This window comes from Perna viridis, chromosome 9 (assembly GCF_037379345.1).
Source record: "Perna viridis isolate PV_CMFRI_1.1 ecotype Kerala chromosome 9, ASM3737934v1, whole genome shotgun sequence".
Classification (NCBI taxonomy): domain Eukaryota; kingdom Metazoa; phylum Mollusca; class Bivalvia; order Mytilida; family Mytilidae; genus Perna; species Perna viridis.
The window spans coordinates 37,684,976-37,799,297 of NC_142453.1; the positions used below are offsets into that span (position 1 = coordinate 37,684,976).

The following is a 114,322-nucleotide window of genomic DNA, read 5'->3' on the forward strand; positions in this document are numbered from 1 at the left end:
CGAAAAAATCATTTGCTAAGTTCTTTCAATGTGTGTTTATTCAGGAAATACGGTTTTGATGTTTAGTTTATCAGGAGTAAAGTGTTCCTCAAAATGATTTATTCGGATGTCAACTTATTTTAAGAAAGAATTTAATGCTTTCTTGTCTACTTTCTCACGTCTTATCCGTTCTGTACAATACGAATGGAGTTAAGACATTTATTCCAATTGATAGTGGTTGGAGGACGATATGTAAGATCTTTTTGTAGAAATGTTCTTAAACAATGCTCAGATTACCTGTAATAACATGAGAAATTGGACCATTTAATATAATTTGAGTAACTTCAATTTCAAGATATTGAAATATTTTCCTTAATGTTCACATCTTTGCATAATTTACTGTCATAAAAGACATATTAACAGGTCAGCTTTTTGTTAATATAGCAAATAGAAAAGGGTTCAGTATTATCAAAATAGGCAGGGACAGTTTCCTTAACTGTATGATCATGTAATATACCAGCAGCAATATTGGTTACATCAAAGCCTTTAATAATCTATTCAAATTTTAGGAAATACTTTTTGTGATTTTTTGGACGGTCAATTTTGGGAAATGTTTGAAGTAACTGTAGGAAATTATTATTTTAAATGTTTTGACGTACAACTGCTCAGGAATACGCAATACCAGACTGATACCAACTCACCACCACTATTCACTGATTATCATGTCAATAGTAACAAAATCAATTACCCTAAACGCTGGACAGTTAGAATCTCTGCAGGTGTCAACAGTTAACAAATTAAACTTGAATCTACAGAATTAACAAATTAAAGATGAGCTATAATCAAAAGTTTTAAAGAAACCAAATGCTATTTGACAAATTGGAAATATTTCAAAGTATTTTTCTCTTATATCAGAATTATGCGATCATTAAAATGTGGAACTTTTTTGTCGTTATCATTTTTAACATCATCGTATATTTAATGAGCGCGGCAATGATCATTCAAAATAAGATACGGCTTATCTTATTGCATAGAGTCAGAGTAACTAATCTATTTGTTGTAAAAATAATGTCCTAATGTCCATTATGGTATAAACAAATCAAGAGGTACATGTAAGTTTCAATAAAGGAAGATTTTTTTTTATTCAATTAAAAGAACAGAGCGTAACTTTCTTTTTTTTCTACAAATCAGATATAAGAATATATTTAAGTTACTTATCCTGCAAAATAAGTATTATTCGGTGTCACAGTTTAGTTAAACGTTTAGGGAATGTGAAAATAAGAAACACGGATCGTATGGACATAATATAGGAGATGTATCAATGTAAAACAATTGACACAGAAGGGATCGTCATTCTCATGCACTTGAAAGATCAGAAGGATTTGTATGGGAATGATAAGTACCTGACCACTAGTGACACTTGTATGAGAAATTCTTATTAGTTGCTAGGTACAACCATTTCTAATAAACAGGTGGGTCAAATGATAATAATGACTATATCTCAGATTTTGTGCGCTCCTGAATTGATAACTTTATAGTTCTATTTGAATTTGAATGAAGTGAAATGAGTAATTTCAGTTGGAAATTTATTAATTTTCAATGAATGCAATTTTTATAGTTATTTTTCCATTAAGGTCATTTTATATAATCTTTATCTCCTATGTCCAAAACAATATCAAACATTCAACAAGATGGTTATTCATTTCGTACTTACCTTAAAACTGAAGTAAAATTTCTTTTTTTTTTTTCTCCCGAGAATCACACACTGCCTAGTTAATATAAATACCTACACTTATTCTTTATAATGCACGAGTTTTTGAAATTAATTAAACTTTTTATTGCAATTAATTAATTCAGCATTTTTTTCACAATAATTATTGATATTATACGAATGTGGAAGAATAGTCATACCATCTTGCAATGATACATAATATGTCTGGTCAAGGTTTCCAAACAACAGTTTGGGACACACAAATTGGCAAGATTCTATAGAAGATTTAAACATTTTTAAATTTCTTCAGCTACTAATGGATTTAAGGACGTTTTGAAAAAAAAACATGGTTTTTAATGGTTGCAAATTATATACAAGCGAGGCCTCAGCTCAGCGAGTAAAATCCTATTTGCGGCTTTCAAACCAAAATTGATGACTACATATCTTCAAAACTGATATTTCCATTTTAATGCAATGTTCTAGATGCTTATGTCTTAAACAATTGGATCTTTCGGATCTGTTCAAAGTTTTGGTTTTTCAACTTCATACACTACACTTCCACATAATCTCATAAAACAAAATCTCACATATCATATCAAATGGTCATTCAATAAATTGGGATGTGAATATATATGTTTGAATTCTCCTAGACCATTTTAGTAATAAACAAACATAAAACAACTACGTGAATTGAACTTCTTTTGATATGCTTAAAGCACCCGAATTCCTGTTAGACAACAGTTTCGTACGCTTCAGCCAAACCGTTTATCGTCAAGTTATTGGAATTTCCATGGGGACTGTTACGAATCACAATTTATGACTAGAATAGATGAAGACCCTTCCAAACAATTATGGTAGAAAAATATAATAACGCCTCAAGATATTTGGGCGATATTTGGCTCGTTTCCGATATCACAAGTCCGTAAAAAATTACATTTTTTTTCAACCGATACAAGGAACTCATTCTCAAATACAGATGTACAAAAGATTAATATGTGCGGGTATCTCATAGCTCAAGGCACCTAAATTGAGGAAAGAGTGGTTGTTCTTATGCTTCCTAGTCACATCGCATTTAAGAAACAATGACAGAAATATGTGTATAACATAAGATAAGATCAGATAAGATAACTCATCCAATACCTTGACTAAACCATTAAATAGGCTAATTCGTATGGGATATAATTTTGCTTTTGTTTTCAAATCGTTAAAGCTAGCATTTTTTTGCATTAACATTGATTTGCTCATAGGGTCTTTGCATAGAAACTAACTCACTATATTTAAAAGCATATACGTTATATGCGAGGAGAACAATTAGTCTCCATTGGAAAACCAACAACCTATCTGTGTAGCGTATGACCAAAAGGATAATCACGGACAAAAGCATTACAGTCATTACATTAGCTGGTCTAAATTCATCCGGGTTATGAAGCTGGAAAATGTTGAAAGCGAATCGATAAATACCCATCAAGTGAAGAGAATTGATCATTATCTGTGTATTATCTTTTTTTCTACAATGATGACAACTACACACGACGTCAACAAATATATTGATATTAAGATTTACTTTTACTTAAGTTTTTCTATAAAGTTATGGGTCATTGGTAATTCCTTTTGTGAAATTAATATTGTCCTAGTTACCAATGTCATTGCTGATAGTGTAAAAATGCAGAAACTAATGTCGGGTAAAGAAATTATCAAGAAAAACACTTTATTAAATAAATTTTTATGAAATATACTGCAATAACTTCATTTTTTTTCATTTATCGATTTACAGAAAACGTTCTTACAGCTCCCTGGCATCCATGCTCAAAGTGCTTTACATCGCGGCACACCTCCTCTGCTGGGAAATTGAATTCATTGGTTTCACGGAAACGAACGTATTCGTCAATTGATACCTTCATTTTAACGGCAGCAACCAATTGGTACTCATTGCCATCTCCTAACCAGATATCTGTTGTCTTTTGTCTACAACCATATATTTAGTATATACAGTTTATTGCTGTGAAAATTATTAGTTTATGGTACTTTCTTCTTTTCAAGTATGAAGTTTTAAAAGAATCTTTATTTATCAGTTAATTAGTAAAGTAATCTAAATACCATTATCGTCTTTCATAATGAATTTCTAACTGCAACAAAAAATAGTTAATTGCATTTATGTATTCGAAACTATGCAGAAATTTATTTGATTGATGGTTTCCACGGAAACAGTTTTGCTCAACTGACCTCAAGATTTCTTTAGAGAAAATGTCTAATGGTTTTGCGTGTTCAAACAACAGGAAGTGATAGGTGTCGCTTGTCTCAATCGATGGTTTTGGTGCACTGAATTCTTTAATTGTAACACCAGTAGCTACGTCAGCACCAACAATATTGATTACCACCCAATGAAACGCTAGCTTAATCTCAGAAATCGTTTCCATGTAATGATTGACCATCACCAATGTCAGGTATTTTGCTGTAAAAAAAAACAGTTTTATTTAGTAACAACATAGAAGTTTTTATGTGTTATGCGTACTAATAGGAGAGTTCGCCAATCAAATTTGTGATGTCATATTCACAAATTTGCATATCATTAAGTGTCAAATTGATTGGCAAATAAACAACTAAATAAACAATTAACAATTTGATGATTAGAATACCAATTTTCCAAACTTTCTAGCTATGTTATTTTACATCCAATTTTGTTTCTGTAAGATGTTTCATTTACATAAAAGAATTAATATTTTAAATGTGAATTTATAACTGCTTTACTTGAAGAAAAAATTCGAAACGATATTTATATGTAAACCTCTATTTTCATATAAAATTATAATTAAAATTTTATGCTCATATAGTCTAATTACTGAATATTGATTTAAAAATTCCATGTATAAAACGAATTTTATTGACAGTTTAGGGAACCAAAAGAATTTTTCAATTATCTTAAAAAACAGAAGTTATGATGATTTAAAGTTGATACCCTATGCCACTCAAAGGATTTTTTTGCCAACCAAAACCAAATCACAGGTAAGTGATGACATCACAAAGAACTCTCCTATGAGCAAAAGCAAATAGGGAAAATATAATTTTTAAAGGCTTCCTACCTTTACTTAATACGGTATGTAGTAAGTGATTTGTTCTACAATATTTGTTACTTTGAGTTAATGGGGAAGAAGTCTTATGTTTAACCATGATTATGCTAAAATATTCATTAGCAAAACAAAAAACAAAAAAAAAACCCGTAGGTGGGAATAACTTAAAGACAAATAATTTTTTTGGCACAAGTGCACTAAATGAATGTAGAAGTCATGCTGTTAAGTTTTCTTTTTGTCTATAAACGAAGGTACAAAATGTATGTAATTTTTAGTTGTTTCCGGTCAATTCGCCTATCGTTGTTGTGCCGATGCATTTTAATTGTCATTGAAAATAACTCCAAGCCAATTAAAAGTTCTTATTGAAAGGGATTAACTCAGTGATACTATTATTACCCTTTAAATTGTTGATGACATTAGTTCTGCGTTCAAAGTTTACCGTTGGTTTCTTTCTAACATCGGCAGTCCTTACAAATAGATCATTCCCTTGTGTTATATGTATTTCTTTTCCACTGAAAAAAAAATAAAACCGTCGTTATAGCATAAATAGTACCTTTCAATTTAACAATAAACAAACGATGAAAAAAAAAATTAAAATGTGCAGAATGCTAATAACGGTTACGAAAACAAAAAAAGGAACAACTCTTGAATTTAAAACGCATCACCGAGCCTCAATAAACAATTTAAACTGCGTAGGATCATATATGAAACAAAACTTTTTGTACGAAAAAATATATTTCGTTTGCGATTATGGCATTTCCTTTCCAAGATATTTCGAAGATTGTATTATTACAAATTACAAAGACGTCATTAAACTTGTGGTTGACTTTTGTCTTATTCCCCAAAAATGATGATTGAATATACGTACGTATAATGGTAGATTCTGCAACAGGATGGGAATGTAATACTGTCTGGATAAAATCTAACTTGGAGGTTGAAGGTTGGATTACGGACATGGAAGGACTGATGAATCTTAAGTGGTTGTCGTATTGAAGACCCAATTCCAAGTGTGTTATTATATCCTTTGAAAACATTATGATATTTACCAATCAATTACATGTACTATATGTAGCGGGAACATGGTAATGTTTTCATGTTGTATTCAGTCATATAGTTTGTAAAATTTAGGAAAAGAACATCATAAAAGAAAATGGATTATGCAGAAGGCCTTTTGCATAAAGTATTAATAGGTTATATATGTGAGCCTCTATAAAATAATATTCAAATTTAAAAAGTTCAGGGTTTAAACCAAAAACAGAAAACTAAAATAGAAACAATACATACCATATAGAAATGACAATAAACTTCATAGAGAAATGACATAGTGGGCTACCCCAGAAACGTAGTGTTAGGAACAGATAAAATAAACATTTATTACTTCCATATTGTTGAATACAGATAACTATCCAAAGTGAAATATTCTTAAATTTGTACTGAATGATTTTGTCACATTATTGAAGCCGGAAGGGCTTATGTTGTATAAGGTTCATAGGACGTATGCCTGCTCCTAAGTAGCAAAACATTTTTTTCATGCCTTTTGTGCAAGTATTTTTTCCAGTGTAATACAAGAAGAAAATCAAGTCTTACCCGGAAACTTTAGGCAGTTTAGACTACTAGGCCATTCATATCCGAACCTTCTTAGCAATGGACCACACCTCTGGTACGATTCGACACAAAGTTTTCTTGATGGTAGCACGAGCGGTCCTTTTCCTCCGCCCTGGCATTCTGGGAAATATACCGTACATAAAAACTCCTTTAGGGTGCCACTACAGCTTGTATTAAGAATATGATTGAAGCGGTGAAACTCAGCACGGGCACGATCGACACTAACATGACCGAGGCCATTCGGGAATCGAGCCTCAGTGTAACCAAGATCTGTACATACTGTTTGAGATATGTCTCTACATCGGTTTATTGGAACTTGGAAACTGAATATCCTTCCGAGAGAAAGGACAAGAAGAAAGATTGAAGATACCATTTGATAAATATAACCCAATGTTCAAATAATAGGTAATATCGTTCAACAATACATATATAGCGTAATTAACACGATGTTTTATTGATAGAATAAATGGAAAAATAATGTTTAACACTTAATTTGTCATTCCTTTCATTAAAGAGTGACTGACACTTTTATATTATGTATTTTGTACCTTTGTGATGATATAACAATTGTAATATTTTAATGAACACAGAAGTGTCTATTAGTAGTACGGTAGTAACTTTTTTTCGTTATATTTCCTCAAGCACTATTTAATCTATATTTATCTAGATTTACTTGTTGATTTTACTATGATGAACATTAATTGGACTATTTACTTTAAAACCGGATGTAAATGTCAAATTCAAGTTTACCTAGTCGTGTTTGTACTATAATAATTATTCTAAAATTAGAATATACAAATAATTCTTTGATTGTGTTGCTACCAGGTTGTTTTCCTTGCCAAAGCGATATGTATATTTTATATAGAAAACTATTATTGTTTTGTTTTTTTTTGTTTGTGTGTGTTTGTTTGTTAATTTGTTTTGGTTTTGGTTTGTTTTTTGTTGCTTTTTGTTGCTTCCATTTGTATTTTTTTCTGTTTAATTTTGTATTTTTTGTTTTTTGTTTTTTTTTGTTTTAATTTTCTTCATTTGTGTCATTTATATATTTGTTTGATAGGTTTCCTATTGTTTATTTACGATTTTAAAATTTCGTTCTCGGTTAACAGAATTGATAAACCAAAAAAAAATAATGTGAGTGTGCTTAATGTATCGAGATTATTACTTTCTTGTCTTCTTTGTTATCAACGATCTAGATCTGATCAGTGATATTAAAAGGATTGGATCAATGTTTCAACATTTGTCATATGCATTATTCATACCCCAAAGTATACGTATTTATAATAACAACACCTTCCATCGTCCTTTTAGTATTGCATGTGTTGTTTTTATAAATAAAGGACGGTTTGTATTATTACTTTTCCCATCATTTGTTTTTCCTATTTGTGATTTTAGATGTAATGTCAATGTTCATTGTTAATGTTTACTTTATATCTGATATGACATAAGTTTTGATCCTTACTGTTGTGAAAACCTATTTCTACGTTAAATTAAACTCAATACAATTTTTTAAAGAAGAAAACTCAAAAACATGACGATACAGCAAGATTTGGTCGTCAAAGACAATGATCTCTTTAATAAGTTGATAAACTCGTCTACTTATTTATTTTGATGGATATCTTAAACTCACTGAGTGCAAGTTTATGAGGGAAAAAGGGTAGTACCAACGATTAAAAGTCGCAAATGATAAAGTCTGCTGACACAGATATTGAGACCAAACGAAATGAAAGAAATGTTGTACAATGTTTATAGCCACAAAACACAATTTAAATACATTTTTTATATAAAATATATGTTCTATTACTGTCAATTATCTTCCTACTGTTATTTCTGCACCACTATTTGTTGAGCATGAGCTTGGATATCCTGCTTGATGAGCACACACACTGGCTCTGTCTTTGTTGTTCTCGTCGACATGTAGATGACGGACATACTCATCGTGAGCAGCCCGCATCCATGTTGCTCCAACTAACTCCATATGATTGTCCATAACAAAATTGTTAATTTTAAAATTGCACCTGAAAAAACAAATCAGTTCGATTTGTTAGCTGTCATCGATATAATTGTACCCGTTTGATCTAACTTTTTTTTACACGTCATTGTATCGCTTGGTCACTAGTATATGCTTGTTTTATTTCTGTGTTTGTGTTCAAATAACAGAATTATTCTTGTGTAATTAACAACTTGATACTCAAGTGGCAATTTCGTCCACGATATTTACTTAGTAGTTCAAACAATAAAACGATCCATAATAGTTTTTTTAATATCTTATATATGAAGCACTTAATTATCAATAATCGTCAGCTGGCAAAAATTAAATTTCACAGAGTAAGTCATGCACCTTGTATAATTCTAATCGTAACAATTATATTTCCATTATCTGCTAATGCAATAGGAAAAACAATGATTAAAAAACACAAGTAAGCATCTTTAGTGAGGCATGGGGGTGTTTGGTTTCGTTATTAGAGGATCTCTGACGCATTGTTTTAACCAATCTCTGCCAAAGGGGATAAATGTGGCCAACTATTGTTTGCCGAAGGGACAAAAACTTGGTCAATTACTTGCAGGAAATGCGCTTATGTGATTATGTAACTACAAATTATTAATTACAATTGAGGCATTGATTAAATTTTCGATAATTTGCTTTGATAATTTCATTTACAAATAAATCTTAAAGTATAGGACATCATAGTAAAATTCAAGGCACAAAATGATTCTTTACTCTCGGACATTTTTCTATAAAATTCTATTGAAATCATGATAAATCCTTCTTTTTCTCGTACCAATACTTGCAGCAATTGCATTTCACCGAATTTATATTAGGCGATTGAGTGACTAACCAATTTTCCGGATTAAATGAGACACGGTTGGTGTATATAACTAGCAAAGACAAGCGGGCACTGATTACATACTACGACTTCGATGACGTATTGTGACGTTATTTTTTTTTTTTGAACGTCATACAATATCCCACTGAAAACTTCTTCAAAACAACTCGGCTTGGCAATGAAAGGTAGTGTATACGAAAAATGCCTTGGCAATAATAGTTTAAGACTATTTACCCCTAGCTATGGTTAATCGCGGGGAGCTCAATTTAAGGCTTCCTAGAAACTAACACACAATTACAGTGTTATAAAATGTAACTCTGTATTCAGTAGTGGAACAACTCCATATACATGAAGTATACGTACCGTGAACATGACGAAGTATAATTGGTTACCATGGCAGCGTTAAGAGCGGCGGTTTGTTTATATAACAGAAAGAAATATATGTGGACACCATTGGGTGGTTGTGGTCCCTTGTATTCCCTAACTGTGACACCTTCGTTGACGTCACCCCTTCTAATATTCAATACCATCCAGTGGATGTATGGGGAGGAGCTTGCATCCGGGTCAACCATTACTAGAGCATATCGTTCACTATCTGTGAAACGGAATTATAAACCAAACATTCATGACTAAAATATGCATACCAATCTAGCAAAAATCACAAAAAGACATATTTTGTCACAATACATTCTCGGTATATTTTACTGATTTGCTCCATAAAACAAAACTTTTTGAAATACTACATTAAACCATTGGCTGTGGGAAAAGGTATTATCAATTGTACACGTATTTGCAAATGAAATACTTTTGCGTTGAATGTTTCGTACAAATTGTTTTCAAATTTCAAATATAACAAAACCTTGGTAACTTAGGGTTGTAATTCAAAACTCATATGATATAGTTAGAATCATTTTTTTTTCATTAGAATGTCCTTTTTGGTACTGACAACTGACAATTTCCTTTTCCATCCATAATTTTAGATCCTTCCCATTTTTTAATTTAAAAAAGACATACAACTGGTGGCTGGCGCAGCAAACTTTTCTTATATCAATAGGCTTAACATATAAACATACAAAATCTAAAGGCATGAAAACAATAAGAGTTTTTTTTTATCAAAATAGGAATGTTAACATAATTCAAAACTTCTTTGTCGATGTTGACGAGACAGCATGTTTTGCAATTTCAAAAATTTTAACAAGGACAGTTTTTTTAGACTACTAGATATGCATAAACAGTCTTATGAAATATACACAGCAAATATTTTACTGTCAAAGTTTGTAGCGTTGGGGTACCAGTCTCGTTTCTTCAGGTTAACAGTAGGAATAGCAGACGACCTCACGTGTGCTGTCTTAACTTCCATATTTCCTATTGGGTTTAGTTCGATGGAAGATTCTCTGAAAATGTAAATAAGACATTTCTGTCTAAGGATTAATATTAAATTCATTTTTGAAAACAATAAAAACAAATAATAATGTAAATATGTAAACCTAAATATATATGGTTGAATACTTTGTTCTTTAGAAGTACTTACGTAAGATATAAAGTAGTATTGAGACAGAATAATGTTCAAGACATTACATAACAGTTTTTGCAGTGTCACTTACACAATGCAAACATTAGAAAATGTTTAAATGTAACATATGACTTGATAAGCATACCGGAGACTGAAGTTTGAACTTAAAACGCTAACGCATACCGTGTGATTTAGAAAGTCTAGCATATTCCCGTTAGTCGAGACGTCAGTGATATAACAACATACCAACCAATAAAAGGAACTCAGTTGTTATTTGAATAATAATATAATAGCATTATCCTTACTGATAAACATATGTCTCGCAGCAAGATCTGAAGTGTATTCCTGATGGACTATATCGTACATCTAATGACATATCCAGTATGAGGTTGTTCGGAATGAATGATTCCTGATGTTTATGTAGAGCTGTTTTGGCAAAAAGAGTTCAAGAATTAATTTTAATAAAGTTTTATTTCAAGTTAAACGAAAAAGAAGAGTTATGTCCCTTACCCTAGTTCTACTTCCCTAAAAGAAAGTCAGTACGTTGTTACATTTGATTAGACAGTATGCAGTTATAAATCGAGATGTAGTTTGTTCGTATTTCATAGACAAAGATAAAATGTAAAAACTAACTAATTTACATTCAAACATAATGCACCGGTGGTTTAAATGATGAAATAATTGCGATAGAGACACAAACTAACAAAAGCATTGCATTTTTTTCTCTAAGATGGCATTATACATTATAAAAGAGAATTATAGTTTCTAGGCATAATCTAGGAACGTAGCCTATAACCAGTTGTAATAAAAGAGAGACAATCAGGTGTATTTCATTTAAAAACATTATGTATATGTTAAAAGCGATAAACACAATTGTTAAGCGAACAAATCACGGGAAATATCGGGTTAATCCTGTACATATTTACCATGTACTATGTCAAAGAAACGAAGCGACATGTTCCTCATTTAACCATTAAATACATTGCATGAGGTAGATTTTGTGCTTCACGACATCGGTTCTAAGCAGACATCCCTTGTAAATATACCAAATTGTAAGGTTTTTCTTTACCTTCTTTCGGTTTGTAATCGGTGCTGCATATCGCATGATGTGTCGGTGTCGTGTTATAATGTCTCGCATGTTCATTATATGCAATATTGATTAAAGTTAGAATTTAGTTACTTAGAAATGTATGTCTTCTTCAAAGTTTTTCTTCTAAATGGTTCAAAGCATTTAAGTAAATTCTTCAGAATGACAAAGTATACTGGCGATTGATATGGAAATAATGTGCTTTATAGTTACTTATGTGTTGCTGATGAGTTTAATTTTAGAACCTAACATACCTGTTGACACCAATAATGGACAATTGTTTACAATGCCGAGCTTGTCCAGGGTTTTTATCGAGTAAGGATCCTGCTGAATTCTCACCCACGATATTGCTTTAGGTCCTAAAAACATGTAAATATAAATGCGTGTGAACATGTTCCTGCACATTAAATTTAAACCCCATCACCTGAATATTCAATTCGTGATTTCTGATAACTTCATACACAGTAAAACATTGATCACGCGAAGTTCATGTGGAACGGTTTTCTCGTGAATTACACATGAGCTAAATTGTGAAATTTATGTGAGTTGTTTGAGTAGGGTAGGTAAAGATTTATAATATCTCCTGTGGTCGCCGTAAAAAAAAATATGAAACCCCATTTGAAATCATTATATTTAATTGTGTGTAGTTTTGAAATAAAAATATAGTTCAAATCATTTACCTAGGAACCGTCTGTCGGAATGTAGAGTTTCTACAGGTTTATTCTTTAGATTGGTTGCCATCATCTGTGATGGAGTTATCCGTGCTGTTTGTTCATAGAGCAGAAATACATAAGGAGAATCTACTTCTGTTGGGTTCATTGGGGACTCATAGGCGACTATTGACTGCAAAGTTAGAGGTACTTTTCTTTTCAGTAATTTTCATGGTATTTTACTAAACACCTATAGACGTTTTACTTTAAGGAGGTAAGGGTAAGGGACACAACTCTTACAAACCAAGGGTACGTTTGTATTCAGCCTTTTGATACGCTTTGGTGAAATTGAATATGGTACAAACATATCACTGATTTCAAGAGTTATGTCCCCTACCCTAGATCTACTTCCTTAAATCAAAAATATGCAGATATCCTGTCTAAATCGATCATTGAATAATCATAACCTTCCTCATATAGCCCCGTGCAGGTCCGGATGTCAAAAAAATAGGCCTGCAGCAGCGCTAAGCTTTTCGAAAAGGCGAATAAATAGTGCTCAAAAACCTAGTCAGGGGCTAGGCGCTCAGAGCACCTGGGATGTGTGCCCAGGTGGTGGAATGGGGTACCCATGGCGTGTTACATGCTGGGGTTGTCAGGCTATCATACGGAAAACCTGACCGCAAACCATAGTGGTGCACCGTGTTGGGAAAGTTGCCACGTTTCTCGCACGTTAAAGAATCCTGCTGTGGTATTCGATAGAAGTAGGAACCTTTGCGCTCCACCACAGGAGGCTAAATTTGCGGATCCCTACCCGTCCCCCGTTTTTTTCTAGTGGAAATCAAAATTTGTCGACCCTGTTGTCCTTGTATCCCATCCCATTTCATCATCATCATCATCATCATCATTTCATATTCATTTTATCATCCATTTCATGTTCATCGCCTGAATATAGCTGAAATATTACTGCTCGGGCGGTAGCCAACAATCAATCAACCAATCCTCATATCAATTTAAATGTATTTTAACCAAGATAAATCGAACCCTTGTTTAAACCGAACCAATTTTAAAATTCAATGTTGTTCGGTTTAGGCTGAGTTCAGTGTATTCGAATTCTAAAACCAAAAATAAAGTTATGTTATTCACGACTTATAACGGAAGCTGAATACATGTAAAAGCAAAGTACTATCATAATTGAGTAAAATAAACAATGAAGTAAAAACTATGTAGTTGTAGGCCTCAGCAAATACATACTGTAGCACGAGATAAATCATGACCAGGAATATTCATATAAACGGCTAATGTTTCGTCCATGATACCGATGTCATATAATACCAGAGTGTAGTATTTAGACGAATCAGAAGACCACGTGACAGTAGGCATAGAACGGACTTGGAATGGATGGTGAGATGCTGGTGATAGTGGATCTACTTGGAAACTTCCACCCGTCATAGAGTACGTGTTATGGCATGATTTAAAGGTTTCTACAAAATATGTGTAAATTACAATGAATATTCTTGTAAGTATACGAGTATACGATGACTTAATCTTAGGTATGGTGCTGCCTAAAAACCACGAAATGGGCAATTCATCACATCCCAAGATACATGTAATCAGTGACACTGTTTAAATACATTTGTTAGGTCTTAAAAAAAACTGATTCATGCCCTTTGATCTGCTATATATCATTGATATGATTTGAATGTTTATAATGTCAAAATTATGGTGGGAAATTTTCTCGTACTTTTTCTGTAGCGGGCAACTTTTCATTTGAACTTTTGAATCAGTTTCTATGAGGCCTACAAAGGGATTTCTAATAAAAATATTTGTGATTAAGAAATGCATGAATCATTTATCATAAGTTTCTGTCTGTTTTTAAGACAGAGCTGCACTTAAAAATAAAAACATCTATATTAGATTGTTCCTTGACAACTTGGTAGCTGATTTTCTTGGGTTATACTTAATCGGGAAAATCACGATCCGATTGATGATCAATGTTCAAATGTTGAAGGTTTCAAAAATACAAAATGAGTTTTAAAATATTTTTTAACAATTAGCATTACAAAGCTTATATGTAAACCTAAGTTTTGGTTGTTACTAATTATTTTAAAGTCCTGAAAACAAACAGCAGCACATTATAAAAGCAACATCTAACATTGAATGAATAAAAATAATAATTAAATTATCTTTAATTAGAAGTTGTTTCCCTATCCCGCTGCTATCTTCATACAAACGTAAAAAAATAGGAAATCTTCATCATCGACACTGCGAATCATACCTGGAGTATATGTATAGTTTATCTGTAGCAGTCTATCTACTTGTGATACATCTAGATTTCCATTAAATCTGGACACAATACTGTCAGCACGGCCTGGGTGTATGTTGTTTTTACATGCCACGGTTGCATGGGGAGAGTTACATATTGTATTTACTTTGGTGCCAAACCAGAACTCGTTCTTGTCCTGTGCTTTCTTTTTTATTGAGTCAATTGTACTTTCTACAAAAAGGACATTTTTCCTGTTGTTAGAATTATATATTAATGTATAGGCAGATGAAATAAAGGCGTCGACATGGACAAAATAGTTTTTTTTTCTGGATTATTGTCATAAGTGAAATTTACGAGTAAGTAGACTATTATAAAAACACATACTGTAAACACACTATTTTTATGATAAATTATTACGCTTATGTTTACAGCACTAGTACTGAGTTTTAAGTTTAGATTTTAACACATTCTTTGATCGACTTAAGATATACTGAAAAATCTTAACAAAAAATTGTCAAGACCAAGTATGCTAATAAAACACCAATTCTGAGACATATATATTATTCAAAATATTTTAAGCATTTCCAAAGCATTCAGGTGCCAGTTATCTAAAAATCCGCTGTATGATTTAACTAAACGAACCTTAAATATATATCACTGCTGGCTGAAATAACGACTGTAGTGACCATGCACAGTCAAAATATAACCGAGGAAATCAAATAATGTCTACTTCAACGCTCATTTTGTTTCACTTAGTCATATTTTGACCACATCAACACTTAAAATATTTATTAAAACTCATTTTGTTTAACTCAACAGAAAAATACGTTGACTTAAAACATCAAAGCAAATTTAGTGTTGAATAGGACACAAACTATCTTACACAACGTTTTTGTACATTGAGGTGGACACATTTGGTCTACAACAACGCATAAAGGTTGATTTAGACATTTTTGTCAAACGCAACCCAAAAAGCGTTGACATCGACATGTTTTGACTAACTCAACCTAAAAGGTGTTGACACAGCCAAATTATGTCTACATAAACATTTTATTCTGTTTAGATTGATGAAAAAATGACTGCTGCAATATTTTTACCGTTGTGGTAGAAAAAATTTATTTCTAATAGACAGATAATGCGTTGATTGAAATATTTCGAGTCTGTATCATTCAAAAAACGACTGTGGATGGTCATGTCAGTCATTATTTTGTCTAATAGTTCTTAAGTTCAATGTTGTTCTTCAAGGAGCTGGTGTAAAACAAACCTAAAGCTCAATGTTGTCCTACAAGGAGCTTTTGTAAAACAATGTCAATGTCGTCCTTCAAAGGGCTCGTGTAGAACAGACCTTAAGCTCAATTTTATCCTTCAAGGAGCTGGTGTAATACAAACCTAAAGCTCAAAGTCGTCCTGAAAGGAGCTCGTGTGAAACAAACCTAAAGCTCAATGCAATGTTGTCTGTCAAGGAGCTCATGTAAATCAAACCTAAAGCTCAATGTTTTCTGTCAAGGAGCTCGTGTAAATCAAACCTAAAGCTCAGTGTTGTCCTTCAAGGAGCTCGTGTAAACAATTTCAATGTCGTCCTTCAAGGAGCGCGTGTAAAACAAACCTAAAGCTCAATGTTGTCTGTCAAGGAGCTCATGTAAATCATACCTAAATCTCAATGTTGTCCTTCAAGGAGCTCGTGTAAACATTTTCAATGTCGTCCTTTAAGGAGCTCGTGTGAAACAAACCTCAAGCTCAATGTTGTCTGTCAAGGAGCTCATGTAAATCAAACCTAAAGCTCAATGTTGTCCTTCAAGGAGCTCGTGTACACATTTTCAATGTCGTCTTTAAGGAGCTCGTGTGAAATAAACCTAAAGCTCAATGTTGTCCTTCAAGGAGCTTGTGTAAAACAGACCTTACACTCAATGTTGTACTACAAGGGGCTCTTGTAAAACAAACCGAAAGCTCAGTATCATCCTTCAGAGAGCTCGTTTAAAACAAATTATATGCTCAATGTTGTCCTTCAAGGTACTCGTGTAAAAGAACCTTAAGCTCAATGTTGTCCTACAAAGAGCTCTTGTAAAACATTATACAGTGCAATTGGTGTGAACAAACCTTTTCGGACAAATGTCTAAACCATCCAATATAAACCAAGCCTTACTCGGATAAATGTCTAAAGGAGGTTCAGTGTAGACAGTTTTGTTTCTATATTTTGTTTAATCAGACAGATAAGACGAGGTGTACGCTCGGCCTACAATTATTTTCTTTATAATCGTGCGTTAGGATGCAATATGATTTGGTTGTTATCTTATTTATGTAAAGTAAATAAAAAGCAAAATTTCAACTATGAAGTGCTGTTTTTGGTAGATATCTGGTGATAAATCGATATTTGGTTTTTACTGTGTTTTAGTCTCAAATTTAGAAACGCAAAATAATAGTTTTTCAAAAAATGGAACAGAAAAAGGTCTTACAAACATAGAGAAACTTTTTTAAAGAGGTATAAAATTATAATAATTTATAAAGCGACATTGCTCGGTCTTTAAACAATATTAATCATGTTTTCATTTTATATGATATAAAATTCACCAGATAATCATTTTGTTTAGGCCGCGGAAGCCTCATTTGATTTCATTTTTATCGTAACTATCATAACTATTGATTATATGAAATTACGCGAAAACCCGTTGACCCGGAAATGATCCTATCATTTGACATACATGTGTACATACATGTGTACATACATGTGTACATACAAGTACTGTAATGTTCGATAAGCTTACCTATGTTCCTACTGATCATGTACTTACTCACAAATTTGGCACAGTTTAACGAAAACGACCAAGAATATCCAATATTAGATAAGAGGGTGTTACATCCTTCATATGCTTCTTGACACATCTCCCAGCTAGGTAAAACAGGTGCATTCTGGTAACACTCAGGCATATAAACCCTACACAAAAATTCACGAATATTTGGACTACATTTTCGATCTATTAAAGCTCTAATGTTTTGTAAACCGACTGATGCTCCACCCTGGAATAAATGTCCAGCTAAATTAGGAAAAATTGTTAAATTGTACGTAATACCCGTCTGGCACAGAGGCTCACGAATTGGTTCACAAGATTCTACGACACTAATTAAGGACAAGAATAGAAGAAAACGTTCCATGGTATCTCCTATACTCCTATACAATTGTTTAATGCTTTATCTTTGGTAAAACCGTAAATGTTCTTGAATTCTTATCATACAGATTGTTCACGTCAGTGTTAGGTCATAGAATGCGATGCATTACTTGTACATGTATTTTGTGAGTTTTGTTATAATCTCCTTATACAGCTTTTGATATGAAAATTATTCCACTACATACAGGATGCTTCCTACTTTTTTTTTGTATTTTAGCCCTTATAACGGTTCATAGTATGTATTTTTCTCCAAAACAGAGTTATTACATTTAACAATATACACTTTTCCATTTACCATTAAGTCCATTCCACTTTTACAAGATATTAAAAACAAGTACTATCGTTAAAAAAAGATAGGCGACGCAGTAAAATTTGTTATTTTTACTTATAATTTCTACATTTCATTCAGGAAACAGCACTTGACAAGCAGTTTCTATTTTCGATATTATTTGTTCTAACGCCACTAAGTTATCAGTATGTGTCCAATCAGGAAACAGAATTGCGATCAGGTGACTTGCGTTTCCTTGGAAATGCGTCTTTAAAGTCAAAGGGTAAAAAGCGAAACTGTAACGACTGCGTCGGAAAAAATTATTTTATGAAAATCAAAAATTTGTGGTGCGCGTTTGTTTTTTGGTTTACAACATGCTTGTGATTGAATATGTCGATAATTCCAAGAAAACTCTCTCTTGTCTGTATCATTTGTCGTATTATCACGAAACCTTTGAATGAGGTCATATTGGGATGATTCTTATTTTAAAAATATTTAAACCCATTTTTGTTAAAAATCACATGAAATCCGGATTACGTGGCAAAAAATCTACACTTTATACCTGATTGTAAGTAAATGTATCAATAGGACGTTTAGCCAAGAAAGATAAACAATCAAAGCACCGAAAGGTGCTGAAACTCGGAAGTCGCTTGGCGTACAACCTGCAAGATATTCCCGATGATTATTTTTTAAACAGAGTGCGGGTCATGACATGGGCTAAGGTTTGATATTGTTTTGGTGTTGAACCCATACTATCCTTGCAACCTGCAGCAAAACAAAACAAAGATGTACACAAATATCGTGAAAATGGTTATTGCATTTGTTTACGTTTTTGAGACCTTAAACTTGAAAAAAGGCAGCTGATGATATTGATTGTGACGCTTCTTGATAAAATGATTTTCGTTATAATACCATTCACGGGGCATAGTTAAAATTCAACACCACCCAAAGAGAGATAACTCCAATTAAATTGTATTGGCTATTATTATCTTCTTTGAAATTACTACGCGGCCAAGCGCAAAAAATTGCTTGGTGTCTCGATTTACCAGTTCGACAATATCTAGCTGAAAATTAACACTTAAAATGTTTGAAATATCATTCATTTGGAAAATCGGTGAAATATTAAAAGTTTAAAAGAGAATCGCGCATTAATTTGAAGAAAGCATTTCCGTCCATGACGTTATCTGCCGGAAGCCCTTTTGTCATTCTTATTCTTACAATACTCGAAGCCATTGACGTGACTACCGAGTAAAAATGGAATAAAGAATGTAGCCAAAGTCCAAAAAATAATAAAATGAACTAAACTTGAGCATCATATAATTTCAATGCTTTCATGTGAATTCTCTGGGTTCCTGATAAAATATGATATGCGATCAAAATTGATACGCCATTGATAAATTCAATGTATCTATTTTGCATACAGGGCGTAGATATGCAACCGATCCAAAAAGTTTCATATGATATAACCCTTCACGCTAAAACTTCACACGCGATTTCAAATTATTCTCATAAATGGTTACTGCGTGTCTTTCCGGAAAAAAACAAACATTAACAAGCAAGAAATTTGAAAGTTTATACATTACAACCCATCGGAATGAAGCTGCAAATTACTGTATATTGCTCAATAATTGCCATGAATGACTACTGAATTATTTGCGATTAAATTTTTAGATTGTTCCCATAAACAATGAAAGAAAAAACAGGATTGTGATGCCCAATTTAGTGAGATAATTTTGACGAAACTTATTTTGCGATATACACATGAGTAAACCAGCAAATATACCACAATATTTCCAATATGGGTTGTTGAGATTTATGCAATGTTGATTTATTTCAAATCTAAAAATACATAAGAAAAGGAAGTTTAGTTCTGTGACAGATTTCAATTAAAAACTAATTAAGATGAATCAAACTCAAAAAGATCATGCAATTAACAACCCATCAAGATAAATGAAGGTTTCGAATTGTTAAACATTCCAATAAAGTGTTGGTGAATTTTTTTAGGAAGTTGATTAGCGATAGAGCCACAACTGAAAGAATATGGAATAAATCTTTCATGCAGAGAAAACAAAACATACGAAAGAGATTAAAAACCTACACACGTTTCTTCAAATTAGTTACGAAACTAAATGCAAAAAAAATAATACCAATAACTTGCAAATTCACAAATGCTGTGCACGTATTTGAGTAGTAACCTCTCACAAGGAGTAACTGAAGAGTTTCAAAAATTTCCGTGAATGGTTACTGAGTTGTTTTGTTTTGTTTGTTTGTTTTGTTTTTGTTAGTTTGGTTGTTGGTTTTACGAAAATAATTTTAGATCCTTTACATGTAGATTAATTTAGAAAATAGGAATGCAATGTTTGACCTTGATGACCGCGAGGGATAAATGCGACGATATTAACGACACCATCACCAGCAACTAATATACAAAATTTTAAATTATCAATAAAGTTTTGACAAGATTTTACGAAACATTAAATAAAAAACCGTTTAGTGAAAAACATTCGAAATATGCTTATTTTAGGGTAACAAAAGACAAGTAGGTGATTCATTAAACAAACAATATATGTTGATTTTCTATAGGTGTTAGAAACGTGCGTCACCTCATTTAACGATCATCTACTTTTTGGGGGAAGAAATGAATGAATTATGATCATACAAGTGAAAGACAATATTGGTCAAATAAGATGCAGATTTGATGCTCATATGAAAACATATTAGCCGTTGGAACACGAGTTCATGACCGACCGTACATCGTCATTTTTAAATTGACGAGTGCCGCTGGCGAAGCAGGACATGCTTACTTTTCAGAGCAGCCAATGTCACTCCCGTTTTGTTTGTTGAAGTTGAAATTTGTAGAGTTTTTGTTTTGTTTCGTCTTTTTATCTTCAGTTTAATTCATTTTGTTCTACAATGTGTATGTAGATCGTGTTTGAATTCATTTTTTTATATATATTCAGGCCATGAACTAGGATTTTGATATATTTGTATTGTCTCATTATTGACGCTTTGGTATTTTTTCTTACATTTTGTATATTAGCTACTGGATCGGAAAGTTGCTTAGAGGGACCGCGGTTGATCGAATGGCGCAGTTTTCCCCACACGAGATAATCGTAGTATTATCCTCTTGACGAAACATAGGGACTCTTTCGTTTTAGGGGGGGTCTATCCAGAATTTAAATTGTTTTTCTTTCGATTTTCTTGTATTAAATGAGTTGTTTGTCATTACTGTCAACGTTGTCTTTACTACTATAACATTATTTAATTATAAAACAAAACGTGACAAAGCGACTTTTTAAAGACTTATCTGTTTATCATGCTTATTCTGTATGTTTTGATATCGATATATGCATTAGTAATATTGTTTACTTTTTTATCCATTTGCCTGCCTGGAAATATTTACGCATTTTTTGTTTAAAACAAGCATATATATTCGCGATACAAAGTTAAAAGTATACATGTACATTTTGTTTTAAATGTCAATAGAAAAAGTCCGACACAGCACATCTGATGTAAACATTAACGATGACCCCTTAAAGATAGATAGAGGATTTTACTTAGCCCGGTGATTAAAGTGTGCATTGCAAATAATTATGCTAATTTTACTTAACGACACAATATTTAAATCAGACTTCACTTTGCTACTGCAACCGCTATTTCAATTTATCGAAAAAATAAACAAGGTTAAGAAAAAATATTTGTATACGACTTTCGGATCACCAAGCTTAAATTAAAGAATGGTCATTTGTCAACTAGATTACCGGACTAATTCATAGTGTCTTAACCCTAGTGCAGGTTCTACTGTTTCAGCGTCGGATTCGTGGTTATGCTAATGTCAATGTTAGTTCATTTACGGTAATTTTCTAAGAAAAAAGTGGGTAGCGTAAGTGAATAACTCTGTTATAAATGACCGTTCAATTAATTTATATAGTAATATGAGCATTCGATGCTAACATGATCAACATTTAAGCGGTATCTACAGAGGTAAACAATTTCTCAATCAAAGAAATATACAACGATTTTTGTCTCATTTCTTTATTTTTCACCTGAAAACAGTCTGTCAAGAGCCTGAAATGCATATCAGACACTCCTTTTGCCATCATTTACTCTCAAGAGGTCTCAAAATTTTTCATCCATGTTATCAAATTTGCGAAATGATGGAATTTGAAACCGTAAAACCTGCTTCATGGATTACATACGGAGTAATAAATATTTTTGTGTAAGAAATATCATTGGTTGAAAAAAAAAACATTAAAACTGTGTTACAAATAGTTACGATAGGTTTATTCAACACTTACGCTTTTCATGCTTTATATCGCGAACTTACACATTTCAAAACAAGCATTATAATACATGCTATTTTAAAATTGCAAGTGGATTGTTTCGAACCATTAAAACGCCTTTTCATGATTTTTCATTTCAATTGTTATTTTATGTCACATATCTGTGTACTAGTTACACTGTTACAGAAAGGACACTATTAAAAGCAACCAATTTCACAGTGTAAACCTGTTCATTGATATTTATAATTATGTAAGAACGAACTGTTTTTAATCAAGTAATAGTTTCAGAGAATTTTTTTCTCAAGAAATAGCAGTGATATATTGTTTATCCGATAATTTCTTCTGGATAATCAGAACAATGTTCAGCATAGCCTGGCTGTCCACTGCACTCTGTAGCTTCATCCAAGTCATTGTCATCTATATTAATGTGACGAATGTAATCGTCTTTACCCGCAACAAACCAACTGGCTCCAACCAATGTTATATTTTTGTCAGATACAAATCTCTTGATGTCAAAAAAGTACCTACAACCAAACCTGAATTTGAAGTTCTAGTTAAACGTAGACCAAAATGCCATATTGTGACTTATTCCTAATATTTTCAAATCTTCACATTTACTGCTAATTTATACTTAAAACGCATCTTAATCCTTAATGACTGACACTGTAAATAAACATAGCTCATATCTATTAACGATAGCAATAACATAACAATCTACTCAACTATAATACTGTAAAAAAAATCTAATTTATTGAGAGTAATCAAGGGAACCAAGATTCTAGCGGAAATCAAAAGAATGTAATCCAGATACAAAGACCAAACATGAAAAACAGAGATACGCAGCAAAGAACATAAAATAAAAAAAAGTAATAATACAAAGAAACAAAAGCAAATGACCAACACGGACTCCACTAATAACTGGGACCATGGACCAAGTGCACCGGTAGGGTAAGCGTCCTCTCCTTTTCTGGAAACACCTGCTGAATTGCTCATAAAATCAAGTCAAGGTAGACGGAAGAGGAAAGGAAAACTATGACAAATTGGACAAATCAGTTTTAAAAGAACTTATTAAGTAAAATAACTTATCATATCTTGTTAAACATGAATGTTTTATCCGTAGCCATAACTTTATGGTGTTGTTATAATAGAAAAGGGGAAAAATCCCACCTTAAGCCTATATTTTGTAATCAGATATTTTCGAACACTGTCGCACTAAATAAATACCCTTAATTTTGTCTCCGTCCATGAGTAGGAAAGATTAACTTTTACCTCGAATGACTTTTCGTATATTCCTTGACAGATTTCACTTCTAATTTCGACTCCTGTGAATAAAGCAGGAAGTAGTATGTGTGTGTTCTTTTCGGTGGATTTGAATCCGGCCCTTTGTAGCCATCTTCAGTTATCCCTTCTAAAACGCTACCATTGGCTATGTTTTGAACCATCCAGTGAATATACGGGTGAGTAGTATTTCCGTTGGTCTCTGCGTCGGCGTCAACCATGAAGAGAGTGTAAAGCTCGCTTTCTAAATGTTAACAAGTTCATGAATTATTTAGTTTGGTAATATAATATGGTGCTATAGAATGATTCAATGGATTTATAACATTCATTAGGAAAATTATTTAACTAAATGTTGATTCATGAAACGCGCTAATCATGGATAAATAATTACAAATAAAATTGCTTAAATTTTGAAGCTTTTGCAGTTCTAGTAAGTCTTACAAAGAGCATATGTAAATATGAATGTGTGCATTTACCGGAGAATTTGTTGACATCTGGGTAAACAGCCTGTTTTGAAAATGTAACTGTTGGAGTCGAAATAACATGGGCCGTTTTCATGGTCATGTTACCTATTGGGTTCACATTTAAAGACGTTTCTCTAAAATAAAAGAAGTATCATATAACAATTTAAAAAAAAAAAACACTAGAACATGTGTCATTAGAAGCCAGTCGCATGTTTTCAAATATTATATATTTCTTTGGTCGTCAAATTTTATTATAAATACATTCAAATTGACATAGAAGTCGCCAAAAATGCACAATAATCACATTCAGACAGAAAACGTTTCTTAATGATTACATTTCGCTTTACTTAATACTACTGAAGTGTAAGCTTCTTATCTTGATAAATTACTCTACTGAAACTATACTTTTTTTATCAACTTGGTACGGGAATCATTTTTACTCTATTGACTTGATTTCTTTCCTTTTTGAATAGTTGAATAAATTTAACTTCGTGAACTTTCGGATGATATGTATTTTTTTTTTAAATACCGGTTTTGCGTTTGTAATCGCATACATTCTGTAATAGAGATTAGAGTGATACAAAATCTAAAACATCCCATATTTTTGTCTTTTTTGGGGGGGATCGTTTCTTCTTTTAAACTAATTCATGAAATACTATAGCTTCACATTAATCGCTACAAATAAAAGTTATATGCTATAATTACTTGTAGTTAAATGTTTTACAACATGATGTAAACTTCTGTGCACCGGAAGTGTACGTAATATTCAACGACATAGTGAGATTTAGGTCATGTGGTAAAAATGGACGAATTTGATGTTGCATTGCTGAAAAAAACGAACAAAGTTTTGAGTGTTTATTCGATTTATAAGAAGATAATGTAGAATTGGTAACATAAGGTAACACTGTACTTAATTATTGCCACTTTACACGACATACAGACTAATTATAAAATAATGAACCCTTAGAAAGTGTAATCAAGGGACAAAGATTCTAACGAACACCAAAGACCAGACATAGAAAAGAGAGACACACAATAAAGTATATGAAATTACCAAAATAATACGTAAAAAGTGACAAAAGTAAATGAGCAACTCAGACTCCACAAGAAACTGGTTGCACCAGTAGGGTAAGCGTCCTCTGCTTTTCTAGAAACACCCGTGCTCAAAAAAGGTCAAGTCTGGGGTAGAAGAAAGAGGAATGAAAAACTATGACACACTGGACAAATCTGTTGGATACACTGTATCGATTCATGATGACGACCATAAAACTTCTGTAGTGATGACTTCAATCTTGTAGCAACATAACCCTCTTTCAGAAGCCTAATTGTAAAAAGTCTAGCGCAGTATAAAAAATGTGCGTAGTTTCGGCAAGCTCTGGCATAACGTATGAATTGTGATATGAAAACTCCAAACGCAAGTGCTGACATACTTTGAAAGCTTAAAACCAGCTGACATGATAAAAATTGTTTTTGTTCTAAATTTCGACAATAACGTGTTAACATTGTCATTGAAGGTTCCATAATTCCATTTACCGCGGGATTTATATCGAATTCTTGCGCGTTTTGTTTTACTATGATATGTAGTAAAAGTTTGCATTTGCCTCATTAATTATACAGTAGTACTTGCTTTAGAAGTCGGTATGTTACAGATTTGTCACTACCTTGTAAAGTATTACAGGGTTGTACTATATGGTCTCTATAGTGTACCTACCTTGTGATACTAGAATTGGACAGTTGTTTGCTTTCAACTTTTCTTTAACTTTTTGGACTGAGAAGGGATCCTCCTGTATTCTAACCCATGAAATAGACTTAAGTTCTGTAAAAGTAGAAAAATCTTAAAACAGGTATTTTTACGTAAAGGAAAACTAATCGTATAACAACAATTCGAGCATTCATTTCGTTTTTTTTTTCTGCTTAGACAGACCTTTCATTACTAATGAAAATGCATGTTATTTTCCATTAAATATCAGATAGGAGGTAATCCATGGATGACAAATTTCCACCTAATTCATATCTATTTCTTATTCTGAGTCGGTTATTTTTTATAATATAGCATTTATATCACATTTATTTTTTTTTCTTAAATTTGACAAATAACATTTGGATTCAAAGTTTATCCTGATACTTCATGTTAATGTCCACAATCTGTAAAATACATAAAACAAGAAACAAAATGAAGTTTATTCATTTGGTATAATTCTACAATACACTTAAAATACTTTTTATAATGTTTTTTTCAAATTTAAAAAATTACAGATATATTGAATTTGATCAAATAAATTAGCGATTATTTTCCCTTTTTGTATCCTGCTCGAGACCTTTGTTTTTATAGTTCTCTTAATTCAAAAAGATGTAAGGTACGTAGAATATATGAATGGGCATGTATTTCCCACTGAAATATATATTTATAATGGGACTGATTTTCTTGCAGACATATATATGAATAGGGTGTTTTTTACCAGCTCCACCCCATATCAAATTTTAACAAAAGTGATCCATGTGCATTTTTATTTTGTTATTTTTGTTTGAACTCCCCTAACTGTAGCATCAATATATCAACCTGGTAACCTAGAATCAGGCAGTTTGTGAACCATGGAATGAAAAAAACAACCATTTTGATGCTGTAATTTGACTGCACCACTCTGTCAAAAACCTTATTTTTCTTACATTCTATTGAACAATTTCTGAGGAAATCCAGTGATGCAAAGATCAAATAATATAGTATTTTCAAAGACTCATTTTTTTAGTGAAGTTGTACTGTTAGATTGGTGGGTTTTAGACGTGCGTTGTTCTGATTTGTTTCCCAATTTGCCTGATTCCTATAAAAATATACAGTTAATATTATTAATATTAATCATGCAAAATGAGATATAAACAGAAACTTTTATTTAAGTAGATGGTTTGTGCATATCATAATGCCACGAAAGTTTCCGATTGTTTATCGTTATCAGCGGCCGGACTTGTTTACCATAACAAATTCCAAAATCGAAATGTCACCATACCAGTGCTTGATAATGAAAACGAATATACCAGACTGTAATTTTGGACTTTTTACGCAATATTATGCTGATAGTTAAGAACGTATTTCAGAAAAAAAAAGATAATTCATTCATATTAGGATATAAAAATATCATTTTAATTATCAAAAGTACAGTCTGCTAAGGGACCCTCTTAATTATTTTCGCATTAGAATGGCACAGAGAGTAAAATAAAATACATTTAAGGAATATTTATGAACAAAATGAAAGTATTTATTATCGTACATTGATCGTCGTATATCATATATTTAGATTAAAATATAACTTTATTGTATATGTATTGGGTGTATTTGTTTAAACCCTATATTGTCTACCCTATATTGCATACCTTATATCACACCCCTAGACCTATATCGCGTACCTTTTATCACACCCCTTCATACTTCAAACTTGAAATGTGGTTAAACTATATTACATAATGAACATGACGTGTTAAAATCTGTATCACATGCCGTATCAACCGGGTCTTGGCCTGTATCACCCCGCGGGCCGGTGGCCCTTTGAATAATATAGGAGTCTCCGGTTGATACAGCATGTGATACAGATTTTGACATGTAATATCCAGTATATATCGAACACTCAGGAGAGTCTATGTAAACTTAGTCGCGCTATATTTGTAATGCGTGCATAAATAAAGCATACCACCATATCTTCCTAGAGTCTGAAATGTGTTGTTCACCAAGTCATCTTTGGTGTTATTGGTTGTTGGTATACTTCCATTTTGTTTGTAGAGAAGAAATACGTAGGGATTAACGAGCCCGGTAGGATTCAAGGGTCCATCGTATTCTTTCATAGTCTTTTCATCAAATGAAAAAAAAATAAATATATAATGTTTAATTCAATCTTTATAGACCTATACGGATAAGACGAAATTGTAAATAATTGAGTTTTCTGGTGGTTCGCACGTTGATTTGGTCTTTAAAGTTTTATAAGGGTTTAGAAATTGATAAAAGAATCAATGAAGCTAGTATAATTCGTTTATTTTACAGAGTATGATTGTAAAAGATGCAATACATAACAAATATTTGTATTCAATCGATTTTAGGAACTAATTAGGAATATAACAATCAAAAGTTGTTTCATCGGAACATTTCATGCTCTTCGGAACATTTAGTTAGACAAAGGGAACCAAGGTTATAGCGGTAATCAAAAGAATGTAATCCAGGGACAAAGACTAGACATTAGTGAAACAATGTGAAAATGGGTCATACTATTTAAGCATTAAATAAGATGGTTATTTGAATCAAGCTGTTGACACTTCATACTAAGGGTTTTTAGGGGGTGATGCAAGCTGTTAGAAAGCATTGGAAGTGACTTATTAAAGTGTAAATTGAACAAGTTTAACTGCAAAAATTTTTGGACATTCGGTAATAATAAAATTATAATATATAATTATATTAGTCCCTTTATAAAATTCTGGCACACATCTAATATTATTAGTCTTCCGATACGATCGACACTACGATGTGCCATCCGTACAACGTTTTGATGACTTTTACTGTTAAATTTTGTGTTTTGTTTTGTTTTTTTTTATGTTTTATGCTTGTTTTCATGATTCTGCAAACCTGCTAACTTCAAAATGATATACGAGAGATTGCAATTGGCGCAAACGGAACTGAACTTTCAACTGATAAGTGAAATTGATAAAGTGTATGAGATATCTTTCCTGATCGAAGACAAAACTTCCAACCTATTTTAACTGATCTTGTACTGGTATTCACGAATTGGAATAATACTTCATTCGTCTAGTATAGGACCATTTACCATTTTCCTGTTGATTGTAATTGCGCAACTTGCATATACTTATCATCACACTGAACACTGAATATCACCATGATTTGTCTGATTACTGCATTCTAAGGTAACTTACATCTGAGGTGCTGATATTGTTTCCTTTAATATTGACGTATAAGGCGTTCAGTTGTTGGAATCCGGCGTCATATAAAACAAGCGTGAAGAGGTCAGACGGCTCAGACATCCATTTTATCGTCGGCTTGTCTCGGACTTCCCATGGACGGTGCACATCGGTCGACATAGGATCGACATCAAAGCTTCCACCAGGCATTGAATAATTATTGTTGCACGAAAAGAAGTGCCCTAAAACATGAACAAATATTTTGTTTTACTCGCTCTATCATCTTTGGACAAGAAAGTTTTACTGAGTTGAATTAATTAACATACTTCTTCTATTCTTAAGCTGCAGTTTGGGTAAGACCTATAAAACGTCACATTTACAGACGGTTGGATCAGGCAAGTTTAAATTTATCTTAAAAGATGTTTGGTTAGACAATATTACATTTACAGACGGTTGGATCAGGCAAGTTTAAATTTATCTTAAAAGATGTTTGGTTAGACAATATTACATTTACAGACGGTTGGGCAAGGTAAGTTTGAGTTCACCGTAATACTTATAAACGATCTTATTCACAGTTGATTTGGGTAGATCAATAGAACACATCCGTCATTTTGGAGTTTAGGTTGGATCTGTAGAATTTTGCTCGAAAATATAGATTTGCAGGAATAAATATATTTTATCGGTGTTGTCAATGTCAGGAAACCATACAGGGTCGAATATATTTGTGATATGAGGTATAAATGTAGTGTTTTGTACTCCTAACTTTGTCTTTGAAACAATCTTTTTTCTACAGAAAATGCGAATTATTCATAAAATACTCCAATTCGGAGACCGTCGTTGGTCCGTGGGTTATACAATGAAATGTGCTTTCACGCATGCTCAATCGACGTACTGTCCGGATCATGTGTTACACCAGTATTGTACTTTCATTATATACAAAATATTGAATTATTTAAAATTAAGAATTTATTATGCACCTTTTAACTGGGTGGAGCAGAACTTTCAGAAAATTAAAGGGTTTTCACCCCTTAAAAAAACATCACAAACAACAGGAAATGACATTTTTTAACATTTAGAATCAATTAAAAATATAGTACCAAGTCTGAAACGCTTAAAGTATATATTTAATTGTCTTTCTTTTATTACATTTTTTCTATTCAATAAACAAAACTTTGTACAGTTGTTAAGCACAAAAATACATGCAAGTTCGATTTTGAGCTAGATAGAAAATAGTTCGAGTTACATTGTAGCAAGAGACCGCTTTGATAACCTAACTGAAAACATTATTGGGCGTAAGTCTTTGACAACTAACAATAAATTTCACAGAATAATAGGAAAAATGCCAGAAAGTCTCGCCAATTCAACCATTCAAAATTACGAGCGAACGAGTCCCATTTTGGGGGTTGATCACATATTTGTATATACATATAAAAGGGTGGTTACGAAGTGAACGTGCGTCTGAAAAAACAATACTCGCATGATACACTGAAAATAAACGATATCAAGGAACATGACTTCAATGCCTCTTCTGCGTCTTGATGTTGTATCAGGGTATTCAACAATGAAAAAACGTAACCACCCTCCAACCACACCAAGAAGGCCCCCTATAACGTGCACATAAGCAGAAGTTTTGAAAAAAAAACAAAGGTTACCCTTTTGTGGCCCGCTGGCTACAGAGTGAAAACTTGGGTGACGCCTCAGGATAACCAGCTTAAAGCACCAGGTATACAAGTAGAGACTGATTATCTTGAAGTAATCGATCGCAGCAAAAATACGTCATTGACACAACGCATGTCTGGAACAGCCAGATTGTTTATTGCAAGTGTATTTTAATGGAGTTCGTTTTTTCCTCAACGGGCCATATCAACTTTTAATGTTTTCTCTTTGCGCTTGTCGGTGTTGTCATCGTCGTAAGACAACAATTCCCCCATAACCCTGGGTCAAACTAAACCTGGGGTCAGTAAAACAGCTTCTTAGTCCCAGATTAAACCAATTTTTCCAAGTTAGTGCATTGGCATGAGGATATAAAACTTTGCTTAGGGCAGCACCATTTAAGTACCATTCTGTGTAAGAATCAGGCAATGAGTGGCACATTACTTTTCTCAATTTGGTCTTTTTTTGCCTTAAATATATTTTGAATACATCTAGAAAACAACGGAAAAGCTATTTAAATTTACCCTGAAGCACTGGTTACATAGATATGTTTTGACTGCTTATAGAAGGAAAACCTTCGGGAAATTATTCCCGCCATTTTTTCCATGATGCATTTCAACTAAATTTGAACTATCAATATCATAAAAAGGCAAACTGTACATACACTTTGACAGTAATTTCGTGAGGTTATAAGGTATAAATACTTGGGAAATGCATTAAAATATCTGTATATGTTTACTTCACATGCCAAACTTTATACACATTTTGCTTGATTATTGGACGGAGAAGTACACAACTTCCCTGGGGGGTCCGTTTTTTTCGTTTTTTTTTCTTCGGTTGTTAGAAATACACGACCTAGGATAAATGTACCTGCATTGTATTTGTAGCGTATCTCCATCAACCTGTCTACTGTAGAAACATCCATTTTGCCATCCAATCTGGAGACGATACTGTCTGTCTTGTTTGGAGAGGGGTTTAGTAAACATGCTAGAGATGACTTTGTTGCATTACATAAAAAAATTAATTTTGTACCGAACCAAAAAGTGGAATTGTCTTTGGCCAAGTTCTTCAGGTTTGTTAATGTGCTCTCTGTAAAATGAAGTAATAAATATACATTACAGTGAAACCTGTCTTAACCACACCCTAGATAAACCAGAAATATGTCTAAACCACACCTTGGATAAACCAGAAACCTGTCTTAACCACATCCTGGATAAACCAGAAATATGTCTTTAACCACACCCTAGATAAACCAGAAATATGTCTAAACCACACCTTGGATAAACCAGAAACCTGTCTTAACCACATCCTGGATAAACCAGAAATATGTCTTAAGCACACCTTGGATAAACCAGAAACTTGTCTTAACCAAACCCTAGATAAACCAGAAATATGTCTTAACCCTATCTTGGATAAACCAGGAACCTGTCTAACCACACCCTAGATAAACCAGAAATATGTCTTAACCACACCTTGGATAAACAATAAATATGTCTTAATCACACCTTGGATAAACCAGAAACCTGTCTTAACCACACCTTGGATAAACAATAAACCTGTCTTAACCACACCCTGGATAAACCAGAAACATGTCTTCACCACACCCTGGATAAAACGGTAACTAAGACATTACCTGAAGTTCAAATATACCAGTTTCAATACTTTTTAACCTGTGTTAATCCAACGAATCTATTGCTCCAAACAGGGTTCAGTTTAGACAGGTCCCACGGAGTGATTTTGTGCGGACAAAAGTAAATGCTCGTTCTTATATAATGTTAGAACAAAAGATAGCCAAAGATGTACAATACACTCAGGTTTATATATGTAAACAGTAAGTGGGCATGAACATTGTGTTCCCGCAGCCCGCCCTGCTTTTCAACAGTCCAAAAACAGTCGGAAAAAGTCTTGATTGGCAGATTGTTGAATAGAGTAATGCAAGGGAAACAAGATTCTATCGGTAATCCAGGGAAAACAGACAAACACAACAAAGAACATAATAATACAAGTAACAAAAGAAAATGAGCCACTTAGACTCCACTAAAAACTGGGAGCATGGACCAGGTGCACCGGTAGGCATCCTCTTTTTTTCTAGAAACCCCCGCCGAGTTGCTCATAAAAAGTCAAGTCTGGGATACACGAAAAAGGAAAGAAAAACTATGACACGTTGAACAAATCAGTTTTCATGGATACACCGTAACGATCCACGAGTTCATGATGACAACCATGAAAAAAAATGTTTTGCTTTCCAATTCGATTTTTAAATAATTTAAACTTACGTTCAAATTTTGAACAATTTAGAGTAAACGGCCAAGGAATGCCTTTAAGTTTTATCCATTTTTCCCCGCATCCTTTGAAAACATCTTGGCACATTTCCCAGCTCGGCGGAACCGGTTTTCCGTTAGACCCGCATTCTGGTATAAATACTCGACACACGAATTGTCTTACATGAACGCTACAGTTTCCTTCAATGAGCGGTTTGAACTGCTCCACAGCGACTGAGGCTCCTCCTTCGAATATGTGTCCAGGGAGGTTTGGAAACACCGTTTTCTTATAGGGTATTCCAGTTTGACACAGTGCAGTATCAATTGACTCACAGCATTGTCCAAGAGAAAAGACGGATGCTGCTGAGATTAGAAATAGCACAAAAGAACTTTCCAATACCATTTGTCAGCAGTAAAGTTATCATAAACTTGATTATATATATATATATATATATATCTTATCAAAAATATTCTTGTTTCAGTAAATGTACGTTTATAATTCAAAGTACTACAGTTAGTATTTAGTAAAATATTCCTTATCGGCTTTTGAAGTAGTAATTGGGCACAGATAAGAAGGGTGAAACACCTAATTCAAATGTGGTCCGATATTATGTGTAATGACTATACAGATAGCGGAAGACGTCATACATATATATATATTGATGTACGATTTGATCTGAATCATGGCATTTGAAATGAAAGAAAGTGTTTGTATGTCCAGCAAAGTTTGCTTTCAAAGTCCGTAAGTCCGTAATTCAAAACAATGTAATATTGTAGGTTTCTACATACCTAGCCGATAACCATTTGCATATATTCAGTCTCATGGTTTCTCGAATTCCTAGTTTGGCAAAAAATGCTATCGTCACCTGGCATAAGTTTAGTCTTCATTGTCCGTCGTTGTTTTTATTTCTTCTTCATTCTGAAAACACTCTGCAGACTAGTTTCAAATTTGGCCCTCATACTCCTCTTGTTGTTAATCACTTATATTGATTATATCGATCAGAAAAACACAATGGCCTCTTTAAATAGTAACAGAATAAATGGGTAAGATTGATCATTTTAATGTATACATAAAAGAGTATTTGCGACAGCCTAAAACCAAATGCGATTTTCCTTTTACAATATACATGTACCTTATAAAAAGATTAATTTCCAATGCTTAGGTAAAGTATTATTTATACAAGTGTATGTGAATATATGGCTGCAAACTAATGGAACTATAAAGCGATTCATAAGTAAAATAACATCTCTAATTATACAATGTATTAAAACAAGTAAATTGCCTGGAACATTGCATAAATTGGGAAATAAGGCCTTTAATTTTAGTAACTTTTTGGAGGTTTGCCTTGCAAGACACAAGACTTGTGGTTTTACTTGACATTTTGAGTTTTAAAATGGTCGACGTCGGGCACTTTATTTGTATATTGTAATTCACAACATTCATTCAATTCCCTTTACTGAAAAAAGATGTGGTTTTTTTAATTATGCAGTAGTAGATTCGAAAGGGGCGTAGGGGACGTTCGCTCTCCTGTTTTATAGGAAACAGTGAATATTTTAGCACGAAAGGTTGATTTTTAATAAATTGTGCCCCTCCCCGAAACATTCGCATCGCTTCGCTCGGCATTAAGGCAATCTAACTTGAATTATTCGCTCCTTCCATGTTAAACTTGTAAAAAAAATCTGACATTTGGTAAGATCCCCCAGCTGACCAAAGTCTGGATCCGCCAATGTCATTTGCCTGTCATGTACTCTCTTTCATTTTTATCATGGAGATCTCCTACATCCCCACAAGATTTGTCCATTGTTGGAATTGGCAAGTGATGTATATCTTGCCTTTACTAAATGTACACCCTAGCCATTTCCAATTCCCCATCATTTCTTGCGTGATTATTATCTTATTTCCTCTTTTCTAAAAGTATTTAAAGGTGATTTTTTCCGGCCACCTTATCTTGAGTTTGTTCTTGTAACATTAGTACAAAACGATTTGAAGTTTCTTCATATTGGTACAGTCTGTTAGACTCCACTTTTCACCTCCATAAAGAAATACCGAGTTTACATGGTTAATAAATAGCCTAAGTTTGGATCTACTTGTAAACTGCTTGGATTTCCATAGTTCATACCGGTAACATACCAAATGCAATGTCAAGCTCCACGCAGCAGTAGACGTTCACTTTGTCTCTCTCTCTAACCGCTGCAGACAGGTCTTTCTCGGACATTTTTCAATTGAAACGACGTTTGACAATCGGATAACGTCGCGTAAAATCATTCACTTTTTCCCGGGATTGGCCTAGGATGTACCGATTGGCATTTTCTAAAAGGGGTAGCTGCAGCGTATATTCGAACGTCAGACGCTGTTCGGAGCTTGAGATTTTGCCAGCCTTGGTTTTAGATCATCATTTGTGTTATCCAGGTATACAACACTCCTCAGGTACACAAAATATGGCATATAGTGAAGTAATGTATTAATTTGGGGACGATAATTTGACATTGAGGGGGAGGCCTAGGGGGCTTGGAAGATCCTTTAGATAAATATTCTAATAAAATTATATTTTATTGAATGTTTAAAAAAAATGTGTGTGACCATATGAAGAAAATAAATTAATTGACCTGCGCTGTACAGAACATAAAAAAACAACCTTGTAGCACACTGAAAAGTAAAAACAAATTAATCTCCCTATTATGCCAAAAGTTGTATGAACATTTTTTGTTTTGTTTGCCTCGCTGTGCTCGACAATTTTTCATACTATTTTAGTATTTAATGTTAGAAAAAAGGATTACATATTTAATATTTATTACAAATAAAATAAAATTATTCTTTAATCACAGTATTGTTTCTTTTATGTATACTGTACCAATATGCTTCTATGTACATATTTAGTTTATAAGTTCATAGCAATCCGAATCCTGATAAATGATATTATAGCAATATGCTCATTGATAGATAAATAATGTCAATATTGAAAATGTGTTACCTACACCAGATAAACTAACAAGTAAATATTAAGCTAGCAAAAGTCAATAGTTAGTTCATAGGATGCCACTGGATTCCATTTCTTTCATTTGATGTTGTATTCCTTAGGAAAAGGAAAATGGAAGCGTGCAACCTTGTCTTACAACTGACTAAATGTCAAAACATTCACTTGTGTCTCCTTGTACATTGTCAAGTTCAATTTTTGCATACTTTGCAAAACATTTTTGCCGATTCTCATCTTCTCTTATGGTGTATTGCCTCACATTGAGTACTTTCGTTTTTTGAGTTGCATGCTTGATGTTTGTAACATTACTGTGTTTGAATATGCAGAAATACTTCTAAATTGTAAATCGTATTATTCCAGTTCTACGTGTATTTCAGCCTATAATATCATGTCATCATGTCACTGGTCGATGTTTGCCATGTCTTCATGTCACTGAGGTCAATGTTTTTTGTTATTTTCTCTGGACGATGAAATAAACCATAATTAAACGTTTTCATATGTCCACAACACTTCCTAAACAACACATACATCCTTACACTCCGTATCATTTTACATATTTTTGATTTACAATATAAATATTGACTGGTATTCCACAGTGGTCCATTAGATTCCGTAGGATTTCTGTATGAAAGCAATAGAAGGCTTTTTTTTCAAAGTCTATAACTGTGACGGAAATTACCTGTTCCATTCAATTTGATGAATATTATTTTTAAAGTGGTTATTGATCAACATTGTTTCGCAGCAACATGATGCCTCAGTAGTTTTTGCACAGACTCCAGTGTCCTTTTTTTTGGCATTTCATACTAGAAAGTTTTCCAGTCATCTGGTAATTGATCCATCTCCCGGGTTTAAGTAAAGGTGGGTTGGAAAATTGTTTAGGGTCTACTTATAATGCCTCTGCTGGTATCATATTTGGACCGAGAGATTTGCAACCTCATATCTTGACCTACACTTAGAAATCGATGGTAAACGTAATGACTTTTCATCAGAATGGTCAACTTTCCTTTTATCTGTGGCAACATCCCGTCAGCACCTTCGTATGGAGTGTTTATATCACAACTTATGCGTTATGTCAGAGCTTGCCGAAACTACGCAGACTTTTTGTATCGCGCTAGAGCTCCAACAAATATGCTTCTGGAACAGGGTCATGTTGCTACAAGATTGAAGTCATCACTACAGAAATTATATGGTCGTCATCATGAACTCGTTATGGTGTATAAATCTGCACAATGATAACTGATTTATTTAATGAGTCATAGTTTTCCTTTCCTTTTTGTATACCCCGGACTTAACTTTTTATGAGCAACTCGGCGGGTGTTTCTAGAAAAGCAGAGGACGCTTACCCTACCGGTGCACCTGGTCCATGCTCCCAGTTTTTAGTGAAGTCCATTCTTTTCTGTGAAGTGCGATTTAACAATTCTTTAAATTTCGTGTCAATTTCTGCCATTTTTTCTTTCATTGCATTTAAAGTGTAGCCACTTTTTTTTTAAATCCAGATTTTCCTGACAACTGTCGTGTTATATTATAGCTTTATTCCTTTGTTCTAGTGCTGCTTCTGCTTTTGTTGCAAGTATTATGAAATTGGGACAAAGGAACCTTCACTTTGTTTTAAAACATGTTGTTTTGTTACAATTAGTCTTGGGTTGATACAGCATGTGATACAGATTTTGGCATGTAATTTTCAGCATATATCATTCATTTACCTTTTTTGTATATTCATTATAAGTAATTGCTTAAAACCTCTATTATTTACCCTACATCACACCACTTGACCTATATCACATACCCTATTTCAGTATTTCAATTTGAATAGAGTTCACATTTAATATATGGGGAACACCTCAAACATTACCTCAACTAAGTTTATAATGGCATTGTCATAAGAATTTAGAAAAACAGCATAGCAAAATAGATTTTAGAATTTGATATTTTAAAACGAATTTAAATTTTACTTATCTAGGTCCAGTCATGTTTAACATTTTTACAAGTGCACAGGTCTGTATGTAGTCAGAGGTAAAGTTGAGTTGAAAGGAATCCCATACTTGTCAGAAGGTGGTGATGAACTGATATTTATTAAAGAACTGAACACATATCTACAAATAAAACTGTCAAAAGTCAGATTTGAAGTCTATAATATATTCCTGTTCCTAAATGGGCTAGTAATGACTGTCATTTTGAATTGCAAAAGTTAATCCTGTGGTCCAGCTGGAAACCGAGATCAACAAATCGTGCAATATTAATATTTTATTTAATCTGATAATTTGCTACAAATCAATTCAGCGCGCTTGTCCTGTAAAAGATATTCAGAATACTTATATATTTACAAGCTTAAACCTGTAGATGAATTTAAACATTTTATGTTCATATCTTATTGTTGGCAAAATACAGGTGTTAGAACGTATTTTATTACATAAAACAATTTCTTGAGTAAAATCCTGTATTCAGCCAGAAGCAAATTTTCGTGGATTTTCTTAATGTACTGTTGAACAAGTAATCAAGGGAACCTAGTTTCATACGGAAATCAAATGACTATTAAAAGAGATAAAGACGACAAGACGGGGATAACAGATGCACACAATAAAGAACATAAATTAACTAAAATCATACATACAAAGTAACAAGACCAAATGAGCAACTCGGACTCCACTAAAACATTGGACGAGGTGCACCGGTAGGGTAAGTGTCCTGTTTTTTTTCTAGAAACACCCGCCGAGTTGTACATAAAAAGTCAAGTCCAGGGTAGAAAAAATATGAGCGGAACCTAAAATGACAATTATGGCAATGTCCTCTATAGTATCTGATTATATACAATGTCAAATTGGCCATGATTCTGTAACATAGGCGAGACCACTTGGCCACAATTCTGTGACCTAGACGAGTCTATCCGACCATGATTCTGTAATCTAGGCGAGTTCATTCGGCTATGGATTTATAACCAATGCGAATTACTGATTGTTTGAGTAGAACTTATTTCAAAACCTCATGCATGGTGATGTTGCAACCAATTGTTTGTATAATCTCAAATTTGAAAAAAATTACCTATTCGTCTTTATATAAGGTACATAACAGTAAAAACAAGTTTGTTTGAAACATTTGCAAAGTCACGGAGCTGATGAATTAACCAGTTTGTAAAATCTGTTCATGTCAATTAGCAATACCATGAGTGGACGGGATGTCAACTAATTAGAGAAATTTAATGATATCTAAATGTGATGTGCAAAAAGTCAATGGTTATAGAGAAAGCCTTGTAAAACTTTATTTGGCTTAACAGATAATAATTCAAAATTGTTCATTATCACTTGTTTACTATATACTATATGAATGCGGACATACTCGCTCATTACTTGCATTATAATTAACAATACTGATCTATCCAAAATTTTCACTTGGGAGTGTGTCGGTGGTACACATTGGCGTGAACCCAGGTTGACCTTTGCACTCTTGGTCCTCATTCTTTTCATTTTCGTCTACTTTGAGATGACGAATGTATTCATCATATTCGGCAGTGAACCAACTGGCACCCGTCAATACTAAACTCTCATCATTTGTAAAACCATTTATGTCAAAAAAACACCTTCAAATTATAAATAGATAAGATCAATATTATGACCTCCATAACGTAACTACGTTAATTAAAAATAATTTTAATGATTCATGTTCTAGTAGTAGTGTTTGTTTCATTACAAATTTACAGAAATAACCTGTAATAAATATATAAAGACTTAGTACCATAACATTAGGAATTGCTCCCACTAACAGTATGCAGCCAATTAGTATGGTACCATATCTGTACTAACGAATTGACAATAGAAACAAGACTCTTTTGTTATTGTTTTTCACTCATATCTTAATCCTGCTGAATTTTAAATTAGGAATTTAATTTTCGACCACTGAAAGTTTTTTTTTCATAAATTTAACATTAATCAAGTATTTCGGATGCCAAAACAATACTTTTAACAATTACCTAAAACCAAGAGTTATTACCGTAGTCTACTATTAAAATACTTGTTAAAGATAAAAAAACTATACCGTGAACATGAGCTGGTGTATTTCCTGACATCTGTTGGTTCTATTCTAGATTTCTGTAAGTAAAGCAGAAAATAATAGGTGTGGATACCACTTGGTGGCTGTGGGCCTCGGTATTCCTTTACAGTCACCCCATCTATTACGTCACCGTGTGCAATGTTTAGTACCATCCAGTGGATACGAGGATGTGTGTCATTTCCGGTGGTGGCAGCGTCTGGGTCAACCATGATCAAAGAGTAAAGTTCATCGCCTTAATTTTAAAATGAGCATTGATTGTATCAACTGACATTTTCTATTGGTATCTCTACTGTCTCGTCTATTTAACCTACATTGTATTTGAGCTTATGAAGACGTGACCAAAAAGTTTCCTTTTATATTAATAACTAGTGTTTTTTTCATAAAACATTTACTGAATTTACAATAAGTTCTATTGATTCGAAAAAACTGTCACAAGCAACCATAATTATCATTCGAGTTTTCTTAACTGAATTTAAAAAAAATGAAAATAAAGCTATTAAAACTCAACTGCATTAACTTAAAAAAGAAATTATTTTACATTTGACAACTTTTATGCATGCACATCTTAAAATATTTCAGATAGTGAGTCTGATTACCAGAAAAATTGCTGGCGTTTGGGTAGATATCCTGCTTCAAAATATTAACAGTTGGTATGGCTGACGACCTTACATTTGCTGTCTTCACTGTTATGTTTGCTATAGGATTCAGTTTGAAAGATGTTTCTCTAATCAATAGACGTTATAATGAATGAATGAAAAATTTGCAAATGAAAAAATGAATATCGAAGTTTTGTTCACATTGAGGGATGTGCTTCATCTGGTGTTGTCGTTGTTGTTTTCGTCGTCGTCATTGTTGATACCTTGTTTTGTTTTTTGTTTTGTTTTGTGGTTTTTTTTTTCGGGGGATTTTGTGTTCGTTTTTATTATTATTTTTTTTGTTTCGTAATTATTTTCCCGAAGTTTAAACTAGAAACCTTTGAAAAAGTCAACTTTGCACTTGTGGAGTTACAAAAGCAAATATTTTGTATATCAAATTTAATGTGTTTATCATTTTTGAGTAACAAATAATTCATGAGTGTTACCTATATAGAACAGAGATGTGTTGGTCTGTTCTCTCTGTAAATTTTCGTGAGTTTAATGTGATTGTTTTGTAGTTTCTGTCTTGGTTTTCTCGACTTCAACAAACTTCATGTAATATGTATTTGCAAATATAACAATATATACACTGTATCATATAAATTAAGTGAATTTCGGAATGTAGATTCACTTGATTCAATGAGTAACCTCTCATTAAAACTAAATATTTAGGAAGTTCAACAACCAAAAAAAAAATTGTGTTAAATTACTCAAAACTAAAATATCGAAAGAGGAAGTCAAATCCAGCACCGAAATATTCTACCATATCAGCGTTTTAGGGTTTTTGAACTTGTGATATAGCAATTTCGTTAGATAACCTGTGATACAGTTCAAGTCATGTCTGACTACTGGGATTATAAACAAAAATGAGGACATATAATTTACCAGCAATGGCATCGACCCATCATAAATTATGTTCAATTTTGTTTTCACTTTAAACGCTTCATTCATTTTACTGATCACAAAATGCACTTACCCATACTTATATGTTTTACAACACGACGTGAACGTAATGGCTGAAGGCGTGTAAGTAATATCCAATGACATGTTGAGATTTTGATCACGTGGTAAAAATGGACGGTCTTGACTTTTCATGACTAGAACATAAAAACTTCTATCAACTATAGTGATATGTGTTTAGCCTTTTGTCAATGGGAGAGGGGCAATCTGTACTTGTGTCGACCAACGAAAATATTCGAGACTTCCAGGACCACACGCTGTGGGTCTTTGTAGATACATCGCATCTACCCAAAAGAACTTGCGATAAAGGATACTACAGACACTGTGAAGTCAGCCTCATATCTTGACCTACACTTAGAAATCGATGGTAAAGGAAAATTATTGACCAAACTTTACGACAAACGTGATGACTTTTCATTCAGAATTGTCGACTTTCCTTTCATCTGTGGCAACATCCCTTCGGCTCCTGCGTATGGAGTGTTCATATCACAACTCATAAGTTATGCCAGAACTTGCCGAAACTACGCAGATTTTTTGTATCGCGCTAGAACTCTACCAAATAGGCTTCTGAAACAGAGTTATGTTGCTACAAGATTGAAGTCATCACTACAGAAGTCTTATGGCCGTTATCATGAACTCGTGGATCGTTATGGTGTATCCATCAGCAACATGAAAACTGATTTATACAACGGGTCATAGTTTTCCTTCCCTCGTTTGTCTACCCCGGACTTGACTTTTTATGAGCAACTCGGCGGGTGTTTCTAGAAAAGTAGAGGACGCTTACCCTACCGATGCAGCTGCTCCATGCTCCCAGTTTTTAGTGGAGTCCGAGTTGCTCATTTACTTTTGTTACTTTGTATGTATGATTTTAGTTAATTTATGTTCTTTGTTGTGTATGTCTGTTTTCCATGTCTGGTCTTTGTCCCTGGATTACATTCTTTTGATTACCGCTATAACCTTGGTTCCCTTGATTACCCTTTCAAAAACAATCACTTCCTAAGTACATTATATATACATCATTTCCGATATACGTCATATCCGACAGTCAGACATGTATATACATAGGACGTCGCTTACGCTTCGACCAATATTATTGTTGACTTGTTTCGATTACAAAATGGACTGTTTCTCAAAAGAGTCCACCGATTTACCAAATGATCATTTTTTTAAACGTTCGTATAAAGCAGGTCATATATATACAATATAGGTACATTGTCGAAAATTATTGAAGATATGTGATGTGGCGGCGGAAAGGGTACGAAATGCGAGGCTCCGCCGAGCTATTTCCCCCGTTCCAAGCCGAATACACATATCTTCAATAATTTTCGACAATGTACCTATATTGTTTTTATCTTGTTATATTAATAGTTTTGTCCGTGCGTACATTCTGAAAATAAAATTTTAAAATGCATATCCCCTGAGGAGCCCCGACCGTTAAACCCGAAGAAAAAATTAATACGCATGGCGCATGACTCAGTAAACATTGAAATTCAATCCGCACCATATATTACGTCAAAGCTGTTTGAAGAAAATAAGCAATGTATCAAAATTTATTTAATTCCAAGAGACAAATAAGTAAAATGAACAATAAATACAAATATTTTGAATGTTGTAAAGTCGATTTTAAGAACATTAAAGTTTTGAATTTCGCGAGGAAGGTGGAAGCTGACTTGCTTCTGTTTGGTATATTGGAAGTCGTCAGCAAACTGATAATGAATCAAATCTGAACGAGATTTGGGATTTGCCATATATATGACGGTGAAAAAAATACAAACAAAATCATTATTTGGATTACATAAAATCTTTAATTTCATTCAGGTGAAAACGAAACAAAACAGCAAAAAAAAAAGATTAATCAGATACGCAATGGCAATTTGTTTATATCGTATCTATGGTGGCGGCCATGATTAATTTACGCATACCAGAAAAAAGTAGTTCCGCCGATCACGTGATTGGGAGGAGCCAGAAAGCCGATAACCAGCTAATGTACGGATACAGCAAAAAAAAATAACCGTATACCTTTATTCGTTTAACAAATAACCTCATCGCAGGATAAATTAGTCACCACGGCCACTAGAATTCTAAGTTTGTATTTGAAAAAATAACCCCGGGCCTACATGTACAATGCCTTTACATACCTTGTGAAATCAGAATCGGGCAGTTATTCGCCAAATATCTTTCCTTGAATATCTTTATTGAATAAGGGTCTTCCTGTACCTTAACCCAGGAAATTGACTTTAGATCTGGAAAAAAATCCCTTTTGTACTTAAGTTAGCATTTCCGCGAGGTAAATGCAACATTTTCCAGGAGGAAAACGGTAGAACACTGCCAGAATCATTACGGGAAATATTTCAATGTACCTTGCGAACGTACTGACTTTACCTGCTTATAGCAAGAACGAGTCTATTGTGATATTAAATGTGTTCAATGCGTTTAACAAACAGTATCAGGATAGTGTATGATATATCATGACTATATAGAACCTTTATCACGGTTTACGTACTAGTATACAGTGTGTGCGAAGTAAACGTATTACCTATCGGTACAGAGCATTAACAGCTACAAAAAATCAGTAAAGTTATATCCAAGATGGTAGCCTATTGCCCTTGTAATTCTTAGGCATGATCTGTAGATAGTAAAAATGTAAAATCGTAAGAACATCAATTTTTTGTAAATTTTTGGCGATTTCTTGTGTCTAGCGTAAGAACTCGACCTCCGGTGGTGTTCTTGATTGATGTATCACCGATGAAACGATAAAAAGACAACGTACCTCCTATGTCAGTGTTGTACTGTATAAATTGGAGTGGGTCATTCAAAAGTCCTTGTTTGGTTCCATTATGTAGTGTTATTCTTCGGATTTGTTTGTACAGCAGAAATACATAGGGATTAACAAAACTAGTTGGGTTCAAAGGTCCAGTGTAATTCTTTATGATCTGTTAATGTTAAAAAAAACAGTTTATACTTACGAACTTACATTATTGCATTTTCAAATCATATTATTCATACAGAAATAAGAGAGTTCAAAATTTTAACGTTAATGTAGCGGAAATGATGAGAACTTCTACATACTGTAGCCATTTTCACAAAACTTCGTAAGAGTAAAATAAGTCGTAAATTATGACGTCATAACTTACGACTAATTTTACACTTAACGATGTTTTGTGAAAAGGACCACTGAATCCAAGTTATCCTATTTCCTCACCTTTTTGTACTTACAATAGAGTTATTGATATCATTTCCTTGTATATTGATAAATAAAGCGTGCAGTTGATTAAATCCGACGTCATATAGAAGAAGTGTGAACAGGTCAGATGCTTCAAACGTCCATTTTATGGTCGGCATGTGTCGAACTTCCCATGGATGGTGAACATCGGTCGATAAAGGATTGACTTCAAAGTTACCACCAGGCAATGAATAATTATTGTTGCAAGAAAAGACGTACCCTGAAAGGGTTGACATGCATCAAATGTACAATGTGCGCATACATGGTTGGAAAGTGGGCGTGTATGAAAAGTGTGCATTTGCATTTAGTAAATGTAATTGTTGTATTTCTAATGCATTCTACACATTTTAAAAGAATGTAAATTAATAGACATATTAAACACTGTCTATAATACACAGTTCAGTGGTGGATCTAGAGAATTTCTTCAAGGGGAGGGGTCACAAAAAATCCTTGATAAACATAAAGTGTAGGCATTAACACACAAAAATATTCGATTTTCATAATTTTTGCTAATTGGTAAGGGGACAGCCCCACCTTGTATCCGCTTATGTGATCAGCAGTATAGTATTGGACCACATACCTGCCTCGTAGTTGTATTGTATTCCCATCAGTCTGTCTATAGTAGAAACATTCACTTCAATATTTAGTCGAGAGAAGATACTGTCCTTTTTCTTTGGATGAAAGTTCCATTGACATAGAAGTGGTGGCCTGGATACACTACAAATGGATTTAAATTCTGAACCGAACCAGAAAATAGAATGGTCGTTGGCCATGGTTTTCAGATTTCCTAGTGTACTTTCTGTAAAAAAAAACATACAAAAAATGTAAAAGGTATTATAACATACCCTCTCCCACACAAAGAACCACCATAAACAATGACAACTCTGCAAAAATAGGAACTTCCTCCGCACAGGTAATTATCTACGGTCGATCGGTTACCAACTCCCCACTCATTGACGACTACCCACGGTCCATCCGTCACAAACCCCCTCCTCACAGATAATTATCGACGGTCGATCGGTTACCAATACCCCACGGTCAATCCTTCGGTCATCAATGCCCCACTCATTCATTAATACATGTAATAACCGACGGTCCATCCTTCATCAACTTTCCAATTCATTGGTGATACCGACGGTCAATCTGTCACCAACCCCTCACAGATCATGTTAATAACCACCGGTCGATCGGTCACCAACTCACCATTCATTGATAATTACCGAGGCAGCGATCCTTCGGTCATCGACTTTCCACTCACTGATGACAACCGATGATCCTTCGGTCACCGACTTCCCAGTCATTGATGATTTTAAAGTAGATGTAGTATGTTCTGATTTAGATTTATAATAAAATAATACAAAAAAGTGCTGTCTTGGGTAACCTTACATCTACGCTTTAAGATTTGTGTTATGACGAAGGATTTTTTCCTTTGTTCAAAAGTATGCTCCCCCCCCAAACAAAAAACAAAAAAACACCACAACAGATGTATTATATATGTATTTAATATCAAAACCCCTTCGTTTGTGATGTATTTATTTATTTTTTCTAATCGTAACGATCTCAGATTTTTTTTAATGCTGAAAAAATACATATTCCCTTGAAATCGCCAAACATAAAATAATCAATTAAAACTCTGATTTGATAGATTAACGTGTTTTCTGCTGCATGAAATCAAGAAATTTTAATAGATAAAGGTATTTTCTGCTGCATTAAATAAAAAAAAAACTATACGAAGTGTGTGTGTGGGTGCGTGTGTGAGTTATTTGTTTTCGCGACAATTTAAGTCTTAAACGAGACAAAATAAACACAGTTTTTTTGTCATCATTTAATTAAAAAAAAAAACTCACGTTCGTATTTTAAACAGCTCAATGCTGATGGCCAGGAAAATCCAAATTTTGACATTAGTGTTCCACAACCATTGAACGCATCAAGACACATCTCCCAAGTCGGTGCAACGATGTCGCCGTTTGGTCCACATTCTGGTATAAATACACGACACAAGAATTCTCTGATGTATGGGCTACAGTTTAATTCTATGAGTGGTGTGTACTGTTGTAAGGCGATAGTGGCACCTTCTTGAAAACTATGCCCAGCAAGATTCGGAAACGTAGTTGTATTATAGGATATTCCAGTTCGGCAAAGTGAAGCCTGAATGGGTTCACAACATTGTCCAATGGAAAAGATGGCTGCAAGGATTATAGATAACACTATTGGATAGCTTAATATCATTATGAATTCCACATGTGCATGTATTTGATACGGCTAAATTATTTATATTATCCAGTACTAATATGAAAAACCATGAAACTTAAGTATCATGTTATAAACATGAACATACGTTTTGAATTTCTTATCAGTTTAGTAGTCCTACATTTTCATGTATGCTGATAAGAAACACTCAGTTAAAACAACATACTATTGTCTTGATGTTCCCTCCATTGAAAACTGTTGGGAGAGAGACGTTTATGCATGTACTGACGAAATAAACCGGTGATAGAAATGTATCCATTTAGGGGATAAAATCCGAGTGAAAAGTCAAGTTAAAAAATCAAGACGTTTAAATGGGTAATATCAACAGGAATATATACTATTAAATGGGTACCATCCCACCTGACCCCTCCCCCTTTCCCCAACAACTATTAAAAACGAATAGTTGAGCCTCAGTATAAATACAGCCATGAACTTCTATATACCACATCCATGCATATATCGATTGACCTTTCATGATCTTGATAACTTTAATGAGTATACGGAAAGTTCCAATTACGTCAATTATATACACGTCAGAGTTTGGGTTTTTTTAATTGCTGACGGGTGTAGTATGAAACACAGAATGACCTGAATGGAAAGTGACCACTAGTTTTTCACTGTAAGTATGTTTAAGAAATTCAACCATCGTGCTGATATTTTTTCTCTTTCCAATGCGTCATTCTGCAATGATTTTAAATGCCATCTGCAATAGAAATACTTATAAATGTCGATCTGTTATTAAACCTCTGTGATGATATTAATTCATCAATATGTTTAAAGAATACAATAAAGAACAAAAATAGTTTACTCAGTCTACATTAATACATAAAATAATATTTCAAGATCAGTTTACTGTATAACCTAAGTAAACACCAATTGTAAGTGACTTTTTATAATTGTGTAGTTTGGTTCATTAGTACACGTATATCAGACTATTTAACCTTTTCAAAAAGGCAATATCTATACATACAGCTTGCTCACTGTTAGCATATTTTTTCTGTATTCACGCGTTCCTACTGACTTTTTCTATTCTATTTTTCCTATTTGCGCACTGCATTGCAAATTTGAAAATGTCAAGATAGCTATGATTTAGAATAAATCTAAATAGTATTTCTTATTTCTGCTTATTAACTTTATCCTGGCCTTCGATAGAGACCAAACAAAACTGATGTAAAAAAGAGGTATATGAAGGTTGACTTGAGCATATTTCTACCACCTTCGACCATGTTATTCAAGTCTGTACAGTGTTATATCTATAGGTTAACTTATGACAGTGCAACGTTTTTATATAATTTAACCTCTCGATTTCAATTAATTGAACGCGTCATATTTTAGGATTAAACACTGTTTTTCCAGAATTTATGGATGTGTAAAATCGGATGATGAACAACCAATGATGCACGAAAAAGGCATAATATGCTAATTAGATTATTTGAACATAAATAATTTATGTATAAAATTCGTGATGATCTAAAGTTGAAAATTCGTGAACGGTGAGCAATAGGTATACCTGCATTGTTGTACATACTATAAATTACCTGTATATCCTCAGGTAAAACACTATTTACACTATGATAAACAGATGATACACGTTTTACACGTTGTGTAGATTGTAAATATTCACGTGGGTAAGTTACTTGTATGTAGTTCATTTTCAATAAAAAGGCTACATATTTTTATTTTTGTAATTAAGTTGTTTTATGGGTCTATTCTTTGAAATATGTAATTATTCATTCAAATCTGCCTGCTCTTAGGGGATAATCAACATTGAAAATCCAGTAGATTCTATTGTATTTGAGCGTCATTTACAGAGTTATCTCCCTTAATTTTGAAATCTACAGTGCATTCTATATAATTTTTATCTCCTAAGAGCACGGGTTATATGAAAAACCACATGTTAATTTCTGTTTACTATGACCTTTCAGACAAAATATCAAAAATAAAAATATGTAGATTTTTTACCCATGAATCACACTGCATGATCCTTAGCTGGGGTGATACTTAATCATTTAATTCAGTTTTTATTTTTTTCAAGTACAATTTGATGGATCATAGTAGTCTCCGAACAATACAACGCTAAACGTACCTACGATCAGATGTATTGGGTAGCCACAGTTATTAAAGACCTCAATTTTTTACTTTTTATATTTATTTATTTATTATTTATTTATTTATTTTTGGTGTAGGTGATTGAATTTCGTTTAACTGTAGATCTTATTTTAAAACATCAGAGATAATTGTATTATATAAAAAATGCATATACTTTATAACTTGAATTTAGAAAAAAAAACATAAGTACTCAAACTAGCCTTAATGTTTGTGAAAATTATACGAATTTATAGATTTTGTAGGAAATTGAACTGGTCAAATTGTTTTTTTTTTCCATCAATCTATAAAATGAACAATTGCACTGTTCTGATTCTTAAAAGAAAATACGTTTAAATAGAACTCATTTTTAATTCCACATAACTCTTCCTAAATGTTTGTTATTATACTTATACCATTTTGTCCTTTTTGTAGCTCGAAGATGGCTTCTAACACGTTTTGCGAACCATGTACCAGAAAAGATAACTCTTCCATAGCGCTGTTTTGGTGCAATGATTGTGAGGAACCACTTTGTAAAGATTGCGTAAATGCACATAGAGTCATAAAGGTATCGTCGGAGCATCAAGTGGTAGATTTAAAGCAAGCACTCTCCTTACAAAACACCATTAAGTCACAACAGGTTTGTGATCGTCACCCAAATACTACTCTAGATTTGTTTTGTACATTTCATGACGTGTTGTGCTGTCGAGCCTGTGCGGCTGAGTCTCATGGGGACTGTAAGGAGGTTATTCCGATCGACGTTGCTTCGCAAGATATTAAGGAATCCACTTTGCTCTCTAATCTAAACGAAGAGTTGGGCTATATAGTTACATCTTCACGAACTGTAGCCGATTTGCGTGAGCAGCATAGCAATTCACTTGATGAGCAAGAAGCAAAACTGAAACAAACAATTGTTAAGGCGAAATCAAACATAATTTCCTACGTTGAAAGTTTAGAAAAGAGGCTGCTTTCCAAACTACAGGCAAAAAGTATAGCAAAGAAAGCAGAATTAGAAGCAGAAAAAGATGCCATGTTGAATATTGAGAATGAAGCGGTCCGTCTACAAAGACAAATATCGTCAGCAACCTCTGATGGCTCACAAAGGCAAGTATTTCTCCTGCTACATAAAGTAAAGTCTAGCATCGCTAACATGGACCAACGAATCGAGAAGACTATACAGACACTCGAGAAACCTATACTACAGTTCAAAGAATCGAACAAAGCCTTCACATTTACTGAGGAACTTGGTGATGTTTGCTTCAGACGAGACGCTTGTTCATTGGTCTATAATTCACCAAAACTAAGGTTTGCACAGTTTCCGGAAATGAAGGGTATCCTTTCCGAACTTGAGTTTGAGAACAAATTCGATATCAATACAAACCCCCAAATGCAAATTACTGGAATGACAGCAGCATCTGATGGCAAACTTCTGCTTTGCAATTATAGGAACAATAGCATTTTGGTATTCGAATCGAACGGCGCCTTCCTCACAAGTTGCTCACTGTTCGGAGCACCTTGGGACATATGTGTAGTTAATGACACATGTACTATGAAAAATGCTATTATCTCAATGCCACAAAGAAGTTGTGTTCGTTTTATAGACATATCAACGCTTAAGTCTGGTAAGGTAGTTGAGCTACCGGGTAACTGTTACGGGGTGAACAGCACAAAGGACAATATCCTTGTTGGTTCCATTCGCGAACTTTATATTTTAGACACTACAGGTGTTCATATGAGAACAGTTACTGTTTCCAAGACAACCAGAATGTGGTATATGAACACTTTTGACGATATGATATTGTATTCTGATCAAAATGCTATTTACTGTGTGAATATGGATGGCGAGGAGATGTTTGAATACCGTTCTGGTAACCTTATAAGACCAATGGCCGTAGCCGTCGATCATAGACGGAACATTTACATAGCAGGATGCAATTCCAATAACATTCATCGTATTAATGGCGAGGGGAAATTTATTGATATCGTTCTGACTGAGACGGATAAGATTGATCATCCCTGGGCGATGTGTTTTGATGCAACTACCTCTAGACTCATTTTTGCGAACCAAGATGGTAAAACTATATGCATATTCAAATGTAAATGAACTAAACGCACTAACCACATATAAGTTATATGTATTTCGCTCTGTACTACTTGGATTTACCACGTTTTGCCTCGGACATACATATAAGTTAAATGTATTTTCGCTTTGTACCACTTGGATTTACCACGTCATCATACTAGGATTACCTCGCTTTAAAGTACATATATTATGGTGAACATATAACGGGACATATATAAGACAGTGTAGCATCGAAAGATTTATCTAATGAATTTACTATGTCGGAGTAAAGTTATGAGAACAGAATAAATGTCTTAAATTATCCTGCTGCACAATTCTCTGTGGTTTTGTTCAGAAATAAATATGTTTTACTTACGGCTACTATGCATATAGTGTTGTATTTGTGGATAGTTCTTTGAACCACTTAGTCCATAAGTCATATAGGGAAACATTGAACCGCCCTACGGAATTTGTTCGATTTCACTACGATTTGAATTACTAAAATATGTCAATTTCAATAATTTATTTGAAAATTCTTTACATTAATAAAACTATCATATCAATTTTAAACGATAGCAATGAAAGTTTAACTGTACCCTTATGATTACTGCACGCATGTGTCAATATTTTTTATCGTAAAAGGCTAAAATTCAATTTGTTAATTTATTTTCTGATAAAATTTGTCGCTTACAAACCAGATGGTTTCTGACAGTGATGGAAAATTGGTAATTTGAGATTCTTTCTTTATTCCCCAATCTCTAATGTTAATATCATTTTAGTCAATCTAGAAGTTATCATTTATGATTTACATGTATTTTTGATGCCTTATGAATAAATAAAACAATTTTTATGAAGAAGCCATGCTACAAAATCAAAATGAATGAGTTACCCTAATAAGTCAAAGGCTGCAAATCGTCACTTAGCCACTCAATGATTTGAATGAGTTACCCTAATAAGTCCAAGTCTGCAAATCGTCACTTTGCCACTCAATAATTTGAATGAGTTACCCTTATAAGTCAAATGCTTCAAATTGTTACTTTGCCACTCATTAATTTAATGAGTTACCCTAATAAGTGAAAGGCTGCAAATCGTTACTTTGCCACTCAATAATTTCAGGACGATTTTTAGTGACGTCTTGACCTCTACCTCTACCTCTCATTTATGGATTGCTTCGTTTGAAAAGAACATCTTCGGATTTTTTACAGTATAGCAAAGGGGGGGGGGTAATTCATTATTTTATTGATTCAAATTCTTCAAAGTTTTTAGTCTTCCTGTAATTTTCTATGGTTTGGTCATTTTATCTACTTCTTGGAAGGCTAGATACTTACGGGTTATACATATAAGGTGGTCCAACGTTTAAATTAAAAACTCGAGTTGATAGTTTTCGATATTCAACTTACACTCAATTATGAAACCTATGAATTATCGTTGGATTGGAAAGTCTATTTCCGCTCTAAGTATCGCCGTTTTATTTAGATTGTCTTTTTTATATTTGAACTTATAATTGTCTCTAGTACTATCATGAGAGATCTGCAAATAAATCCATGGGTGTTTTCGACTATTCAAATAAAATTACTAAACATACAAAAACATGTTGTTACTTGTATCGATATTTATAAAAGGGGACGACTAACTAAGTGAAATAGTAATCAAGGGAACCAAGATTATAGCGGTAATTAAAAGAATATAATCCAGGGACAGAGACCAGACATGGAAAACAGACATGCACAACAAAGAATATAAAGTAACTAAAATCATACATACAACGTAACAAAAGTAAATGAGCAACTCGGACTCCACTAAAAACTGGGAGCATGGACCAGGTGCACCGGTAGGGTAAGCGTCCTCTGCTTTTCTAGAAACACCCGCCGAGTTGCTCATAAAAAGTCAAGTCCGGGGTAGACAAACGAGGGAAGGAAAACTATGACCCGTTGAATCAGTTGAATCATGGTAATTTAACGTTTGGAACGAATGACAACGTTTTTAAACGAATAACAAAGAAAAGAACTCGTGCGTTCCCTCAACATTTCCTGAGTCGCAGTTCCCAGTTCGTTGGCCAATGCGTTATAGTGTAAGAGCCCCTTATTGTACGTAGACTTCGAATGGGGAAAAAAGTGTAACAGTACTTAAAACGAAGAGGTGTGACACTACCTTGGATTATAACCTAATTAAGTGCCAACCTTTTATGGGATTCATTGTGATTGCAGCTCTAGTACCGATTATCATACATAGGATTCTCTGCTCCTGGCCTCAATCAAATATTCGGCCGGTGTTAGTACTGAACGAAGCAGCAAATCCCCCATGTCCCTTTAGAAAACTATGTCATATTTGTACGTACTAATCTTGGATCCTACAAATTTGGCAAGCATATGTAGGTCTCACAAATAATCAAATGAAAATAAAATTAAGACATTACGCGCGATGTTCGTACATGAAAGCGTAACAGAACGTCAGGATTATCAGCAAGGCGAACTATTAGGGAAAACATCGCTTTTAGCTGGTGGAACAATCTTGTAAGACTCCGGAAAAGTGGCGATGCTTTAATCTCATACAACGAAAAAACATAAAATATTGTTGTTTTTTTTTTCATAATTAAGAAAACTAACATTTTTGAAAGTCATGAAATCAAACCCGTAAAAGAGCATTACTATACAAACCAAACCTGCTAACTTCAGCCAGTCTCGTATTTCGGACCAAAATTGGAAATGTAACAATCCTGTACGTCTTAGTAAAATAGCTCATATTTCAAAAAAGAAATCACAACACATCACAAAATATAACCAAAATGACTACCAGAACGTCCTTGTTTGATAAGACAATGATAAGTTCAACAATCATTTGGTAGTTACTTAAAAATACTAGTAGTAGTTTAGTATACAATCGTATATGGTTAATAAAAAGTGTTACATGAGACAAGCTGAAAAGGTTGAACCCAAACAGTTATAACCGTTAAGTGCGCCGCTTAAACATGAAATGTTTGCCTAATATTTTGTTATTTTTCTTAAATTTCCCTATATACAAAAATGAATACAGAAGAAAAAGGTTCTCTCGCACGAACATTGCGATAATTGTACATTACTCTAGACGCTGTACGCTAATAATTCAACTGAGTTCGAACATTGCGCTTAACGTTTTAATGAACTTAACCCTTGATAAAAAAAATATTGATTGACAAAACTTCATTCGTTTATTGGACAAAGTTTATTTTCAAGACAGTATTATACTTTTTCACGAAACAGTTTCGTAGTTTTCTGGTGGGAGGTGGGCAAAAAGTTTATAATCTTTGGCTAAACCAAACACTTAGATAATAATATAAATAGCTACGATCCCACTGGGTAAACTTCAACGTGGTCTATAGTGAAGGATGACATTTTAGAAATAAAGTCCATTATCGAGAGGTAGTGTCATACTTTTAGGGACCATTCCGTAATTTTAATCGGAACAAGACAACTTGAAAGTTGAGTTAGATCAAAAGGCTTAGGTTATTTATCTGACAATTAACATTTTACTAATTTTCCTGTGAGGATAAATCCTAGTGTGTTTATTTGGGTTTTTTTTTCTCTTTGAGATATTTAGTAGAATTTAAATAAATTATTTCAACTGATACCCTCTTGAATCTCAGTACTATGCAGTCGATAACATTCTGGTTGTTAGTAAAACATAATCAGAAAAAAATCTGTCTTTCTGAAACTATAGTTTCACTGTTACTATTCATTTTTACTGCCTTAGAATCATGTAAGTAATGACCATATTTGCAATATCATTTAAGTAAAATCCAATGTAGATACAATTTCTGAATCATTGAATGCAGGCGGTTGCGAATAAGAAATTCAGTGGCTGTCTAAAACTTTCATAATTACCTTAGACAGATACAGATCAATGTACAGCGTGTGATTATGAGTGTAAATTGGGTCCATATTTTTGCATATCTATGCCTTACCCGATCCGTAATGCTTGGTAGAGATTCCACATACTTTGTAAAAAACGATTCCAAATCATCTTCTAAATATTCCGAAGAAATTGTTGTATAAATTCTGGAATTTTGTATTGACTACATACATGTATTTCTCCAGTGTGCATGGTGGACACGTTTTTCAACAGACGGTCGGCATTGTGTATCTCTGATAGATAGATGACGTATTGTCTTGAAACAATCTCAGTTTCGGGAATTAATACATCGCATCTACCCAAAAGAGCTTGAGTTAAAGACACTACAGACATTTTGAAGTCAGCCTCATATCTTACCCTACACTATAGAGTTCGTTTGGAAAGGAAAACTAATAACCAAACTATATGACAAACGCGATGACTTCTCATTCCGTAATGTCAACTTTCCTATTATCTGCGGCAACACCCCTTCAGCACCTGCGCGTGGAGTTTTCATACCATAATTCATACGTTATGCCAGAACTTGCCGCATTTAATTTCTGTACCGTGCTAGACTTCATACAATTAGACAAAAGTAAAGTTTTATGGTCGTCACCGTTAACTCTAACAGAGACTGGAACTTCAAAGCTAGCATTTGGTATACCTTCTATTATCTTATAAAGCGCTCTTTGCGACAGTTTTTTTTCTTCTGAATGAAGATTATTAGTAGTTGCATAAATATACTTGTATATATATTAACCATTTTTTGTCTATTGGTTATCGTTGGGGAACAAAGTTTCTTGGTTTTCATTCGTATTTTATGTGTAGTGTTCAGTGGAATCATCGGATGAGTTTTTGGACAAAAGTCATATGCAATTCCTATCTGAGAAATTATAAGGGAAGTTACGTTGGTTATTTACGTGTAAAATGAACAATCACATTGCCTTTTCTCTGACACTGTTGATAGATCTGATGTACCAACAAGTGGTTTGTTCAGCAGTACTCCAGCTAAGAATCATGCAAAATGTGATTCATGGGTAAAAAGACTACATATTTTTATTTTTGATATTTTGTTTTGAATTGCCATAGTAAACAGAAATTAACATTCCGTTTTTCATATAACCCGTGTTCGTAGGAGAATAAATTATATAGATTGCACTGTAGATTTTCAAAATTAATTGAGATAACTCTGTAAGTGACAATCAAATACAATAGAATCTATTGAATTTTCAATGTTGATTATCTCCCAAGAGGAGGCAGATTTGAATGAATAATTACACATTTCATAATATAGACCCATTAAACAACTTAATTACAAAATGAAAATATGTAGCCTTTTTGGGGGTGTATCACATTTTTCAGATTTTGCATGATTCTTACAAAGACTGCTACTTAAACCTCCATTACCGCAGGATGCGTGCGAATGTTTAGTAGCCACTTCCTGTTTGACAAACTTTAAATTTGATGTCTTTTTTGTTACCGTTTTGTTCCTTGAATGTTATTTTTATGAAGGTACCAGGAACTGCAATCATTTAATATTAGAGAAGGTGGCGAGCTAGAACCAAATTTTTAATATGTAAGACGTAAGGTTCAGAAGAATTAATTTCTCTTAATATTGTTAATGGTTGAAACATTCAGTGGAAAAAATGACAATATCAAAAGTACAAGGGAAAATTTTACTGTAGCATGTATATTGCTACTATGTCTTAGTGAGATTTTGTAAAAAAAAATTTAATGAGAAGTATGAAACAGCTTACCTAAGTGTTTTTTCCTCAATGCATTTTATACTACTTAGAAAATCTAATCCAAAGAAAGATCAAGTAAATATACATTGTACATGTAGGTTTTAATATAAAAAAACATAGGTCACCGAACTTTATTTCGAGATAATTGAGCCTATAAAATAGGCGATTTAAAAGAAACTGTTCTTATAAATTCTGTACGTATTTTTTTACAATTTCGCAAACTATTAATAAACTGCTAAAAAAATCTTATTAACTTGTATGAGACAACGTATCTGGCATTCTTTCATATTTCAAAGAGACAATTTTTTGGTCATCAAACTTTTTTTCTTATAAGATTAAAAAAAACTAATTTTAAATTCCTATTATATTTCTATAGAAAATTTTCCCGCAAATTATCTTTGCTTATAATTTTACAACATGTAGTTTTATGCCAAACATTCTTTCTTTAAAAGAACAGTTTTTTTTAACATCATTTCTGAAATCGAAAACAAATAAACTCAAACTGGTTATATACACCCTGAATGAGTTATCTTTCATCATTTACACAATGTAGGTCCATCCAGTATAGTTTCAGAATTACTCCTAGCTAAACTTATTCAAAAAAACACACCTGATTTGAAACTTAACATAACGTCTTTCCTAAAATCAACGTACATGTAATTCAAAGTTTTCCTATGAATATGCATTAGCTTATATGGACATGTATTTATCATCGCATAAAACACTACACTGAGTATCCTGTTTCAACACCAACTATGAAGCATTTTAAGTATTGTACTTTGTGAAACTCTAAAAACGGAACTCAGTACTTCAGACCAGCATTATACATGTAACAGGACGGAAAAAGATTAAATTTGAAACGTCGCCAAGTTTGAGCACTTCATCTTCGCATCTCGTTGAAATATACATTGTATGTATGTGTATGATTCAAAATGGCCGTTGCCTTTCATCACAGACATAATTCGAGAAAAAAAACCTGTAGAATTTTACGTGAATCCTCTGTCCAATTTCCTTGCAAGTTCTTATTTCGTTTTATAACCTGTTCACTCTAGTAACGCTGTTCTACCCCACAAAGTTAGTTTACGTGTTGAATATAAACTCAACAGGGGATTTTTCTTTCAAAACCTTCCCAACAATGAAACAGATAACTATAAAGGAAAAAAAACTTAATTTGGCATCTAACTTTCACATCCCTAAACGGCATGCTTTCTTGTTCTAATTGTAAGTAAACAATATTCAATTGTCTGGTCTGTATAGAAGCCCTTATATGCCAAAAACTGGTCGTCAATGAATATAACAGACAGGAACACATTTAACGTTATATATTCTTGACTACTTCAGACCAGTTTCTAAAATGTTAAAATTTGAAGGACAATGATTTAACTTATATTTCAACATAACCATGCATGCCTGGAAATGTTTTATATTCATAACCAAGCTAAAATACGGTATATCTTCGTAGTTTGCTCAATCATCCTCCATGCTGTTTCAGATTTCTCGTTACAGTTTTGGGTGTTTTTACGATATGAAATCTCATTCAAGGAGGTTGTGATGGATAAATTGACAACACAACCAGTTTGAATAAGGGTACATATTCGTTGATTCTGTTCTCTTTGACAGGTTTTTACAGGTCCATAAATCCTATCTTCTCATACAAAAATAGAACTGGATAGGGTCTCTTGGGTTAAAGTAGTGAAATCCATTGTTCCCTGCGTGTGCTCTATTCAAATGTCTTATCAAAATGTTTTAAGCAATCAAGCAGGAAGCAGGACGAATTGCTGCATGCAGGCGAAATAAGCACCGCCACACCTCATTCAAGCAGGTTGTGACATCGATTTCACGTCTCAACCAAACTGAACAAGGTGCAGCAAATACAAAAAGCAGTATCACATGACTCGGCAAAACAGAGCAGCACGTGCTGAAATACAAGTCTCTGCTGGTGAATATAGTTCATGCTAATGCTTATTAAAATGAGAGAGGAGCAACATGCATATGTTATGGTGAAAAGTTATGTGAATAAAACAAAACCCAAAATTAGAAAAAAAAAACTATTCGAGTTCAACATTGCTACTGTGATAAAGTTCGAGAAATTTTTGAGTGAAAAAGATATTTTATTCAATGATAGCTTATATTTTCAAAGTATTTCCTTTACTTTTTACAGAAGAATTTTGAATAATGGCGTATTCATAACAATACATCAAAACATTACTCAGGCAAGGTTTGCATTTGAGTAATTAAAGGTAGTCAAAATAGAACAAATATTACTAACCCTCAAGCTCATCTTGGTCACCAGATGAAGTCATCAGCCATGGAAACTCATTCAAGGAGGTTGTGATGACAAATTATAACACCACAACCAGTTTGAATAAGTTAACATGAGGAAAGTTTCCCGTTAAACCATCCCTCTGTGTGCCAGTAGCATCACTGTAGAAATATTCCCGCCAAGATGGTCGTCTGCTCTGGTGTGACGATGAAACATCGGCGCCGCACCACCTCATTCAAGCAGGTTGTGACGTCGGCTTCTGGCCATCAACCAAACTGAATAAGGAGACGCAGTGCGATCGAGGTCCAAATAAGGGTGAATTCAACTATCAAAATGGCGAGGTAACTCCAAGGGAAATTACAATTCCTAAGAGAGTTTCACGAACCCAGTCTCGAAAATGAATTGTATCAATGACAATGACACTTTTATACGTTTGTGTGCATATTAAATACGTAATCCGATTGGCGGACGTGGCCGGTATTTGTCGTGAGCGGGAAGTATGACATCCGTAGATTTTAGTATCAGTTCAATCCAGCTACACTCTGAACGCCATAATATCCTTCACAAGGATATTCCATCCGGATTTGTGTCTTTACCGATTTAAGTGCCCGGAAGTCAGTTTTACGTTATTAAGATGAAATCATATCACAACAATTCAAACTAAACTGATTTTAAAGCTTATGAAGCTGTTGTTGATCAAGTCAAATTGAATATTAATAGAGCATATTTGGAGGGGGGGTTCAGGTGAGGGCATAATGGGTCTACGCGCCCCTCTTTTTCAAAGAAAAACAAAAACAAAAACAAACTATCGTAATCTGCTAAATATTGTATTGAATATAAAAATTTATCATATTCATTCGTTTAACATGTCATAATCTGGTTTCCTTTTGTACTGATTCACATAATTACGCCCCCCTTCATAAAATCCTAGATCATCCCCTATATTAATTAACGTGCATTTTTGTGTGAATATTTTCAACTTTTTCGGATAAATTTACTTAAAAATGTTGACATAAAGCGAGGTCATTTTCCCAACATGGGAGAAACCACAAGAATGTTTGTTGCTGCTTCTCTCCTTTGTGGTGAATACAGAGCCAAATGAGTTTGTTTCCCCGAATTTTTTTTTAAAGTAAACTAAGATATGTTTGTCCTTCGACATGTAGAGGCCATTACCGGAATTAAGAATAGGAGACGGTACCTCGGGACTATAATTAGGAGCCGTTGACAGAGGGGAGCAATTGGTACACTCCTTTTCAGAAATTTAAACGGTAACGAAGTGTTAATGACTTTTTTTTTAATATATCGTTGTATTTTATCGTTATCAATTTTCGTTGTAAAATTCACAAGTCTCACATCTACGGCCTTCCGAGGTACCTCTGCACGTAACTGAGACCGTTGCTTTCTCTTTCTCAATTTCTTAAGTCCTGAATACAGCACTGGTTATGATTGAGTCCTGATTTTGGCCCTGATTATGGTTGAGTATTGACTACGGCACTGTATATATTTGAATCCTGACTACGACCTTGTGTATGCTTGAGCCCTCACTACGGGCCTAGGTATGCTCGAGTCCTCATTACGGGCCTGGGTATGCTTGAGTCCTCACTACGGGCATGGGTATGCTTGAGCCTTCACTACGGGCCTGGATATGCCTGAGTCCTCACTACGGGCCTGGGTATGCTTGAGTCCTCACGACGACCTTGGGTATGCTTGAGTGCTGAGTACTGAACAGTAGAGTGTTTAGGTGCTTTGAACTTAAACAGAGAATTGTAACGAAAAGAAAGGTCAATTACTGTAAGTGCTTTGTTTTACTCGAACGCCATTTTTTTTTGTATTCGGTTTTCTGTTGTCTGTTTTTGTATATAATTATGCAGTTGTTTTTTTTTTGTTATAGTCAATATTTTTTAAATTACGTAAAAACATTGATAAATGTGATCCTTTATAACAGTTACAGTTACAGTAAAACGCTTACCCTACCGGTGCACCTGGTCCATGCTCCCAGTTTTTAGTGGAGTCCGAGTTGCTCATTTACTTTTGTTACTTTGTATGTATGATTTTAGTTACTTTATGTTCTTTGTTGTGTATGTCTGTTTTCCATGTCTGGTCTTTGTCCCTGGATTACATTCTTTTGATTACCGCTATAACCTTGGTTCCCTTGATTACTTTTACAGGTATACAGTGATCTAGAATGAATTTTATATTGTTCTTGACAGTAAAGCTGTTATTATTTTAGATTGAAGTTTGAAAATCGATATAAATAATCAAATGATAAGTATATTATTTTCAAATGCAAACTTTTAATCTCTTTTTGGAATACAACTGTGCTTCGAAGCAAAGCTCCCCTCCCTTTAAATAAGGAAAAGTAGTTAGATTTTAACAAGGTATCCGAACCCCATCCTGCTTCATGCTTCATGATAATATCTGCCTTGTTTCTATGTAGAAGGTTCGTACTGTTATTTTGGCAGAAAGGGTCATGTAGACAAATTTTAGTTGCAATTCTAAAGGATCACTAATGACATTGAAATCAACGAGCGTTCAGTCCAAACTTTTTGCCAAAATCAGTTTACCCTACTGCACACATTTTATGGTCATTTTAGCTCAACCACTGTTAAAGTCTAGATTGTTTTCTCTTTAACTCAATGTAAAATGTGTTTGAAAATAAATAGAATAATTTCTCTCCCTACCCTATTTTTTTCTTGCTTGTAGCAGGAAACAAGACTATTATTTCTCTTTTTTTTGGCCTCAGTATAATATTTCATTATGTCTTTTTAATATCTGATGATGTTATATAGACATTTGTTATTTTAATGAATATTTGTGTGAATTGTGCTTTTTCCAACTGTATTATGTCATATTTATTTCTTCTTCAGTGGCAGATTCAGCGAGGGGTTCATTGGGTACGGAACCCTCCTTATTTGTATTTATTAAAAAAGTTCATACAAAAATCTGGCAAACAATGAAGAAGAAATAAATGGCGGGACTCCCTTGTTCAAATCTCTGGAACTGCACCCGTTTTTTTTCTCTGTTGGACAGTGTGCCGTTGGAGCTTGATTAGGCTAGCCTTGTTTATTTGACACATGCCAACAACTGCGAGATATTTACATGTCGATGACGACTAACGATGGACATATACTTTTAGCTGCACAGAATTTGGACACATACAATATGTAGTGATGTATGTTGTAGAAAAGAAGATGAAAACTTATAGGCATTTCTGCTATAAGATAAACAGAACTTAATAGCTTTAAAGAGCGATTTTCTTAATTTATAGTTGGAAAATCTGTACATTTGTTGCATGATTACAATATGCCAAAATTTTAATTCAACTGTATTTTGCGAACGTTTTCTTTTTCTCCTGCAAAATGCTTCAAATAATACACTTAGTTCCGAAGGGACTCTGTTAAAATATTGTATTATTAAAATAGATTTAAAATATTTGTTCTCATTTCTGTTCATAATACAAAATGTACATCATATTTATGTTTCATTCGTCTGTTGAGTCGGAAGTAATGGATCTATCACATGTCCGGTCGTGATAAAAATGATTTTTAAGTGTTTTCAATATTTATTACATAAACTCCATATCAGTAGATTATCCTCAAGCTGTTATTAAAATAAAAGGTCTTTCTGGACACAGGCGATATATATTTATACAATGCATTCATTCACATTTTTGTTTTGTAAACATCACTTCGATTTAAATAGCGGAAATACGATTAGGAATTTCAAAAAATAAACAAAAATGAAAATGAACAAAATATACACAGGAGTATGAACAAGTAATGATTCCTACTCCCGACTCCTTTCTAGATCTGTGTAGTAACATTCTAAACAAATAGCTTTTCTTCATATCCTACAAAAGGATTTGACGGAGTACGTCAACATTTTAGTACAATGTTCTTTTGCATAAACTATTTTACATGTTCTTGATAGATTATCTTTAATTCCTCCAAATTTGAAGGTTTTAACATTAAACTAATTCATGTATATTTATTTACACAACGATGAAAAGAACCTATTATTTGATAACTCACCTCGAGTTAAAATGAACAGGATTCATCGGCGGATCCAGATGCCTATAAAGATAGCTGAGGGTTCTGGCCAAGAAATTCATTAAAGGTGGCCTAGGCTATAATTGGCTAATATTTTTCTTGAAATTAACAATTTTCCTAACAAAAAAAGATAGGAAAACTTCCAGCACCTTTCTTTTAGATATGTCAGTGGGATCAAATATCGAAGTTCAAAAGCTTTAATCAACCCTCCTTGATGTTTGATTAACAAAAAGGAGATCCTTAGGTAAGGGCCTGGTATATCTTGCTTTGGTGTCTGGTGGACGAAAATGAGATCCTTCGATAAAGGCCTGGTATACCTATGTTTCGTACATCAGACTCTAAAGCGAGAAATACCAGGCTTTTGACTAAGGATCTCATTTTCGTTAATCAAACTGAGACTCTATAAAATATAAACAAGCCTTTTTAGGTCTCTAAATCGTTCTTCAACATTTAGTTATACCAATCCCTTACCTAAGATTCCTTGAATCGTTCGTCAGAAGATATACAAGTCGTCTCTTTCAAAGGGTCCCATAATCGTTCATACTAAGATATACCAGTCCCCATTTTAAGATTTCACAAAAATTGTTCAAACTGAACTTCATTTGACTCGATTGAATCTTGTTTATTTAGTACATGTACTTGACGTTACTACTCGGAATCCAGTCATTAGAATTGTAGTGATATATCAGTAACTGTGAGTGGATATCTCATTTTGTCTATATGGTGTATTTTGAGGTATTACACAGAGATAATTGGATGTGTTATTGAGTGACTTTTATAGTTTGTTGGTTTGTTGTTTCAGTTCATTTTTGACCTTACATTAAAGGGGGTGGTTAAGGCCTCATCAAACCAGTTTGACCCCATCGCAGATTGCAAGCGCCTGTCCACATTCTTGTGTCTTTATATTACTCTTTAGTTTGATATTGAAGAATTGTCATGGTTCTGTTACCGTGGATTGTGTTACTGCATTACAGAGATTACTGGAAGTGTTTTCACTTATTGAGTACCTTTTAGTTATCTCTGAAAGTATTACTAATTAATATTTAGGTTATACGCTGATGCATTTGGAACGATTCACAATATTCATTCTTTTTTTTAGAAAGATATACCAGTCCCTTATCTTAGATATCACGAATTGTTCAGTTGACGTAATTTGTAGAAAGATATTACAGTATCCTGTCTGAGTTAAAAATATACCAGTCCCTCATCTTAAAATAATGAATTGTTCAGTTGACTTTGTAGAAAGATATTGCAGTCTCCTGTCTTAAAGTTTAAGGACATACCAGTAGTCCAATATATACGATTTCACGATTTTAGAGAGGGATATACATGTACAAGTTCCTGCCATACCAGATAAAGATGTCATGACCTTGGTGTGACTTTGTAGTAAACAGGAAGCATATGGGTAGATGTCTGATCTATTTAGTTCCGGTAAGAACAGGAATAACATACAAGTAGATGTTATCCTTTTATTGTACTTTGAGTTTATTATTTGGTCTTTAATCTTAGTGTGTTTTCATTACAGTTGACTGAAAAACAATAGTTAGCAGCTAGAGCGCAGGATATCCTAAATGTTCCAAATTTGCGAGAACAACATACACTTTTGTTTTGTTACCCAATGGACACGGCTATTTATCATTCATACCACTTAAGGGCAACTTCACGGAGATTGTTCTTGGCTTTGTTTTACATGATTATCATTGTTTAGTTTAAACGTATTTTATTTGCTCAAAATGAAATGGATTGGACAAAAGTAAATCATATTTATTCAGTTTACGAATCAGTTTTTTAGTCCCCTCCGCGGGAGTCGAAGTTGTACCGCTGTGACATCTACGACAACACCGCCAGTACAAATCTAGAACTCTAGACCAATCGTCCAGCTTGGCTATTTAATTAAAAGATATAGTTCTGCAATTTTGACAGTTCTAACATCGTTGGAATTTTTTCAAACGCTTCTTTTACATTTAACATTCAATTTACATTCAAAAACTATTTCAAAAGAGTTCCAAACAATAATCAAACTCAAATAAAACCAATTTCAGCTTAAGAAGATAATTACCTATATGAACACAAAATTTTCAAAAACTAGACACTTTTTATCAGTTTGAATTTTACCGCCAATCTCACTTTGTAAAAATCACTACTCTTCTTTTCCTGTTTTTTATTTTTTTTTATCATTCTCGTCTCGCGTGCGAGACGGGGTCAATAATGGCAAGCTAAACACGGGGAACCAGTCGCTTTACATGGGTTACAATCAAAGATATAACGGTTGCTGATTGGGCAAGTCGCTTGTTTGGCTGAAATGCGGATGAGAATCCGCACTCGGCACGGGGTGGCGGCTCTTAAACTAGGTTAACCCCAACAATAGAAACGATAAGAAGACAGAAAAAAATGTTCTTTATAATATTTTCGATGAAAAAAAAAATAGAAACGTGTTACGAAAATATACCGAATCCACAGAAAATACACGATACAGCTACATTTCGTGCGCTTTTCAGACTTCTCGTAAGTCATCCTTTACTGTTGCACAAATTTAACGAAACTTTACAAAAAGGAAAATCTCCATATGAAGATACCAACGAAAATCAACTTACTTTCAATTATCATGAGAGTAAGATAATTAGACTTTTGGTCAATATTTCTCTTTGACCAGTCCTCCTATACCTCTTGTTTCAAACGAAACTTCACTGAATTAAACGACACTATATACTAATATGCATGAATAAATATGATTCCAACGGAAATGAATAATTAGAATTTAACAGTTTTGTTCCACGTTATCGTAAGCATATTTCGTAAACAACTTCATGAATTTGAATGAAACTTTACACAAAACATTATTTACAAATGTGTTAAAGGAATATATTAACTGTCTTATTATCCCTTCACCAACAAAATTGAGATGGGATATAGTAATGCAACCGTTCGTCCATAATATATTTGTGAACACTCTACAACTAATGTCCTTCATAAGCTCCACACAGCAGCAGGTGTTCGTTTCCTTTCTTACTAACCGCTGCAGACAGGCCTTTCACAATTCTCCGACATAATCCCAAACAAACGTCGTTTTACAATCAAACGATGATGGACAATTTAAACTTGATATAAACAAAAATAATAATTTTGATTTCCAATTATCATATTTGCTGAAGTAAACATTTGTATTCACGGTTAAAGGTCGTGAGGTCCTTAATTTTGAAACGAATGAAAGTTATAAGTAGGTCAATGAGTGCCAATGCTACATAAGTCTTCAAGGACCCTGATGTAGCAAAGACATTGTCTACTATACATGACAAACATGTTGTCGTACCAGCAGACAAAGCCCAAAACAACATTTTGTTTTTGTCTGCAAAACGTTTTACATCCACTGTTTATTATCAGAGGTAGACGTAGAAATCAAGAGCAGTGATAAGACCTATACTGCTACCACACTCTCCAAAGAAGAAATTGTGAAAAACCATCAACCTGTGCTATCCTCTTTTGGTCTCTCTACCAAGGACAATGACTGTAATTTACCGTCTATGTACCGGAATTCTAAACTCCACAAGGATCCATACAAACAACGTTACATGTAAGTAGCTGGATCTGCAAAATGTAAAACCAAACCTCTTTCAAAACTTTTTTCTATACTCACAGCTGTAAAAGAGGGTTTGCAGTGCTATCACAACACTTGTTATTCCCGTAGTGGTATTAATTCAATGTGGATCCTGAAAAATTCGAAAGATCTTTTGGAGACAATCAGTTCAAAACTATTATCAGAATATAATAGCATTAAAACCTATGATTTTTCAACACTGTATACTTCTATTCCACATACTCATTTAAAATCCCGACTTAAAAACATTATACATCGTTGTTTTTCAAAAAAAGATGGTACACCTAGATACAAATATATAGTTCTTGGTAGAGATTCCTCATACTTTGTAAGAAATAATTCCAAATCATCTTCCAAATATACAGAAGAAGATGTTTACAAAATGCTGGAATTTTTAATCGACAACATATTTGTTCAGTGTGGTGGACGTGTTTTTTCAACAAACGATCGGCATTCCTATGGGAACAAATTGTGCTCCTCTACTTGCTGGCCTATTCCTTCACTCTTATGAGGCTGACTTTATAGCTGATCTGATCAGAAAGAAAGAATATCGTTTAGCTAGATCCTTTAATCTCAGTTTCCACTATACAGATGACGTATTATCTTTAAACAATCCTAATTTTGGGGATTTGATACATCGCATCTACCCCAAAGAACTTGAGATAAGGGATTCTACAGAAACTGTAAAGTCAGCCTCATATCTAGAAATCGATGGTAAAGGAAAACTATTGATCAAACTTTTCGACAAACGTGCATGATCCTTTAATCTCAGTTTCCGCTATACAGATGACGTATTATCTTTAAACAATCCTAATTTTGGGGATTTGATACATTGCATCTACCCCAAAGAACTTGAGATATGGGATTCTACAGACACTGTGAAGTCAGTCTCATATCTTGACCTACACTTAGAGATCGATGGTAAAGGAAAACTATTGACCAAATTTTACGATAAACGTGATGACTTTTCATTCAGAATTGTCAACTTTCCTTTCATCTGTGGCAACATCCCTTCGGCTCCTGCGTATGGAGTGTTCATATCACAACTCATACGTTATGCCAGATATTGCCGAAACTACGCAGACTTTTTGTATCGCGCTAGAACTCTAACAAATAGGCTTCTGGAGCAGGGTTATGTTGCTACAAGATTGAAGTCATCACTACAGAAGTTTTATGGTCGTTATCATGAACTCGTGGATCGTTATGGTGTATCCATCAGCACCATGAAAACTGATTTATTCAACGGGTCATAGTTTTCCTTCCCTCGTTTGTCTACCCCGGACTTGACTTTTTATGAGCAACTCGGCGGGTGTTTCTAGAAAAGCAGAGGACGCTTACCCTACCGGTGCACCTGGTCCATGCTCCCAGTTTTTAGTGGAGTCCGAGTTGCTCATTTACTTTTGTTACTTTGTATGTATGATTTTAGTTACTTTATATTCTTTGTTGTGTATGTCTGTTTTCCATGTCTGGTCTTTGTCCCTGGATTACATTCTTTTGATTACCGCTATAACCTTGGTTCCCTCGATTACTCTTTCTTAACCAACCATACATAACCAGAGTGGCTCATGGTTAAAATGTAGGTCAAAGTGGCCTTACTAAAACTAATAGTTTCTAATGGTGTGGTAGCTGTACCATGTCTAGTTGATAAGAGAAATGCGTATGACTAATTATCAGTGTGAACAAAGTCTCAGGGCCGTAACTCATGAATAAATTAATGGACCGAACTTCATGTGGTCTCAGTATCGCATTGATATTTCCATAGACATCTATAATGAAGTGCATTTTTTAGAATTAAACAAAATATATGTAAATTGATTCAATAAAACTTTCACTTATGTTGCATTTCTAAGGACAAATGAAAAATTAATTTCAAGCAAAAAAGTAGGGTTAGTCCACAAAGACCAGACAGAAAAGTAGTCTTGAACTATAAATAGTCATTTTCTCTACTTTCACTTTCGTTTTGCACTCATCAAAACAATCTTTTATAAAGCAGAATAATTTTATGTTATAATGTTAAATTTTCTTAACATAAAGTTTGTTATCTTGTAGTGTTATGTTTGTTCTATTTTATAAGTCATTGTTCATATCTTTTGACAAAACATTAGTTTGTAAAGAGGAAAAAAGAAAACACACTGTATTTTTATACCCTCCATGTTTTGACAGACACCTGCTCAGGAATATGCAATGGGATACTGGTACTTATTACTAATAAACATTTCAATATGTTTATAAAAGTTATAAAGTATTCATTTTCATACTGAAAATCAAAAAAAAAACCAAAAAACAAAAAACAAAAAAAACCAAAATACTGCCCTGCTTCAAAACGTGTATTTATATTCAATTTTTTATATAAGTATCTTATTCCAGATATAAGACTAATATCTCAATGTTTGCCAGAAAAGATTTTTTGATAAAAAGCTGCTGCATTAGTCAAACTAAGCAAATTTGTGGTTTATTCTGACATGGCAGATGCATTATCTATGCTGTGAGTCCCAAATCATTATTTTATCATTACATTTGAGTTTCATACATGCAAATATTAATATACGAACCTCCTTTTTTTCTAAAATACAAGGAAGCCGCTTGTTTAAATTTAAGCATATAAACCGGTACAACCAACTGTTCTAAACTATAGATATGGTCATCTAAATTATAATAAAACATGAAAAAAAAAGATACCAATGTCATAGTTTTAATCAAAGTGCTGAAAGCACTGGCAGCTTTTTATTCTTGTGAAAACTGTAGCATGAACAAAATTTCAAAGATTGTATGATCTTGCATTTTACATACTATTAAGAACTGTCCTTTTTTAATATGTATAAACTGAAAGTCAATAAATACTACTGATGCTACTTAATGCACATTTACAATCTGTTCCATTTCACCTTTTTCCCCAATTTTAAATCTATCCAAAAGTTAATGTGTATTTACATTCAAAAGCTATATTAACAGAGTATTTATCCTACATAACAATTATACTTAAATAAAACAAATATCAGCTTAAGAAAATAATTTCATTAACACAAGATTTTCAAAAACTATACACTTTTATCAATTTGAATTTTCCCGCCAATTTTACTTGCATAAAGTCACTGCTCTACACTTCCTGTTCATAAATGGTAAAATTTTAATGACAGGATGGATAATTGGATAATCTTATAAGTGTGTTAAAATGAAAATTTCTGCATTACATTACTGCAACAAATTAATTCCCTATAAATGTAAATTTATTACTAAATATATTTCAAGGCCAAAAAGAAGTCCCTAAAATCTTCAGTTGATATGAAAACTAGATCTTAATTTAATTTGCATTATAAAAAGAATATTATCGAGCTGATAAACTGCAAGAAACATATTTACTTGTTATAAAAGAGGTATTGAATGGTATAAAAGGAATTACACTTGGACTATATTTTTATAATTTTTTATACTTAAAATGTGTTCTAACTTGAAAACTATCCTTTATGCAGGAGTATAACTTGCTTCAGGTTACTTGAATATAGATATGCTCATCATGAATAGTAAAGATCAAACTGATATCCTACAAATTCATGAAAACAAAATGCAATTCCAAATTTGGTAAAAATTAACCATATATGTAAAAACAGAGCTACCACAAATAAGAGAATCCCAGGAACCTGAATCTCTCCCCTGGTTAAATTTTGTCTTTCAATGAATTTAACAAGAAGTTGTCTAACAATTTTGACTCAAGAAGACTTTGGTAGGACTATCACAAGGACCATTACACGGCTTAACAGATCAAAATGAAAATTTGACCACAGATAGATCTCATCATGCTGAACACTTTCACCCTGTGTCAGAATTTGGCTAAACCTAATTGGTTTTGGAGATATATGTGAAAAACTGCAGTCTAAACCCCATGTTCTATTTTTAGTAACAACAGCCATGTTTTTTGAAGGATAAAAAAAAATAAACAAAAGTTTTGAGCAAGATTCCCCAAGGAACATTCATACCAAGTTAGGTTCCAATTGGACAAGTAGTATCAGAGTTTAGAAAGAAATAACATTAAAAGTAGCCAAAAAAACATCATAAAAGGGAAATAACTCCTAAATGGCCTGATAGATTAAAATGACAATTTGACCACAGATAGATCTCATCATGCTTAAGACTTTAACCTAGTCAGAATTTGGCTAAATCTAATGGTTTTTTGTAGATATATACGAAAAACTATGGTCTAACCCCTGTGTTCTATTTTTAGTAATGGCAGCCATGTTTTTTGACGGATCACAAATCTAAACATAATTATAGTGCAAGATACCCAAAGGAACATTCATACCAAGTTTGGTTCCAATTAGTCAAGTATTGTCAGAGGAGAAGATTTTGAAAGAAATAACATTACAAAAATAGCAAAAAACATCATAAAGGAGAAATAAGTCCTAAATGGCCTGATAGATTAAAATGACAATTTGACCACAGATAGATCTAATCATGCTGAACACTTATTTGGTCAGAATTTGGCTAAACCTAATGTTTAGGAGATATATGTGAAAAACTAGTCTGACCCCTTTGTTCTATTTTTAGTAATTGTGGCCATGTTTTTTGACGGATCATAAATCTAAACACATTTGTGCAAGATACCCTGAGAAACATATGATCAAAGTTTCATATAATTCCGCTCAGTAGTTTCAGAGAAGATTTTTGATGGCAATAGCTTACATGGCCTTCCGCCAAGTGAGCTAAAAATTAGGTTCAATAATTGGCAAATTTATCTTACCTACAGTGGAGTACAACTTTTACAGGTGGTTAAGACCACTTGCTAAATATCCATCTTCACTTGAAAAACCGGTTTACTTGGTTTCAGTATCCCATACAATTCTATAGTGAAGTGCATATTTTTAGGATTTAAAAAAAAAATATGTAAATTGATTCAATAAAACTTTCACTATGTTGCATTTCCAAGGACAAGTGTAAAATTAATTTCTTGCAAAAAAGCACGGTGAGTCCAGGAAGATCAGACAGAAAAGTAGTCGAACTATAAATAGCCATTTTCTCTACTTTCACTTTCATTTTGCAGACATCAACCCAATCTTTTCAGTGGAACAATTTTATGTTATTATGTTAAATTTTCTTAACAATAAGTTTGTTATCCTATAGTGTTATGTTTCCTCTATTTTATAAGTCACTGTTCACATCTTTTGACAAAACATCAGTTTGCAAAGAGGCAAAAAGAAAATACACTATATTTTTATACCCTCAATGTTTTGAGTACACCCACTCAGGGATATGCAATGCGATACTGGTACCATGTGCAACTTGTCGTGATACATAATACCAATCTTATATATTGCAAAATTCGGTATACTGTTGCATGTTTAAAGGAGTAGTTTCTTATCAGCAACATTAGAATTAAATATACACTCATCTTTATATGTGCATTAATATGGATATCAGAATTATAATTGCAACCCTTTCATTTTACTATCCCATAATTAAGAAAACTATCCTCCACCCACCTGACATCACACTAATATATATATGTTACTTTTATCATATATAAATTAGTTACTCTATTGATCAATTAGTGAAACTTCTAAATATCTGTTCATTATGTTCTCTATTGTATTGTGTAGTATGTGCTATTTATGAAAAATTACAATTCAATTGTCTTTGCCCTTATTTGGTCTTACAAATATTCTATTCAATAGAAAGATCTAAATCCAATATTGTGTACAAGAACATGATGTTGCACACTCTACCTTATACTAAGAATACATGTACCCCAACTCAACCATTTCCTCTGAACCTGGAAAGGGGAGACACGGTGCAAGTTATCATGACTAAGCAATATACCAAATATCTAAGCATTCCCTTCAATAGAAGTGGAGAATTTTCTAAAAAATTTCTATTATGCACCACTTAAAAAGCTACTCAGTTGATTGGTAAACAGGAAGTAAATGAACGACATACCTGAACTGGGGAGATCATCAGAAAGCAATACACCAAATATCAAAGCATTCTCTCCAAAAGAAGTTGAGAAATCTGAATGCTACGCGTAGCCATATGTCCCCGCCACTGTAGAAAGAGTTGAATTACAAATGTTTGACACTTGTATAAATAGCAGATTCAAAACTTATGTGCTTTCATAAGTCCATGTGGCGATTCAAGGTTAATGTATCTTAATGAATCAAATTAAGTTAGGTTAAGAATTCTTCATACAACAACAAAAAATCCGCAAAAAAAGAACGTGAAAAATAAACAAAGTCCCATAACTCCCATAAAAATTGTTGAATCAAAATAGCAGTTATGACTACATATGGTGACAAACAATCCTACAAAATTTGGTCAAATTCTGTTCAGCGGTTTCTGAGGAGTTGCGTTCACAAGCTTCGGATGGACGCACAGATGGACACCAGCATTTCTATGTCCCCGCTCCGTGTTGCGGCGGAGGACAAAAAAAATGTAACGAACAGACTAATGGCATGATGGACAAGGTGATTGCAATATGATTTGAAATTCGAATTTGTCTGCTTAAGTTCTATTACAAAATTCAAATTTTAACAGGTGATTTCACTGAAGTGAAGCGGTGAATCTTTGCCTGGTGCCTCCTCTTAATGAAAAACCTGATAATATGATATGATACTAATTATTACAGAAACGTCTGCTAGTGCCATAAAACAAGTGCAAAAAAGGAGTATTTGCAATTTGTTTTTTAATAAAAATATCCTCTGACTTGAGAATTTTTTACATATCTGCAAAGGCATCTTTAAAAAAAAAACCCTGTAATTGTAACTATAACATTTTTAATACTCATGGAAAATCTGTAACATTTAACACCGTACTGGCTGTAACAAATTAAAATCCAATTAATGGTCCCTTATCTATAATAGTATCATGAAGATCTGACAATGATCCTAAAAAATCTCAAGGATGTATAAAGCAAGCCCTATAAATGTGCTGGGGTAAAAAAGGCCTTAAAAATGAAAATAAAGTGTGAAATTAAACAATGAAATAAATTAAAAATGAAAAAAAACCCAAATTACAGTATTTCAATACTCTTATTAAATGGTGCACACACAGGCATTTCCCTTTTTGCGTTTACATGTAAATTGTTCAGTTTTGTAAGCCCACCAACTACAACATGTACAAGAATATACAATGTATTTCTAGAAAAAAAAAAAGACAAAAATTCAACATTATCAATTGCATTCACATGACACTACTTATCTATTCAGTATGGTTCCATCTAAACATCATGCAGATGCTGAAGCATTAATCAACTGCCCTTTATCAATAAGTAACCAATAGTATGAAATTGATCAACTACCCCGGCAATTTTGTTTCCTTCAAATGTTGCTTCTCATGAGATGTTTCATGATTGATGACAATAGTCATTTTTAATCAGTTATAAATAGATTTTAACTTATTTTTTGTAAACTAAAATACCTGACCAAAGCTTTTATTATTCAAACTGTAACTTGTAGTTTTGATTTATTGTTGGGGTTTAATGCCCGATCAGCAATATTTCAGCTATATTCAGGCAAATAACTTGTAGGGAAAAAAGTTGTGCAAAATGTAAGCATGCACCAAAACATATCTGCCTGATTATTAGATGGACCATAGTACACATAAGTAGACACTGTAAACATTATTGTGACCAAGTGTTACATAAATCTGTCAAATTCAACAACAAAAAATTCCCACATGTCTAAAAATATGGCTCATCAACTAGTGAAAGTGGCCTTAAAAGATAAGCACAGAAATTGGCATTTATTTAACAAATTTGATAAAAGATATAAAATTACAAAAACAAACTAATAAATTTATTGTTTAAAAATCATTATAATAAAAACAATATTACTTGTATAAAGTGTAAAAATAAGCAGATAAATCCTAAATTAATATATCTATAAATCAGTGTTTTCACTGTTAAATGGAAGATGTATAACGAATTCTATGTCAAACAGTAAACACATGCTCCTTATTTTACACCATCTGAGTCATTACTCCTCACCAGTACAGAAATTATACAAGGAGAATCAGATTCACATGTACAAGTGTTCAAGTTAAAAACAAATTTAGTTCCAGGATTGATTTTTATTATATAGATAGCAGTGTTTTTATTTGAATGTTCCTTGTGCAAAAAAATTTGATAATACAAACTGAAATAAATTCGATAATTTCACTCTTGGACTTTCTCCCGCTAAAACATCAAAACTTTGATATCAATCTGCTGATCACAAACTTAAAATTCATACTGAAAATATCGATAAATTATAAAGAAAATCTATATAATAAATAAGATAATCAATTGGTTATTGTGAATAACCATAATATGATCACTTGTGCCAAGAACCCTTGAGGATTCTGCACACTTGTTAAATCTAGGCGTTCTTCAGCACTCATGGTGATATTTGGTTATTCACTCTTTCCAATTAATTATCCTATTCTTATCATTTGAAAGCAAAAGTGTAAGGAAAGAACAGACAGACAGACAGACATAAGGATAGAAATGAAGTAGACCTCTAATACTGTTGATAGAGGGACAAAGACAAGGGAACTTTGTATATGGAAGTCATTATTAATTACTGTTTATTTAAAAGAAACAATGAGGAATTCTTATCATTACGAAAATTGCCATCACAGAAGATTAGATGCATCATTTCAATTAGTAGGCATAAATGTCTGTAAACACTTCTAAATACATTTTGAATGAAAAAAGGATATTCTGTTTCTAAACTAAGTATTCTGTTGATTCTATGTTGTAATGGGAATTGAATTCTATTTCATGCAAAAAACTACACAAGGAAGTATCAAACAGTAGCAATCAGAATAAATAATGTACAAAAGTAGCTAAAACACTTTAAGTATCACTGAAATACAAAACAAACAAGCATTCTAAGACATACAAAGTCCCCAATGGGCAGGAATTTTTTGTTGAAAAGAACACAATGCAAACTTATGGTAAAATTTGTCACAAAAAAGTATACCAGAAAACTTAAGTCTAATTAAGTCCAAAGGCAATAATCCCCCCAAAAAATAAACGAAAACCAAAACAATTTTCGAACTTGATCTATAACTTGCTATGGTAAAGAAATGTACCCAATATCAACAAAAAAAGTGTGGAATACAGAGCAATTGAATGAATTTTCTTAGTCCAAGGGCCATCATTTTACAAAAAATCAACAGGCCAAAAACTTTTTTGAACTTGATCTGTAACTTGCCATGGTAAAACAATGTACCATATATCAAATAAATATCTGCAAACATGACAAAAAAGAGCAGAAAACTGTCTTTGTCAGACTGACAGACAGATTACCGGTAGAGGACTAATAAACTGGCACTATATTACTACTGATAATATCAAACCAAATTAACACTTTTCCTCTGTGGAAATTAAAGAATGTGTAAGCTGTAAATGTGTTTTGGTAAAATTCTAAATGTAACATTTTCATTGAACACGCAAGTATATTTTTTATTAGAAAGTTTGCAATGTAAATATAAATTTTCATTATACCAATTATGGAAAGAATCCAGATTGACTGCAGTGTTCAACTCAGGGCAGATAACTCTGAAGAATACCACCACAGGGTATTATTTACCACAAAAATTCTGAATTGTAAATTAAAATGACTTCCTTCTTTTGCATTGTAATCCCCACCAAAAGAAATCAAATTATTCCAAAATTAAATGTGTCTTGTACTTCTACAAACAGAACAAAACATTAACTGTCAAGCTTCCATTCTAATCAGAGATAGGGAAAAAATGATAGTAATCACTTTCTAAGGGGGAGATAATCCATCTAATCATTTTTTAATTAAAAGCAAATGACCATCAAATATGTGTACCTCAATCTGACGTGGTAAGATAAAGACCAGTTTTGACTGTGTAGTACAAATGTCATTTAACAAAACATATACAATGATATTGTTTAACACAGTCTGTGCAAAAAGCATTTTAGATAGCATCTAGCCCTACCAAGAATGATGCCATTCAATAACAAAAGGTAATTGTCACTAGCCTGATCAAATTTTCATTTAACTCAGGCTCAGGACTTGTGGCAAAAGACTAATTGACAATCGAACTGACTATACTTCTATGACAAATATTTTATCAGGTTTTCTCATCTATTTTTTCATTACTTTGTGATGAAGATGAAAATGTCAGTGAAGCACCAGGGGAAGACGAAAATGAAAAATATGATGATGATGATGCAGATGAATTTACTGGCGAGCATTCCCTTATTGTATGGTCCATTTGAGGCAAACTTAACTGGTCACAACTAGAGCACCGTCTGCTAATACTTCCACTATCTATTTCATCTCGAGTCTCTATATCTTGAAAAGAATCAAAATAATCGTTCAGACTTTCCATTGAAATATTTTCCCTTAAATCAGAAGAGTTTATCACAGTCAAGCTATTTGAAGATTTGATATGAGAATTTGCTAAAGGTCCTAATCCAGTACCTGTTTCACTCTCTAGAACAATTTCAATAGAGTCATTTTGGCTGTCATCATGAACTGCTAAAATCTTTGGTGGTGTATCACAGCTGACTGCAGCGTGATCTGCCTTAGTACATGTACTTACTAGAAAGACATCTCCATGTTTGCTATCACAGATCGTGTTGTTTTTAGCATAATCAGCAGAATAAGAAAAACTCACTGCATGCGACGCTACTTCTTGAGCACTCTGTTCAGATTTTTGGTTTATATCATTAAAGTCATTTGCATATCTTTTAGCACTTCTTTGCCTTGAGAAATTTTTGGCACATCTTCGAGGCTGTTCTGTAGATTTCTCAGGGAACAGATTCAGCCTTGCACACTGAAATTGAGTGTCACTTGGATAACTGTCTTCAAGTTTATTTGTGTCTCCATTTTTTTGTGTTTCCATGGAAGTAATATTGGAAGTATCCAATGATTCTGATGAGTTTAAAGCACCTGAGTTTGACATTGAAGAAGTGTTTCTTTCCTCTTTTTCATTTTTTGATGAATCATCTTCATTTTCAACTATTTTCGATGTTCTCAATGTGGGAGTTGAATTACCATGAGCAATTTGTCCATTTGTTTGTCGATCATTACAACTACCTTTTATTGGAGATGCAGACTGACTAATTTCACCATCTCTAATGGCATAGTAATATTGAACGGGGTCACCTTGAAGGTCCAGTGGCAATCTTCCTCCATGTTCCAAATTTAAAAGCAAGCTGTCTGTCTGAACCTCAACCCTTTCAAAGGATGGCCTGTAAAATATTTAATTATTTTTTCCATTTATTGTGCCAGCATATTATCACCATAATTTTGTTATTGTAGCATACTGTTGTGTTACTATTTTAATGCTATAACTATCTATTTTTAAATACCACTGTATGGACAAGCAACAATCAAAATAAATCATACATCATTTATACTACATAAATCTACAATGTGGCAGCATTTATTCTTTGAGTGCTATCCCAAAATGTTATTTTAAAACACTTCTAGCTTAACAAGCCTCAGATCTTAGCATTTTGTGCTGGATTGCATAATGGCAAAACATATATGTAATCTTAGCTTCCATGATTTCATCTCAGAATATGCAGAGCATAAGAGAGCACTAGAACTTGATTTTAGTGTTTAAAAAGTTCACAGGAAAAAATTCCTTATCTTACACTTCATATTTAGGCTTAAATTAAATAACCAAAATAATTGAGGTGAATTACCGTTTCTCTGGGTCAACCTGACAACAGGTGACTGCTATTTTATAGAAAGCATCAGGAAAATCGTGGTCAATGCAGTACTTCTTATAAAACACATCTACACTGAGGGCAAAGTCAATAGTCCTTGGCAGTACATCAGGGTCAGCATAAATTCTACCAATAATCTGGAAAGAAGAAAAATAATATAGTAAATAGGGAATGCTATATTCATCATGTAGGCTGCTGCACAATTGGAAATGAAAAAAAATACATGTAAATGAAATCATGTTTTGATAAATAAAATTTTTTTTTATATTGTATAGATTATTTTGGGGGAAAATATCCACTTAAAGTAGAAGTATTTTCACTTAATGTCTGTTTATATTTGGAAATATTTCTGTTACTTTTTCAACAGAAATATTTTTCTATAAATGGAAGGACTTTTAATTCCTAATTTTGTTATGGGGATAAAAAAGTTTAGATGTTCACAAAAAGTATAACTGCTTACTGTATATAAAAGTAGATGCAAAATATCTTTCAATCCCCACAAAAAAAATTTAATCTTTTTTTAAATAAAAGATTTGGATCAATGAAAAGAGCAGGAATATATGATCCTGTATGCAAGATGACTTTTTGCTAATGGTCCTAAAAACCAGGTCAGAAAACTAAGTCATAGTTTTCAGAGAGTTATATCAAAACATTAACAACTTAGCTTGTAAAGTTACTTGATTCACAGAGAAGTGTGTGCCAAGTGTGTAACACATTTCCACTTAATGTCAGAAATCTTTACAAACATTGTTTAAGAAAAGCTCATTCTTATTGTCCTAAAAAATGACCAAGTATCAAAATTTTATTCCCAGTCTATTGAGTACAGATCATGCCAATATAACTGAGTCAATATTTCTTAAAAACTTTAAACTTTTCAGCATGTTTTTCAAATTTAAGGCACAATATATACTCATCATCACTATTAAGAGTTTGAACATCCACCCAGTATTTAAACCAGGAAAAATATATCTAAAATGGTACTTAACACAGCCTTTAGATCTCAGAATAAACAATACTGAAGCTATTGACTTATTAATCCTTGAAAATTGGATTATTCTAATTTTAGAAAACTGTTATTTATGACATCATTCACTCTGACAGTCAAAGGTTGACTGGATGAGGACACTTATGGTAGATATAAAGATGAGGACACTTATAGTAGATATCAAGATGAGGACACTTATAGTAGATATCAAGATGAGGACACTTATAGTAGATATCAAGATAAGGACACTTATAGTAGATATCAACAAAAAAATTAAAAAAAATATGTTGTCATGTATGCTCAAATTGTTTTCCATACGAGGACTTAGTAACCATAAGACTCCTTATAACCGATGAGAAAGACCGACAAAACAGGTTAAAAAAAGGGATTAATAGTAAATGATAAATTTTGAAAGCAAAACAAAGTTTAGTTTTGTATACCTCACAGATAACAATGCCATAAGAGAACTGATCTACTTTCTCATCATATTTCTGGCCATTTAACATTTCAGGAGCCATCCAGTAGGCACTACCAACTATTGTGTATCTTTTCTTTCGTTGGAATCGTCTCTTTGTGTGTGTCTTTGTTGGAGATGGTTTTTCTGAATGTCTCATGAATGGGTCAGGTAATACTTTGGCAAGACCAAAATCGGCAACAACTACACTCATATCCTGTAAAGAGAGGAACTTCAAATTGAAAAAGCAAGGTTTCAACTGGATGACTTTACTATCAAAGGAGAGACAACTGTAGAAATTTCGAGCAAAAAGATATCTAGTAAATAAAAAAAAAATATCTTAACATTGTCAGTTGGCATTAGAAATTCATGCCTACTCATGGGGGTTTATATCACCAAAATATTACCAAGATAAACCTCATAATAAAATCTTTAAAAAATCCTGTTTTTATTGTTCATATTTTTTTAACTTGCAGTATCAAGGAAAACACATATCTGATAATCCATGTATTACAATATAAGAAGCTATATTATTACCTTCTTAATAAAGCAGTTCTGTGAATTGAGATCTCTGTGAATAATATCATTGGCATGTAAATAACTCTGAAAAAAAAAAAAACATGACAATGTTTCAAAGTAAAATTTCATATTTAGTGAAGTTTAGGATTCCGTTAAAAGATCCATATCTTTAAAATGTCTTCTTCAAAACCTAAAAAAGCAGTAGTCAATAAACAATTCATCCAATATTATCTAATGGAATTAAATCATAACATTACACAGGTACATGTTGAGTTTCTGCAACTGAACTAAGGTTGTCTCCCTTTGGAAATAAAATATCATGCAATTGATAGACTTAAAATTTACAACAATGAGAATACATGTATCTAATTTCCAACCTTATTACTTTTTTTTTTTTATAAAATTCAAATAGAACTTAAAAACCAAAACCCAATCTGACATCTTCATAAAATTGATTTTAATAATCTAAAATTTGTTTGTTAAACTCTGCTACTCACACATAATCTCATGTGTTGAAGAGTACAGCTGTTCATTTAGATACATACATAGCAACATGTGATATATCACCAGGAAGGGTGACCATACTGTAAACAATAGGCAATACAACTGTTCTCCTACTGTAAATGCATTTTTTTCATGTGTGTAAAAATTTCCAGGCCTTATGTATGTATATTTATATCTTCTCTATAAATATTCCTTGCTATATTTATAATTTCAATGACTTCTTGTAATGTATAATTATAATTGAAATCATTATATGTCATTAATGAGGAAAAAGATATGAATGAATAAATGAATGATTTGATTTAAGTCTCAGAAAATTCAATTCATACCATGCCTGCTGCTATATCTTTGGCAAACTTGACTTTTTGTATCCATGACAACGGTTTGCTCATATCATGCAGTAGCTCTTTTAATGTTCCACACGGCACAAATTCTGAAAAAAAAACACACTAGTATTATCAACACTATACAGAATTAAACGAAAAAAGTAACAGGTAGTTGTATATTCAGTTTGTATCTATTTTAAGTGCATTGTTAAAAAAAACAAGAGCTACCAGAATTGATGCAAAAAATTATTGTGGTTACCCATTGTTAAAAAACAAGGGCTACCAGAACTGATGCAAAAAATTATTGTGATGATCCATTGTTAAAAAAACAAGGGCTACCAGAACTGATGCAAAAAATTATTGTGATGATGCATGGTTTAAAAAAATCTTCAACAAAAAAGATAAAGAATATTTTTATAGAACAACTCTTAGTCTAAAATCAACCGGTAGTCTATTGTACTATGCTGACATCCTTTGTAAATATAATCTATTGGTTTTAATAAAGTTCAAGTCACCATTACATTACAAACTATGATAGGTGTTACATAGCAACATTACAGCATCAGTTTTTTACATGTATAGGATCAACATGAGAATCATATACTGGGTACATAAGACTGAAGAATTAAAAACATGCAAAATGTAATACATGGTTGGAAAGTCTACCTATTTTTGATATTTAGTTTAAGAGTAATCAAGGGAACCAAGGTTATAGCAGTAATCAAAAGACTGTAATCCAGAGACAAAGACCAGACATGGAAAACAGACATACACAACAAAGAACATAAAGTAACTAAAATCATACATACAAAGTAACAAAAGTAAATGAGCAACTCAGACTCCACTAAAAACTGATGATATATAAAAAGAAATTCATGTGTAGCATTTCATATAACCCCTTGTTTATAGGAGACATAAATTGTATATAATAAGAATCTATTGGATTTTCAATGTGAATCTCTTAAGAACAGACAGATTGGAATGAATTATTATACATCTGATCATATAGACCCATAAAACATCTAAAAACAAAAAATTTAAAAAGTGTGGACTTTTTAGGGGTGTATCACATATTAAAGACTTTGCATGGTTCTTACAAAGACTGCAACTACGAAAATTGTATGTATAACCATCATCAGATTTTGCCATATGATTTTAAATATGAAAAGCATATGTACTTCATACAATTTGGAAAAATAAACTTGTATTTGCTATTAACTTTACCATAGCAATATTCGATACATGTAAGTAGTTGTTTAAACACTTGTTGTGATTTTTACTGTGTATTTCATTTTAGAACAAAATACAAAGTAAGCAAAGTGACAGTATAAGAATAAACAAATATCAGTTTTTTTTAAATACATAAATTATTGGCTTTTTTTTAGGAGTGAAATTTATGCATATTTTTAATTGAACCAGGCATATAACTATCTTTTTTAATGAATAGTAAATAATAACTATGTAAAAATTAAATTACCTGTGACAATGTTTAGTTTTTTATCTTTGTATAGGACACCCATAAATTGTAAAACGTTGGGATGATCCAGACTCCTTAGCACTGAGACCTAAAAAACAAAAACATAAATTGGCACATATGATACATTATGATTGATTTATAGACTTTAAACTTTAGGGAAAATGTGTACAATGGTATTGTTGTATAAACCTATATTCCTTTCCCTAATGCTAAGGGTGTTAAAATAAGGTATTTATTTTTTAAATATAAAACATTGATATATAATTTACAATGATGCACACATACCAGTACACATAACTAAGGTTTTTATAGAAATTACCCCAAAAATATAAACTTCAATTTTTCTGAAGATTCAAAAATATTTGGCTTTGTTTTTTTGTTTGTTACTTTTTTAAAAATTTGATAAAAACTTTAAATACATATAAAACTATAATAATAAAATGATTAATTGGAAAGAGGGAATAACCACAATATAATTACGAGTGTTGAAGATTGAGAAAGAGTGAGAAATTGTTCCGTGCACGACTTAAATCATTTTTTGATTATTCACGATAACCAATTGATTATCTGATATATTATATAGATTTTTTTTCATAACTTTTTGTTATTTTCAGCATGAATTTTAAATTGGTAACCAGGGGATTGATTTTCATGTTGTGACATTTTGGGAAGAGAAAGTCTGAGAGTGAAATTACCAAATATACTTCACAGCATGAATTATCAATTTTTTTTTTACACAGGGGACATTCAATAAATCATCACTATTTATATAATAATTGGCGATAATTTCAAAAAGCCTTCTTTGAAAAAAAAATAGAACCATGAGAATCATCCCATCTAGCTAAAATATAGTGTCATACCTCTTTAAGAAAACTCTTCTGAGCATCTTCATCAAATTTGATCATTTCTTTCAGCACCATGACTTCATTTGTGTCTTTGTGAACAACCTTTATAGCCTGACCAAAATATCCTTTCCCTAAAACTTCTTGCTGAATTAGATCACTGATCCGGAACTGACGGAACACTCGATTATTAGCAGAATGAAGACGTAGAGAATGAGCACGGCTGAGGTCCACACTTTTTTGACGATTGGGGGGAGCAGGGGATGGAGACTTACTTCTACGTCTTGTAGGACTTAAACTGTAAAAAGTACAGATAATCATTTTCAATTAAAGGTTATTTATAGTCAATCATTTTACAGATTTCTATCTTAACAAACAGAACATGACTGTAAGACAGGTCCTAAGTTTCATCATTCAATTTAACAAAACATTCAACAGACTGTTATTAGAAACATTGACTCTACCACCTCACATAACACAATACTGCCCTTGAACAAATCTACGCGGTATTTATATCTGACAGACTGTCATCAGAAACATTGACTCTACCACCTCACATAACACAATACTGCCCTTGAACAAATCTACGCGGTATTTATATCTGACAGACTGTCATCAGAAACATTGACTCTACCACCTCACATAACACAATACTGCCCTTGAACAAATCTACGCGGTATTTATATCTGACAGACTGTCATCAGAAACATTGACTCTACCACCTCACATAACACAATGCAGCCCTTGAACAAATCTACGCGGTATTTATCTCTGACAGACTGTCATCAGATACATTGACTCTACCACCTTACATAACACAATACTGCCCTTGAACAGATCAATATTTCTACACGGTATTTATCTTTGATTCCTGTTACACTGGAGAAGGGAAGGATGTAAAACAGTCAGTCTGCATCAAACTTCCCTGTGAAACATAACTGATAAAAACTCCAGTTTGTACCTTTCTAACTCCTTAAATAATTACTAAATTTTCATAGTAAAACCATTACTAAAGCTGTCATAAAACATACATTACAATGTCAATTACGTTTTGAGACAAGCTGATGCACTAATAATGAAGTTTTTATATTAAACTCTCTGTGTCACTACAAAAAATTAGGGATACATGTACATGTATTGCTTAAAAAAAGTAGATTCACAAGAAAAAGCAAGATCTAAATGCTGCACTCAGTATATGCTAATTATTAATTTAACTAAATTGGAGAATTTAACTTGAGCATAACACATAACATACTTTTTCAAATGAGGTTTCAGTCTCTTTCTGACAGCAACACCATTTATATAGATGATATCTTCAGTTTGTACATCAAGACCACAAGGGCTACTAGGTGGCGTGTTACTCAGTCGAGGAGATTTTGATGGATCATGTTCTACAGTTATCTGTAGGGGCTCACAGGAGTTCTTCAACAGTTTGTCAATCTAATAAATAAAATACATAAAATAATCAATATTTTCTACAAAAGAGTCCAATATATTGACAAATGTGGTTTCTTTTTCAATTAGGTGGCAACTTTATTCCTGTCATAGAGAATGTCCACCATTATTTTTATGTCCCATAAATATAATCTAAAAGATTGTAAACTATGTTGCCTATGTCATAAAGAGTGTTATCTATGCTGTCTATGTCATAAAGAGTGTTATCTATGTTGTCTATGTCATGAAGAGTGTTATCTATGTTGTCTATGTCATAGAGTGTTATCTATGTTGTCATGAAGAGTGTTATCTATGCTGTATATATCATAAAGAGTGTTATCTATGCTGTCTATGTCATGAAGAGTGTTATCTATGCTGTCTATATCATAAAGAGTGTTATCTATGTTGTCCATATTGCAAAGTGTGTTATCTATGTCGTCTATGTCATGAAGAGTGTTATCTATGTTGTCTATATCGCAGAGTGTTATCTATGCTGTCTATGTCATGAAGAGTGTTATCTATGCTGTCTATGTCATGAAGAGTGTTATCTATGTTGTCTATGTCATGAAGAGTGTTATCTATGTTGTCTATATCGCAAAGGGTGTTATCTATGCTGTCTATGTCATAAAGAGTGTTATCTATGTTGTCTATGTCATGAAGAGTGTTATCTATGTTGTCTATATCATGAAGAGTGTTATCTATGTTGTCTATATCGCAAAGAGTGTTATCTATGCTGTCTATATCACAAAGAGTTGTCTATGTCATGAAGAGTGTTATCTATGTTGTCTATGTCATGAAGAGTGTTATCTATGTTGTCTATGTCATGAAGAGTGTCAAGTCATAAAGTGCCAATTATGTTATGGGTCATAAAGAGTGTAAACTATAAATTCTATATTATAAAGATTTCTATGTCATACAAACTGTTAACTTTAAGTTTGTAAACATTGATTTTCTAAATCATGCCTTATAACACGACTAAAAAACATAACAATTTTGAAATTTTGAAAAACAGCAACAATTAAAGACACTAAGAGAACTGAATGTTTACTACACTAGAAAAAAATGTTCTTTGAAGTTGACCATGTAATTTTTTAGTTGTAAGAAATAAACTCATTTTAAAAGCTAACAACTGTAACATAAAGACTATGTTTGATGCCAAATCAAAGTCACCATGATAAGTCAGGAATCATACCATCTCTATAGAGTTATCCTTCACACTGATACCATTGACTTCCAATATATGATCCCCAATACACAATGACTCAAGCTCTGGGCTGTGGTCTAACCTAAAAATATATCATGATGTAAACAATTATAGGTTAAAAAGATTTTAATCAGATTAATGACTGTGAAATACAACAGTTTCTGTCCCTAAATTACTTCCCCTACATCTTTATACTGAAAACAATTAAAAACTTCTAATAAAAATGTGTAAGTTTAATAAATTTCACAGCCTCCTGTTCTAGTGAAAAGATAAGAATTTTGCACCTTACTTCTCTGACCTTTCACAAATCAGTTAACAGTAAGTGAGTACCAACAATACTAGCAAATAGTCTGCAAATACTAAACAGAAGTTGAAAATTTATTTTCTTAAAATAAAATAAAATGAGCCCTTTAACCTAAATTTTCAGTCATATTATTTTCAAATTCATCACATTCCTTGACATGTCCATGGCATATATATTGTCTCTGTAACATTTGCTTGGCTATCTAAAATTCTGTTCCTAAAAACACACATATGCTTACTCAGTAATCTTAATTAGGGGAGATAACTGTAAACTTTCCCTGACAGCCTGATTATATTGTGACAAGCGTTTCTCCAGGGTATAATCTAACCCTCTCTTTCTATCAGGTGTGGCTGGTATATCTAATAGCTGGATAGAATGTTGTTTATCTCCAAGCGGATTCACAGGCTCGTTGTGTCTCAGTCTTCTATAACATCTTCCACTGTAAAAAAGTACGGGAATATTTTTATAATTTGTCAAACTGACTTCTGCTCTATCCTTACATAGTCTGCTCTTCAACAGCTGTACAAAACTTAAGTCCGAAAAGTGGGTTTTTAACATGAAGAATCATACACATTTCCTTTACATTAAAAAAAAAATTACAACGATCTAAAATGTTTCAATGTATTTTTTATACATAAAAACAAAATAAGACCAAAACCAGGAAACATTACAACATACCAGTCAATAGTGAAAATTCAATTCTCTTTAAACCAACATATCCGTAAGTTTATGTAAAATAATAAATATCATGCAAGACTATCAAAAAATTAACATTTTTTGGAAAACAATCCCCAACTCATTTCCGTAAGACCATAAAATATATATTTATAGAAACATTAAGTAACCCTAAGAATATGAAACAATATATGTACATGTATCAGGTGTGAGTAAATATTTCCTGAGTTGCCACTTACAACAAGAACACTACAAACAATAAGGACATGGTTGACCTATAAATCCTCATTTCTTAAATAGGGCATTAAAATAGGGCATTAATGGAACAGTAAGTGATACCCCACCCTGTTACAGCCTGCTGAATAAAGGGTATGGCAAAATGTTCAAAAATACCTAACTCAAAAACCATGATTTGGATTTTGCTGAAAACTGAATTAACATATATTTTATAGTACTTAAAACAACTGTGCAAAGTTTAAAAAAAACACTGAACCATTTTCAAGTTATGATCTAGAAACCATCAGGGGAAGGAAAACCAGACAAGCAACTTTTCATGTAATTACTAAATCTGCAATTTGTACAGTAAAGTCCTTTACAAATTATATGTACGGATGATACAGGATATATAATGAGAATGGAAATGGTGAATATGTCAAAGAGACAACCCCAAAAGGATGAAAAATGTCAGCTCTTTAAGGAAAGACGAGGAAACTCTGTCTCTACAAGGAAGGCAGCAGCAGGTCCAAAAACAACATAGTATACAGGTACAACAAAATAGTCCCCCTTAATATACCCCAGCAACATAAAGGTAACTGAAAGTGAAAACGAAACAATATACATACAGAGGCCAGAAATACTACATTGCCAAGATAAAACCTTATACTCTGTCTAATGTGTTCCTAATTTTCTCGATTGTTGAAATACACAAGTTAAACTGGACAAATTGAGCAAAACACACACAAACAAATACATCCACTGACCCCACTCCCAGTTTAGCATAAGCCAACATCAAAATATAAATATAGTCATCAAACATTTCACATCAGTCTGAAATAAATGTCCATGATATGGCATTCTTATATGAAGCTTCTGCCATTATATCAAGTGGCTGTGATAAGTAGATGCAAAGAAAACTTCAATGAAAAAGTTGCAGACAGACAAATGGAAGGATTGACACCATGATCACTATAAATATATACCTTCTGCAAAGTGGGGGAATAAAAACAACACAACTATCAGATTAAGGAGTGAAAAGTGCACCATTGTAGACTATACTGAATTTAAAATTCATGTGGGGAGGAAGGGGGATAAGTCAGATGTAGGATAAGAAAGGTTCCAATGTATTTCTATTTAGGTCATAACACTCCACATTTACATATTCTTCAAATTTAAACAATAACATACTTAGTATTTATAAGATACTTAAAATCTTTAGTTTATAACCTCAATCTTTATAAAAATTTGTCATCATTTAAGTATTGTGGGGGCAAAATGTAAAGTACAGATTGATGACATTAATCTGTATTTGATAGTTTTAAAAGTACATGTATAGAGTCCATGTCTGGATTTAACAACTAACTGTCATAAGTAACAGGGTACTTTTGTCAGCGAATATTGTACAGCCACACACATTACGTCCTAAGGTTTCGTTGAATATTGATAGAATTTTCATTGCAAAGCATTACATTTACTGACCAAGTCTGCCCAGAAATATACCATGAACTGGTCAATTTTTTGGTATTTTTGGTAAACAAAATACAATTATGGTTTATATGAATTGCTAACCATTAGTAACCATTGATAGATAATTTTTATACCACTGGCATGACACTAGAATTTACATTTTCTGTTCCAAATGGCAAGTAATCTAAAGGAAAGATGAAGGTTTAAGTTTGGCAGATTGTGCGAAATAGTACATGCACTGGTAAATAAGCATGACAAACTTTCCAGTGGAAAGCACAGCATGGGTAATAGATGAAGACAACATTACTGTTATAGATAGTACATGTACTCTGAGAGCACCTAATGTATTGTAAATATGTTGATATGTTGATAAATAAACAGGCCACTATTATGAATCATATATTTATACTGATATAGTAAATAAATAGAAAGAAGACTTCATTAAATTTAATACAAATAAACCCTGTCCCAATGTGGTACCTGTTAATCAAGGCATGTAATTTGACAGATTCAGGTCCTTACATGTACCCAATATTAAATGAGTAGGCTGTGAAAATGACAAAAGCTGGGCTTCTGTTTGTAAAAATCAGTCAGTGTTAAGTGTGAGAATCAGCCTTCTGATGTGGGTTGGTGGGGGGGGGGAGATATGTCCAGAGTGGTGGCTTTAAATAATATGTAATTTATGAAAAAAACAAAAACAATTATTTCATCATAATGGATGTATAACAAAATATTCTTCAGTTAAAAACATCAAAAGATTTGACTGAAAAAGAAACCGTGCAATAAAAAAACAACACAGACAAATTCAACATTCTCTGCTTTTCAACAAAATATAGGCCTATGCTAAAGTAAAGTAAAATTGTTTGAGCTTGTAAAAAATTCACTGAATTTTTTTATCATTTGCAACCAGGGTTGAATAAGAAGATTTTGGGTCAGGCTGGTTTAAGAAACACAAAGCTTTGGAGAAGGCACTTGATATGTTTATCAAAGGGAATAGTGTTAAGGGTTTATAGAATGTGCTGCAGTTTTTGTCCATTCCTATAAATGTCATTGGCATTAGGTGTAAAATGCCAAGAGATGATAAAGAACTCCATAGCATTTAATGACATTAAAAATTCTCATTAGGAAATAATGTTTGCAAATGTTGTGTGAATAATGTACAAGTACATGTAGTGATAAACTGACTATGTCATGAAACTAGAGGCTCAAGAGAATCAGAATACCTCACCTGGTTTACCGTTTGCTTATTTGAAAAACTTGAGGAATGAGACAGGCTAAGTTAAAATTAACTAAATTGTCAAATGTAGGAAATACTTTTAATAGCATTTTTATGAGCTGAACCAGAATTTTGCTACTGGGAACAGTTTTTGAATTATTATCAAAAAATTGTCTTCTGACCCCTATGTTTCATTTTTAGTATAGGCAGCCAGATCTATTCACAGATTAAAAATCACAAGTCATTACAAGCACAATACACTAAAGAACCAATATGCTTATTTTCATTAAGGAATCTTAAACAGTTTTAGCGAAGACTTTCAAAGTTGAACATGAGGGAAAAAAAATTTAAGAATTGTTTCAGGAGCCATAATTCCTACATCAGTAGAAGAATTGTTTCAAAGATTTTGGCATTGTTCATCTCATAATGCTGAACAATATTATTACTGCCAGAATTTTGCTAAAGGCAACTTTAGACTTATTTGCAAAAAACTGCCTTCTGATCCCTATGTTCTATTTTTAGTAACAGGGACCAAGTTTTTTTCATGGATCAAAAATCCCACCAGTCATTTTGTGTGGGATACCATAGGAAACAATTATGCCATTTATTGAATTCTGTAAAATGTTTTTTTTTTTAAAAATGTTCAAAGTTGTACATGTGAAAAATGCCAAAAAAGCTGTTTCAGGGCCGGATCTCCTACATCAGTTGACAAATCATTTACAAAATTTCGGCACAGGTCCATCTCTCTGTGCTGAAAATTATTACGAGTACTCTCCACCATAATTTTGCTAAAGGTAAGGGTTTTTGAGTAATTTGCAAAAAAATGCCTTCAGACCCCTATGTTCTAACATCGGCCACATTTTTCCATGGATTACAAATCCCAACAGTCATTTTGTGCACAATACTCCAAGGAACAATCATGCAAAGTATATATCCTGTTTGTCTAGTAGTTTCAGAGAAGATTTTCGAAAATTTGTCCACAATGACAATGATGGACGCAAAGTGATGGCATAAGCTCACTTAGCCTTTGGCCAGGTGAGCTAAAACATTATTCCAAATCAAGAAGAACAAAAATTTGCACTATTCTTTAAGGAAATTATTAAAGGAAAATTCATTGAATTCAAAAATATCAAAAATATCATAATTATAACAGAGAACACACTATGACAGTGATTTAAATAAATGTGTAGCCCATGTTAAATTACAAGTGTTCTATCATGCTAAATCTTTTAATTACCAGAAAAGTTTTGATCTTTCCACCAATGCATAAGGATCTCCATCACCAATGTATGCATTACAGTTAAGACATTGGAAGCACTCTGGATGGTACCGATGTTCCCCAGCAACCTAAAATATACATGTTCTTTATCAGATACAGCACAAAAACTACAACTGAACACACAAAAGCAATTTCTCTTTCACCCAGATTGCTGTTTCATTTTAGTGAAATTCAGTGAAATATGAGTTTTCTCAGTGTTTTCACAGCTGATTTTAGTTGTGAAACATATCAACTGTCAGTGTCACATGCTGACCACCCATATGATCAGACTTGGGTAATAGAGATTCTGTCAATTCAACGAGTAGTACCAATTCCAGTCTGATTTTAAATTATACCAGTATTGTGATCACCAAGTACAGGAGATCCCAACTCTTTAACAATTAGCTGTACAAAAATTTAGATGTTTTTCAGTTTTTTTTTAAATAATGTGACATTGTTAGTGATTAAATTATTTGCTGAAACCCACATTTTTGGAAATGTTCAAAACTGTATAGGTGAGTTACAATTCAGAATGATAATGAATAAAACAAGTTTATAAATAAATATTTTCCTTACCAGTATATGGATTACATTAAGTATAATACTAGTTCCCCACTAGTCCAGTACTGACTAGCCAATTAACATGGATTTAATTATGATTAATTATGACAGATTGTGACATAATTAAATCAATTGATCCTATTGAGAAGACAATAGTCTCAACACCTAATTAGCAATAAATGCCCTACTTCAACTTCTTTTTCTAACAAACTGACAACTTATCAAGAATTGTCTTCAACCCTTCAGATTTTAAAAGGGGGGATTATATAAGTGCATTGTAAGTGTATTTTGAATTGTAAGGCAGGGTTTCACCACACAGAGCATGAAGATTTCTAGAATGAAAACTTTAAAAAGACAAGTTTTTTTTCTTTTAGTCAATTGTTACTTAAAAAAAAAAAGAAAAAATAATATTAGTTAATACTTGTTGCCAAAGGTCACTACTGGTCTTAATTTCAAGTCTGTGAAGATTCATAGGCATACATGTAGGTCAATGTGTCCTATCTTACAGACTAAAAACATGCCCCCAACTGGTAGTTGGCATGGATGGAAACACTTATATGTACATGTGTTACTGAATAGAACTAAACTGGATCAAGAGATTTACAAAAGAGGCCCTTACCTTTCCTCAAGATACATGTAAAAAATAAGGCACCTAATAGGAAATTAAATGATCCCCTCCTGTTTGGGGGGTTTGATAAAACTTGTAATTTCCATAACTTTTGTATAAATGATCCCATCTGTATTTTATGACACTCAATAACTATACAAAGTTTGAAAAAAGTTTCTTCAATATTTCCTTAAGTTTTGATACTTATCATCAGAAAATATAGTTGTGGGATAATCAGACAAACTGACAGAGGGAGGCACAACATAATGAAGGGTCTAACATAATACCTGGTCACTTAGTTTGGTAGGATATAAAACTACATACATGTACATCATTTTGACTTGTGTTTACAACAAATATCCTTGGTTGTTTCCTTACCATTATAACCTTCTCAGTATTTTTGGTTCTAAGTTATATCTACAACCACATATTACAGCCACTTGATATTTTGACAGCAGCTTTATAAAGGGTATAATATATCATGAAATTTAATTTCTGACTGAAGGGAAATCAACTCCCATTTTTGACCATATGGTAACTAGGCTGGGGTGCAGGGAGTAACCCTTAGTGAGCTAGTTACTAGGTTGGGGTGCAAGGAGTATCCCTTAACGAGCTGGTTACTAGGGTGGAGTGCAGGGAATATCCCTTGGTTAGCTTTGCTTAATTAACATAAATGCAACAATGTTAAATAAAAAAAAAAAACTTCCAGCAATTTGTTTTCCTTCATTTCATAGTATACCTTCAATTCCAGTTAAAAAATTATAAATAATGGTTTTAAAAAAGCCAACAGCATAAAAGCATTATTGTTAATCTGTAGCTAATAAATGTCAGCTAGAATATAGTTATGTAAAGTTCAAATGGGCACATCAGTTGTTATATTCCTTTAGGGTATGTTCTGAAAACATCAAACTGAAGTCTAATCAGCAATTCTTTGTAATGAATTTTCTGAACAAAACAAATAAAACATTGAAGTGTAGGTGTTCTATGCTCAATATTTTAAGTATTTTGATGGATGACAACTGTAATGTGGTGCTGTAAAACCTATCTTAAGCTTCATCTACAAGTAAAGACTAATAAGCTGCATATCCTTAATGAAATGTTGTTGAATATTTACAGTACAAAACAAATGACAGGTGTAATTATTTAAAGCATCATATGATAATTTAAAAAACATCAAACATTTGTGGCAAAAATATGTGCCCTCTGTTCCAAAGACTCTTAACAAGAGGCTCCCAGGAGCCTGAATTGCTCACCTTGTTGAATTTTGCCTTTCAAAGGCAATAAATTAGACAAGAAGTCATCCAACAATTTTGACTCAAGAAGTCTTTAGTAGGACTTATCACAAGATCTTTTCAACAATTGAAAGTTTCTTTTAATCTATCATAGTTTTCAAGATATTGACTGAAAACTATTAAAAAAAAGTCATTTTTCCTCTTTCAAGGGCAATAACTCTTACAAGGAGTCTTAAGAATTTTGTAGTCCTAAAAATATGGATCATTTCAGCTTTTGAAAGGATTTGAATAAACCGAACGGTTTTGGAGATATGTGTGAAAAACTACTGTCTGAACGCTATGTTCTATTTTTAGTCACGGCGGCCATGTTTTTCGACGAATCAAAAATCCCCACACCAGTTCTATGCAGGATACCCCAAGGAACATTTGTACCAAGTTTGGCCAGGTGAGCTAAAAAAAACAGCAGTGGATCATAAATTCCTGGTAATATGCAATTTATGAAATTTGGTGCAGTCATTCCTGAAACAGTGCCCATGGAAAAATGTTGTTTTTTAAGTTTTTCGAAACTGGTATAATGACTGAGAAAGATCCTACCATGGAAGAATTTGAAAACTCATCCATAAAACAGATATCTAACACACAAGTTGTAATTCACCAAGTGCTTCTAGTAAATCATGGATATTTTGACAAATAACTGTGAAGAGAATTATTAATCATGATTATCTATAATTACTGGGAGCGGAAATATATTTATTTATTTATCAACAGTACATGTTCCTATAAATAGAAATTTTAGACTATAAATGTTTTATATTACATTGTCAATTAACAGAACAACTTTGTCAGTGTCTGGTTATACATGTAGGTAGAACAGTATTTCTATAGGAGTAGAAAATTAATGATTATTTTCAAAAATACATTGGGTTAATAAAATTGAAATAATTATTTCTAAAATTTTCAAATACAGGCACTTAAAGTATACAATTTTTTGTGATCAAAACCTCAACATGGTATCAAATCTAATTATTTCATACAAATGTGTTTTAATTGCCATGCATTAATGTACATTTATATGTACATGAGTATGTACAATTGTAACCAATATTACAAAAAAACTTTTAAAGATATCCAAAACATGATCAAGTGTTTCTGATTGGGGTGGGCATCAGAAAAAAATTAGCATTCCAGGCAAGGCACATAACGTTTGGGTGTTACCAAAGAAAAATTATGAATGCAGAAATAGAGCATTTTTATTTTAATTCGAAGGTTTCATCCATTTCGGGGTTGGTTTCTGATACCCCTGCAAAATATTTTTTTCACAAAAATCCAACATACTGGTTCATTGTTTAAATAATTGTATTCTGAATGACTGTCATAAGTCCTGAAGTTAAATTTACATGTACATGTATGTATGTATATAACAATGTCAAATTATCAATGGGGACACCAACCTCTGGCTGTCAAGTGTTTTGTTTATAAACTATCTGGAGGAAACATCTTGTAAAGTTTAAAGTATTGTGATCACATATCATCAAACCAAATCAGTACCTCTTCCTTATTTTAGATAGTTATATTTATTACTCCATAAAACTCAAGTTTCAAGCCTCCAGGGAATAATAGAAGATAAATGGAAGGATTATAGTTGACAGAATTTATCTTGTTATTCTAACTGATGCTAATCTTTTGGAATCATGTAAATATAACTGGTTATTCATAAAAAAATATTACCAGTAAATCAGAAATACAATTTGTCTTCATGTTTCAGATGTCAGTGACTAACTCCCATTTTTCACCTTCCTGGTCACCCATGGGCACAATTTCAGTATCCAAATTACATAGAATCATTCACATTACTCATTAGATAAAAATCGTCACTCCCCCAGTAGTTACTCTGTCCAGCTAATAGCTTTGGATGGTAGCCTCAGAAGATAAACTTATATAGATTTAAAGTATTTAATCAATCAGATAGATTTAATACTTTGTAGACTTCTTACCACAAATTTGAAATGGGCCACTAGCTCATAGTTTTCAAACCATTAAAGCATAACACTCGAAGTGCATCTTCCTGAAACAAATTTCTAACACCAAAGAGCAAGATTAAAGGCTTGTAAAGCTCAGCACAGTACTAGCCTTAGAAAAATACTGATTATCTGACTTTTACAATACCGGTATAGATATATAAGACAAATTTAGAATGAACAAGATAAATAAATATCATTTCATCAAGTGCATATTTAAAGGAGTATGTTTCTGTAATTTCTTTTGCCTGGAACTGTGTTCTACTCAACCCATTGTGTCCTCAAATCAATTCATCTACTTATATTTGTTCACTCTATAGTGAGTTCTCTATATTATCAGCTGCCACAATGACCATTCAAGACACACATTTTCTAAAAGCATCATATTATAACTTTTGCATGTGATTGATTCAGGCTAAAAGTTCCCAAAATATCCAGACATCTATAAAACTTACCATAACTGGCCCTGTAATCAGCTGGCTACATCTATTACAGGCCTCCCCAAACATATCCAGATAGTCCTTCTTACAGAACAACTGTCCATTCTTTTCAAAATACCATGCTGATAAACACTTATCACATTTGTAACATCTGAAAATACATAAATATACCAAAAATGAAATTATGTCCCTTTCATTAAGATACAGAAACTTAAATAATATTTTGTTTATATTTAAGCCTGAGGCTGACAATAACTTACAATATAGTATTGTACATTATGATAAAAAACAATTAATTTTAATGTTTTTCAACCAAATGATCATTAACCCTTGTCATGCTGAGCATTTCTGAAAGTCTAGATTTCGACATTTTGCAAACTTATGCAAATTATATGCAAATTAGTTGTACAATGGTACTGATGCTGACTGATATATATCAATTAAAGACAGGTGATCACAGGGTGGGGTGGATGGGGTGAAGAAGTGTTGGGAGGCTGGGTGGGCCAACACGTAAAAATGGGTCTGTCACTCCAAAATGGTTATTTTTGTCCATTTCAGGTCATTATTTTCTACATGTAGGGATCAATGGGAACAAATCAGGAACCAAAGCACTTTCATCCTACAGCCTGTACACCATGAAGGATACTGAAGCCAAATAAAGCGTGTTACAGTCACGAGTGGGTTGTCAGGAATCCCCTGAAGGATCATTCGTGTGAAAAAATAAGGATTTTTTCCAAATCTTGACCTCTGTTTGGCCTAAAACTGGACGTAACCAGTACAAGGGCTTTAAGGATTGACATTGAAATGGTGGTGACAGAAATCATTCTTATTTAGTTTCCAGGCGAAATAGAGTACTATAGATTAATTCTGCTCTGGGGAGGGTCCGAGAAATGAAACCTACCCCCAAAGTAGAAACTTGTAACCTCTTCTTTTAGTTTTCAAGTCATTATTTATTTTTAAAAAATCTATACCAGATAGCCTCATTTTAAAGCACAGTCATGCTGCTTGCAGATGGACACAAACTGCGCTTTCCTAAACTAAGATCAACACTGGCAGAACCAATAAAGCAGAACCAGGTCCAATCCCGATCAGGTCCAGTCGTAGAACGACAAGGGTTAATATTACACTTTAATTTGCTACATATGCCTAATTAAAATGATTACATGTACATTACACTACTTGAACTACATGTATCTAATAAACTTGTAACTTGTCACAACACCAGTACCATCACTTCATGACTTCATCAATGAGCACTCAGAATATTGGTATACTGCTGGTTTACCCACAGTCCATGCTCCCAGTATTTACATGTGACAAATTATTATACATGTAGATAATTTTCAGTACATGTATATGCCAGATAGTTGCTTTAAGGAGTGTTGCTGTTTCTAACTTTGCTTTGACATTTGAAGTTTTTCTTCAACATTCCACAGTTGAAAATGTAGAATTATTGTTGCTTGACTTCAATATTCAGATTAAGGTGGAGAATTGGAGAAAATTAAGTCTACATACATAGACTGTATAACTTAAATTTACTCTCCCCTCTTATGCTTCCACATCTCTTTGATAACATTTGAACTAATAACAATATTTTTATATTTACACTCTCAATTCCTAGAATATAAATGTAACCAAGACTGCAAAAATGCAATTTAACATCTACAAAACCACAGGTCTGTTCATTTAATATTATGTCAATCAATGACTCAATTTAATTTTATCAAGATATAGTAGGCCCCACCCTTCTAAAGGTCGATTCGCATATCTTGACAAATACAGGCAGAAAAACTAATGTACAGTAATCAGGGACTACACCCTACAATCCATCTCAAATATGGATGGGTTTAGGATAACAGGTTATATTTGGACTTCATATGTTAAAACATTATGCTCAAATAATTTCCTTGCATAAATTTAATATAAATTTAGATATGGATATATTTTTGTTTGAGTTTTTCATGAACCCAATTCATAAACTTGTTGGTTCATTGGAGTCACGTGATTGGAGCTAAGAAAATAGTATGTTTACAGTTCAATGGAGTAAAAAATCTGTTCTTAAAAGAAAAATTGCTGACCAATGAATAATGAGAATTTTAAACAATAATTAAATGTTTATAATTGACATGCTCTTCACCCAAACAATGACTAACTGCAAGTTAATTTACTCAGCATTTCATGCCTTCTTTAATGGTTCAGTCAATCTGTCCTCTAGCACTCTTAATAGCCAAAAAAACTCTGAGTCATCATTCAGTATATAAAACAGTGATATGATTTCAGCCATATCAGAGATTGAAAATATTTCTGTCTTATGAAATCTACAATGTACTTAAAATTGAAAATGGTTTTGAACTGAAACAATATATGTAACCCTTAAGTGACCCTAAGTATATAAAGGTCACCTTTAATTATCAAGAGAAATCTGTCATCTCTAGGGGCTTCTATATCAAGTTTAATAGAGTTTAAAATAATCTGTAAAAATCTTTCAATATAATTAAGCAAGGAAAACTCAAACATAAATGCTCAATAGTACACATGGTCCAGAATTCTTCACCTATCAGTTTAAATAACATGCCTTTAGTTAAGACTGCACACAGATATAGCTTAACAAATAATACCATAATATTTGGTAGTGTATTGGTTGTCCAAGTTAATTGTCTTAGAGTAAATCACACTTTTTCAACAGGAAGAAAATCTTATAAAATATTGCAGAATAAAGGCAGAAAGATTGAAGAACAGATAAATATAAAACTAATATATACCTAAGCCAGTTAGTGAAAGGGGGCATGTAAAAAGATAAACCTCTTCAAAAGTGCAACATCCAAAACCTAATGATACATACGAAGCATATAGATTCAAACCACAGTTGTTTGAATTTTTGACTCTCTTTTCTTGCTATTTGTCACTAAAATTCAAACATACACACACAATGAATTAAAATATAGCCACATGCTACACAGTTCAGTTAATAAATCAGGGTTTCATACTGGTACTTTCTTAAAAAGAAGAAAATGATAGAAGTCTACATTAATTGTGACCTTGAACTATGAATAAAGTTCTGAAAACATCCCATGATACAATGTGACAGGTGTTAAGTTGTAAATGACAGCTGTACTTTACAATACTTAGTACAATTCTGTACAAAAGTTGTAAAAAACAGCTGTACTTTACAATATTTAATACAATTCTGTACAAAAGCTGCACATCTTTTTAACAATATAAATAGTATTATGTTGTCCGATCACTGTCCATCATTCAATGACTAACACACACAAGTATATAAATACTTACCAATATGAATTAGCCCCTATACAATATTAAGACACCATTCTAAATTGTTCAGCTTTCTACTTACAGGAATTTTACATGCACTTCAATTTCTTCACATGTATTTCATTCTCATTAATTCACCTACATTAAGAAACATACCTGTGCCAGGTGATAACTTTGGCAGGTAAGTTAAAGTACATGTATAGTTGTTTACAAACAGGTGATGAGTCAGTATCCAATTTGCTGATCTTATTATCTCTAATTTTAGATATAATAAAGGTCTGACCCCACCACTGTCTGACCCCCACCACTGTTTGACCCCCGCCACTGTCTGACCCCCACTACTGTTTGACCCCCACCACTGTTTACTACAATACACCTATATCAACTGTTCCTAAATCAAATCTCCTCCATGTGAAGAAAATTGTCAAGTTCTATTAATTAAGTCTCTGACCAAATACAAATGTAGTTCAACCCGATTAGCTACAAACAAACCTGAACTTACATACAAATCTTTTAAAATAAACCATCACTTCAAGTAATTCTGAACAACATAAGGTCAGCACAATTCTAACTATACCACCTTGGATCAGATCTGTCAGCATGGATAGATTTTGAAGTAGTTTTTTCTTTTAAACATACACTTCAAAAGAGCCTGCAAAAATCACTGAACATTCTGCTCATTAATTTTCACTTGACTTTAAGTAAAAAAAATAATAAATAAGTCCATTTCTAATACAAACTTAAAATGGGTGTATCATCTTTTCACCATAAGTATACATTGTCAAATAATGTTTATTTATGTCATATAGTACTGATACCTTGCAAGAAACATCAAAAACCTGCTAGACTTGCTACAAGTCTCTCTGTCAGATATCTGTTCTATGATAAAATATCATTAATATCAAATATTTGTTCACTGTCCATCTGCAGTCTCTGTACTGAAGGAATATTAAATATTAATGACATTTAATCAGAGAACATAAAGAGAGTCTTGTAGCAAGTCTAAAGGCTGCACAATAGTAATACATTGATTAACAAACCTGATAGTGACCAAAACAAGCTATGTGTATGTAGATGTGATGTATATTAGAAATTCCAATAAAAAAAAATATCATGTACTTCAAAAAAAAAAGAATGTATACTGTTTGCAAGCTAGAGGATCAAAGTTCCTGAATTAAAATAAAGGTGTGGATGTCCATGCAGTGTCTTCACAAACAACCTTTGTTTTCTAATTAAGTTCAATGAATTTTCTGCTACTTTTCAAGTTATAATTAAGCTAGTTTTAAACTCTTTTTAGCCTAACACATGCTTTAGTCATTAGTTTTGTGTCTGGGCAATTTTCAATTAAATTCATAACTAAAACATCAAAGATACAGTAAACCTATGAATAGAAATCTTTCATTAATGACTCATGGGGAAATGATAAACTTCCTCCAGTAAACAAAATGTTATTATTATCAAGTGAGGTGCTCTTTAAACATCTATTGTGAATTCTGATTGAAAACTGTACTGATGGTACATAGATAGACAGTGATTAACTGACAAAACCTTCACTACAATGTATGATACATTGTAACTAGAGGTAAACATCAGTTGGTCTACAAGTTCTGAATAGGGAGGTGTACCAACATAAAAAAACAACATAATGAACAGAATATCAGCAAAAAATAATGCAGCTTTAGCAGACTGAAGCACACAATTTTGTGGGTACTTTGAAAGTACTTTTAATTCGTGGATACCAATTTTCATGAATCAGGGAAGATACATGTACACAAATTCATGGATTCTTGAATTCATGGTTTTGAAGTTTTCAGTGTACACATTATGGGAATCTACTATTTGTTGAGAATCAAATTTCGTGGATAGACTTACCCACGAAAACCACAAAAATTGGTTCCCCACCAACAATAGTACTTTCATAGTATTATTTTTGAAAAATCAGTTTTTTAATACAAAAAAAAAGTCTCTTAACTTTTTGGAAAAATATTGACATAGTTCTCTTTTATCCTCATTAGCTGGGTATGAATTTCAAGCTCATTTTAACTTCTTTTATTTTACAACTTCTGAATTCTTCCAAAAGATGCTACAAACCGTCAAGTTTAAATGGGATAATGCCTGTTTTAAAATTGATATAGATGTTAACAAAAATATTTCAAGATCAAAATTCAGAGTAAGTTAAAGTTGCCGTATGGACAATGTCATGAGGTCTGTACGGACAATGAAGGTCATGAGGACTGTACGGACAATGAAAATCATGAGGTCTGTACGGACACTACAGGTCATGAGGATTGTATGGACATTGAAGGTCATGAAGACTGTACAGACAATGAAAGTCATGAGGACTGTATGGACAGTGAAAGTCATGAGGACTGTATGGACAATGAAAATCATGAGGACTGCATGGACAATGAAGGTCATTTACCACTATCATATCTTTCTCATATAACACTAATCATTGAATAGATACATATGTTACTACCACAGGCTAGGCTTGAACGACATAAACAGTAACATCTCTAAGATGCACACTTCATACATGGTTAGCCAGGAATAGGGTTTAAACAAACATAACCAGAGAAAAGTAACTAATAAGATACATGTACATGTACAACTTTCAGGTAATTAAAACAGTACATGTACACTTTACATGAATTACTTCCTAAGCAACAAAAATTTATCTAACTGAATTAAGCCTCATACAATAACCATGACCACATCTACATCATCAACTCTTTAAACACACAGATAATTACCTGCTCATAATGAGGTCCTGTGTGGAAAAGAAGTCATCATATTATATTTGTTAAATTTAATATCACACAAAAGGGATTCTTACTTTAATTACAAATACAGGAAGTTGATACTGGAAGGAAACATGAAACCATGTTGTTTCCTTTAATGATCTAAACTTAAAGCTGTGGATGAACATTTCAAAAATTATACAGTCTTTACAATGGCCTGACAGACTAATGTTGAGTGCTAGTTTATATTATAACCAGAAACCTTCACTTCTTGACCTGCAACAAATAGCATGAGGAGTGACTTGTACAAAGCAGTAATAATTCAACCTTTCAGAGCACCAAAGTTTCTCCTGGGTTTTAGTAGGGTTTGTGGGTGCTGTTCCTACACCTATGTAGTTCTTTTGGTGTAAACAGTGCAGCATCTAGTTTAAGGATTTCCATACATTTGTACCATCAGTATTACTACTACTACTTGATACAGGGATACCACACTAAACTTCTTATAACAACAGAATGACCACTTAAAGGATTCAATATTTTCTCAACTAACAAAGTTACAGGTTTTATCCAACCAAGGCAAGCTTTGGGTTTTCAATGCCTCAAAATTCACCAATTTAGGAAACTACGTTATAATACCATAATCAAAAGTGAGTCAACCCACAAAACATACAGAAACTATTTTGTGTACGAAAGTAGGTAGGAAGACTTACATAGAAAACCATAATAAAAATTGCCATTTCATTTTTTTTAATGAAAAATTTTGTTTGAATTTATCCAATACAATGCACCTTGTTCTAAATATCTAATAAATCAGTTGCATTGATAAAAAGAATCGAAACTATAATTTTACTTTATTATTCCAATATGAAGAAAAAAATACTTTGATCAACTTACCCTTTTTTTAAGCCATTAGTAAATGGTCTCATAGCGCTAACATCAATATTCACCACGTTCATTCATGAAAACCTTCAGCAGTTAACTCCTTACAGGTAGAGCTAACTACACCATTTAAACCATTCCTCTAAGTTCTATAGAGAGTGTCAATAACACCTAAAGAACACCCACATGTATTTATGGCATTGTTTATCAATACAAACCACTATTATACAACCATAATCACAATTCTACAGAAAGGTCAGAACAATACATGTACATGTATATCTAAAATGAAAGAAATAGTTCAAATTTCCCGTCAATGCACTTACTACAGGCATATCAATTATTAATGACTGATTGTTAAGGTATGCTACAATTTCTTTTTGTTCAAATTTTTACCATATTTTACTCCATAGTAATGGTTGATCATAAAACTTAATCTACCTGGTCAGGTATGTATAAATAATTAGATTAATAATAAAGAACCCATTTACCAATATTTTCATTCATAACATTTAAAGGGTACACTACAAGTTTGATAAACAATAACAGTTCTGTAGGAAACACTGTGATTTGAAAGATATTGTGTCATTTAGGATTGTACCAAAATTGTTGACAAGTTTTCAGAGAGTGCCAAACCTTACAATAAATTTATACGGTATTTACCTACAAAAAATGTACAAAACTGTTCACAATTTGTTAGGGTTCAATTTTGGGTTTTCTTGAAGATCAAGCCACAAATCAGAACAAATCGTGAATTTTCTGGTAGAATTATTTGGTCCAACAGAATCAACAAAGTCATAGTACATGAATCATCAAATATTTGACATCCCACAAAATTACACAGCACAAAAAATCCTGAATTACATGTAGTCAGATCCACAATGTTATGATTTTTATTTGGCTAAGCTTATATACTTGTATATGGTGATACGTTGTAAGAGTCAAGGTTGAACTTGTCCATGGGCTCATTTTATTAGCACTGGACCAAGGCTTTGTAACCTCAATTTTTAATGCAGGACCATAAATATTTCATTTACATATACCTAGGACCTGGTCCTACAATACTTTACATTTACTCTTATTGAGGATCTTTCACTTTCTCCTGTTGACTTCATTTAGGATGCAAAAGTTCAGGACCTTTCATTAATAAAAGTACAATTTGAGCCCCAGTTGTCTTCATGAAACTACATGTAATGTAATCTAGGTGTACTTCCATTTCAGCAAAGTATAGTTCCCAATGAATTAAGTTCTATCAAAGATTTCCAACACTTCATGGAATGGTCTTTTTACATACAGCCTGGCTATGAATCCATATCAAAATCTGAATACACACATTCTATACATTAAAGAGCTCATTTAGCTCAAATAAAAACATGCCCAATTGGGAAATTTAAAAAATCCAAGTAAAAGATAAAGAATATGTATGTAAGAACAGTTTGTTAAAAATTTCAAGAAGATCGGACAAGTTTCATTCATGTTTTTGTAAAATACAAAAGTTAATGGAAGCCAGTGATGACAGGGTGACACTATTTTACAAGCGAAAGTTTTTTTGCAGTCATATAAATATGTAGTGCCAGACTAACCATGATGTTGAAAGAACTATCATGACCAAAATTAACTTAACAGAATGAGCTGACAGATATAACATATAACTGAGCTCTTCAACCAAAAAATAACATTGATAAGTGCCCACTGATCATATCATTAACAGTGAAGAACATGGTTTTATCGACACTCACTAAAATGAAGAACATCTACATACATATGTAGCAACCATCTTGCATCATGGTTAGTAACCAAGAAATTAAAATTTTGATCACATTTTCTGAAAAATTAAAAGCTTTGCCAAGTGCAGCATGACACCAAGTTAAACTATGTTCACTTGAGGCAAGTGTGGACACAATATTTGTTTTTTGACACACTTTAACATACAGAGTTACAGTTCCTTATTGATATAACGGACACAATATTAAACAATATTTTGAAATTCAATTTTAGTAAAATGACAAGGTTAATTTGGTAAGCATAATTCTTAAAGCTCTTGTATTTGGGCTGGAATTTTCATATGGAATCAAAAAGAAAGAAATTAAAAATTGCACCAAAATTTTTAATGGTGTTGATCCTTTGGCCCCTCATAACTCAAAAACTGTGAGAGATACATGTTGTATCTGAAATCTAAATAAGAAATGTAGCTAGTGATTTTCATAAGAAATCCAACAAAAAATAATAATAATAATTCAAAACTGCAAAAATAAAAACAAAAATAAAAACAAACAAACTATTTTTTAGGGTGTGTCCCCTTTTGGCCCCTTATAATTCAAAAACTGTACATCTGAAATCTGATTGAATAATGCAGACAAGAATTTTCATGAGGAATCTAATACAAAAATCAAATCAGACTAAAAATTAACAAGCTATTGTAAAGAAATCTGAAAAAATACTTATTTCTGGCCCTTTTGTGGCCCCTTATTCCTACTTGGCTCAAGTCATAATCCTAAAAAAAACAACCCCAGCCTTCCTTTTGTGGTATGGCACCTTGCATTACAATTTAAAAAAGATTCATTCTCTAATAGTCATTATTGTCTGGACACCAGGAAAATGCATGTTTCTGACTGGCCCTTTCTGAAAAGTTCAAGTCTTTACCTAAAAATACAATCCAAGTCTGACCATTGTGGTACAGAATATAGTGGAACAATATCATAGACATTACTATGATATCATTGGAGTTGTACAGTTAAATTCCATGAATTGCTTGTTTTAGGCCCCTTTTTGGCCCCTAATTCTACAATGGTTGGGGCCATAACCCTTAAAATAATATACATGTACCAAGCTTCCTTTTGTGGCTTGGAACCTTGCTACAAAATTTTTGAAAGATCAACCAACTAATACTCAAATTATTGCACAAAAACCAAGTGTCTATGGACGACAAGGACGAAGTCTTACCATATACGACTGCAATTTTTTTCTAGACGTATAAAAAGCAACAAATTGAATTAAATTCTTATTCTTAAGTCCCTCAAGAAAATCATAAAAATCCTATAACCTCATCTATATAAATTACAAGCAAGTATTTGGTAAAGAACTCAATGTGCATTAAGGTAGAACATACATGTACCTAATGTTTTTAATATATACATGTAGATTTTCCTCATTTTACTCAGATAACCATTAATGAACATACTTCAAAATTTTAATATGAAAACATCTGCCACCAAACTTATTTTGGAGACAAAAATAAGTGGTTTTTTTTAACCAAATTTTATATACATGTAGATTCTCTGGGGAATTTTCACTATGTCACAAACTATTATAAAAACTGGTGCATAAAATTTCTTTTGAAATTTGCATGAAGAGCACTTGCCTGACATTTTTTTCAAATTTCAAAAAGAAAACTCTTTTTCATATAATATCAAAAAACTAAAATTCCCATTACATTACATTTTCCTGTCAATTATTTCCCTATGAAAGTGCCTTCTTACAATTAATGCTTGCAACTTTAACATACATTAATGTACAAATTTAAATGATATATTTTTTTAAATTCTAAAATTTTAAAATATTATTTTTACATCATTTAAAATACTATTAGTTCATTAAAAATAAAATGTCTGTATATTTTTGCCAGATGACAAAAAAGAATGCTCCCTGTAATAGGTATGATGTACAATGTACCTAAAGGCTAAGAGGAACCAGCACAGCCAACCTGCAAGTGATATTAACTTCAGCTACCGTACCAACAAATTAGGGAAGACATAATAAACTGACAGGCAGACAGACACAGGGCATAAAAATTTACTACTGAGATATTCATACAGTTGTTCAAATGTACATATTAATACACATACCTAGAGTTCACATAGTAAGTCCAGTGAACTTCTGAAGAACAAACATAGTCATAAAGTTGCATGATATATACCTCATCCTTTAAACTTGAGTGCTGGCTAGACCATGTGGGCTAGACACTGTACATAACACTTGAACCAGTGATTTATAGAAAATGAAAGTAAACAAAACAAAACTAGGAATATACAAAGAGAAAATACATCACCAATCAAAGAAGTCTATCTTGTATTGATACGAGAAAGTTCACAAAAAATAATGGGGGAGGGGGAGTGACAGGTAAATCTTGGATTCCACTTTAATAAAGACAGGTTATCTAATCCTTTGGTGTTAATTGGTGGAACCAAGACACCCATGTGTACTTGTACATGTATTGAAGTACATGTATATGTCAAGAATCCCAAACAGTATATCATACAGTATAAACGTGTTAGTGAAAGTACATATACATGTAGATGTACAGTGTACACTTGAGTGGTTAAATGAAAAAAATCTCATTTCGATTTCCATCAGGAATCATTGAAAATAGCACAGAAATGATAATTTGAGATAATTTAAGGCATAATTTGAGCATGCCTAAACAGATTGAAAATCATCCTTTTAAAACAAAACTGAGCATACAAGTTTTTCTTTTGTGGGTGGGTTACTGTAAATAAAATGCACCAAACAATAAGGTGAGAAACTAGCATCAGTGAATATATACCTCTTATGAATTGTGATAAAATGTGAACACAACATAAATTTTTAAATACAATGTAGAATAAAAGTGATCAAAGAACTTTAAAATTTTCAATTACATCATACAAAAAAAAATAGGAAATTCCTACCAAGTTCAGGAAAATGCTTATTTTTGGCCCATAACACCTCTTATACCCCTGTAAAGTGATCATAACTTTCATGTTCCCAAAATTTATTTGTGAAATTAGGCCAAATAAAGTTACCTGATGGACTCATGCCCAGACACCACCGACTAGAAATATTTCCTGACATTAAAATATAATAAAAAAAAACCACAACCAACCGAACTTTTTTTCCAATTTTTGTAGTCAATTTCCTGTTTGTTATGGCATGATTGCTGCTCACATTTGTCTGTGAGCAGTCTTTTTGCCCTCAGGTTCAGAAAATGTGTCATCTACTGTTGGAAAAAATCATTACTAAAAACAAATGCAGATCATTCAACCCTTAAAAAAATCCTTACATAAAAATGTACATTTTTATGTAAGGAGGGTAACAGGAAACAAAGGCAAAATCTTATTTGACCTTATAGTACTTGTAACTCATTTCAAATTTCAATTACAGGCAAGTTATATTAGATATTTTCATGTCACTTCTATCAACCAGGTTACTTGTTTATAACCTAAGTCAGAGTGACATTGTACCAGAGCTTAATCTTCAAAACAGTAACTGTATATACATTTGTACATGTAGTTCCACATTTACAATATTTATTTGACTAATGATTATAAGTAATTTATTTATGAGATATATAGAACATTTCAATTTGAAATAATTGATTTCCAGGCAAACAAACCAAAGCTTTTTTGTTTACACAACAAATTGACATTTACAAGGGTATGACTGGTTTTATAATAGCAAAAGGCAAATATGACAGCCATTAGTGGAAAAGAAACATTGTAAGATAAATAATATCAATGTTGTGATTATCCATATTCGAAAAAAAAATGTATTCCAAAAAAAGAAGTATTGTCTGCTACACAGTCTCAAATACTGCCCTTCATGAACTCTATTTAAAACAACAGAAATGATTAACATATATGTACACAAGCACATTGTGCATGCATTGTGAATATATACATGTACATGTATTTATATGTTTTATTTTAAAAGTTGTAATAATGATATAGATATAGATGCATTTGACTGTTTCATTGCCTTCCTTGTAAATACCTAGTTTACCCAGGAAGTAACGAAACGTATGTGACATAATTAAAGTCTATGAAATAAAAGAAGGCGTAACGTACAATGTACATGTACATGTAACATGATCTTACAAATGTAGCAACTTCGTTATTTTCCTACACTTCATTGATGTATAAGTATAATGATCTAACATTTCTCATTTGAAGTAGTAAATAAGTTCTACCTATTTATACATTTATACAGGTAATGTACATTTTGTACTACACTTTTGTACAGTTGTACCCGTCTACATGTACAGGAGGTATATTTTCTCCTCTATATTCAGCTTATTATCTTCGCCATTGTCAAACATAATTATTATTCCAGACTTCTAAGTTTTTTATTTCTATTTACAATATACATAGACTTACCTGAAACAAGTTTGGTGCCAGTTTTTATTCAGTGCTTCCACATAACTTTCATTTCTTATTCGCTCTGCACACTTGAAACATTTTCGTATCGTCCCTAAAAATATTTGAGATATCTGATCATTCTCATTGTTTATAATCAATAAAATATTACTTTAAAACTCTAAATTTCTTGTATATATTTACCTGGTAATACGTTTGACATCATTCATCATTCTTCCATAATAATTTTCCACCTCCAAACATTAGAGAGTTTTAAATTTGAGTTATTCCCCCTTTCCCACTAAATGCATTTACCTTACCTAAAAGAATACAGAATTCATGCAGTATAGAAGAATCTTGATGAATTTTTATAGACGATATTTTAATTGATTTTTTTAGTTTGCTTGTATTTGTATAGCATGCCTTATAGCTTATGTCAACTAAAACTAAGCTGGGACTAATAAAACAACAGTTCTATTTAATCCCAGTACTTTTGCATGTCTATATGTTTGTATGTTGGCAAGCCGTTGTGGAATTTATTACCCATTTATTTATATCAATAAATATTTAATAACACGTTAATAAATATTTATGAACATGTGCATAAATGATCTATTAATATCAATAAATAGATGAATTATTAACATGTTGATAAATATTTATTAACGTGTTGATAAATCATTTATTAATATCAATAAATAGAACGAATTATTAACATGTTATTAAAACTTGTTTCGGAAGACTTGCATGTTTCTATATCATGTAGTGTTATGTATGTAATGTCGATTTTAAAAGCTCATAAGAGCTTGTGTTATTTTTGTTAATGATGTATCGACTTGTAAATAAATGTTACTTGACATAAGTTATATAGTGATTTTGATGCAACAAAAAAACGGGAACAAGACTGGCTAATGGCCTTCCACCCTGATTCAAAATGTAAATGCACTGCTCTCTCTGTCTCCAGTAAACGAAAACACATCCAACACAGTTATATTATCCACAACTACACCCTAGAAGTTATTACATCAGCTAAATAACTAGGTGTCACTCTTCAATCTAACATAAAATGGGACGAGCACACTGATGACATCATTTCAAAAACTAATTAATATAACACTCGGATTTCTCAAAAGGAACTTGAAGACAAACAACTAGCACACCAAAAGCCAAGCATACCAATTAAGCCCCTGTACGCCCCAAATATGAGTATTCCTCCTCAGTTTGGGATCCCCATACCCAAGACTCTATATCGGACATAGGTAAGGTTCAGAGGAGGGATGCTATATACGCCTGTAATAACTACCACAACACTAGTAGTGTATCTGGCCAAAATTACAAGCACTTAGGTTGCGTAGTCGCCTTGTTATGATGTATAAGATCACACATCAACTTGATGCTATTCCATCGAGCACAATTCTAATTCCATCAGACCCAAGCACCAGAAAACACTACTCACCTTCAGACATATCTACACTACTAAAGACTCTTACAGTTTTTCATTCTTCCATACACTACCACAAAGTGATACCTACTTACCTATTGCAGTTGTCCATTCATCCTCAGTAGATATCTTCAGAGAACAGCTTTCACATGCTGTTTTCTTCTTCCTCATTTGATTATTCTTTATCTCCTGTACATAGTTTTAACCACAAATGTCAACTACTACTGTTCTTAGTCTATTTTTTCTATGTAAATAAGTTTATTTGCTAACACTTCATATGAAGGACACGCAGTAAGTAATCGCCTAAACTTAGATGGTTTACTGGAAAAATTAAGGAAGAAGAATCTCTCACTTGTTTAATATGGACAGTATGTGACGGATGATAGTGGACATGCATGGTACGAAAGGAAATTAGTAATTTTTATTAAAAGTCTGGTTAATGAGTATATATAACAAATAACGTAAGTTTTCAGGATCTTTTATACCGACTATATATATATATAAGTCTAAAGGATTGTACAACGATACCGATAAAGATGTTAACACACTATAATAAAATATATAATGGGCAAAATTTTCAGTCAACAAATGACCTTCTTCAGTGCCTTAAATAAACTGAGTTTGTATGAAAGTAAATGGTCTGTAAACATAACTCACTACCTAATCAGGTGAATATCTGTGACGTATAAAATTTTACCGACAGTAACAAAGATCTTGAACATTGTGCTATGGACACACGTTGTGTGTTGATCTTGAATACTGAACTATAAGACTAAAAATATTTAGAAACACTGTTATAAGAAACTATATAAAATAGGAAGAACTTAATGTTTTTTGTTAATTCCGTGTGGGTGTAAAACACGGAGTTCTTTTATCCAAAATCCCTGCCGCTTCACTCTCTGTAGATCGCTCCAGATCGTGTATTGTTCCACGATGAAAATTTTCATTTTGTTGAAATCATCGAGGCAGTGGTTGGGTAATCTGAAGTGTTGACTCACTGGGAGGAAAGTAACCACTGCCTCGATGATTTCAATAAAATGAAAATTTTCTACATAAGTGAACCACGAAAAAGTAATTTTCAAGAAAGGATTTTCCAAAAATGTTAAAAATATTACCCCTACCCCTAGAAAACTGGTCTCAGTGTCAGACATAATTCTCATTCACAGCATACCGACAATGTGGAACTTATATTTTAGGCATTCATAATTAAGATAATGGTGAACCTAACATATCTGATCAATTCAGGCGCTTAGATATTCCTTTTGGTGTGACAATTACTATAAAGTCGGGAAAATGGGAATTTTCAGAATTTCATAATTTTCTTCAATGTCACCCGATACTGTCTTATTTCAGAATACTGTAGCTTTTGTGTAATACGGTACATTAATATATTTTCTTAGCTTCAAAATGAGCCCAAGTGATGAATATTGGAACTTTTCCAAGTCAAGTTAGGTGGAAAATTGCCACCCCTACCCATGATAAAAAATACTTCAACATGAACTAAAATGTTAATTTTTGGCATATAAACGGTGTATAATAGACATGCTGGGGACTATTGTTTTAATAAGCGATGTCTCATTTCAGGTGCGCCTTTTTTTCAGTTTCAATGAGCCAATATCGAGTTATTTCTAAACAGGGGAATTTTCGGAATTTCAAATACCGTACTTCAAATAAACTTTTGTATATTCAAATACAATTATATAGTGTCAATTATCGATGTATTCAACATATCTTCTCATCTCAGGCGAGTTATAATGAGTTTTTCCTAAAATGAGGAATTTTATTTTCGGATTTTCATATCGGGTAAAACATATAAAGTACTATCATAATGCATACATAAAGCAGGTGAAACTAAAGCAGCTTGAACAGAAAAAATCAAAAACATTCAATGCTTATTGTTCTCGAACGTCGGATTTTAAGGGATGGGACTAGCGATTTTTCTATCAACTTTTCATACTAAGTGTACTTAGTGTAACAATTAATTATGTGTTAGACTTAAGTAGCCAAAATATAAATATGTACAGGAATGCAGCAAGACAACTAAAGTGCTCTCAAGCGTATCGGCCATCACTTAAACCGTCTGATGAAGATTACTATTATTTTTCATTATGCCATTTTTTTAAAAAAAATGATTAGGAAATCCGATATCATTTAATTAATAAGTACCGACTGGTGTATATATTTTAAAAAATTCGAATAGTTAATATTGCAATCTTAATTTAATAATAATAAAAACTAATCAATTTGGTAGTAGCCTAATATGTACATTGACATACTGAAATTACCACGATATGGGGTGCTTTATATTTTAACTTAACATTTTAATTATTAATAAATTTAATTTTCCTTTTTGCAATTTATTACATTAAAAAGCCAAAAACACTTTCATATCAAAGGCCTGTATCTGAATATAAGTCATCACACTTATTGGATAAAATAAAAAAAAATCCTAAGAGATTTTAACCAGTCAAAGAGAGCCTGTTTTATACTAGCTATGTATATATAGTCCGACACGAAAATTCGAAGATATTTGTTCGGTGCTTTAAAAGAAACGGATCCAGACACTTGGAAAAGAAGGGATGTCAGCCGGGATTCCTCTGTAAAAGGGGGTGTAAGGACATTGTTCGCTATTTTTTTTTGTCAATTTTACACATGAAAATGACAAATTTTCCAATGAAAAGGGGGTGCCAACCCTCTGCACCCGCTCTGGATCCGACACCGTTTAAGCTCAAAGACCCAACACCCCATATAGGTAGATAGGTCACACAGGGCCAATCAGTTGCTACTCTAACCCTTATATACCGTATGTTTACGGAGGAGCAGTGACTTCTAATTTTTAGGTCTTTGGTGTGACTCAGCCGAGGATCGAACCTATGGCCTCCTGTACCGATGGCGAGTATGCTACCATAGGTCAACCGAGGCGGTTTTATGCTGAAATTAATAATTGCAAAAAGTCAAATGAAAATTATTTTTACTGTTCCGCCTTCATTTGATTTTAATACCACAAAGAAATAATACTGGCTACAAACAAACCATATACTGACTACAAACAACACATGACTACAAACAAAGCACACCGACTACAAAGCATATACTGACTACAAACAACACATACTGACTACAAACAAAGCATATACTGACTACAAACAAAGCATACTGACTACAAACAAAGCATACTGACTAGGATTTAGAAGATGTTCAGTCTCAAGACTAACACGAATCTTTAGTAGGTATATATATAGCTTATTGTTGAAACAGTGATCAAGGAAAATGAAATCCTGTTCGATCAGTATCGCATTACTGAATTGTTAGTTTGCAGAAATGCTATATGAATGTCGCTCAGGATTTCGATAGTATTATGAACTGGTGAACGAGAACGGTCGTTTTGGGTAGCCTTTTGTTGCTTTTTGTGATAGCTAGCTGCTCCCCTTTAACTCCAAAAACAGTCAGAAATAAGCCTATCTTGTAAATTCGATACAAAATTTTAAAAGGAACAAACTCATATCTAAATCATAAAAATTGGATCGTATTAAGCATTCCTAACAATTCTTATGAAAACACATAAAGTATATTTTCCCCCTTTTAGCTCCTTATTTCCTAAATTGGTTGGGAAAACCCCCCCCCCCCCCAAAAAAAAAAAAAAAAAAAGAAACAACAGACCTATAAGCCAGCCATGTCTCCAGAATATATGTTAAAATTAAAAAAAAAAAAGATAAGTTTTCGTTAATAAACTTAAGTCAA

The 114,322-nt window shown here is 32.8% G+C and overlaps 5 protein-coding genes and 1 long non-coding RNA gene across 17 annotated transcripts; 2 read left to right on the top strand and 4 right to left on the bottom strand.

The window, feature by feature from the left end:
* Positions 1–3,450: 3,450 nt before the first annotated feature.
* Positions 3,451–17,910, bottom strand: LOC148608269 (uncharacterized). The gene is made up of 14 exons (XM_088543584.1): positions 17,491–17,910; positions 14,714–14,932; positions 13,690–13,919; positions 12,469–12,631; positions 12,043–12,147; positions 11,007–11,127; positions 10,455–10,582; positions 9,552–9,783; positions 8,172–8,378; positions 6,346–6,743; positions 5,627–5,780; positions 5,155–5,270; positions 3,914–4,142; positions 3,451–3,655 (listed from the first exon to the last, which is right to left on the bottom strand). The coding sequence occupies exons 1-14, from the start codon at positions 17,849–17,851 to the stop codon at positions 3,451–3,453; spliced, it is 2,868 nt and encodes a 955-aa protein (XP_088399710.1). The 5' UTR covers positions 17,852–17,910.
* A 4,485-nt stretch (positions 17,911–22,395) lies between these two features.
* On the bottom strand, positions 22,396–33,483 carry LOC148608270 (uncharacterized). The gene is made up of 9 exons (XM_088543926.1): positions 32,981–33,483; positions 31,575–31,793; positions 29,067–29,293; positions 27,839–27,992; positions 25,870–25,974; positions 24,864–24,984; positions 24,171–24,292; positions 23,686–23,938; positions 22,396–22,940 (listed from the first exon to the last, which is right to left on the bottom strand). Exons 1-9 carry the CDS (start codon positions 33,366–33,368, stop codon positions 22,742–22,744), a joined length of 1,788 nt encoding a protein of 595 aa, XP_088400052.1. The 5' UTR covers positions 33,369–33,483; the 3' UTR covers positions 22,396–22,741.
* A 114-nt stretch (positions 33,484–33,597) lies between these two features.
* LOC148608271 (uncharacterized) lies at positions 33,598–40,217 on the top strand. Its single transcript, XR_015914940.1, has 2 exons — positions 33,598–33,707; positions 40,019–40,217. It is a non-coding gene; the product is annotated as an uncharacterized LOC148608271 (long non-coding RNA).
* Positions 38,172–47,417, bottom strand: LOC148608272 (uncharacterized). 4 transcript variants are annotated; one of them, XM_088543921.1, is made up of 9 exons: positions 46,650–47,411; positions 45,383–45,601; positions 44,796–45,022; positions 44,350–44,512; positions 43,718–43,822; positions 41,596–41,716; positions 40,581–40,708; positions 39,970–40,216; positions 38,172–39,514 (listed from the first exon to the last, which is right to left on the bottom strand). In XM_088543921.1, exons 1-9 carry the CDS (start codon positions 47,029–47,031, stop codon positions 39,310–39,312), a joined length of 1,797 nt encoding a protein of 598 aa, XP_088400047.1. In that variant the 5' UTR covers positions 47,032–47,411; the 3' UTR covers positions 38,172–39,309. The 4 variants fall into 4 exon arrangements, with proteins under 4 accessions (XP_088400047.1, XP_088400050.1, XP_088400049.1 ...); XM_088543924.1 differs by lacking the exon at positions 44,796–45,022 and having other exon boundaries at positions 45,387–45,601; positions 46,650–47,413; XM_088543923.1 differs by lacking the exon at positions 43,718–43,822 and having other exon boundaries at positions 46,650–47,413.
* Positions 47,418–47,552: 135 nt separating this feature from the next.
* LOC148608273 (uncharacterized) lies at positions 47,553–51,587 on the top strand. Of its 3 annotated transcripts, none has more exons than XM_088543928.1 (2): positions 47,553–47,671; positions 49,573–51,587. In XM_088543928.1, exon 2 carries the CDS (start codon positions 49,580–49,582, stop codon positions 51,239–51,241), a length of 1,662 nt encoding a protein of 553 aa, XP_088400054.1. In that variant the 5' UTR covers positions 47,553–47,671; positions 49,573–49,579; the 3' UTR covers positions 51,242–51,587. The 3 variants fall into 3 exon arrangements, with proteins under 3 accessions (XP_088400054.1, XP_088400053.1, XP_088400055.1); XM_088543927.1 differs by lacking the exon at positions 47,553–47,671 and adding an exon at positions 47,901–48,680; XM_088543929.1 differs by lacking the exon at positions 47,553–47,671 and adding an exon at positions 48,724–49,157.
* Positions 51,588–73,462: 21,875 nt separating this feature from the next.
* On the bottom strand, positions 73,463–110,827 carry LOC148608274 (LIM domain kinase 1-like). Of its 7 annotated transcripts, XM_088543986.1 has the most exons (15): positions 109,345–109,375; positions 109,162–109,255; positions 103,046–103,201; positions 96,153–96,288; positions 91,259–91,368; positions 86,686–86,886; positions 86,132–86,225; positions 84,761–84,945; positions 83,524–83,803; positions 82,664–82,751; positions 81,190–81,293; positions 80,375–80,440; positions 79,824–80,054; positions 78,375–78,535; positions 73,463–77,915 (listed from the first exon to the last, which is right to left on the bottom strand). In XM_088543986.1, the coding sequence occupies exons 3-15, from the start codon at positions 103,105–103,107 to the stop codon at positions 76,790–76,792; spliced, it is 2,844 nt and encodes a 947-aa protein (XP_088400112.1). In that variant the 5' UTR covers positions 103,108–103,201; positions 109,162–109,255; positions 109,345–109,375; the 3' UTR covers positions 73,463–76,789. The 7 variants fall into 7 exon arrangements, with proteins under 7 accessions (XP_088400112.1, XP_088400110.1, XP_088400111.1 ...); XM_088543984.1 differs by lacking the exons at positions 103,046–103,201; positions 109,345–109,375 and adding an exon at positions 110,677–110,827; XM_088543985.1 differs by lacking the exon at positions 103,046–103,201 and having other exon boundaries at positions 109,345–109,435.
* Between the last annotated feature and the right edge of the window lie 3,495 nt (positions 110,828–114,322).

What these genes read in the sequence shown, in the direction of transcription:
- LOC148608273 (XM_088543928.1), top strand. Translation starts at nt 49,580, where the DNA reads ATGGCTTCTAACACGTTTTGCGAACCATGTACCAGAAAAGATAACTCT.
- LOC148608270 (XM_088543926.1), bottom strand. Translation starts at nt 33,368, where the DNA reads ATGGTATTGGAAAGTTCTTTTGTGCTATTTCTAATCTCAGCAGCATCC. An exon ending in ACAATATCAGCACCTCAGAT is followed by an intron (nt 27,993 to 29,066) that starts GTAAGTTACCTT and finishes TTTGATGAAAAG; the next exon opens with ACTATGAAAGAATACGATGG. An exon ending in TATACGAAAAGTCATTCGAG is followed by an intron (nt 22,941 to 23,685) that starts GTAAAAGTTAAT and finishes GTTTGGTTGTAG; the next exon opens with GTACTTTTTTGACATCAAGA.
- LOC148608269 (XM_088543584.1), bottom strand. Translation starts at nt 17,851, where the DNA reads ATGGAACGTTTTCTTCTATTCTTGTCCTTAATTAGTGTCGTAGAATCT. An exon ending in AAACTATACATATACTCCAG is followed by an intron (nt 13,920 to 14,713) that starts GTATGATTCGCA and finishes CATATTTTGTAG; the next exon opens with AAACCTTTAAATCATGCCAT. An exon ending in TGCAGAATCTACCATTATAC is followed by an intron (nt 5,271 to 5,626) that starts GTACGTATATTC and finishes TTTTTTTTTCAG; the next exon opens with TGGAAAAGAAATACATATAA.
- LOC148608274 (XM_088543984.1), bottom strand. Translation starts at nt 110,752, where the DNA reads ATGAGGAAGAAGAAAACAGCATGTGAAAGCTGTTCTCTGAAGATATCT. An exon ending in TGAATGGACAACTGCAATAG is followed by an intron (nt 109,256 to 110,676) that starts GTAAGTAGGTAT and finishes AAATATTTTTAG; the next exon opens with GGACGATACGAAAATGTTTC. An exon ending in AGAAGAGTTTTCTTAAAGAG is followed by an intron (nt 82,752 to 83,523) that starts GTATGACACTAT and finishes TTTGTTTTTTAG; the next exon opens with GTCTCAGTGCTAAGGAGTCT.
- LOC148608272 (XM_088543921.1), bottom strand. Translation starts at nt 47,031, where the DNA reads ATGATATTAAGCTATCCAATAGTGTTATCTATAATCCTTGCAGCCATC. An exon ending in TGTAAAACATATAAGTATGG is followed by an intron (nt 40,709 to 41,595) that starts GTAAGTGCATTT and finishes TCTATTGATTAG; the next exon opens with AGAAACATCTTTCAAACTGA. An exon ending in TACACCAGCTCATGTTCACG is followed by an intron (nt 39,515 to 39,969) that starts GTATAGTTTTTT and finishes TATAATTTGAAG; the next exon opens with GTGTTTTTTTGACATAAATG.